Here is a 127,653-nt window from a genome sequence, read left to right as displayed (position 1 = left end):
TATTTTCTGAGTATGATTCTGTAAGGCTCGCTGACTTGGTTGATGCAGGTCATCGTGTTGCTTGGATCTTTGGTCGTGATATCAATCACTGAATTGTCTGGTCCAGACTATTTACAGACTGCCGTCATATAGTTGGAATATTGCGGAGTACAGCGTTAAACAACAAACATGCATCTGGTGTAGAGAACATAATTTGACGTGGGTATCCATTCTTGCCATTTATTCTAGTTGAGGTGCATGAAATACAAAAGAAAAGGAATAAAGCCCAATATAGCAAATACTACCCTATGTGTTTATCGTAAACTGGAAGCCATGTTGTCAACATCACTAAGAGATAGTGAGTGAGTGAGTGAGTATGGTTTTACGCCGCCTTTAGCAATATTCCAGCAATATCACAGCGGGGGACACCAGAAATGGGCTTCACACATTGTACCCATGTCGGGAATCGAACCCGGGTCCTCGGCGTGACGAGCGAAACTAAGAGATGAACGCCGTCTCAGTCAACAGCATTTTATGACCCAAATGAGCAAATTTAGAACCGGCGGCCTTATGATTTGGAGAATTGAAATAGGGAACAATGTCTGTTCCTTCAGCTCTGAACTAGCGCTTGTATTCAGAATGCCGTCGTATTAGAGCTTGAACGAGCGTTCTGTAAAACAACAACAAACACAATCATTTATTATTTCATGTCAAGTCAAGTCAAAGAAGTTTATTGTACAAAAGGCCACCGGCCCATATACAAGAAAGAGTTACGCATGTAGATACAATTACATTTGTTACACATTGGGATATACACGTTGTTTGATTAATTCATTTCTTTTGGCTAATGCATGCTTAATATAAAGAGAAAGATTTAATATATTTGATTCGTTCTTTGTCGTCAGCATAACTACAAAGGCGTTTATCGGTGACATTGCTATTAAATAATCTTTTATATATTTCTTTCGGAGATCATTGTAAAATGGACAGACAAACACAAAATGAATTTCATTTTCTATCTCTAGCTTACACAATGGACAAATTCTTTTCACTTTTTCAATGGACAGTTTTCTTCCTTCATTTACAAATAGGTCTAGCAAACCAAGTCGATATTTAATTAACTGTTTTCTTAAGTTTTCCGTAGTGAGTACTGATAAATATATTTCTGGTTGAAGTAAAGTCTTGAAAGTTTTGTAATATTCATAACGCGAACTATCCTCTAAAGTGGAGTGCCATTCTTGGTAGAACATATTTATAGACCGATTCCGAAATTCATTAAGAAACATATTTACATTTCCAACTGACTGACATAGCCATATAAAACCATGTCCATTTAATAACATGATAAGAAACATATTAATTTTGATGCATTGATGAATGTCCTCATGTGTGTGGCTGGAAGTACTTTAAGAATGAAACAAGCTATGAATTTTTTCTGCAAAGCGGCGTTCATCAGTTCATGCATTGCGTGAATATTGCTGGAATAATGCGGCGTAAAACCATACTCACTCACTCATTGCGTGAATCATGAGTGATGTTGTAAGTGAGTATTGTGTATCGTCGCATTAAACATTATTAATCAGTAATAAAAGTAGACTAACACTTAGTCAATGAAAACATGTCTTTAAAATAATAATAAAATAATTTCGAAAGAACCTTTCCTCTTCTGCTGTTTTCATAGACTAACACTTAGTCAATGAAAACATGTCTTTAAAAAAATAAAAAAATATTTTTTCCAAAAAACCTTTCCTCTTCTGCTGTTTTCATAGACTAACACTAAGTCCGTGAAAACATGTCTTTAAAATAATAAAAATATATTTTCGGAAGAACCTTTCCTTTTCTGCTGTTTCATATGTGGAATCAAACAAACTAGACTTGGTTAATTTTATCTAGATTTGACAAGGGTTTTAGTAAAAAAATGTCACCTAAAAAATATAAATTCCACAGTCATGGTGCAGGACTATAATAAAAGGAACGAATCGCAATGTGGTCAATCCATATCAGCCCTTGAAGCCCTTGCTAACCCGACATTGAGTGAGTGAATTAAATATTGCTGTCACATCGTCAATATTCCAGCTATATTGGTTCCGGTATTGAGACGTTGACTGTATATAGAAAGGAGATACCAAAGCAAACTAGACTTTGTTAATTGGATCTTGATTTGACTAGGGTTTTAGTAAAAAAATATCACCTAAAAATATATATTCCACAGTCATGGTGCTGGAACTTGTTCCACAAAGCGAACTGAGCGCTAAGTTGGTCGTAACTCCCATTCTTTATTATAGGCTTACAATCAACGTAGAACTAAGATCGCTTTGTGAACCGGGGCCCAGGACTATAATAAAAGGAACGCATCGCAATGTGGTCAGTCCATATCAGCCCTTGCAGCCCTTGAGTGAGTGAGTTAAATATTGCTGTCACATCGTCAATATTCCAGCTATATTGTCTCCGGCATTGAGACGTTGACTGTATGTAGAAAGGGGATACCAAACCTCATGTCATGCTTCTATTTAGTTTTAAATTATTCTATTTCCGTTTACAAAGCCATGAACGAAATCAGTCAGTGATTGTGGTTTTACGCCGCTTTTAGCAATATTCCAGCAATATCACGGCGGGGGACACCAGAAATGGGCTTCACACATTGTACCCATGTCGGGAATCGAACCCGGGTCTTCGGCGTGACGAGCGAACGCTTTAACCACTAGGCTACCCGACCGCCCTGAACGAAATGAACAAGTTTCAGACATTATATATTCCAACAAAATCTGTATTCAACAGCCAACGTCTTTTTTGCACAACGAATTATTGTGCCACTTTCGTTTAGTCGTCCGTTTTGGATCTGCTGTTGCCTTTGTGGCATGTAGATTTATACCCCTTCCTACCTGCAAAACATTATTAGTTAGTTCTTAAGCTTTATGCGGCAAGTTAAATTCAATGGTGTTATTAACAGTAGTATAGAACGGGTCCGCAGGAACCTTTTTTTGTTGATCCGGTTGATCCAGGCGGATGCGAAGGTGATTGGTTGATCCAAGTCACGTGATCGGATAGGATGACTCATGCATCAACAGCGCGTCGGGAAAGGGTGGGGAATGAAAGGTGTGTGTTTATAAGGCAGAAAAGAATTCATAAGAAAAAAAAAGTAAAGGGTTATGAATAGAGCTAAATGTATAGCGTGCCGCTCTGAATAGACAAGCAGCCCAGTTTGAATTGAGCGCGCTTGACAACTCACTTGGCCTAGTCGTTTAACCCGCGCTCGCTAGAGCGTGCGACCTGGTTTGATGAATACAGGGTGTGTGTTGAAAGTACATCATACCACAATAGAGACGGGTTGTGTCAACACGATATACACCAGGTAATGCAGGAATAAAAAATGTACGTCTAGCTGGATCGAATTCATCTTGTACGGTCTACACGTTGTACACCATGAACGTTAGACAACCTGTATAAAAAAAAATATTGACAAAATAGATAAGACTTCACAATCAGTAAGCTAGCAGTGTCGTTTAATTAAATTTAGCGCACAAGAACGAGGTCGTCATGTCACCCTGCATTGACTATAACGTTGAAGGCAGCCGGATTTCGAATCACCCCGCGCTGCGTATTATTGTGAACCATTTGTAAAGAATTATTCAGGTCTGTCCCGACTTGCAAAGTTGATGTTTCTACGCTAGCGTTTTCTTTTAACGCGATGACAAATACACAGTACGGTTTGAGTTTTAACCGTGTAACATGATGTGCACAGTTTTACTTCAGAACGTGCTATTTTGAAAATAGATAGTTCGAAATACGTATGTCTATGTTCAATAGAAAACTTACAAAAACATGTAGCAATGTGATAGCACGAAGCTAGGTTTGATGGGAAAGTGATGGATGCAATCTATAGCACATTTTCATGTTTACAATACTCACCCTTAATTCGAAGAGAGAACAGAGTTTATCATGGAAAATTGTTTGACGAGGAAAATGTTTTATTGGAAATATATGTCGAAGCAAGTTTATTCATAGCTAATGTATAGCAGAGAGACTAAGCGACCGACCGCCCATAACAATGTCAACATATCCCGGCCTTACAATTAATGTTAACATACCAGCCTCGCCTGAAGCTTCCCATTCATAAATTATGTGATCAGTGTCCCGTATTTATGATATGTTAGGGAAGATGTGTTGTACATTTGTTATTTTAAAAGGGAGTTATTTGAGATATATATATATATATGGGTATTCCCCTCATTAAACCTTTCTTTCGTTGGTGTCTATTAAACGTATCCGGTAGTTAATACATTTGAATGATGTAGGAAAGTATGTGCGTGTAGATGTTGTACCTATATCCGAACACGAATGTATGACACCTTTCAATAGATCAATTACGGTTCTAACCACGACACGCAACATGACTATGAGCGTGGTTAGCAGTTCATATTTATAAACACATCGTAAATGACATATTTCTGATGAATGAACTCGCCCGCACACATGTCTATAGGGTTATGTTCGCCCGAACTGTAAACAGTGACACATTTGATAACAGGAAGTATAAAAGAAAGCTTCATACCCTCTAATCGCACACCGCACTGGATCACCATGGGGGTTGCCACCTGTCCGGACTGTGAAAAAATGTTTTCAAGGAGAGATGTCATATTACGACACAGGAGAAATAAACATAGCATACCGCCGCCGTTACAAGCCCACCCGCCACCGCAAGTCCACTCGCCTTACAAGCCCACCCGCTAACGCCAACCCGCCGTTACAAGCACATCCGCCGCCGCCGCAAGTCCACCCACCGCCGCCGCTGCGTCAAGCCAACCCGCCCTTACAAGCACATCCGCCACCGCCGCCGCCATCGCAAGTCCACCCGTGGCTGCCTCATTTACCATGTATATCTGATGTTCGAGAACAATTCAAGTTCCTGATTCCCTCAAATGCGCTCGTTGTGGGACCCAGTGGTTGTGGAAAGTCTGTGTTTACCTCTCATGTACTCCGGCATGGCCTGATCCAACCCCAACCTACCCGCATCGTTTGGTGTTATACACAATGGCAGCCATTATATCAGGACCTCGGTGAGCAGCTGCCTCAGCTGACCTTTGTAAAAGGAATTCCTTACGATATCTTGGACGAGGATTACTTTGATGCTCGTCAACAGAACGTGGTCCTGGATGATTTCCTGGGCGAAGCAAAGCACGACAAGCGTATTTCGCGGCTGTTTACTCAAACCTCACATCACAAGAATGTATTGATCTTTCTCTTGATACAAAATCTGTTTCCGAGAGGTAAGGAATCGAGAGACATTGCTTTGAACGCACATTATGTCACCCTGTTTCATTCCCCCATAGATAAACAGCAAATCAAACTCTTCACTCGTTGAATTTTCCCCGAACATATTGATCACTTTATGGCTATGTATGAAAAGGTTGCTGAAACACCCTATGGACAACTCACCATCGATCTAAAACCTACCACCAAAGATAAGGATCGACTGCATGTTAATCTCATAAATGAGGAAAACAGGAGAACAACAGCACAGTCTGAACCTGATCTGCGTAGGGAGAAGTTGACTACAACAGAATCTCTGGATTGTCCTCTGACACAAGAAGAGAGATTGCCCCAACATCAGCTCACTCCAACTGAAACCGATTCAGACACGAGTAGTGAGACATCGTTGACTATGGCCACGGCTTGCGCAGATTGCGGGGTGCTGATAGATAACATGCACGATCTGCAGCGACATATCAAACACTGGTGTCCGGCCAATAGCCTTCAACCTAAGAGAAAGCGTGCCAGACTGGAGAGTGATGACGATGACAGTGACTTTGACGACCTAGCCTCTTCCCAGAAAGGCAGTGGTCTTGCCGTCAAACCTCCACGCGGGAAGTCAACATTCACTAATATGGAAGCCGAGGAGTGGCAAAATGTAGGCTTACAACGCATCTGGAAGCAGGTGTACGATACGTTTCATGACAAGATGAAACTGCAGAAAAAACAGTACAAGCGACAGGGACGAACGCAAGAATGGATTGAGAGAAGATTGAAACTGAGATGGGAGGATCTAGTGCGTAGTACTCTCAACTATGCGATGGAATATACCACGTACCAGGCACCTCTGTTTCAAAACATGGGAGACATGAATCCGTTTTCAAAAATAAAATCAAACTCCTCCTAAAACCCAAGATGAAAGCGATCCTGCCTTTGATGGATATGCCGGAAATAGAAAGTGAGACTGAATCTGATAGCGTTGCAGAGGATAACGGCGGTGATGACGAGGAAGAGGATGATGATCGTGAGCAGAACGATTAGGCATAAATACCCATCACTACTGTATCAGTCTAACAGTCAGAAGAGAATGCCGAGTCAACGACACGCGTCTAGTTTGATTCATATTTTGAAAACACCTCGTAAACTGAGGCGTTTGAACGATAAGAAACGCCGAATTTCCCTCTGCGTGAGAGGAATTGTGAAACTTGGACCTCCTGGACGGAAATCGTTACAAGCAATGGATAAAGCATAGAATATAGACAACCATTCAACCTTAAAACAGCGTAGGAAAGGAAACATTCAACAGTGCGAAATGTGTTTCAAAACATGGACTCGCTGTTTAAACAATAGGGCCTTCGAGCAGCAGCAGCAGCATGTGTATATGAGTGACTAAATAATGTTCCAGAGTGAATACTATTGTCCATTCGTATATCACGGCTTTGTATGGAACCGATTGACTCGAATCTATAAATGATACGCATGAATTGTTTGTTTTTTCTCAGTTTTTGCATATTAGTAAATAGTCTTCGTCATACTACACCCGTGAAGGTCCGGGTTATAGAATCGACCTTCAGTAACCCATGCTTATCGGCGACTGACGGGGATCCATTGGTCAGTCTCGCCGACTCGGATGACACGTGCCATCGGTTCCTAGTTGCACAGATCGCTGCTCATGCTGTTGATCACTGGATTGTCTGGTCCAAGCTCGTTTATTGACAGACCACCACCCTAGAGCTGGAATAATGCTGAGTGTGGCGTAAAACTAAATTCACTCACTCACTGATACCAATACATCTAAAAAGTAATGTCATCATTTAAATGGTGAGTTTAAACGCGTATTTTACCCTTACAAGGACGAGTGCATTCAACACACCCTTCCTGTTATCAAATGTGTCACTGTTTACAGTTCTGGCGAACATAACCCTATAGACATGTGTGCGGGCGAGTTCATTCATCAGAAATATGTCATTTACGATGTGTTTATAAATATGAACTGCTAACCACGCTCATAGTCATGTCGCGTGTCGTAGTTAGAACCGTAATTGATCTATTGAAAGGTGTCGGACATTCGTGTTCGGATATAGGTACAACATCTACACGCACATACTTTCACAAATGGTTCACAATAGTATGCAGCGCGGGTGATTCGAAATCCGGCTGCCTTCAGCGTTATAGTCAATGCAGGGTGACATGACGACCTCGTTCTTGCGCGCTAAATTTAATTAAACGACACTGCTAGCTTACTGATTGTGAAGTCTTATCTATTTTGTCTATATTTTTTTCTATACAGGTTGTCTAACGTTCGTGGTGTACAACGTGTAGACCGTACAAGATGCATTTGATCCAGCTAGACGTACATTTTTTATTCCTGCATTACCCGGTGTATATCGTGTTGACACAACCCGTCTCTATTGTGGTATGATGTACTTTCAACACACACCCTGTATTCATCAAACCAGGTCGCACGCTCTAGCGAGCGCGGGTTAAACGACTAGGCCAAATGAGTTGTCAAGCGCGCTCAATTCAAACTGGGCTGCTTGTCTATTCAGAGCGGCACGCTATACATTTAGCTCTGTTCATAACCCTTTACTTTTGTTTTCTTATGAATTCTTTTCTGCCTTATAAACACACACCTTTCATTCCCCACCCTTTCCCGACGCGCTGTTAATGCATGAGTCATCCTATCCGATCACGTGACTTGGATCAACCAATCACCTTCGCATCCGCCTGGATCAACCGGATCAACAAAAAAAGGTTCCTGCGGACCCGTTCTATACTACTATTAACGAAATATATGTGGCATTGATCCTGATGCTTTTGTTATTTCAGAAGTGATCATCATGGCCAATGACTTCCATGCCACCCACGTGCTTCTGGTTCTCATTGGTAAGATGCGCCTGACTCTCTCCGCGCTACCCGTTAAACACGAACGCTTCGTTTTTAAGGAGAAACATTCGTACTGGACACTAAATACCAAATCATAGCCAGGAAACAGTTCAAAAGTTCGGTGTCAGATTAAAATCAGAATTCCTTAGGTTTTGGAGTAGGGGGGGGGGGGGGGGGGGAATGGCTGTAAATTGTCCATGCAATAAAAGCGGAGTTAGGTGGGAAAAGACTTGAGTGGGTGTCTGTACATTGTCCTCCGGGTTGGGGGTACAAGGATCTACATAGAAACATTTTAAGAAATAAAGGTGATCATTGACTGTTTCACTTGGACCCTTAATCGGTTAATTGAACAGAAGTTTTGGGTTGGAGTGATTGTGGTTTAGATTCGTAAAAAGTGCAAGTACCTACAAGGATTTTATTGTTTTATCTTCAGGTGGATTTCATCTGTGTTCCACTGCTGTAAGTATTTATGTATAAAGTTGAAGATGAGGGAAACATATGTGTCCTATATTAGGTCTTTTTTATCTATACAGATAAAGACCGCCTCTGTGGTCTAGTGGTAGAGCGTCCGCCTGGTGAGCGGAAGGTCCGGGGTTCGATCCGCCGTCGCGTCATACCAAAAGATGGTACTTGTTGTTACCCTGTCTAGTGCGCGTCAGTAAGGGGCTTAAACAAGGAACGGTCCCCTCGCACTCAGTATACTGTGTCTGAGTCAGGTATTCATGATAAACTGCGGCATGGTGTCTCAGTGAGCGAGCACTATCAGTCGGCATCAGTCCGGAATAGTACAAGCAGCCACACACACACACACACACGTGCATGCACGTCGCTATATATGTGGTATAGGGGGAGGAGGCCACTGATGGGATTCCGCCCTAGTTTTGTCATGAGCACGTTTAGCAGATATGAAATATTCAAATTCAAACATTAATTCAGTACTCTTTCAGGCGTCAGGACTTCCTCTAGCAGCAACAAGTAAGAGCATCTCGGCTTCTATGACTGCAGAAGAATACAGGCAGCTCAATACAACCCTGATGGACGTCGTCAACAAGTACAGTAACTTTAAACAGGCTTACCAACAAACGTCCAGTAAACGTGCTGCAGTCCTTGCGATGGGGAAAACGTTAGGCTTGACGGATGAGGAATCTCTAGCAGCAATGATATACACGACAACAGCTGTGCATAGCGAATTCAACAGAATACTGAGAGAGGGTGATAGACCCAAATACGACACATCTTACCAAGTGTTTCATTTCCTCTTGATTTCCGCCATAGAGAAGATTCGCAAGAAACAAAACTTCGCTGAATATTTGTATAGAGGTGTCGGGAAGATTTTCTCGGCAACACAAGGGGCTAAGCTTCGTCTTCCAGGGTATACATCAACCTCAACCGACATTTCGGTAGCTAATAGTACTATATTTAGAGGCAACAAGGGGACATTGATTCGTTTACAGGGCGTTATGTTTGGAGCTGATATTTCGGGCTTCTCAGTCTTGCCGGGTGAATCTGAAATCCTGATTCCCCCTTATGAAAGTTTCAAAGTCACTACTGTCAGCAAAGATGGCAAAGGCCCGCTCATCTACCTGGAAAGTATCGGGGAGAATTGTGGAGTCGTCAACGATGACCTCCGTAGACGTCTCTACACAGGAGGGCCGTGCCGGTGCTGTAGACAGCCACTTAATGGAGACGTGCCACTTAATGGAGACGTGCCACTTAATGGAGACGTGCCACTTAATGGAGACGTGCCACTGCAGATGGGCTGGGCTGTCCTTGTCGTCCCTCTTGCAGTCTTTGTCATTGTTAATTGATTTTCAGGTGCATTACTTTGCATTATGGCACTGTGCTCATTTAAATTAAGTAGCAGCACATAATTGATACTAAACGCGATGGATATATCCGTGTACACGAAGCAAATGATTGTCAAGACAATGCTGATTTGTTATTATAGGTCTACAGAAATTACAATGTTAATTATGTGCATAAATGACCGACAAGGTCCGAGGTGTCGATTGTTCTGACTTTCCAATACCACTAGTTCCACATGTGCACAGATCACTGTGTTCACCATAAATAACAAAGTCCTAGCGGGGCAAAAATTCGGCATGACGGCGGATGAGGACTCTCTAGCAGCAATGATATACACAACAGCTGTGCATAGCGAATTCAACAAAATACTGGGAGAGGGCGATATCTCTAAATACGATACATCTTTCCAAGTGTTTCACTTCCTCTTGGTTTGTCCGCCATCGAGAAGATTCGCCTGAAGCAAACCCTCGCAGAATATCTGTATAGAGGTGTCGGGAAGATTTTCTCGGCAACACAAGGGGCTGCGCTGCGTCTTCCAGGATACACCTCAACCTCCACCAGACTTTCGGTAGCTGAAATTTGGGGAGGGGCAAAAGGAACATTGATTCCTCTGAAGGGAGTTAAGTTTGGAGTTGACATATCAGGCTTTTCATTGTATCCTTCGGAAGCTGAAGTCCTTATTCCCCCTTATGAAAGTTTCAAAGTCACCGCTGTCAGCAAAGATGACAAAGGTCTGCTCATCGACCTGGGCCCCGATCCTCAAAGCGATCTTAGCGCTACGCTGATCGTAAGTCTATGTTAAAGTATGGGACTTACGATCACCTAAGTATCCGGGAGAAGTGTGGAAGCGTTGATGATGGGGACCGTGTCAGTGCTGCTGGCAGGGATTTAATGGAGTGCCCTTGGTGTCTATCTTATCTAGTCTATGTCCTTGTTAAGAACTCATTTTGACATGAGTTCAGTTGTGTCAGCTAAGAACGGCACTGTGCTCATATGAATTTAGTTACAGCAAAAATTAACAGTAAATGTGATTGACAAATCAACTGTGACAACGAAGCACATGATTGTTCTGGATTTCGTGAAGGAAATGCAGGATTCTTACTCTACAGAACATACAACACAGAATAATAACGGGTATTGTGCTTCTAAAACCGTTATACAATGAGCAGAAAATACCGACAAGGTTCGAGTTATCAATTGTTATGATTTTTTAAATACTATTTTTTCTTCATGTGGATAGAATTCTTTATTCTCTATTCTCAAAGCTGTTTGGTCAATGAAAACAATGTGAGTTGACGCACTCGAGTGTTGATAACAAGCTAAAGCCATCCAGTCTTCGTTCACATTTGTTCAACTATTGACTTTAAGTAGAACCATGGGTACAATGTGTGAAGCCCATTTCTGGTGTCCCCCGCCGTCATATTGCTGGAATATTGCTAAAAGCAGCGTAAAAACATACTCACTCACTTAAGTAGAACCAATCATTGCTTTGTTGATTATTGTGATTATCGATATATATAACCATACCTATTCAGAGAAATAAAATCTGCATCATCAATATCATCTTGTTCAGCTTGTTCATCATTTTCGTGGCATAATAACACATTAGTGTGTACACGTGTGTGTGGCCACGAGAGGTGAACACAGTGATGTGTACGCGTGTGTGTGGCCATGTGAGATGATCAAAGTGATGTGTACACATGTATGTGGTCATGTGTGGTGAACACAGTGATGTGTACACGTGCATGTGTCATGTGTGGTGAACACAGTGATGTGTACGCGTGCATGTGTCATGTGTGGTGAACACAGTGATGTGTACACGTGCATGTGTCATGTGTGGTGAACACAGTGATGTGTACACGTGTATGTGGTCATGTGTGGTGAACACAGTAATGTGTACGCGTGTATGTGGTCATGTGTGGTGAACACAGTGATGTGTACACGTGTATGAGGTCATGTGTGGTGAACACAGTGATGTGTACACATGTGTGTGGTCATGTGTGGTGAACACAGTGATGTGTACACGTGTATGTGGTCATGTGAGGTGAACACAGTGATGTGTACACGTGTATGTGTCATGTGTGGTGATCACAGTGATGTGTACACGTGTATGTGGTCATGTGTGGTGAACACAGTGATGTGTACACGTGTATGAGGTCATGTGTGGTGAACACAGTGATGTGTACACGTGTATGTGGTCATGTGTGGTGAACACAGTGATGTGTACACGTGTATGAGGTCATGTGTGGTGAACACAGTGATGTGTACACGTGTGTGTGGTCATGTGTGGTGATCACAGTGATGTGTACACGTGTATGTGGTCATGTGTGGTGATCACAGTGATGTGTACACGTGTATGTGTCATGTGTGGTGAACACAGTGATGTGTACACGTGCATGTGTCATGTGTGGTGAACACAGTGATGTGTACACGTGTGTGTGGTCATGTGTGGTGAACACAGTGATGTGTACACGTGTATGTGTTCATGTATGGTGAACACAGTGATGTGTACACGTGTATGAGGTCATGTGTGGTGAACACAGTGATGTGTACACGTGTGTGTGGTCATGTGTGGTGATCACAGTGATGTGTACACGTGTATGTGGTCATGTGTGGTGAACACAGTGATGTGTACACGTGTATGTGGTCATGTGTGGTGAACACAGTGATGTGTACACGTGTGTGTGGTCATGTGTGGTGATCACAGTGATGTGTACACATGTATGTGGTCATGTGTGGTGAACACAGTGATGTGTACACGTGTGTGTGGTCATGTGTGGTGATCACAGTGATGTGTACACGTGTATGTGGTCATGTGTGGTGAACACAGTGATGTGTACACGTGTATGTGGTCATGTGTGGTGATCACAGTGATGTGTACACGTGTATGTGGTCATGTGTGGTGAACACAGTGTGACGCCAAAAACCAAGACCGGGTTCGTAATGTCAACCTACTCACAAAACAAGTACGGGACACATGAAAGAGATGTCTTGGTTTTCATCATCGTCCGACCCTAAACATTTGACCTTGAAGTGGTTTAATCATGTCTGTATGCAGAAATCCGGTTCTGTTTGAGCAAATGTAAAGCTATTCATCATTTATATTTCACCTGTCCCAACCATCAGCAAAGTTTTTTTGTGATTTTTAAGGAATTTTTAAGATGTGCTCTATAGATCTATAAAAGATCGATACCTAAATGATTTATTCCATCAGTACACACAATATCATGCATGTCTCCAGCATTTAAATATCAGACCTCGCGATTTCCCTATCAGATAGTTGTATATCTCTCGCTGAACATTGAGTCATCGTTTTCTCCGAGAATTCATTATCTGTAAATGATATAAGGCTGCAGAGATTGTCTCCAGTCATAGGGCAAGGTCAAGGCTGTACCAATTGTCTCCAGTCATAGGGCAAGGGCAAGGTCAATTGACAGTACAACATTGCAGGGTATTTTGTTGTGGTGATCTCTTCCCAAGGGTGTTAACCATACTGAATATGTGACCACACAATGCCATTTAGAAAGTGGTCAAATTGTTCTTAAATGATCCCAGCCACCAGTAATATCAGGGTTGGACATAACCATGGGAAGGTACTTAACCATGTGAATTAAATCTCTTAATTGAAACATATTCAGCATGTAAAAAATGTCATATTTGAGATAACATTTTCTGAGTAAAGTACAGATTCTCGTTCTTTTTGGGGTTGCCACTCTGTCAGCACACAAAGTCAGGATCTAATCCACTCAGCCACCGAGGCTTCCACAAAATGAAAGTCCGACAACTGGTAGTCTAGATCACGCACTTTGTGTACCCCTCTGACAAGTGTAAATTGGCACGGCTCCCATGGTCGAAAGCTATGACCACACAATGCCATTTAGAAAGTGGTCAAATGTAACAAATGTCATATTTGGGATAACACTTTCTGAGTAAAGTACAGATTCTCCTACTTTTTTTGGGTTGAGTCCCGTCCGGGATTACACTTGTCAGAGGAGTAAGAGAATCTGTACTTTACTCGGAAAGTGTTGACGAGTCCATTGCTTGGATCTTTGGTCATGATTTCAATCACTGAATTGTCTGGTCCAGACTATTTACAGACTGCTGTCACATAGTTGGAATATTGCTGAGTACAGCGTTAAAAAACAAACATAGGCCTACATCAGGTGTAGAAAACATAATTTGACGTGGGTAACCATTCTTGCCATTTATTCTCGTTGACGTGCATGAAATACAAAAGAAACTGAATAAAACCCAATATAGCAAATACTACCCTATGTCTTTATCGGGTAATTCAAGCGTCAAGTTGTTGGTACGCAGGACACCTATAAGAAAATTTGAAAAGTCACATCAGCGCCGCCCTTTGAATATCGGACCAACAGTCGGTCACTCGCACTGCCGGGGTCCCTGGTTCGGTTTTCTTGGTCTATCACCTGACTTTATATCGTGTCGGTACCATTTTGGAAGAGGTAATGCAGAGTGTTCGCCAAAGACATCCATGTTAACTGTACCGCCCTATACTGAAGACGTGAAAATCACCACGCTCAAGTCTGCTTGCATGTCAGCTTCGAACAAAGGGCAAGGTCACCACCGGAATAAGAAAAGACAACCGTGATATTCTCACAGCGTTTTATGCTGGAGATAAGGAATGTTATTGTTCACTATTGGGATGTTTTTGGCCACATAATCAGAAGTCAGGCACACCTCTACGGAGTTTTCGAATGATTTGTATCGGAACTGTTCACTTTTAGTGATCTGGTCGTGCAGTCGTGTACGTTCATTCATGAACAACACCTCCCGAAAAAGCGCCACAAAATACGCTTCGATGGGGACACTGATGGCACAACCGGATTATCCCAAGTAAGTCTCGATATCTGTCCAGATAGTTTAAACAGACTTCATTTCACCACGCTTATCCTTTTACATTAAATCAAATTGAAAGTTGCGGAAGTGATCGGGTGCGTCACGCTCATGGGGACCCTCGCTCTATTGATCGGTAATCGTACATTGTAAATGGATAAACAGCTCGAATATATAATGTCTGTAGAAGCTCTATGCATAACTTATATACACATGCAAAAAAGTTAAGCACCACCCCCCATATTTGTGAGCTGTTACTTTTGGCACTTAATGATGACTATTATAACGAGATGTAAGTAGTATAGAACGGGTCGCCAGCAACCCCCTTTTGGTTGAGCCGGTTGATCCAGGCGGATGCGAAGGTGATTGGTTGATCCAAGTCACGTGATCGGATAGGATGACTCATGCATCAACAGCGCGTCACAGGTGAGGGGGAATGAAAGGTGTGTGTTTATAAGGCAGAAAAGAATTCATAAGAAAACAAAAGTAAAGGGTTATGAATAGAGCTATGTGTATAGCGTGCTGCCCTAAATAGACAAGCAGCCCAGTTTGAATTGAGCGCGCTTGACAACTCACGTTATATATTCAAATAACCCGCGCTCGCTAGAGCGTGCGACCTGGTTTGATGAATACAGGGTGTGTGTTGAAAGTACATCATACCACAATAGAGACGGGTTATGTCAACACGATATACGCCGGGTAATGTAGGGAAAAAGATGTACGTCTAGCTGGATCAAATTCATCTTGTACGGTCTACACGTTGTACACCACGAACGTTAGACAACCTGTATGGAAAAAAATATAGACAAAATAGATAAGACTACGCAATCAGCAAGCTAGCAGTGTCGTTTAATTACATTTAGCGCAAAAGAACGAGCTAATGTATAGCAGAGAGACTAAGCGACCGACCGCCCATAACAATGTCAACATACCCCGGCCGTACAATTAATGTTAACATACCAACCTCGCCTGAAGCTTCCCATTCATAAATTGTGTGACCAGTGTCCCGTATTTATGATATGTTAGGGAACATGTGTTGTACATTTGTTATTTTAAAAGGGAGTTAGTTCAGAGAGGATATATATATGTGTATTCCCCTCATTAAACCTTTCTTTCGTTGGTGTCTATTAAACGTATCCGGTATTTAATACATTTGAATGATGTAGGAAAGTATGTGCGTGTAGATGTTGTACCTATATCCGAACACGAATGTATGACACCTTTCAATAGATCAATTACGGTTCTAACCACGACACGCAACATGACTATGAGCGTGGTTAGCAGTTCATATTTATAAACACATCGTAAATGGCAGATTTCTGATGAATGAACTCGCCCGCACACATGTCTATAGGGTTATGTTCGCCAGAACTGTAAACAGTGACACATTGATAACAGGAAGGGTGCGTGGAATGCACTCGTCCTTGTAAGGGTAAAATACGCGTTTAAACTCACCATTTAAACGATGACATTACTTTTTAGATGTATTTGTATCAGTGAGTGAGTGAATTTAGTTTTACGCCACACACGTCATTATTCCAGCTCTAGGACGGTGATCTGTCAATAAACGAGCTTGGACCAGACAATCCAGTGATCAACAGCATGAGCAGCGATCTGTGCAACTAGGAACCGATGGCACGTGTCATCCGAGTCGGCGAGACTGACCAATGGATCCCCGCCGTCAGTCGCCGATAAGCATGGGTTACTGAAGGTCGATTCTATAACCCGGGACCTGCACGGGTGTAGTATGACGAAGACTATATACTAATATGATCACTTTTTTAACATACTCACAAGTGTGCTGTGAAGAAAAGAGTGTCTTCCAAGATTCCCTGCACGTGTAAGACATTATAAACTCTACAGTAGTGTAGCCCGACAAACAGTTTTACTCTCGCCATCAAACGGATTGGACGTGAACAACATGAAGAAAGCATCAGAGATTAGACTTGACCCTAGAGATATATTTAGGAAGACTACGTTGAGAAAATCACAACAGAGAAAGAAACCACAAGCAGCCAAGAAGTCGACGCTGAAGACAAAGAAGAGACAGGTAACACCTAAAATGAAAACGATGACAACCAAACAGGGATCGAAGACAACACCCCAACCCGTGAAAATACAACATGTGTCGGAGGTGAAGGCTGTGGTGGAACGGGCACTTGCTGCCTTGAAGCGTCAACAGAGTCAAGGGTATAAAAGAAAGCTCCATACCCTCTAATCGCACACCGTATTGGATCGCCATGGGGGTTGCCACCTGTCCGGACTGTGGAAAAATGTTTTCAAGGAGAGATGTCATGTTACGACACAGGAGAAATAAACATAGCATACCGCCGCCGCCGTTACAAGCCCACCCGCCGCCGCAAGTCCACTCGCCATTACAAGCCCACCCGCTAACGCCGCCGCAAGTCCACCCACCGCCGCCGCTGCGTCAAGCCAACCCGCCGTTACAAGCACATCCGCCGCCGCCGCCGCCGCCATCGCAAGTCCACTCGTGGCTGCCTCATTTACCATGTATATCTGATCTTCGAGAACAATTCAAGTTCCTGATTCCCTCAAATGCCCTCGTTGTGGGACCCAGTGGTTGTGGAAAGTCTGTGTTTACCTCTCATGTACTCCGGCATGGCCTGATCCAACCCAAACCTACCCGCATCGTTTGGTGTTATACTCAATGGCAGCCATTATATCAGGACCTCGGTGAGCAGCTGCCTCAGCTGACCTTTGTAAATGGAATTCCCTACGATATCTTGGACGAGGATTACTTTGATGCTCGTCAACAGAACGTGTTGGTCCTGGATGATTTCCTGGCCGAAGCAAAGCACGAGAAGCGTATTTCGCGGCTGTTTACTCAAACCTCACATCACAAGAATGTATTGATCTTTCTCTTGATACAAAATCTGTTTCCGAGAGGTAAGGAATCGAGAGACATTGCTTTGAACGCACATTATGTCACCCTGTTTCATTCCCCCATAGATAAACAGCAAATCAAACTCTTCGCTCGTAGAATTTTCCCCGAACATATGGATCACTTTATGGCTATGTATGAAAAGGTTGCTGAAACACCCTATGGACAACTCACCATCGATCTAAAACCTACCACCAAAGATAAGGATCGACTGCATGTTAACCTCATAAATGAGGAAAACAGGAGAACAACAGCACAGTCTGAACCTGATCTGCGTAGGGAGAGGTTGACTACAACAGAATCTCTGGATAGTCCTCTGACACAAGAAGAGAGATTGCCCCAACATCAGCTCACTCCAATTGAAACCGATTCAGACACGAGTAGTGAGACATCATTGACTATGGCCACGGCTTGCGCAGATTGCGGGGTGCTGATAGATAACATGCACGATCTGCAGCGACATATCAAACACTGGTGTCCGGCCAATAGCCTTCAACCTAAGAGAAAGCCTGCCAGACTCGAGAGTGATGACGATGACAGTGACTTTGACGACCTAGCCTCTTCCCAGAAAGGCAGTGGTCTTGCCGTCAAACCTCCACGCGGGAAGTCAACATACACTAATATGGAAGCCGAGGAGTGGCAAAATGTAGGCTTACAACGCATCTGGAAGCAGGTGTACGATACGTTTCATGACAAGATGAAACTGCAGAAAAAACAGTACAAGCGACAGGGACGAACGCAAGAATGGATTGAGAGAAGATTGAAACTGAGGTGGGAGGATCTAGTGCGTAGTACTCTCAACTATGCTATGGAATATACCACGTACTTTAAAGAGGCACCTCTGTTTCAAAACATGCTATACAACCTGGGAGACATGAATCCTTCCACGGAACAATCCGTTCTCAAAAATAAAATCAAACTCCTCCTAAAACCCAAGATGAAAGAGATCCTGCCTTTGATGGATATGCCGGAAATAGAAAGTGAGACTGAATCTGATAGCGTTGCAGAGGATAACGACGGTGATGACGAGGAGGAGGATGACGTTCGTGAGCAGAACGATTAGGCATAAATACCCATCACTACTGTATCAGTCTAACAGTCTGAAGAGAATGCCGAGTCAACGCCACGCGTCTAGTTTGATTCATATTTTGAAAACACCTCGTAAACTGAGGCGTTTGAACGATAAGAAACGCCGAATTTCCCTCTACGTGAGAGGAATTGTGAAACTGGGACCCCCTGGACGGAAATCGTTACAAGCAATGGATAAAGCATAGACTATAGACAACCATTCAACCTTAAAACATTCAACAGTGCGAAATGTGTTTCAAAACATGGACTGGCTGTTTAAACAATAGGGCCTTCAGCAGCAGCAGCATGTGTATATGAGTGACTAAATAATGTTCCAGAGTGAATACTATTGTCCATTCGTATATCACAGCTTTGTATGGAACCAATTGACTCGAATCAATAAATGATACGAATGAATTGGTTTGGTTTTTCTCAGTTTTTTTGCATATTAGTATATAGTCTTCGTCATACTACACCCGTGAAGGTCCGGGTTATAGAATCGACCTTCAGTAACCCATGCTTACTGACGGGGATCCATTGGTCAGTCTCGCCGACTCGGATGACACGTGCCATCGGTTCCTAGTTGCACAGATCGCTGCTCATGCTGTTGATCACTGGATTGTCTGGTCCAAGCTCGTTTATTGACAGATCACCGTCCTAGAGCTGGAATAATGACGTGTGTGGCGTAAAACTAAATTCACTCACTCACTGATACAAATACATCTAAAAAGTAATGTCATCATTTAAATGGTGAGTTTAAACGCGTATTTTACCCTTACAAGGACGAGTGCATTCCACGCACCCTTCCTGTTATCAATGTGTCACTGTTTACAGTTCTGGCGAACATAACCCTATAGACATGTGTGCGGGCGAGTTCATTCATCAGAAATCTGCCATTTACGATGTGTTTATAAATATGAACTGCTAACCACGCTCATAGTCATGTTGCGTGTCGTGGTTAGAACCGTAATTGATCTATTGAGAGGTGTCCCACATTCGTGTTCGGATATAGGTACAACATCTACACGCACATACTTTCCTACATCATTCAAATGTATTAAATACCGGATACGTTTAATAGACACCAACGAAAGAAAGGTTTAATGAGGGGAATACACATATATATATCCTCTCTGAACTAACTCCCTTTTAAAATAACAAATGTACAACACATGTTCCCTAACATATCATAAATACGGGACACTGGTCACACAATTTATGAATGGGAAGCTTCAGGCGAGGTTGGTATGTTAACATTAATTGTACGGCCGGGGTATGTTGACATTGTTATGGGCGGTCGGTCGCTTAGTCTCTCTGCTATACATTAGCTCGTTCTTTTGCGCTAAATGTAATTAAACGACACTGCTAGCTTGCTGATTGCGTAGTCTTATCTATTTTGTCTATATTTTTTTCCATACAGGTTGTCTAACGTTCGTGGTGTACAACGTGTAGACCGTACAAGATGAATTTGATCCAGCTAGACGTACATCTTTTTCCCTACATTACCCGGCGTATATCGTGTTGACATGACCCGTCTCTATTGTGGTATGATGTACTTTCAACACACATCCTGTATTCATCAAACCAGGTCGCACGCTCTAGCGAGCGCGGGTTATTTGAATATATAACGTGAGTTGTCAAGCGCGCTCAATTCAAACTGGGCTGCTTGTGTATTTAGGGCAGCACGCTATACACATAGCTCTATTCATAACCCTTTACTTTTGTTTTCTTATGAATTCCTTTCTGCCTTATAAACACACACCTTTCATTCCCCCTCACCTGTGACGCGCTGTTGATGCATGAGTCATCCTATCCGATCACGTGACTTGGATCAACCAATCACCTTCGCATCCGCCTGGATCAACCGGATCAACCAAAAGGGGGTTGCTGGCGACCCGTTCTATACTACTGATGTACGATTGTTATAAGCCCTATATGTAAACCTCATGTGATTCAAAAGTTGTCCCAAAGCAAGTTTATCTTGGGTTCCAAAAGAATATGAGCAGAAAGGAATTTTACCGAATACCAGAAATTGAAGGATTAGAAAACATTGAAAAACTTTTTTTGTCATGTAACTGTCATGATATCAGCAGACCATATCAGGTGTCACATAGACACCCTAGGGAGTGCAGAGTCTATTGCAAGACAGAAACGTCAGTAACGTGTGTATGATCCACGGACATCGACCACAGCTTCTCTGAGGCAAACGGATCCATTCTTCATGAAGTGCGGCTTCAAATCCAGCGAGATTTTGAACTGGGGGATCACGATGTCTGATTTTCCGGCCAAGAATGTCCCAGAACTGCACATTCGGATTAAGATCCGGACTACAGCAATAGCTTATTGACGCAAATAAACCAAAACTGCCAGAGATCTGTGTGGTCTAGCATTGTCGTCCATGTAAACAGATGTTGTCTGAAGAGGATGGTTGTCAAAATGAGGGACTACCACAGGACGAAGAACGACATCTTGGTATTGTGAGCCATTCAGGTTTCCACGAATTGTCACCAGCGGAAGTTTGCAGTCGAAGGAAACACAACCCCATGTCATGACACACCAGAGCGAATATTCCTTTTAGTAATGAGAGAGTGAATGAGCATTGCCTAACACCCCATCAGCATTCTTCCTGTTACCATATACCTCCAGGCAAATATGGTCAAGCTCAGTACCTTGGATGGTGGACATCGTTTTAACACACTGATTGGTTTGGTTGGTTTGTTGTTTAACGCTGCACTCAGCAATATTCCCGCCTTGTGACAGCGTTTGTAAATAATCGATTCTGGACCAGACAATCCAGTGATTGATATCATGAGCATCGATCCACGCAATTGGGATCTATGACAGTGACCACCCAATCCCGTTAGTCGCCTCATACAACAGGCTATGAACAGTATCCCAATTAAATCACGTGGTACCCCGATGGACAGCGATTGTGGTCATAATATCAATCACAGGTTCGTCCAACCCAAACCTAATTATTACAGACATCTCACCTCCTTATCTGAGGTGAGGTGAAATGGGGTTTAACGTGTGTCCAAGATTATTGCACTTATATAGCGACGTTCATGTACGTGTGTGTGTTTGTATGGCTGCTTGTACTAGTCCAGACTGATGCCAATTTATAGTGATAGCTCACAGAGATACCATGCCGCAGTTTAACATGGATATTCCACTCAGAAAACAGTATACTGACTCCGAGCCAACCGGTCCTTGTTTTAGCCCCTTAATACCGAGCGTCAAACAGGGTAATAACATGTACCATCTTTTAACATCTTTTGGTATCACGGGGCCGGGGATCGAACCCCGAACCTTCCGCACTCTTGGCGGACGCTCTACCACTAGACCACGGAGGCGGTCCCACCTCCCTATGTAGCTGGAATATCGCCAGTCCTCAAACCAGTCCAGTTTGAATAATCAGAAACACTTCAAGTCTGTTTACATAAAACATTTATTACATGACATAACCGACCATACACACACAGTCCACTAGACATGCGGAGTTGGCTCATCTTCCCGAGGCAAGGGAATTAACTGACTGTCAAAGTGGACTTTTAACAATCCAGTGCAAACAATGACCATGTGGTCATCGTGACGACAATGATATAAATATAAGAACACACACTTCGACACAAGCACACAATATACACATCTGGTTACAGTCTCACAGCTATTCATTACTATAAGGTTTTAAGGACCTATAAGGTTATAAGGACCTAGGTAAAGAGCATGGGGTGCCTCAGCTAAGTGGGGTTAAATAACTTCAGAGTTATCTCCCTTCCTTTCAGTTTCAGGTGCTACTCCAGTTTCGTTTAAAGCGCACCTTGGTGTGTATACTTACATTCTTCATTGTATTGTACTATGACCTGACTGAGTTGGGTTCAACTCCACTTTGAACAGTATTCTTGTTATATCAGGCTTGTCAGCTTAATGTGGAAGGAAAGCCTGAAGTGATGCACGTCTCAGACGTTTACCACTTCATCAGCAAAGGGCCAGTCGCTTGCAAGCGATGTACAGCGATTCGTCTTACAACAGTGCCCTAACTTTCAGCCGCTTGCAAACGAAACAATCGCTGGCTGAGGTCGCTTCGTTGACAAACCAAAATGGCGGCTGACTTTGACAGCGGAAGAAGAAATTCTTGATTGGATCAACGAGGAAATGAGCAAAGGGAGCTGACACCCCATCATCCTCGGTCGGATCCACATCTTCAAAGTAGTCATTAATTTGATCAGCTCATCATCGAGCCTCTTTCCAATGTTCTTCATTAGATCTACGTCAAGGCAACCAAGCGGTAGCTGCGCTGCAATTTTGGAAGAGTGCCCAAGCGCTTCAAACTGTTGCAGACCCCGGGGTGAGTGAGTAAGTTTCTTTCTCTAAGCGATTAGTGGCTTGCAACGCGCCCCTAGTAAAATAACCTGGGTGAACCAGGATTCAAGTGAGTGAGTGAGTTGGGATTAACTTCGCTTTTAACAGTATTACAGTTATATCGCGGTGTGTCAGTTTAATGTGACAGGAAAGCCCAAAGTGATGCAGGTCTCAGGTCTCAGACATGAAGGTCTTCACTTCGGTGAAATCCAAATATGGTCCTGACAAACCTAGAAACATAATCGGGACGAACCGGTATTCGAACCCACAATCATAGGTTTCTGGCGTGCCCAAGGGACGTAACTCTGCACAGTGAATCACTGCGCCTTAGACAACTGGGCCACCCGTGCCCAAACTGGGATTTGAACCAACGATCGTAGGTTTCTGGCGTGCGCAGAAATAGAGTGTTTGGGGTAGGGGGTGATATTAACAGTATTTAGGCTAGAGAGGACTTTCTTCACACCAAGGGAGCTCAGCACAATTGGACTTTGAGAAGATTAGAGTACAAACTATCTAGATCAGTCTGTTAGCCACCAGCCCGAGTCAATTACAATTTTGTTCAGTCTAGTAAGGTCTGGTAATGACAGCCCAAATACCACTGAACTCTACTGATGCTTGGACCCTTAATAGGGCTAGCGGATACAAAGTGTTATGGCACAGACTGTACCATATGATAAAATAATGTATCCTTTCTTCAATCAAGGAAACATGCAGTGTATAATTAATGCTGCCTCGTATATTTGCTCTGTCAGCTTAATTTGGAAGGAATGCTTTAAATCATACAGGTTGACACCGCCACACATGGTGCCCAGGGATCCATTTTTTGTTTGTTTGTTTGTTTATTAACACCACACTCAGCACTATTCCAGCTATAAGACGGCAGTCTGTAAATGATCAAGTCTGGTGCAGATAATCCAGTGATTGACATCATGAGCATCGATCCATGCAATTGGGATATGATGACATGTATCAACCAAGTCAGCGAGTCTGACCACCCAATCCCGTTAGTGCCAAGGATTTGGGTCAGCCAGGGATCCATAATCAGCAGATCCTGGCAACTAAAGGGAGATAACTCAGCAAGGTGTGGCACCTTAAGCAACTGGGCCACCCAGAGTGACAGGGACAGGGATGACGTCAATGGCTGAAAAAAGTGCTCACACCAAGTTATTTAGTCTTCTTGTAAGATTACTGAAGAATCGCTACAAACTAATAAACAGGTACTATCTTTATAAGGCATCCTAAAGTTGAAAATACTTTTTGTTATCAAAAGATGCCACTTATGACATTTAGTTTAGATCTTGTATGCACAACACGTTTGATAAAAGGAAACTTGCCTAAACTGTAGATAAATATATCAATGCACTTCAACATTTTTGGCTCTTGAAATGAGTACTTTGGATGATACACAAATTGTCTCTTGCATGATTTTATGACATAAATGTATGAATTTCTGACTTTCATTCTCTCTCAAACAGAAGTTTCAACAAACCTATGATGTACACATCCAGTCAGACGCATTAACACATACAGCATCTTACCCTCCTCCCCCGACTTGCAGCCTCATCATATATATATATATATATACACAGTTGTCTGGAATACAACATCACGCACAGATAGGAATAGGATGTTGTGTGGAAACCAGTTTCCACCAAGCCTGCTGCCGACGCTAGCCAGCATGTTATGGATTATGTACAGATGCCCCATGTTGGGTTGTATAGACTATTCTATAACACTCCACTGTTACTTATCGCACCAGATAGTGCCTAGTTCATTTCATTTGTTGCGGTCAGATCAGTCCTGGTTTTACAAACAACCAGTAGCCAGCATGTTATTATGTACAGACGCCCCATGTCACCAGATAGTGCCTAGTTCATTTCATTAGTTGCAGTCACATCAGTCCAAGTTTTACAAATAACCAGTAGCCAGCATGTTATTATGTACAGACACCCCATGTGGGGTTGTATAGACTATTCTATAATACTCCACTGTTACTTCTCAAACCTAATAATGCCTTGGTGCTCAAAGTTAACTGTACACAAAATTTCATGATAGTCAAATTTCAAACAACCCTTGATAGTAACTCCTACTAATCATGTCTTTTAGGAAAGAAATTACGTGGAAATACAAAAAGGCCATGCAAATTAATATTCTAAAAATCCCTCAACCAAAACATTATTCTTAATTGTATCATAAATATTTATCAGATTCTGTTTTTTGTTCCAAGCCAGTGAAACAAGTAACAGTCAAGCAGACAGCTTGTAGTCTTGAAATGTTATAAATATTCCAAAAACAAACAGAAATATAGACTTGATACCAGTTTGACTGGACTTTGGGATACCATTAACATGAGGCAAACTGCCTTGGTCTGTAGGCTGGCGGAAAGTTCTACCCTACCATCTTGTTCATACTGGCCGACTACATCATTCAAGGGAGGTAACTACAAGGGAGATAACTGTTGTGTTGGTATAGCTCAATAGAAGGAATTCTGGAGTTGAGATGGGATTCCGAGATACATCTGCAGCGAAACCATGGAAACACAGGCTGTGAAAACGGCTTTAGATATCAGCAATGTCCATGATCCGAACCCAACAGCATGGATGAGAATTCTGAAAGAGACAAAAAAAATCTTCAGTATCATACACATTAAATAACTGGAGGTGACACCTTGTTTGTTTGTTTATTTGTTTGTTGTTTAACGCTGCACTCAGCAATATTCCAACTATATGACGGCAGTCTGTAAATAATCAAGTCTGGACCAGACAATCCAGTGATTGACATCATGAGCATCGATTCATGCAGTTGGGATACGATGACATGCATCAACTAAGTAAGCGAGCCTGACCACCCAATCCCGTTATTCGCCCCTCACTACAAGCATAGTCGCCTTTTACTGCAAGATTGGGTTGCTGAAGACCTATTCTACCCCGGATCTTCACAGGTCTTCAAGGTGACTTCTAACTGCATGTTAGAAGTGTGTGCTGCCCAAGTGTGTTGCATGCTACAGAAGTTCACTGCAGTGATGTACGTGTCTGAATTCTTAGTCAGTGCTGTGGAGCGAGTGAGTGAGTATGGTTTTACGCCGCTTTTAGCAATGTTTCAGCAATATCACGGCGGGGGACACTGGAAATAGGCTTCACACATTGTACCCATGTCGGGAATCGCACCAGGGTCTTCGGCGTGACGAACTAACGCTTTAACCACTAGGCTACCCGACCGCCCCCAATGCTGTGGAGTCCACGGTGAGCAGGCTACTCTTGGTAATCACGCACAGTGTTGTCTTACTGTTGCTGTTTTGTTTCATGTGTATTGGGGTACAGTCATTTATTCTTTGTATTTTACAAGATATGTCAGGGATTTATCTAGGATTCCAAACTATGTGCCCTTTGCAGACAATTGGTAACAAATTAATTTTCTTCAAAATTTGGGAACTTCTGAAAAGTACTTATTTCTGTACATTCAGGGATATTTTAACATTTCATGCTCAACTACCCAACTATAGCATGGTACTCACTCTACAATGAGGGGTCTGTAACAGCTAGGCTGCCCCACTATAACACCGGTACTCACTCTACAATGAGGGTCTGTAACAGCTAGGCTGCCCCACTATAACACCGGTACTCACTCTACAATGAGGGTCTGTAACAGCTAGACTACCCCACTATAACACCGGTACTCACTCTACAATGAGGGGTCTGTAACAGCCAGACCATCCCACTTTAACACTGGTACTCACTCAACAATGAGGGGTCTGTAACAGCCAGATTACCCCACTATAACACCGGTACTCACTCTACAATGAGGGCCTGTAACAGCCAGACTATCCCACTATAACACCTGTACACACTCTACAATGAGGGGCCTGTAACAGCCAGACTATCCCACTATAACACCGGTACACACTCTACAATGAGGGATCTGTCACAGCAAGACTATCCCACTATAACACTGGTACTCACTCTACAATGAGGGCCTGTAACAGCCAGACTATCCCACTATAACACCTGTACACACTCTACAATGAGGGGCCTGTAACAGCCAGACTATCCCACTATAACACCAGTACACACTCTACAATGAGGGATCTGTCACAGCAAGACTATCCCACTATAACACTGGCACTCACTCTACAATGAGGGGCCTGTAACAGCTAGATTGCCCCACTATAACACCGGCACTCACTCTACAATGAGGGGCCTGTAACAGCTAGATTGCCCTACTATAACACCGGTACTCACTCTACAATGAGGGCGTGTTACAGCCAGACTATCCAACTATAACACAGGTACTCACTCTACAATGAGGGGCCTGTAACAGCTAGACTACCCCACTACATAACCGGTACTCACTCTACAATGAGGGGTCTGTAACAGCCAGACTACGCAACTATTACACCGGTACTCACTCTACAATGAGGGGCCTGTAACAGCCAGACTACCCCACTATAACACCGGTACTCACTCTACAATGAGGGGCCTGTAACAGCTAGACTACCCCACTATATAACCGGTACTCACTCTACAATGAGGGGCCTGTAACAGCCAGACTACCCCACTATAACACCGGTACTCACTCTACAATGAGGGGTCTGTAACATCCGAGGGCCAGCAGGGACATGACGATGGGGACCAGTGACTTCTGCAGGTCACTGCGGCAGTACAGCCAGACCAACATGGCCATACTGATGTGGTGGATCTGAAACAAACAAATTCATGACAGTCAAAATGGAAACTTGCAAGCATGAGTGAGTGTTTCTCTATTTGAAGAATGTTTCAGTTCTATCAAGGCCTATCTTTGAAGGAAAACTGAAGGGTTGGTTTGGTTTGTTTGTTGTTTAACGCCGCACTCAGCTATATGACGGCGGTCTGTAAATAATCGAGTCTGGACTAGACAATCCAGTGATTGATATCGTGAGCATCGATCCACACAATTTGGATTGATGACATGCATCAACCAAGTCAGCGAGTCTGACTAACCCGTTAGTCGCCTTCTACGACAAGCATAGTCACCTTTTACGGCAAGCATGGGTTGCTGAAGACCACCTCTCTCAAGCACACAAAATTGTGAGTTACAATGATGTAGATGGAGACTGACTGTCAATAAGAAATGCCAAGAAAACATTTCAAGGATTTTGACACGAGGGGGGGGGGATAGATAAAATATGTTTCACTGCTCCTATTTAATGATTTAAACAATAATGCTTTCATATCAGTTTAAATACTGTAAATCTTGAAATTAACGCGAGCGTGAGTGAGTGAGTAAGGTTTTTTACGCCGCTTTTAGCAATATTCCAGCAATATCACGGCGGGGGACACCAGAAATGGGCTTCACACATTGTACCCATGTCGGGAATAACACGAGCGTGAATTGGTCTTTATTCGCATTAATGAAACTTCATATTAATCTCTTTCAAAATGACTATCAACAATAAGACGGACTCACTGCACACTTTGGATAGCGGAAATACCAACTTGAACATAAACACAAACACTGTTTATTGAGCAGAATATTGACAGAATAAACATATAAACTGTGTGTTGTTCTTAGGAGAACACTTTATTGTTTTTATGGAATGCTCTTCTCAACGGTGCTATTTGTGTTTGATTGGATTAATTTAAGGTTGGATTAAGTTAAGGACATGTACCATTCCACTGGGGATTGGATGAGGGGAGTCGCATTTTTGGCTAGGGGTCGGCAGTCGTATTAATTTTTAGATGCATTAATATCAAGATTTACAGTACATTAGACACTAAACACAAGAACGCTAAGGAACTCCTCTCCTTCACTGAACATTCTGAACATTCTGGAAATTTTGATCTTCAACTTTATGAGGTGAACCATTTTCCAGTGTGATGATATATGATGGTACACTCACCAGACTAACGTTGGAATCAAAGCTCATCTGCACATACTTCCAGTCGAACTCCACTCCTCTTGCTCCGACCCAGAGGGGCAGAAACCTGTACACAAACATTAAAGAATATGTCAGCAGGGCCAGTGGATGAGTTTGTACATAGTCCTCATAACTCCAAATAGCAATCAAAGATTTAAATACATACGCTAGAACAAAATACAAAGGGAGTTATTTTACACCTTTTCACAACAATTTCCATAAATAATGAGTGAGTTGGGTTTAACGCCGCTTTTAACAGTATTACAGTTATATCACGGCGTGTCAGCTTAATGTGGGAGGAAAGCCCGAAGTGATGCAGGTCTCAGTCGTTTACCACTTCGGTGAAACCCACGAGCATGGGTATGGTGCTGACAAACCTAGAAACATAATTGGGACGAACCGGGATTCAAACCCACAATCATAGGTTTCTGGCGGGCCGAAGGGACCCAACTCTTCACAGCAAATCGTGGTGCCTTAGACGACTGGGCCACCCGTGTCCCCAATAAATAATGAATAAGCAATGACAATAACTCTTACTACAAGAAAATCTGGAAATGCACTGTTAAAATTGTTTAGGATGGCCAATCCCATTGAAAACAGATCATATTCCTCACTGCCGCTAAACAAAGATCTGAGGACATACCATTACAGATCATGTCTGAACGACCTTTCGCAAACGTTGATCGACCAGTGAAATGACAAACAAGAAGTCGCCATTGAAAGCAGCTTTCTTGAGGTAGTTTCAAACTGGTGATATCCATTTCAGACTATGTTTCAACATTTGTTGACAAAATTCTCGATTAAACATTTGAAAACTGAACAAAAAGAACATTCTGGAATGCCTAAAACTGACAATGGCATAACTTCTCGCGTACTATGTAACGTCTCTTCGGTTCAAATGTTTATCCAACTGAATCGAGAGATGATTTGACGGAATAAATGATACAGACCATAACGGTTATTCAGAATACCCTGTGTTAACATTTTCAAGGTTGCATGATTAGAAAACACATTCCGACTGTCACTTTCTTAATCTGGTAATGGATGCACTGATTGGTCAGATGAAAGGTCGTTTTGACGTGACCCCTACCTTTGTTCACCGGATGCGACATCTTGAATCTGATTTTAATGATGGCCAGCTAGTAACTTGTAGTGTATGTATGTGTCATTGTCGGACACTGACCAAAATACCTACTGGATCTCTACTAGACACAATGGATCCGACCAAAAAGGTTTTAAAAGGTATTACTTCTTTGTGCAAATAGAGTGAGAAACTAACCAAGAAGATACCCCTATACTACGCAGGGATTTTTCCGTTGCAGAGTTTAGAGTCAATCTTTCTCAGATTCAAAGTCGTACAAACTGAAATTACTTTGTTTGTCCCCAAAATAACACTAGACCTTCAGACCAGCATTTATTTAATTTCACTGGTCCTTATGCAAATATACTAGACTCGGACCAGCAGACCAGTGTTAGTGCATATGGTAGTGCATGTGTTGTTTAACACCACACTTGGCAACATTGCAGCTATATAGAAACACAGTAAATAATCATGATAATAGAGTCTAATGATTGATATTGTGAGCAACAATCCACATGATCAGGGTTTTGTCTGTTTGTTGCAATATTCCAGCTACATCACAACCTTTGCATGTGTTAGTGACGGGTGCTACCTGTGGGGCAGGATGATCTGTAAATAATCGAGTCTGGACCATCAGTCAAGTGACTGACATGCAACTGTAACATGATGACATGCATCAACCAAGTCAGCGAGCCTGACCACCCGATCCTGTTGGTCGCCTTTTACGACAAGCATAGTCACCTTTTACAGCAAGCATGGGTTGCTGAAGACCTTTTCTATCCTGGATCTTCACAGGGACACAATCAGGGTAGTATGACATCCATGTCATCATACAAGTCACCTATTCAGGGATGAGAATGGATATTTTCCCTTTCAGCTTAAACATCTTTGCAACATGTTGCAATGGAGCAAGGTCCATAATCTGAGGGAAGCCATCATATTTTAACAATTTTGTGGTCACTAAAATTTGTGGATCTGTGGAAGATTCTCATCCCTGCCTATTACAACCAGCATCGGTCTCCGGGGTGTGACTGCCACCCGGAACCCCCACTGGGGACAGTACCTGGTCATGACGAGTTCTGCGGTCGCCCACCCCATGCCTGCTATCATGAACTTGAGCTGACCCTTCCCTGCAATCCGGGACATAACGAAGTGGATGCCCACCAGGTCGGCCAAGTCAACGGTGCACTTGAGGAACTCCTGAAGCAAAACATTGGAAAGCTTTTCATCTACCAGCCTCTGTTTTGTAGCAGACTGCTACCAGTACATGTGTGTATCTGTCATAAACTGACTGTTGTCTTAAATTTGAGTAGCTTGAAAAAACTGTTTTCTTTGTAATTGAGGTGAGGTGAGGTGAAATTGGGTTTAACGTCGCGTCCAAGATTATTGCACATGTGTGTGTGTGTGTGTGTGGCTGCTTGTACTAGTCCGGACTGATGCCGATTTATAGTGCTAGCTCACTGAGATACCAACTAATACCATGCCGTAGTTTAACATGAATACCCTACTCAGACACAGTATACTGACTCAGAGCCGACCAGTCCTTGTTTTAGCCCCTTAATGCTGAGCGCCAGACAGGGTAACAACAAGTACCCTCTTTTAACATCTTTTGGTATGACGCAGCCCGGGATCATACCCCGGACCTTCCGCTCTGTGGGCAGACGATCTACCACAAGACCACGGAGGCGGTCTGTGTTATTGACTTACCCCTGTGACGTCCAGCCCGCCAATCGGCACTTCTGAAGCTGGGAAGAATGTGGCAAGGATCAACATCTTTACCAGCTGAGTGAACATGTACGCTCCACCAGCCTGCACACATTTCCAGAATGCACTGTACTCTGCCCTGAAATATAGTGTTTTGTGGAGCATGTTAGCCTTTCTGCATAAAATAATACATCAACCTGCAAAGGAAACTGGACAAATTTGGACTCCAAATTTATTTATTTCAAAGAAGTCACATGTCTTCTAATAGTTATAAAACCCATCAGTAACAGTATTCAACATATTAAAAGGCTGCCAGAAATCAATATTGATAATTAACTATGAGCATGATGAGATCAGGCTCAACAAATATACTAATTAATAATCTGTCAAGTCTACAAGGTCTATAACCATCATAACACATGGCATATTGAACTGATTCCAAAATGTAGGGATTTGGTCGAATATCTCAATATTGATGTATCAATAAATTGTTAATGTGAATGCTACAATGATACAAATTTATGAAGATCAATACTAAGTTAATAATTCACTGCCAAAGAAACATTTACATTTGCTAAGTTGACTGGTTGGTTTGTTGTTTAACGCTGCATTTAGCAATATTACAGCTATATGGTGGCAGTCTGTAAATAATCGAGTCTGGACCATACAATCCAGTGATTAATATCATGAGCATCGATCCACGCAATTGGGATCGATGACATGCATCAACCAAGTCAGCAAGCCTGACCACCCGATCCCGTTAGTTGCCTTTTACAACAAGCATAGTCACCTTTTACGGCAAGCGTAGGTTGCTGAAGACCTATTCTACCTCGGAATCTTCATGGGTCTACATTTGCTAAGATTACCACGGTTAAGATGGATAGTAAGAAGCCAGAAAAATCAATTTTGAACATCTGAGGGATCAGCCTAGTTCATTTTGAGCATTAACATGATTAAGTTGGAAGTTGTTATTTTAACACATACAGAATAATGTATTTTGTTATAAATCAATATACTGATACACTGTGATACTTTTGAGTTGATACAATCAATACTAAACTTTCCCATCAATGACTACCCTGCCAAAATGTTACACGATTAAACATTTGAACCCAATATGTTGACATCAACCGTTTGACCCGTGAAGATCTGGGGTAGAACAGGTCTTCAGAATCCATGTTTGCCGAAACAGGCGACTATCCTTATCGTAAGCATGGTAAGAGGGGACTAACGGGATCAGGTGGTCAGCAATATTCCAGTGATTGACATGATGAGCATCAATCCACACAAATGGGATACAATGACATGCATCAACCAAGTCAGCGAGCTTGACCACCCGATCCCGTTAGCCGCCTCTTACGACAAGTAAGTCGCCTTTTACAGCAAGCAATTATCCAATCACTTTCTGCAAATTGGGATTGATGACATGCATCAACCAAGTCAGCGAGCCTGACCACCCGATCCCGTTAGTCACCTCTTACGACAAGTAAGTCGCCTTTTACAGCAAGCAATTATCCGATCACTTTCTAGAAATGCGTGGGGTTACATCAGAAAGTAAAAGCAGAGCAGTTCACAGCAAAATTCCACAGTTTCTAAGTAAGCTCGAGTAATTCTGCCCCAGAAATTCAGAACCATAACTGAGAAGTTAAAAAAAATGAATCCTGCACTAAACTGATTATTTTCTGCTACTGCTCAGAGATGACAAAAAGTTGACAAATAGGCTTTAGTTTCAGCAACAACTAGTCGACATTTCATAATGGTCTCCGTATAATTTTACAAATATATTAATGATTCCATCTTTCAGGCTCATATCAGTTTACAGTTGTCGTATCTTCCGATCAGAATAAATGGACCAGCCGATTTCAGGGAATGCAAGTAATGTTCAGATGTTGTCAACAATACTTATACTACAAGCCATTACCGTGTGAGCCGGTTAGAAATGGTTCGATTAACTCGTTAATATGTATCGCATTGATGACAAATTCTTCCAACTTACAGTCCAGAACACTTGTACAGGATGACATATGGAATGTAAGCAAGAGCAACACAATTTCCAAAGTGAAAAAATGTCATTTTCGGTAAATATTTCCTCAAATTATCCGATCACTTTCTGGCTTCGTCCAAACCGGAAACGCGTGGGGTTGTCAATTGTAGTTCAGCATAAAATATAATTATAATGTGATTTAGGTATTTAAAAATACTTATTATATTTCATCATAATCTATTCGTAACTTTACGTGGCCCCTTTACTTTCACATCATGAGTGTTTGAATGTGAAAAAAGCACACATATTTCAAAACGGAAGTTGGTATTCATTTACTGCGGAGTACTTGGATACAGGAAAGGTTGTTTTGACAACGTGGTAAGCAGCGGGTAAGCGGGGAGAAGTTCACTGTCACTTCCTGGAAAAAGTGAATCTGGTAATTAAGGGGACCGCTTCTTACCCAGCGACCGGACAAGATGAGCATCAATTTCAGTGCAAACCAGGTAAACAATCACATTATTTTGTGACTGGTACATAATCAGTTAAAATGACTTGAAAAGAACAATGACTGAAGTTCTGCACTTCGTAATGTCTGTATGCTTTCATATATGGGGCCCCAAATATGTTGTACATTAAACGCGTTTTTTACAATATGGGTTTGTGAAACGTCAAGAGTGAGGATATATGTTGTTGTTGCATACTATAATTAGATTAACATCTTTCTCTGGACTAACATTAACGTCTGTGAAGTATATGTTACAGATATTTTGGTTAAATCTTTGGCTACTTTGCAGATGCTCAAGCTCCTTTCTTAGAAACGGTTTCGATTTTTTTTATCTGCCAAGACATTTAGTCATCCTGCTGAAATAAAGGTGTTTGGGTTCCTGGTGAAAATACTTTTATGAGGGACCGGTCATTGATTATAGGATTATAGGGGTGGGTGAGAGAGGTGCAGGTTAAAACAGCACCTCAGCAAAACGTCATCGATTTGTATGCAAAAACGGCATGCATTTGACGAAAATGACTACTATGTGTCGGGCGAAAACGGCACCTCTATTTTTAATAACGTAGTATATATATATGGTTTATTTACAGGTAATTTGATGTATTTGATGTATTATGTTTACCCATTATGACACCAATGGATTAAGAACTTTTCCAAAAAAAATTATTTTTGCAAATTTTCTTGATAAATAATAAGAAAAATAATACTGTTTTGTTCTTGATAAAGTGTACCTGCTAAAACTAATAATTTTTAATACTTTAGACAAAATTTATTTTATGTATTGTCTCCTGCTTTGAGAAGATCATACTTTAAATTGGAGTAGGGGGCTAATTTCTAATGTAAACTTGTTTTAACATTTCACAATTATTGGTGTTTGCAAGTGACCATGTAAGTTTAATTTCATTTAATTTACAAAGGTAAAACAAAAGAATAAGGTGCTGTTTTCGCCAGGCAATATTAGCCGTTTTCGCTTGAGGCGAGGTGACGTTTTCACTATAACCCGGTGAAAGGAATAAGCGGTGGGTCACAAAACAAAATTGACAGTCTCTAGGGGAGTGTCATAATAAAATACACATGTTTGCTGATGATAATAAAAATTGACATTTTATAATAAAATATATAATACATGTATTATGTTATTTCAGGAGGGGTTATGAAAAAAATGTACAACGATATGGGGAGGGTCATTTAAAAATATGACAAGCATTAGGGGAGGGTCAATATTTTCAGCATGCTAGTGTATCAAAAATCTGTGCAAGTGAACCAAATCTTTTAACATTAATGAGCCTAGGTAATCTCTTCATTTTCAGAATATGAAGAAAAATAAACTTTCAAAAATATCGTTGACTTGCTTGGGAGTTTTCAAATAATTTTATTTCAAGTTTTGCAGGAGAGAATACTGTTTTCTGTCTGCTAATCTTAAACACACTAACTAATCCATCATTTGCCTTAAAAGAATGGTTACTCAACTGTGGATACATCCAAATTACTCTCATGCATTTTGAGACCGCCCCCGTGGTCCAGTGGTAGAGTGTCCGCCCAAAGAGCGGACGGTCCGGGGTTTGATCCCTGGCCGCATCATACCAAAAGACATTAAAAGATGGTACTTGTTGTTACCCTGTCTGGCGCTCAGCATTAAGGGGCTAAAACAAGGACTGGTCGGCTGGAATGAGAAATGGAATTCATAATCACATACAGACTCTGGTCAGGTATTTGTTAACTTTAATTTACTTTTTGCCAAAATGCTTCAATCTCCCCCAAAATTGTTTAGGAATATAAATTATTTGATTGGGGTGGGGGATCAACACATTATTGGTAAACAGGCGGTATGTAGTGGATCCAGGTTGTCCTATTTCAAGCAGGTTGTGTGATGGTAAATTTTTCTACCCGGGTGCCCGACCCTCTTTTACCCAGCCCTACCCGGGCACCCACTGTAGGTCTCAAGAGCTGATCACATAATGTCTGATTGGTGATTGTTTGACTACAGCCCAGCCCTACCCACTGTAGGTCTCAAGAGCTGGCACATAATGTCTGATTGGTAATTGTTTGACCACAGCCCTGGCTAAAACTATTTAGATATACATGTATCAAACAATCAGAACATGGGTACACAGAAGTTGACTGAAGCTTTATCTTTACTCAAACATATACAAGTCAAAAGGAATGTGTGCATCGTCAGAAAGAAATGCGAACATTAGGGACTTGTAGTGTAACCACTGAGCTATAGTGAGTTTTTGACAATAAATAATCTATCTCATAACTAACCACGGTCCGGGAAGTACTGTGGGTACCCGGGTCCTACTCAGGACCCACCCTACCTGAGTACCCGAATCCCTGAGTACCCGAATACCCTAATGGGACAACTAGATATATGTTTAGAATGGTAAGTATTTTACATCTTCATTCTTACTTGATGCACTTGCACTGTTATCATGTTGTTATCTTTTCCAATTATCTTTCTTTTCTTTACAGTATGAAAATGCATTCAAGACTTTGAAGAACTGGGAAGTGCCAAAAGGGTTTGGTCGCGTGAGTAATAAATACTCTTTCCCTCTCGGCTGGGTACGCCGACACAGAACTTTGTACATACAGACACAAACAGAGATGGGTACGCCGACACTGAACTTTGTACATACAAACACAAACAGATGGGTACGCCGACACTGAACTTTGTACATACAAACACAAACAGATGGGTATGCTGACACTGAACTTTGTACATACAAACACAAACAGATGGGTACGCCGACAATGATCTTTGTACATGCAAACACAAACAGATGTGTACGCCGACACTGAACTTAGTACTTACAAACACAAACTGATGGGTACGCCGACACGGAACTTTGTACATACAAACACAAACATATGAATCAAAGGATCAACAATGAGACATTTTGTGTACAATTTTAACGTACAATTTTAACGTACAATTTCTTGTCTTCCTTCCAATATATGTACTTCAAAGTGAGAGGTGAGGTGAGGTTAAATGGAGTTTGGCATCATGTCCGAGATTATTGCACTTATACAGCGACGTGCATGCTTTGTTTGTTTGTTGTTTTACGCTGCGCTCAGCAATATTCCAGCTATATCACAGCGGTCTGTAAAATAATCAAGTCTGGACCAGACAATCCAGTGATTGATCCATGAGCATCGATCCACGCAATTGGGATCGATGACATGCATCAACCAAGTCAGTGAGCCTGATGTGTGTGTGCTAACCCACTGAGATACCACGCCCCGCAATTTGACATGAACACCCCACTCAGCCACAGTATACTGACTCTAAATGCAGTGTGCCAGTCAGGGTAACAACAAGTACCATCTTTTAACATCTATTGTTATGCACAAACCTAGGGTTTCAAACCTCTGACAATCAACTCTCCAGGCGGACACTCTACCATTAGACCATGTAGGCGGTCTCAAAGTGAGAGAAGTGAGGGGTAGGGAGAACGAGTCTGGTCGGGATACGATGACATGCATCTACCAAGTCAGCACGCCTGATCACCCAATCCCGTTAGTCGCCTCTTACGGCAAGCATGGGTTGCTGAAGACCTATTCTACCCCGGATCTTCACGGGTCAGAATGAGCAAGATGGCTGTGTGGTCTCAGCATTGAGAGACCTGTGTACACATAAACACAATCTCATTAAAATCAGATCTTTGCACTCAAGATGTCGCAACCGGTGAACAAAGGTAGGGGTCACGTCAGAACGACCTTTCATCTGACCAATCAGTGCATCCATTACCAGATTAAGAAAGTGACAGTCCAATCTCATTAAAATCAGATCTTAGTTTTCGCTATCGCTAAACAAAGATCTGAGAACATCCCATTAGGGTTCACGTCAGACCGACCTTTCATCCAACCAATCAGAGCATCGCTTACCGACCTTTCATCCAACCAATCATGAAAGTGACAGTCGGAATGTGTTTTCTAATTATGCAACCACGAAATATTTAACACTGGGTATTCCAAACGACAGTTACGGGTTTTATGATTATATCCATACAATCTAGGCCATCTATAAGCCATTCCAGAGTGTTCTTCTTATCAGTTTAAATTTTTTTAAACGAGAATACGTCAAAATATGTTTCGAAGCGTAGTCCCCAGTTTGCAACTAGTGTTACCTTTAGCTCGAGAAAGCTGCCTTCTGATTGGCTAATGTCAATTTCTTGTCAGTCATTTCATTGGTCGGTCAAAATTTGTGAAAGGTCGTTCTGACCTGACCCGTAATGGGATGTCCTCAGATCTTTATTTAGCAAGAACTAAGATACGATTTTAATGAGATTGACAAAAACAGGGATGAGGTTGTCAGTGGATGAGAGTGGATGTGTTCAGCTTGAACGTAACTTTGCAGACGTACAGTGTTTATGAAATTCTTCTTTATCAGAATATGCCAAAAATTGTCAAAGAAAGAAAAAATAATCTGTTATCGTAGTTTGTGTGTGTTTTCAGTACCCATCGTCTCGTGACGGATTTACTCAGATCATCGCTTCAGACCGGGGGCACCTGCGACCTGGCGTGACAAGAGACCGGTCATCGCCATGGGGCTCATTCGTCGGCACTTGGGACATGCCCACCAAAGTACCAGGTAAGAACACATACTGATTTTTTAATTATCTTTTTTATTTATTTTTTTAAAATTAAAAAAAAATTAAAAAATTAAATAATTTGTTTATTTTTCTAGAGCATTAACATGGTTTGCATAACAATATATTTAAAGAAATAAGGCATGTCAGCTTGACCAAGGCTAATTAAAGCTTATTGAAGTAATCTCTATTACAATTAATGATGGATAAATTGGGCTTTTGGTGGATAGTTATTATTTCTAAAGTTGAAAATGATTTGTTTTGACAAAATAATGATAAGGTTGTGGTTGTTTTTCCATAAATAACCAAAAAGAAAATTTTCTTTGGATATTGTTACCAGGCTTTGCGTTTTGTGTGATATCCAAATTTCCACATCCTGAAAATGTCCAACTTACCGTATTCGACGTAATAAGCGCCCAGGGCGCTCTCAAAATTAGAAATATGGGGGCTCTTATTAGAATATTATTTTGGTGAAAAAAACAGAGTTGAAAAATAAATTTCGTGGTTTATGCTGACAGTAACCCATGTTACTGTTAGCTTCGACTTCCGTGACCATCGGCATGAGTCATTACTCATGCTATCAACCACTGGTTTGGTGCCATCTCAATAAAATCAGATGTTCGTTCTTGCTACTGCTAAACGAAGATCTGAGGACTTCCCATCACGGATCACGTCACGACCTTCATCTGACCAATCAGACCATCGCTTACCAGATCAGGAAAGTGACAATCAGAACGTGTTTTCAATCATGCAACCCCGAAAAGTTTAACACAGTGTAACGACAGTCACAGACTTCGCTTCAATGGGATTAACATTTGAACAAAGAGACTTTGCATTACCCGTGCAAAGTACTGCCCTGCGATCTAGGCAACCTATTAGGCTAAAAAAATAATAGTCTTGGTTCTCGGGCACCGCCCACATCATCATAAAGTTCACTGCATGTTTTGTTTTTATTTCCTTTTAAATTTTTTTTTAAAAAATCCTTAAATATCAATCAGTAGTCAAATACTGTATTCAAGTATTTTATTCATCAAGGAATACATTTATGTAGGGACGCCCTTTCCCAGGTTGATTGTACACAACTGTTTATTTGGTTGCACAACTGTTTATTTGGTTACATACTAGTTTGAACAACAAGAATAAAACATCGCCATTTTCAATAGCTATTGCCAGAGAACTAATCCTTTTATCACTTGAAGCCTTAGCTATTCCAGCATGTTATTTTGTTCACTTTTCAAATTTTGAATCAAGAACTACCGTATTCGACGTAATAAGCGCCCAGGGCGCTCTCAAAATCAGAAACAGGGGGCTCTTATTAGGATAGTATTTCGGTGAAAAAAAAACAGAGTTGAAAGATAAATTCCGTGGTTTATGCTGACAGCCTGAAATGTTTATATACACAGATATATTTTTCCAGAACTTAATTGCCCATAATTATGGGTTCATATAACACACGAGTGCGTGTTATACCTGAATAAGTAAGTCTTGTGTACATTGATCAATCGAAAAGGGTACTAATTGGGATTGTTCACTAGCCATTATATTAGCAGATATCGACGTGGGCGCTTATTAGAGCGCGGTGCTTATTACGTCGAATACGGTATGTCAAATATTTTTCAATGAGTGAGTTGCCAGTTTGAAACTAGTGCCGTATACCGGTAGCTCGAGAAGCTGCTCTCTGATTGGCTTATGTCGACTTCTTGTTGCGCATTTCATTGGACGGTCAATGTGCATGAAGGTTCGTTCTGACATGACCCTTGCGGCCTTGGCAAGAACTGATTTTAATAAGATTGGGTTTGTCAAGGCTAGGATCAGACGAGCCTGGCTTGAAAGTTATTATTTCGTCTTTGGTAATGCAGACAACTCACCCAACACTCCTACTATTGGGTCAACTGTCCAGTAACCTGTGAAACACTGGGTGGCACTTGATGAAAGTGTGTTGTTGCTATGACCTTTTCGAAGTGGCCCTACAACATGGTTTAGGTCATAGTGCTATTACGGGTGGAAAAGCACTCAGGACTAGAAATATAGGACAAGGGTACCTGCTGTTATAATGTCGGGTACATCATAAAGTACGATAAGGCATGTCATAAGATAGAGTGACCTTGTTTACAGTAGCCATCTGGTGGGTGAATACAAAATCCGGAAGGGGGTACACATAAAACATGGATCGCTTACTGAAAGCGGATTTGTGATTATTATTAGAGTGAGTGAGTGAGTGAGTTTGATTTTACACCGCTTTTAGCAATATTCCAGCAATATCACGGCGGGGGACACCAGAAATGGGCTTCACACATTGTACCCATGTCGGGAATTGAACCCGGGTCTTTGGTGTGATGAGTGAACGCTTTAACCACAAGGCTACCCGACCGCCCCGATTATTATTAGAACACCTGTCTTGCTCTGAAATGCAGGTCTGCATTTTTCATTTCATGTCAGTAACCCAGTGTTGTAAATCTGAAGATTTCTTGCTGCAATGTTATAGTTCATTCCTCAAGCTTGTGAGTAATTTCCTGGCCTGACATTTAACTTATATTTATCCCCAGATGTATAACTGACAGAGTTCCCTCCCTTGTTTCTAGGCAACAACATCACCAACAGCACTGCCCGGTCTGGACAAGCCATTACGAAGTTGGACAGGATGAAGACAGATGGGGACATTATCCTCAGTGGGCATCTCAAGAGGTCCAGGGTAAGGGAGACAACTCTCAACATAATGAAGCCGCCCATCATTGCAAGATAAGGGACCATTCAAAAGTTTGATGTCTGATAAAAAAAAATGTATCCTTAAGTTTTAGACAACCCCCAAACATTTAATTCTGAAAATGTGGAATTCTTGAGTTTTGTGGCTTCATAAGTCATGCATTTTTGTGTTTTGCTCTGCAGGTTCAGAACGATTATTGACTTAGGTTTATTTACTTGGTGTTGAAAGTCATTTGTAGGTTGTTTTTTTTTATCAAATATGCCATTCTATATTACGCACTGCACTAGAAGGGCTAACCCTTCCACTTGGCAAGGTCGGATGTATTTAATGACAACTAACAGCATATGAATATAAATAGGATCAGACTTTTTCTTATATAAGTTAACATAAAAAATCAGATAAATTGATTTTGTCGGATGGCAAAGTTGTAGAACCAAGTCCTTGTGGGTTTCATCTAAGTAAACACCTCATACCTGCATCACTTGAGGCTCTCCTCCTACATGAGGTGAGGTGATTTGAAATGGGGTTTAACGTCACGTCCAAGATTATTGCACTTATATAACCGCGTGCGTGCGTGCATGCGTGCGTGCTTGTCTGCTTGTACTAGTGCGTGCGTGCTTGTCTGCTTGTACTAGTCAAGACTGATGCCGATTTATAGTGCTAGCTCACTGAGATACCATGCTGTAGTTTAACATGAATACCCTACTCAGACACAGTATACTAACTCCGAGCCGACCAGTCCTTGTTTTAGCCCCTTAATGCCAAGCGCCAGACAGGGTAACAAGTACCATCTTTTAACGTCTTTTGGTATGACGCGGCCGGGGATCAAACCCCGGACCTTCTGCTCTCCGGGCGGACGCTCTACCACTAGACCACGGAGACGGTCTCGTCCTACATGAAGCTGACATACCGTGATATATACGTCAAAGCGTTGTTAAACCCATCTCACTCACTCACTCAGTGAATCACTAGTGTACTGAGCCTATGATTAAATATATAACTTGGGAAATGATCAGTTGGTTTGCAATTGTTTTAGAGACAGCTTAAATGTAGGTGAAAAATGTATTTGTAGAGTGTTGATAAAAATGTTCACAAAAGTGTTATTGTTACCACCTGATTTAAATAATAATGTCATCTTATTCCACTTCACCACAGATCCCTCCACCACAGCGGGTTCAGGATGATGTTGAAACCATCTTAGCAGCCACAACTCTGAAACCAGCCACGCCCAAACCAGCCACGCCCAAATCCGCCGCTGGGAGATTATCAGGTGCTGGGGAGCCCGCCGGGGAGTCCCGAATCCGATCTGGAGCAATGAACCCTATCCCGGGCTGTAACAATTCACTCAAGTCCATTGACTGGCCACGTCCGGGAGAATCGCGCATGGAGAGAGCACAGCGGCCATCATCCCATACATCCAAACCACCATCCCCCTCTGTGCCCACATGTCCTGCGGAGATTGCAGCAGCAGGTTTTGCAGCGAACATGGTCGGCACCCCAGAACCGGAACTCCAGGCTCTGCAGAGAGGTACCTCCCCTGCAGGAATGGTGACATGGCATATGCCCAAATCTACGGAACCACCCAAAGTTTAGTGGTTTAAGACTTCAGGGGAATTTAAAATTTGGGAAGTAGTTTTCAACTTTGAACTCAATCTAAATTAATGTCCTCGAATTGATAAATTATGATTTGTTATTTTCTCAGTGATAGTTATTTTGACTCTGAAAGGTTTTTTAATTGACTTACATGGAAATACACTCAGTCAGTGCTATTTGTAATTCAATCATGAAAATATTTACTTTCACATCAGATTGTTGTTAGATTAAAGACATGTATATCCCCTCTTGAAATAAGCCCTTAAACCTTTAGAAAGCAGTTTGAATGTTTAAGATCTTACAAAAGCACATGTGATATTCTGTTTCTTTTACAATCTGTTTATATTTTTGTAAGCATGTGAGTTTTAACCAGTGTGTTTTTGTTCTAACAACAAACTGTGCAAGTTAAGTGATGTCTTACTAATGTCATTCTGAAAGTTGAGAAAGGTCTTGTAAAATCAGAATTATGATTCAATGTTTAAATGTGCATGTGACAAGATCTCTGTATATAAAAGATGACATCTTGAGTCATGACGCTTTAAAGTGGAAGATATATTTATGGTTAAGGTGGGCTGGTGAGGTTGAGTTGTGGGGATGGTATGAGCAGCACATTGTGTCCGTCAAATAACTTAGAATTTGAACATCGTGCTGCACTCTTCAAGGCTTCACACTGTGATATAGCAATACTGCAATCCCTTTGTTTCTTCGTAATGAGTCACAAACGAAAGTATATAAATGTTTGAAAACAATCTGATTGTATAAGGATAATTTTTGTATGAATATTACCAAGAACAATGGTATAATTATTATTTTGAGGTAAATGAAATTTTACCATCACTGCAAAAAGAATAATTTCTCCATGTTTTTTCCTTGACTATTTGCCTTATTGGAGTAGGTACGTCTCATTAGCTAGCCAGACTGAATCATTTCAGCTGTCAACATTTTAGAATGTTCCCTACTCGGCACGTCACATGTTCTGTGTTCTCGTCTTGTCCAAACTTCTTTTACCTCAAGCTTTGTTAATAAAACTGTTAAAACAAATTTGTGTTGCATTCTGAACAACCTTTGCTGCCAGGATGACCAAAGCTATTCACAATTGTACCACAATATTTTTCTCTACATTCTATTCACAGTAAAAGTCTACTTCTGCCAGGATGACCAAAGCTATTCACAAGTGTACCACAATATTTTTCTCTACATTCTATTCACAGTAAGTCTACTTCTGCCAGGATGACCAAAGCTATTCACAAGTGTACCGCAATATTTTTCTCTACATTCTATTCACAATACAAGTCTACTACTGCCAGGATGACCAAAGCTATTCACAAGTGTACCACAATATTTTTCTCTACATTCTATTCACAGTAAAAGTCTACTTCTGCCAGGATGACCAAAGCTATTCACAAGTGTACCACAATATTAGTTTCTAAAATACCAGATACACTTCATTTCAGTAAATTATTCAATGCTTAAATTGTAAATTATAAATCTGGGATTAAAATAACATTGGTGAAAGATAAGAAAATGTTCAGGGAAAAATCTCTTGTTCCCTCATGTTGGTATCTTCTGTTGAGTGAGCGAGTGAGTTTGATTTTACGCCGCTTTTAGCAATATTCCAGCAATATCACGGCGGGGGACACCAGAAATGGGCTTCACGCATTGTACCCATGTCGGGAATCGAACCCAGGTCTTTGGCGTGACGAGCGAACGCTTTAACCACTAAGCTACTCGACCGCCCCTACCTTCTGTTGAAATGGTGCTTGCAGCTTGTGAGATGTGGCGGGATTGTTAACATTGTATAGCATTTACATGGAAACAAACCCACAAACTCTCAGATCATCATAGCCAGCTATGTTCAAAACCTGTTCCCCTGAAGCTGGGTTGTACACTCAGATCCTGTCGTCCCTATGCCTTTGGTTGAACAGCCCATGTTGTGAGAGAACTCATCGCATCCAAGATTATTGCACTTATATAGCGACGTGCATGCACGTGTGTGTGTGTTTGTGTGGCTGCTTGTACTAGTCCTGACTGATGCCGATTTATAGTGCTAGCACACTGAGATACCATGCTGCAGTTTAACATGAATACCCCACTCAGACACAGTATACAGACTCCGAGCCGACCAGTCCTTGTTTTAGCCCCTTAATGCCGAGCGCCAGACAGGGCAACAACAAGTACCATCTTTTAACATCTTTTGGTATGACGCGGCTGGGGACTGAACCCTTGACCTTCCACTCTCTGGGCGGACGCTCTACCATTAGACTGGAGGCGGTCTTGTGAGAGACGAAGACAGACTCTATGTTTGTATAGTTTATTTCAGCAGCACTATGTACACCTTGTGTATAGCAGCTATTAGCTGTACTACTGTATTTACAATATAAGGCTTTCAGCTGCCTCCACACGCCGGGCAAGGTGTGGAGTCTTGTGCTTCATAAGTTTTGTACTATTATTGATGATATCCTGTACATAGCCATGCATAGGTCAACCAATGGTTGACAACATGAACATCTGTCCATGATACTCGGTCACTCCACCACCCAGAGTGAGTGAGTGAATGTTGCTTGATGCTGCAGCCAGCAATATTTCAGCTATTTCGCAGTCTGTAAATAATTCATTCTGGACAATATGTTTACGACAGTATGAGCTTCTGTCCATGCCATTCGTTCACTCCACTATCCAGGGGTAGTGAGTGAATGGTGATGATCTTGAAGTCAGCAATATTTCAGCAATTTCGCAGTCTGCAAATGATTCATTCTGGACAATACGTTTTCGACAGTATGAGCTTCTGTCCATGCCATTCGTTCACTCCACTATCCAGGGGTAGTGAGTGAATGTTGCTTGATGCTGCAGCCAGCAATATTTCAGCTATTTCGCAGTCTGTAAATAATTCATTCTGGACAATATGTTTTCGACAGTATGAGCTTCTGTCCATGCCATTCGTTCACTCCACTATCCAGGGGTAGTGAGTGAATGCTGAAGTCAGCAATATTTCAGCTATTTCGCAGCAGTCTTATCAATGAATTCTGGACCAGGCAAACTGGTGGTCAACTATATGAGCACCTTTTCAAGATTTCTGACGACTCACAATCAGCCTGGCCACATTTAGTCAATTCCCACTTCAGTCGTCCAGTCTATGACAGACATCTTTGACGGCCGACACAAAACTCTACCAAGGAATCTCCAAAATTTCCTCAGAAGCAAACCTATCTCTAGCTTCAGCGCCTTGCACCAATAGCAGTTTCAGTATGCACAACATGAGCAGTTCCTCAGCCCTGGATCCAGCAAAGTCAGCAATAATCCCACAACATGAACTTCTATCCATCCATCGCTGGTCCAGCTGCATTTCCATTTAACATTTTGGCAAGCATGTATCTGTCCTGGCGGAATCTAAAGTCTTCCACCTCATCCAAGTGGTTGATTCAAATAGGGTTCATTTCCATAATGGCCGCGCATCTCCCAACATCTTCATCCATCATCCACACTTGTTGCCATGGTGATCATCCTGAGTATCTGGTTTTCTTGAAACACTGCCATGATTTTCTTCATACCTGAAAAATATAAGGGGACATATTCTTATCCTCATTTGTTAACTTTAATCAACTCCAAAGACTCCTGAAAATGATTCCACGGCAATTCCTGCAAGTGGACTCCAATGGTTTAGTCATAAACTATATGGGTCAGTACAACAACCAGAAGATTAGCTGTACAAATGTTTCCAATGCTTACATTTTCTTTCAAGCTGTAACTCTCGTCCCTCATCTTGTGTCGCGATTTCTCAGGTTTGGATGTTCGTGGTTTGGGCGGCCGCGTCTGTTTCCGCTGTTGAGATTTTTCTTGAGGTTTCTTCACATTCAGCAGTGGATGAATTTCTGGTGATGAAGGTTTTGAGATAGAAACACAATGAAACTACACACAACATTTTGGCTTGTCCAACATGGAACAGCATGACATCAACAGGTAGGCTCTCAATGAAGCTTATTGTGTCATGAAGCTACAGGGATAGAAATGTCGAACTGTGTCAATTTTTCATGCCATTCCCCCAGCCCACCCCCAATATAGTTGAGACAAATAATGGCGACCTCTCCACCACTTTCGCCGTCATTTTTTCATGCCATCCCCCAGCCCACCCCCAATATAGTTGAGACAAATAATGGCGACCTCTCCACCACTTTCGCTGTCATTTTTTCATGCCATCCCCCAGCCCACCCCCAATATAGTTGAGATAAATAATGGCGACCTCTCCACCACTTTCGCCGTCATTTTTTCATGCCATCCCCCAGCCCACCCCCAATATAGTTGAGATAAATAATGGCGACCTCTCCACCACTTTCGCTGTCATTTTTTCATGCCATCCCCCAGCCCACCCCCAATATAGTTGAGATAAATAATGGCGACCTCTCCACCACTTTCGCCGTCATTTTTTCATGCCATCCCCCAGCCCACCCCCAATATAGTTGAGACAAATAATGGCGACCTCTCCACCACTTTCGCTGTCATTTTTTCATGCCATCCCCCAGCCCACCCCCAATATAGTTGAGATAAATAATGGCGACCTCTCCACCACTTTCGCCGTCATTTTTTCATGCCGTCCCCCAGCCCACCCCCAATATAGTTGAGATAAATAATGGCGACCTCTCCACCACTTTCGCTGTCATTTTTTCATGCCATCCCCCAGCCCACCCCCAATATAGTTGAGACAAATAATGGCGACCTCTCCACCACTTTCGCTGTCATTTTTTCATGCCATCCCCCAGCCCACCCCCAATATAGTTGAGATAAATAATGGCGACCTCTCCACCACTTTCGCCGTCATTTTTTCATGCCATCCCCCAGCCCACCCCCAATATAGTTGAGATAAATAATGGCGACCTCTCCACCACTTTCGCTGTCATTTTTTCATGCCATCCCCCAGCCCACCCCCAATATAGTTGAGACAAATAATGGCGACCTCTCCACCACTTTCGCTGTCATTTTTTCAGGACATGAATGATAATCAGGGTGAATCTGAAAGTGAACCGGCAATCACGGGATGCCCATGGTAAGCAGCTCTCCATAGTCTTGCCACAACAAGAATCAAGGGATCTTTTTCATAACGGTCTGGTAGTCAAAAGTTCAAGATTTCAACAATGGCAGACACAAGAAAAGGCTATTCATATAATGGAAATTTCTCCAATAAGAAATCTCAGCTTGGAGTAAGGTCAAAGTGCAAAGGTCAAATCAAGGTCAAGGTCAAATCAAGGTCAGGGTCAAATATCACTAAAACTGGAATATATATGCTGACCCTCACAACTAACCATACAAGTACCAAATGTCATGGCCATAAATAACTTTTTCAATCTAGCAGATGAGGTGGCCATATTGAAAATCACATTCAAACAAATTGCAGTGTATTTTATTGGTGGGAAGAAGCATGTGAAGTTTCAGCTTCATTGGTCCAGCGTTTTTTGAGAAGAAGTCATCGATGGACAATGCATGGTGGATACCAGACAAACAGGCCATGACTTTCCAATCTCATTAACATCAGATCTTAGTTCTCGCTACCGCTAAACAAACATCTGAGGACATCCCATTACGAGTCACGTCAGACTGACCTTGCGCGAACTCTGACCGACTAATGGAATGACTAATCAGAAGGCAGCTTTCTCGTGCTTTACGGCACTAATTTCAAATTGGCGACTAAGCTTCGAAACATATTTTGACAAATTCTCGATTACAAATTATAAACCTGAACAAAAGAACATTCTGGAATGGCAAATAGATGGTCTAGATTGTATGTTTTTGAGGTTGCATATTAGAAATCACATTCCGACTGTCACTTTCATAATCTGGTAAGCGATTCTCTGATTGGTCTGATGAAAGGTCGTTCTGACGTGACCCCTAATGGGATGTCCTCAGATCTTTGTTTAGCGGTAGCGAGAACTAAGATCTGATAGTAATTTGATTGATGACTATTAAGCAGGTGAGCAAAATATCAAGGATAAAGGGGTCCTTAATTTCAAGATTCCAGGATCCCCTTCGCAAAGTGTGAAAACGAGAAGGTTACCATCAAACGGTGCATCAGGCAGGTCAATCTCCAGTGGTTTTGTCTTCTTCTTTTTAGGAGGTGGTGTGGTCTCAGCCAGCGGCAGATTCCTCTTCTTCTCCTGGACTGCGGGCGGCTCTTCCCCCTGTAAACATTGTGTCACTGTTAATATTCTGTCCCAGCAGATCTTCTATTTCACACAAATAACATTTGTTCTCACAAAATAACCCTACATGTATATACTGTAAATCTTGAAATTAATGTGTCTCCATATTAATACAACTGCTGACCCCTAGCCAAAAAAGTGACTCAATATCAATGTGACTCCCCCCCACCCCATCCCCAGTGGAATGATACATATCCTTACCTTAATCCAACCTTACCTTAATCCAACCTTACCTTAATCCACCTTACCTTAATCCACCTTACCTTAATCCACCTTACCTTAATCCACCTTACCTTAATCCAACCTTATCTTAATCCACCTTACCTTAATCCAACCTTACCTTAATCCAACCATAATCCAATCTTACCTTAATCCAACCTTACCTTAATCCAACCTTAATCCAATCTTACTTAAATCCAACCTTACCTTAATCCAATCTTACCTTAACAGCAAATAGCACTACCTATTAGCGAGCGCTGAGAAGAGCACTTCCGTAAAAACAATAAACAACGTTTTCCTAAAAACAACAATAGTTTATATTTTCATTACTGTTGTAAGACAATAAAATAGTTGAACCAACAGATCACTGATTGGTATGCGGAGAAAGTGTCAACAAACTTGAAGGCAGGTACAAGACAAAGGCTGCAGATCTGAGGATCAGTGAGATAAAGCCAATTGGTGCGCATTGGGTCATGTTAGCCTTTGAAGGAGTGTCTGTATGGACTGCTGTAGTGGTCAATGATGCCTAGTTTGACATGAGTGGGTAGAACTCTTGACCCCAGCAGTGATAACTCACCACATGCTTACGTAATTCCTATTCTTTAAATGACATGGTTATATGCTTGTTACAACTGCTGCTCAATAAACCACAATGTTTGTGTTTATATCCAAGTTGGTGTTTCCACGATCCAATGCGTGCAGTGAGGCCATCTAATTGATGATAGTCATTTTGGAGACACGTATGCAAAGTTTCATTAATGCAAACAAATATCGCTTTTTTTCGGTAGACTTACGATAGCCGTAACTTTAAAACTATAACATAGACTTACGACAGTCGTAAGTCCCAGACTTTAAGAAAGACTTTCAATATAGTCATAACTTTCATGCTTTAACACAGACTTACGAAGTCGTAACTCCCAGACGTTAAGATAGACTTTAAATATTATCATAACTTTCATGCTTTTACACAGACCTACAATAGCTGTAACTTCAAAACAATAACACAGACTTACGACAGTCGTAACTACACAGACTTTAAGAAAGAATTTCAATATAGTCATAGCTTTCATGCTTTAACACAGACTTACGACAGTCGTAACTCGCATACTTTAAGATAGACTTTAAATATTATCATAACTTTCATGCTTTTACACAGACCTACAATAGCTGTAACTTCAAAACAATAACACAAACTTACGACAGTCGAAACTCGCATACTTTAAGATAGACTTTAAATTTACTCATACTCTCATACTTTAACACAAGCCTACGAAGTCGTAACTCTCATACTTTAACACAGACCTACGAAGTTGTAACTCTCATACTTTAACACAGACCTACGAAGTCGTAACTCTCATACTTTAACACAGACCTACGAAGTCGTAACTCTCATACTTGAATATAGACTTACGAAGTCGTAACTCCCAGACTTTAAGATAGACTTTAAATATAGTCATAACTCTCAAACTTAATGCAGTCTTACAAAGTCGTAACTCTCATATTTTAACATAGACTTTAAGATAGACTTTAAATATTATCATAACTTTCATGCTTTAACACAGACCTACAATAGCCGTAACTTCAAAACTATAACACAGACTTACGACAGTCGTAAGTCCCAGACTTTAAGAAAGAATTTCAATATAGTCATAGCTTTCATGCTTTAACACAGACTTACGACAGTCGTAACTCGCATACTTTAAGATAGACTTTAAATATTATCATAACTTTCATGCTTTTACACAGACCTACAATAGCTGTAACTTCAAAACAATAACACAGACTTACGACAGTCGTAACTCGCATACTTTAAGATAGACTTTAAATTTACTCATACTCTCATACTTTAACACAAGCCTACGAAGTCGTAACTCTCATACTTTAACACAGACCTACGAAGTTGTAACTCTCATACTTTAACACAGACCTACGAAGTCGTAACTCTCATACTTTAACACAGACCTACGAAGTCGTAACTCTCATACTTGAATATAGACTTACGAAGTCATAACTCCCAGACTTTAAGATAGACTTTAAATATAGTCATAACTCTCAAACTTAATGCAGTCTTACAAAGTCGTAACTCTCATATTTTAACATAGACTTTAAGATAGACTTTAAATATAATCATAACTTTCATGCTTTTACACAGACCTACAATAGCCGTAACTTCAAAACTATAACACAGACTTCTGATAGTCGTAACTCGCATACTTTAAGATAGACTTTAAATATACTCATACTCTCATACTTTAACACAGGCCTACGAAGTTGTAACTCTCATACTTTAACACAGACCTACGAAGTCGTAACTCTGATACTTTAACACAGACCTACGAAGTCGTAACTCTCATACTTTAACACAGACCTACGAAGTCGTAACTCTCATACTTTAATACAGATCTACGAAGTCGTAACTCTCATACTTTAACACAGACCTACGAAGTCGTAACTCGCATACTTTAACACAGACCTACGAAGTCGTAACTCTGATACTTTAACACAGACCTACGAAGTCGTAACTCTCATACTTTAACACAGACCTACGAAGTCGGAACTCTCATACTTTAACACAGACCAACGAAGTTGTAACTCTCATACTTTAACACAGACCTACGAAGTCGTAACTCTCATACTTGAATATAGACTTACGAAGTCGTAACTCCCAGACTTTAAGATAGACTTTAAGTATAGTCATAACTCTCAAACTTAATGCAGTCTTACAAAGTCGTAACTCTCATATTTTAACATAGACTTTAAGATAGACTTTAAATATTATCATAACTTTCATGCTTTAACACAGACCTACAATAGCCGTAACTTCAAAACTATAACACAGACTTACGACAGTCGTAAGTCCCAGACTTTAAGAAAGAATTTCAATATAGTCATAGCTTTCATGCTTTAACACAGACTTACGACAGTCGTAACTCGCATACTTTAAGATAGACTTTAAATATTATCATAACCTTCATGCTTTTACACAGACCTACAATAGCTGTAACTTCAAAACAATAACACAGACTTACGACAGTCGTAACTCGCATACTTTAAGATAGACTTTAAATTTACTCATACTCTCATACTTTAACACAAGCCTACGAAGTCGTAACTCTCATACTTTAACACAGACCTACGAAGTTGTAACTCTCATACTTTAACACAGACCTACGAAGTCGTAACTCTCATACTTTAACACAGACCTACGAAGTCGTAACTCTCATACTTGAATATAGACTTACGAAGTCGTAACTCCCAGACTTTAAGATAGACTTTAAATATAGTCATAACTCTCAAACTTAATGCAGTCTTACAAAGTCGTAACTCTCATATTTTAACATAGACTTTAAGATAGACTTTAAATATAATCATAACTTTCATGCTTTTACACAGACCTACAATAGCCGTAACTTCAAAACTATAACACAGACTTCTGATAGTCGTAACTCGCATACTTTAAGATAGACTTTAAATATACTCATACTCTCATACTTTAACACAGGCCTACGAAGTTGTAACTCTCATACTTTAACACAGACCTACGAAGTCGTAACTCTGATACTTTAACACAGACCTACGAAGTCGTAACTCTCATACTTTAACACAGACCTACGAAGTCGTAACTCTCATACTTTAATACAGATCTACGAAGTCGTAACTCTCATACTTTAACACAGACCTACGAAGTCGTAACTCGCATACTTTAACACAGACCTACGAAGTCGTAACTCTGATACTTTAACACAGACCTACGAAGTCGTAACTCTCATACTTTAACACAGACCTACGAAGTCGGAACTCTCATACTTTAACACAGACCAACGAAGTTGTAACTCTCATACTTTAACACAGACCTACGAAGTCGTAACTCTCATACTTGAATATAGACTTACGAAGTCGTAACTCCCAGACTTTAAGATAGACTTTAAGTATAGTCATAACTCTCAAACTTAATGCAGTCTTACAAAGTCGTAACTCTCATACTTTAACATAGACTTACAACTGTCGTGGAGCTGAGATGAGGACTATGTTTAATGGAGTCCCTGGGCAATCCCAGCTTACAACCATTGTGTACAGAGTGAGGTTGTGTCATGTAAATGGTGGCGGGAAACGGGGAAATTAGGTTAAGCATGGTCAAGGCTTGTCTGCTAGCATATTGATCAGATCTATGAACAACATGTAATTGATAGTTTCTGTACTAAAAGAATATTTCAGTTGTATTTGGTTTAATACTATATTGGGATTCTACACAAAACTGATGCCATGTAATTGCCTCACTTTACAATAAGTGCACAAAATGCACAAAAGAATAAACGGAAAAATAGTGAATTTGTTTTCTGGTTGTACCTTTTGAAAAAGTTTTTATAAGCGTGAGCAAACTGTGCTAACCAGTAATAGGATTTTCAATAAATTACAAAAAGCAAAACAAAATTGCAGTTGTGGCCGGTCAACCAGAATAATGACTGTTAGCCTCAGGTTTGTGAGTGAGTGAGTTGGGTTTTACACCGCTTCTAGCAATATTTCAGCATTATCACGGCGGGGGACACCAGAAATGGGCTTCACCCATTGTAGCCATGTCGGGAATCGAACCCAGGTCTTCAGCGTGGCGAGCGAACGCTTTAACCACTAGGCTACCCAACCGCCTTGTTTTTGAGTTCAAAGATACAGATGCATACAGCAAGTCAAATATTCTGGTTGATAAGCGATCGAGTCCAATAAGTGTTTCAGCTGTGACAGAACGATCGTACGTTAATAAGCTGGTGTCAGAGGAAGGAGGAGTGAGTGAATATGGTTTTACGCCTCTTTTAGGAATATTCCAGCAATATCACGGCGGGGGACACAAGAAATGGGCTTCACACATTGTACCCATGTCGGGAATCGAACCCGGGTCTTCGGTGTGACGAGCGAAAGCTTTAACCACTAGGCTACCCGACCGCCCCAGAGGAAGGAGGAAGCTGGATGTATCAGTAAGTGTGGTGATGATAGAGATTTACCTGGCTGACTGTGTCTTGGCCCGACTTCCACTGTCATAGAAACCATTGTAAGTCAGATTTTGTTTGTTTGCTGTTTAACGCCGCGCTCAGCAATCTTTCAGCTATATGACGGCGGTGTGTAAATAATCGAGTCTGGACCAGACAATCCAGTGATTGACATCATGAGTGTCGATCCACGCAATTGGGATACGATGACATGCATCAACCAAGTCAGCGAGTCTGACCACCCGATCCCGTGAGTCGCCCCTCACTACAAGCATAGTCGCCTTTTGCAGCAAGCATGGGTTGCTGAAGACCTATTCTTCGGATCTTCATGGGTCTGTAAGTCAGACAGTACATTTACTGAGTGAGTTGATTTTAATGCCATTTTTTAGTGTTAGCCCACGGAGATGCCATGCCGCAGTTTAACATGGATACCCCTCTCAGACACAGTATACTGACTCCAGGATATCCAGTCCATGTTTTATCCCCTCTATGCCAAGCACCAGGCACAGTAACAACAAGTACCATCTTTTAATGTCTTTTGGAATGACATGGCCAGGGATTAAACTACTGACCTTCCACACTACAGCCAGACGCTCTGACCACTAGGCCACACAGGCAGTGCAGGTTTAGGGTGTCGGTGTCTGGAGGTATAGGATGTCGGTGTCTGGAGGTACATGATGTCGGTGTCTGGAGGTATAGGATGTCGGTGTAAGGAGGTGTAGGATGTCGGTGTCTGGAGGTATAGGATGTCGGTGTCTGGAGGTATAGGGTGTCGGTGTCTGGAGGCATAGGATGTCGGTGTCTGGAGGTATATGATGTCAGTGTCTGGAGGTATAGGATGTCAGTGTCTGGAGGTATAGGGTGTCGGTGTCTGGAGGTATAGGGTGTCAGTGTCTGGAGGAATAGGATGTCGGTGTCTGGAGGTATAGGATGTCGGTGTCTGGAGGTATAGGGTGTCAGTGTCCAGAGGTATAGGGTGTCGGTGTCTGGAGGTATAGGATGTCGGTGTCTGGAGGTATAGGATGTCAGTGTCTAGAGGTATAGGATGTCGGTGTCTGGAGGTATAGGATGTCGGTGTAAGGAGGTGTAGGATGTCAGTGTCTGGAGGTATAGGGTGTCGGTGTCTGGGGGTATAGTATGTCGGTTTCTGGAGGTATAGGATGTCGGTGTCTGGAGGCATAGGATGTCGGTGTCTGGAGGTATAGGATGTCGGTGTCTGGAGGTATAGGATGTCGGTGTCTGGAGGTATAGGATGTCGGTGTCTGGAGGTATATGATGTCAGTGTCTGGAGGTATAGGATGTCAGTGTCTGGAGGTATAGGGTGTCGGTGTCTGGGGGTATAGGATGTCGGTTTCTGGAGGTATAGGATGTCGGTGTCTGGAGGCATAGGATGTCGGTGTCTGGAGGTATAGGATGTCGGTGTCTGGAGGTATAGGGTGTCGGTGTCTGGAGGTATAGGGTGTCGGTATCTGGGGGTATAGGATGTCGGTGTCTGGAGGTATAGGATGTCGGTGTCTGGAGGTATAGGATGTCGGTGTCTGGAGGTATAGGATGTCGGTGTCTGGAGGTATAGGGTGTCGGTGTCTGGAGGTATAGGATGTCGGTGTCTGGAGGTATAGGATGTCGGTGTCTGGAGGTATAGGGTGTCGGTGTCTGGAGGTATAGGATGTCGGTGTCTGGAGGTATAGGATGTCGGTGTCTGGAGGTATAGGGTGTCGGTGTCTGGAGGTAAAGGATGTCTTTGTCTGGAGGTATAGGATGTCGGTGTCTGGGGGTATAGGGTGTCGGTGTCTGGAGGTATATGATGTCAGTGTCTGGGGGTATAGGATGTCAGTGTTTGGACGTTAAGGGTGTCGGTGTCTGGAGGTATAGGATGTTGGTGTCTGGAGGTATAGGATGTCGGTGTCTGGAGGTATAGGGTGTCGGTGTCTGGAGGTATAGGATGTCTTAGTCTGGAGGTATAGGATGTCGGTGTCTGGAGGTATAGGATGTCAGTGCCTGGAGGTATAGGATGTCGGTGTCTGGAGGTATAGGATGTCAGTGTCTAGAGGTATAGGATGTCGGTGTCTGGAGGTATAGGATGTCGGTGTCTGGAGGTATAGGATGTCGGTGTCTGGAGGTATAGGATGTCGGTGTCTGGAGGTATAGGATGTCGGTGTCTGGAGGTATAGGGTGTCGGTGTCTGGAGGTATAGGATGTCAGTGTCCAGAGGTATAGGGTGTCGGTGTCTGGAGGTATAGGATGTCGGTGTCTGGAGGTACATGATGTCGGTGTCTGGAGGTATATGATGTCGGTGTCTGGAGGTATAGGATGTCTGTGTCTGGAGGTATAGGGTGTCGGTGTCTGGAGGTATAGGATGTCTTTGTCTGGAGGTATAGGATGTCGGTGTCTGGGGGTATAGGGTGTCGGTGTCTGGAGGCATAGGATGTCGGTGTCTGGAGGTATAGGATGTCGGTGTCTGGAGGTTTAGGATGTCGGTGTCTGGAGGTATAAGATGTCGGTGTCTGGAGGTATAGGATGTCGGTGTCTGGAGGTATAGGATGTCGGTGTCTGGAGGTATAGGATGTCGGTGTCTGGAGGTATAGGATGTCAGTGTCTGGAGGTACAGGATGTCAGTGTCTGGAGGTATATGATGTCAGTGTCTGGAGGTATATGATGTCAGTGTCTGGAGGTATAGGATGTCAGTGTCTGGAGGTATAGGATGTCGGTGTCTGGAGGTATATGATGTTGGTGTCTGGAGGTATAGGATGTCGGTGTCTGGAGGTATAGGATTTTGGTGTCTGGAGGTATATGATGTCAGTGTCTGGAGGTATATGATGTCAGTGTCTGGAGGTATATGATGTCGGTGTCTGGAGGTATAAGATGTCGGTGTCTGGAGGTATAGGATGTCGGTGTCTGGATGTATAGAATGTCGGTGTCTGGAGGTATAGGATGTCGGTGTCTGGAGGTATAGGATGTCAGTGTCTGGAGGTATAGGATGTCAGTGTCTGGAGGTACAGGATGTCAGTGTCTGGAGGTACATGATGTCGGTGTCTGGAGGTATATGATGTCGGTGTCTGGAGGTATAGGATGTCGGTGTCTGGAGGTATAGGATGTCGGTGTCTGGAGGTATAGGATGTCGGTGTCTGGAGGTTTAGGGTGTCATTGTCTGGACGTTAAGGGTGTCAGTGTCTGGACGTTAAGGGTGTCGGTGTCTGGAGGTAAAGGGTGTCGCTGTCTGGAGGTTTAGGGAGGCAGTGTCTGGAGGTTTAGGGTGGTGTCGAAGTGTTAGTGACAGTTCTCAGGGAGGATGCTACTCACAGCTTCAGCCAAAGCCTGCCACCCCTCCTCCGGCTCATCGATCTCCGGGGACACCGGCAGATACAGCAGCGCTGTGTAGTCCTCATCATCTTCATCACTGAACAAACACAAACAGGAAATAAACACACAGATATACTGAGTCCTCTTAAACTGAGAACATTATTTCTAAACATAACAAAACTGTCATCGTAGTCGGATAGTGTGGGACGTTGCTCATAATATCAATCACTGGTTTGTCTGGTCCAGCCTTCATTATTTCTAGGTCGTCATGATTTACCTGGAATATTGCAGCATTAAATAACAAACAATCAATAATGTGCATCTTGCAACCACATTTGCTGTTAAAACTTTTTTTGAAATGTTGCTTGATGATTGCTGACTTAATACAACATTCCACATTCTTCATCAGTCATCTGCATGGTCACTCTCACAATGTAGCTGTCACATTGTGTCACTCACCTGCTGACAAATGCCTGGATGGCTTCCACGGTTGTCACATCCACCTCAGTGTCCTCCGCATCAGGCCCTGCAACATGGAGCGGTCTCGTTACCCTACCACAAACTCACTCTCCCACACTCCCGCACGCACAGCCACACAGACCCACCCACACACAGACACACACACACGCACGCACAGCCACACACACATACACACACAGCCACACAGCAACACCCACACAGCGACACAGCAACACACCCACACACACCTCCACTCCCACAAACCCACCCCCACACACACTCACACAGCAACACACTCCCGCAAACCAACACACACCCCACACACACACACCTCCACTCCCACAAACCGACACAAACCCACTCACACACTCCAGCAAACCAACACACACACACACCCCACACACACACACTCCCGCAAACAAACACCCACCACCCCCACACCACACACATCACACACACCACACACACCCCACACAGCTACCTTTAGCCTCTTCCTTCTCCTTGTCTTCATCATCGATGTCAAACTCGGACTCGTGCTCCTCATACTCCACGTTCTCATCAAGCTCCTTGAAGTCTGGAGCAAAAGCACTCCAGTTTTCCTTGAAATAAATCACATTTCGACATCAGCCCAAGTCCAGTAGAACCCTGAGTGGTTTAGTCAACTAAAAAAGTGTTTCCTGAACCTGATGCAAGAACAGGGCTGTCGGCAGTATTGTAGTAAGTGGATGCAGGGTTTAACGACAGATTTGTTGTGAGTGGATGCAGGGTTTAACAACAGAATTGTTGTGAGAAGATGCAGGAGTTTAAAAATAGAATTGTTGTGAGTGGACACAGGGTTTAACAACAGAATTGTTGTGAGTGGATGCAGGGTTTAACAACAGAATTGATGTGAGTGGATGCAGGGTTTAACAACAGAATTGATGTGAGTGGATGCAGGGTTTAACAACAGAATTGATGTAAGTGGATGCAGGGTTAAATGACAGAATTGATGTGAGTGGATGCAGGGTTTAACAACAGAATTGTTGTGAGTGGATGCAGGGTTTAACAACAGAATTGTTGTGAGTGGATGCAAGGTTTAACAACAGAATTGTTGTGAGTGGATGCAGGATTTAACAACAGAATTGTTGTGAGTGGATGCAGGGTTTAACAACAGAATTGCTGTGAGGTGGACGCAGGAGATTAACAACATAATTGTTTACTGACCACTTGGTTGTGTCAGAATACAGTCTGTACATCACCAATATGTGTACTAACCACTTGGTTCTGCGCCCAAATGGAGACCAGCCCGCTGGATATCGAGGCTATGATAGGCCTCACTGGATGCCACTGGGGAAACAAGGCATAGGCTTACTGTTACAATACAATACAGAAAATACAATTAAAAATACATATAACATGATATAATATTTAATATGTCAAATTTTAAAAGTTTAAGGTTAAAAATGAAAAAATACTGAAGAGACACACCAGTTTACGGTATACAGTGAGCCAGTACTGAAGAAACACACAGTTCAAGGTTTACAGTGAGCCAGTACTGGAGAAACACACAGTTCAAGGTTTACAGTGAGCCAGTACTGGAGAAACACACAGTTCAAGGTTTACAGTGAGCCAGTACTGGAGAAACACACCAGTTCAAGGTTTACAGTGAGCCAGTACTGAAGAAACACACAGTTCAAGGTTTACAGTGAGCCAGTACTGAAGAAACACACAGTTCAAGGTTTACAGTGAGCCAGTACTGAAGAAACACACAGTTCAAGGTTTACAGTGAGCCAGTACTGAAGAAACACACAGTTCAAGGTTTACAGTGAGCCAGTACAGAAGAAACACACAGTTCAAGGTTTACAGTGAGCCAGTACTGAAGAAACACACAGTTCAAGGTTTACAGTGAGCCAGTACAGAAGAAACACACAGTTCAAGGTTTACAGTGAGCCAGTACTGAAGAAACACACAGTTCAAGGTTTACAGTGAGCCAGTACTGAAGAAACACACAGTTCAAGGTTTACAGTGAGCCAGTACTGAAGAAACCCACAGTTCAAGGTTTACAGTGAGCCAGTACTGAAGAAACACACAGTTCAAGGTTTACAGTGAGCCAGTACTGGAGAAACACACAGTTCAAGGTTTACAGTGAGCCAGTACTGAAGAAACACACAGTTCAAGGTTTACAGTGAGCCAGTACTGAAGAAACCCACAGTTCAAGGTTAACAGTGAGCCAGTACTGGAGAAACACACAGTTCAAGGTTTACAGTGAGCCAGTACTGGAGAAACACACCAGTTCAAGGTTTACAGTGAGCCAGTACTGAAGAAACACACAGTTCAAGGTTTACAGTGAGCCAGTACTGAAGAAACACACCAGAGAGCTGAGAATGAAAATCGCGTGCTCACTGATCCATTGACCGGTGTAATAATGGTCTATAACCCAGAGTAGTTGAATGGGTGACCACGTTAAGCAGCTTGACTCCTGAGAGTTTCTAGGGCTTCGGTCCTGCCCCACACTGAAGCACATCTCCTTAGGTAAGTGACTTTGTTCGAAATGTGCCTCTGTTCACCCAGCAGTGAGTGGGTAATCCTGCGAACCGGATTTCGATTTCGGTGAGTCATTTTGATTTGATTGGACTTTAGTCCAGCCAAAATGTAACTCCATAATACCAGCCCAGTTCAGCAAGGGCGGAAACTGGACTTTTACAGTCAGTTAACTCTCTTGCCTCGGGAAGATGTGGTTGACCGGTAGGATGAGATGGTAATGTGGCTGTTAACCTTCTAGCGCCTCACAGGCAGCTTGGGTTGTATACTCCCCAGGGAGATGAGAATGAAAATGACCGGGGTAATAATAGTGTAGCGCTATGAGCATCCACTTGGTGAATGGAATCTGGCGCATTATAAATGCACTTATTATTATTATTATTATTAACTTGGGCTGTCTTGAAAGGTGGTTTGTTGCGTACTCACAAGACTAATGAATCTGTAGCCATACAGTCAATACCACCATGTCACCAATAAATGATAATGACGACAAATACTTCTTTTTTTCTGACATGGAATAAGGAACTCACAACAACGTCCAACAGCAGCTCCCCCTTGGTGCCGTGTAGAATCTTGACAAGGTTGCCGACGCCCTTCTCCCAGATGTAGAGGGAGTGTTGTCGGGCCGAGCCAGCCACGATGTACTCCCCATCCCCGGAGAAACAACACTTCTTCCACAGCGTCCTACAACACAAGATCGTTACTGTAAGACACCTAGAGAAACAACACTTCTTCCACAGCGTCCTACAACACAATATCGTTACTGTAAGACACCCGGAGAAACAACACTTCTTCCACAGCGTCCTACAACACAAAATCGTTACTGTAAGACACCTAGAGAAACAACACTTCTTCCACAGCGTCCTACAACACAAGATCGTTACTGTAAGACACCCGGAGAAACAACACTTCTTCCACAGCGTCCTACAACACAAGATCGTTACTGTAAGACACCCAGAGAAACAACACTTCTTCCACAGCGTCCTACAACACAATATCGTTACTGTAAGACATCAATGGGACAACACTTCTTCCACAGCGTCCTACAACACAAGATCGTTACTGTAAGACACCCGGAGAAACAACACTTCTTCCACAGCGTCCTACAACACAAGATCGTTACTGTAAGACACCCGGAGAAACAACACTTCTTCCACAGCGTCCTACAACACAAGATCGTTACTGTAAGACACCCAGAGAAACAACACTTCATCCACAGCGTCCTACAACACAATATCGTTACTGTAAGACACCTAGAGAAACAACACTTCTTCCACTTTATGCATGTAGACATAGATATTAGGTTGCATTCTTCAATAACAGGTTGCACTTGTGCAAGTCATATATAGCTAAATCGAGCCCTGACACCTCAAAGCCGGTCATCATCAAACAGAGGTGAGGTGAAATGGGGTTTAACGTCGCGTCCAAGATTATTGCACTTATATAGCGACATGCATGTACATGTGTGTGTTTGTGTGGCTGCTTGTACTAGTCCAGACTGATGCCGATTTATAGTGCTAGCACACTGAGATACCATGCCGCAGTTTACATGAATACCCCACTCAGACACAGTCGACCGACCAGTCCTTGTTTTAGCCTCTTAATGCCGAGCGCCAGACAGGGTAACAACAAGTACCATCTTTTAACGTCTTTTGGTATGACACGGCTGGGGATCGACGCTCTACCATTAGATCACATTAAGGGACACAACTCTGCATAGCGAACAGCAAGTATCTGGGCTATTGAGATTGTATGACAGCTGGTGAAAAGAGCACTGACTTGTTGACCAGGTCCTGAAGCTTCTGGATGGGCTCCGGTTCGCCATCCTTCCCACACGCCAACACCTCCCCACTCTCATACACACGAATAATCCTGTCAGCAGAGTTCACCAAGAAGCATCTGAAAATAGAAACAATCTTGAGTACAATGAAACTGTCAGTCTGGAAACACAGCCTTCAGGGCAATTAGTGTTTGGAGCTGTTAGTCTGGAAACAGCCTTCAGGGGATTAGTGTTTGGATCTGTTAGTCTGGAAACAGCCATCAGGGGATTAGTGTTTGGAGCTGTTAGTCTGGAAACAGGCTTCAGGGGGATTAGTGTTAGGAGCTGTTAGTCTGGAAACAGCCTTCAGGGGGATTAGTGTTTGGGGCTGTTAGTCTGGAAACAGCTTTCAGGGGGATTAGTGTTTGGAGCTGTTAGTCTGGAACCAGCCATCAGGGGGATTAGTGTTTGGAGCTGTTAGTCTGGAAACACGCTTCAGGGGGATTAGTGTTTGGAGCTGTTAGTCTGGAAACAGGCTTCAGGGGGATTAGTGTTTGGAGCTGTTAGTCTGTTAGTCAGGAAACAATATTCCTGCTGTATGACAGTGGCCTGTAAATATACAAGTCAGGACCAGACAATCCAGTGTTTGACATCACGAGCATCGATCCACACAATTGTGATACGATGACATGCATCAACCAAGTCAGCGAGTCTGACCACCCGATCCCATTAGTCGCCTCTTACGACAAGCATAGCTGTCTTTCATATGGCAACCCAGGACTACTGAAGACCTTTTCCAACCCAGATATGTATTCAAGATCAAAATTGTCTTACATGCTCAAAAGTGTATAAAAGGTGTAAGGATTGTGTATTACATGTTACCAGTATTCAAGATCACCCTGATGGGATTCCGGGTTACAATTGGTCCCCCGCAACCTATGCCGGCTGTAAGAGGCAACTAAATAGAATGCCTTTTACTATTAGTTCAGCAAGAATGGGTTGCTGAAGACCTATTCTAACCCAGATCTTCACAGGTTTTGTTTTTTGTGTCCATTCCGTACATTTGTACGCACTAGACGCACAACATCTGGATCGTGTAAAGCCCTGTAAGAATGTTCAGTTTAGTTGAGGAACTCACTCTCCTCTCCTTGCAAACTCAATTGACTTGATTGCGGTGGTGTTAAGTGTCCCCGTCGTCACTCGGAATGAAGCCAACAGTTCCAGCTTACCAGCTGTGAAAACCAGAATCTGAAACATCACACAGCATACATCACGACACAGACCATCACTGTTATACAGCTGCAACACTGATATGCTGGGAGGACGACCCTGGTATTTACTCTGTCCCTTCTAGACCACATGTCCCCTTTAGACCACATGTCCCATCTAGACCATATGTACCCTCTAGACCACATGTCCCCTCTTGACCAATGTCCCATCTAGACAACATGTTCCCTCTAGACCACATGTCCCATCTAGACAACATGTCCCCTCTAGACCACATGTCCCCTCTAGACAACATGTCCCCTCTAGACCACGTCCCCTCTAGACCAATGTCCCCTCTAGACCACATGTCCCCTCTTGACCAACGTCCCCTCTAGACAACATGTCCCCTCTAGACCACATGTCCCCTCTAGACCACATGTCCCCTCTAGACAACATGTCCCCTCTAGACCACATGTACCCTCTAGACAACATGTCCCCACTAGACCACATGTCCACGCTAGACCACATGTCCCCTCTAGACAACATGTCCCCTTTAGACCACATGTCCACTCTAGACAACATGTCCCCTCTAGACCACGTGTCCCCTCTAGACAACATGTCCCCTCTAGACCACGTGTCCCCTCTAGACCACGTCCCATCTAGACCACATGTCCCTTCTAGACTACATGTCCCATCTAGACCACATGTCCCCTCTAGACCACATGTCCCCTCTAGACCAATGTCCCCTTTACACCACATGTCCACTCTAGACCAATGTCCCCTTTACACCACATGTCCCCTTTACACCATTTGTCCATTAAACTTGACATTAAACATGTTTTATAATGTTCTGATACACACTTGGGCAGCATAAAGGGTACGTCTTCTCACAGTCCTATTGTAAGCAATTCGGAAGTATAGCAACAGTTTGTAATCATGTTCACTCTGAAGGGGAAACTGTTAGTATCAATACATAGTGTGTAGTAGAAACCTGTTGTCTCCGAGTAGCCTTGTACCTTCACAGCAAACTTGGTAGGGTACAGTACCAGAGAAAGCTGGAAACTTTTACAATGAAAGAATTCAATAAAGTACTACCAACAATGAAGCACTTGTGAAAAAACTCAATTACCTTATTCGACGTAATAAGCCCCCACGGTGATATTTGCTAATATATTGGTTAGTGAACAATCCCAATCAGCACCCCTTCTGATTGATCAATGTACAAAAGACTTATTTATTCGCGTTTAATACGCACTCGTGTGTTATTTGCACCCTTAATCATGGGCAATTAAATTCTGGAAAAATATATGTCAAATATAAACATTTCAGGCTGTCAGCATAAACCACGAAATTTATCTTTCAACTCTCTTTTTTTCACCAAAATACTATTCTAATAACAGCCCCCTATTTTTAATTTTGAGAGCGCCCTGGGTGCTTATTACATCGAATATGGTAATCAAATCTGACAAAGAATGAACAGACAATGACAAATCCAGCATGTCCTGCAGGGTTCCCCCTAGACTCCAATATCTGAGAGTCACCTTGACTCAGCCTATGAATTTTTGGGAGTCAAAAATATATTTTGAGAGTCAAATGTTTTATTGTATGATGTTTAAGATGTTTGCATATATTGTCTTCAGATAATGTTTATAAATTAAGTTCAGGTGAGTAATTGTAATATTTTAATTCCAAAGCTGGTAAACAACATAGATATTTTGAAATTGCGTCAGTCATGACGCAGTCATTTATTTCTGGACATATTTTTCCTTAATTGAGAGTTATATACGCAAGAATTCTGGGTCAGGGGAAACCCTGTCCTGTTTATTGTTGAAGATGTCACACTCACCCTGCCCTTGGCATTGCCGGTGTAGATGTACTTGCCTCTCCTGTCAAACGATGCCACGATGTTCAAGTCAGACTGAAATCCACAAATGGTGCAGTGAGTGAGTTTGGTTTAACGCCACTTAGAGCGGTGTTTAAGTTACCGTGTTCGACGTAATAAGCTCCCCGCTCTAATAAGCGCCCATGGCAATATCTGCTCAAATGTTGGCTAGTGAACAATCTCAATTAGGAATGGACACAAGACTTATTTATTTGTGTGCAATATGTAAGTTATATGCATCCTTAATTATGGGTAATTAAATTCTGGAAAAATATATCTGTCGTGTATAAATATTTCAGGCTGTCAGCCTTAACCTTGAAATTTACAATCTTTCAACTCTGTTGTTTTTCACCAAAATAATATTCTAATAAGAGCCCCCTATTTCTAATTTTGAGAGCGCCTTGGGCGCTTATTATGTTGAATATGGTGTATCTTCAGGATCACAACTTGTCAGCTTGACGTGGGAGTAAAGTCAAAGTCCATGAGCACTGTGCCAAACAAAGAAACAGAATCAGGACAAATCCTGATCATAAGATCCTGTCACGCCCAAGGGACACAACTCTACACAGAAAATTGTTGCACCTTAGACGACTGGGCTACTAGTGATAATGAATGAATGAAGTATAGGCAACACGAAAAAGCAACAATGAGCTGTCAATCACAGTGAGTGAGTTGTGTTTAACGCCGCTTTTAACAGTATTCCAGTCATTTCACGGCGTGTCAGCTTATTGTGGGAGGAAAGCCCCAAGTGATGCAGGTCTCAGACGTTTACCACTTCGGTGAAACCCACGAGCACGGGTATGGTGCTGACAAACCTAGAAACATAATCGGGGCGAACTGGGATTCGAACCCACAATCATAGGTTTCTGGCGTGCCCAAGGGACGCAACTCTGCACAGCGAATTGCGGCGCCTTAGACGACTTGGCCACCCGTGCCCCCTGTCAATCACAGACCAGGGATAAATTGTGGCTTATCCGTGAACAGCTCGATACAACTCCACACCGGGGTCAGAGGTTCATGTAATCTTCAGGCTCCAAATGTTACAATTCTTTAGAAGTCAACAACTAGAAAACAATTCAGATTTTAGACTCATTTTCCCTCACATGTGTAAATTATTACCTTCTTTGTCAAAACGCAGTATTTCATAAGTTCTGAAGACCAAAATCCCAAAGACGAGAAATTGGGATTAAATCATTAATATTTCAAATAATTGTGGTCCTTATGAGGAACTACATGACAACTCAATACCACAAACATAAAAATTAATAGAAAACAGGCGATCTTCTTAATCAGTTGGGTGACCAATATATACCAATTTTGTTTATCCGACATAGAGTAAACTTTGTTTATAACGAACACGCATTATAACAAACTGACGGATATAACAAACTGTTTTTTGTCCCGACCATTTGCTGTGAATATATGATGTATATATGCTTATTACGAACTATGGTTATAACAAACTAAAATTAGTGGTCCCTTTGAGTTCGTTATAACCGTAGTTTGCTGTAATTGTTCATCCGACAAAATCATATGCAACCAAACATGTCGGATTAATGGAACTTGATCGTACATCTGTTGGTATTACAAAAGGAAAATTTAAAACTTCATTTATTCATTTTATCAACACTATATACATGATTAAGTAGCCATATGTTTTCACGAGTGAACAGGAATGAGTGAGTGAGTGAGTTGGGTTTAACACCGCTTTTAACAGTATTCCAGTTATATCACGGCGTGTCAGCTTCATGTAGGAGGAAAGCCCGTAGTGATGCAGGTCTCAGATGTTCACCACTTCGGTGAAACCCACGAGCAAGAGTATGATGCTGACAAACCTAGAATCATAATCGCAGCGAACCGGGATTCGAATCCAATCATAAGTTTCTGGCGAGCCCAAGGGAAGTTACTCTGCATAGCGAATCGCGGCGCCTTAGACGACTGGGCCACCCGTGCCCCACGGGTGAACAGGAACATAGTGAATACAAACCACTGAGGTACTTACATCTTCATCTAGAGGAAGGAGTTCATGCGAGCCCTCGACAGTCATCAACACGGCTGCATGCTTGAGCGGACAAACCAGGAACTGGTCACTGGAACACACAAAAACACAAATTATACTCCAACACTAAAAAATTGTTCTTGTTTGTTGTTTAACGCCGCACTCAGCAAATATTCCAGCTATATGATGGCGGCCTGTAAATAATCGAATCTGGACCAGACAATCCACTGATTGACATCATGAGCATCGATCAACGCAATTGGGATACGATGACATGCATCTCCCAGGTCAGCGAGCTTGACCCCCCGATCCCTTTAGTCGCCTCTTACGACAAGCATAGCTGTCTTTTATGCCAACCTAGGGATGCTGAAGACCTATTCCAACCCAGATATACTACTAGAAAATGGCCTTACATGCTCAAAAGTGTTTAAAAGGTGCCAGGATTGTGTATTACATGTTACCAGGGTAACAAGACACAACAAGTCTTGCTTGACAACGGTATAAGGATCTATACCGGAACGTCGCTTTTTACAGTATTAAAGAAGTTGTTATCCATAAAAATTGTGTCTATCTTGTCATGTCTAGAAGGAATTAATAGTTTATCATGACATTTACAAAAGAGATCAGAAAATATTGAGAGAGTGAGTGAGTATGGTTTTACGCCGCTTTAGCAATATTCTAGCAAAATCCCAACAGGGGACACCAGAAATGGGCTTCAAAAATTGTACCCATGTCGGGAATCGAACACGGATCTTCAGCGTGACGAGCAAACGCTTTAACCACTAGGCTACTCGACCACCCTGAAAATATTATGAAAAAGGTCACAAACACTTGACAAGGAGATCATCAAGCAGCAAAACAAATACAAACTTCCCAGAACAGCTTTGGACGGTGAATATGGCAAGGATATTTTCAAAAGTACGCATGTATCAGATGTGAGTCGCTCTCTCCCTAACACAAATTTGACAATTTTTATGAAGGAAATGCTGAAGCTTAAGTGTCATCAAACTGACTCTAGATAATAAACCCATCAATAACTTGAATGGACTACCATTTTGATTTGAGGCTAGTCCCTCTTGGACTGTTACGTATACAAGTCTTGCATGTCATAAGTTTGCTGCACATTTTGGTTTTATTTCCATTTTCAAAAAAAGTATTAAAAAATGCAAATACTTAAAAACAGTTACTTCCCTTTACATGGGCACTGATTGACTGCGCATCTCGTCTTATGGTCATGGCGGCAATAGGTGAGGTGAGATGAAATAGGGTTTAATGTCGCGTCCAAGATTATTGCACTTATATAGCGGACGTGCATGTACGTCTGTGTGTTTGTGTGGCTGCTTGTACTAATCCAGACTGATGCCAGCACACTGAGATACCACGCCGCAGTTTAACACTCAGACACAGTATACTGGCTCCAAGCCGACCAGTCCTTGTTTTAGCCCCTTAATGCCGAGCGCCAGACAGGGTAACAACAAGTGCCATCTTTTAACGCCTTTTGGTATGACGCGGCCGGGGATCGAACCCTGGACCTTCCGCTCTCCGAATGGACTCTCTACCACTAGACCACGGAGGCGGTCCTGGCGGCAATAGGAATGTGTATGCTTGTTAATGTGAGGAGGCCCTTTCCCAGGTTGATGGTACAGAACTGTTTATTTGGCTACATACTAGTTTGAAGAAGCAAAAAAAAAGAAAACCACCGCCTACCTGCACTATATTTTCAAAAGTCATTGCCTGAGAACCAATTCTTTTATTTTTATAAGTTAAGTTAAACAAGCACCTGTTTCTGGGATGGAACTGAACTTTGATGACGGGGGACGGGAAGCGGAAGACCCTGTCACACTCCCCGGTCAGCACGTTCCACACACTGACAGTGTTGTCTGTGGCAGCACTCAACAACTTCCGACCATTCCTGTTGTAGCTGGAACATATATCACACACATATCACCATCAGCATGAACAACACAATACTGCCAGTTTAAATCAAATTATTAATAAATAAGAGACATACCGTATCCGACATTATAAGCGCCCGGGGCGCTCTCAAAATTAGAAATTGGGGTCTCTTATTAGAACATAATTTTGGTGAAAAAAAATAACAGAGTTGAAAGATTGAAAATTTCGTAGTTTATGCTGACAGCCTGAAATGATACAAAAGAAAAGTATGTGCACATCATACCCAACAGATGTATTTTCCAGAATTTAATTGGCCATAATTAAGGGTACATAAAACACATGAGTGCATATTATACAGGAATAAATAATACAATGTTTACATTGATCAATCTGAAGGGGTGCTAATTGGGACTGTTCACTAGCCAATATATTAACAAATATCGCCATGGGCGCTTATTAGACCCCCAGGCTTTTCCCTCGTACATTTTCAACAAAAAATCTCAGAGGCGTGTTCATCCTATACGTAATAATTATCAAGTTTATCATCTCCTTGTGTTCTCTTTGAGAAGATGTATATTAACAAGTGTCTCAAAACACATTACTCAACCATGACAACACCTTACAATGTGACAGACAGTATCCGACTTTCTGATTCACAATGTATCTGACAATTCTCAATTTAATCTGTTATGTGTCTGTTTCATAATAAAAGAAAGATTTGGCAGGACCATGTAGATAGTATGACATTGATAAGTTAGATAATACTGTGGGTACAATGTGTGAAGCCCATTTCTGGTGTCCCCCGCCGTGATATTGCTGGAACATTGCTAAAAGCAGCGTAAAACCAAACGCACTCACTCACTCACTCACTATATAACACACACTGATATGTATTCTATGGAACAAAATGTATTACATTTAACAAGGACAGACAGACACTTCACTCGTAATATATAGAACATGTAGAAGATCTTCGAACATGTTGAATTAAGATACATTAATAGGAAAGGACAGGAACATTTTGCGTAAAACTTTGCGTAAATTAACTAAATTAGTTAAAACCATCCCCAAATATCCCTACACACGATGACCAGCACATTTAAAGCTCCTGTTTGCTCACCAAAACAAATATAACTGTTAATTTCTACCATGTCGTATGGCCACACAACATAATCCATCACCATAAGAAGCTGTGGAAACACATACCTGATGGAGCAGACTGGATGGACATGAGCATTGATAACCTTGGCTATTCCTCGAGTGAGGAAATCCCAGATAACAATCCTGCCATCATTGCAGCCAACAGCTAGCAGTGTTCCTTGTCTGTTGAAGGAGCAGGTCACAGCAATGCTCACACAGTCCAGAGCACCATCAAAGTCCTAGAAAACAAGGAATTGGACAAATTCTATCAGTGTAGAATGAGGATTAAATATCTATCCTTAAGTATGTTAAGTGTACCAAATATTTTGATTGCAAAATGTATTTTGCCAAAGTTATGAACCTGTAAAAAGTGTCAAGTTAGTTACATTTATGAAACACATATCCAAAGGGAGCTTAAACATTTTGCACAATATTATATATATTTTCGAAACTTCAACTCCAAGTGCTTCAAGCAAGATCTAGAGTATTACCATGCGCCCTTATTAAAACATGTTAAATGAAGTCTGTGTTTTGGTTTAAATTTCGAATGTTTCAAAATCACACTGCTTACAAACTATGTTTTGACAACATTTTTGAATATAACTACTGTTATTGCCTTGGGTACGGATCTCTCATTAATGAAATAGCAGACGTGAAAAATGATGGTGTAGGTTATAAGATCGTGCTGAACATTTATTTTAAAAGCGTCGTTGTCCATAGTTTGAATGTAGATCTAGGCTATCCTGCACGACCGATTGACAATGACAGTAAATAACGTAAATTATACACTCACCTCTGGATAATTCTGGCCAAATGTCTCTGCAAAATAAGATGAAAGATTGTATGAGAATATCTGAATTATTAAACACTCGAAAAGGCATCGAAAATAGACATTGCACACAGAAACGTACCAAGCAGGTCGAGATTCATTGTGACCGCGCCGAAAACCGGAAGTAAACATATCTCGAACCCCAGTGCGCTTGCGTGGAAAGCGTTGTTTTTTACGTACAACCCCGTTTGCTTATTCTCGCCACTGATTGGACAATGCCAAAATTGACCAATAGCGTCAAAGTCTTTTCATTCCCGAATGGTTTGTGATGAAAATAATCAGAAACACGTGTTCTCTAAGGAATTGGTCCTGGAGAAATATAAATTCAAGAAAACAATGAAATATATGAGTTTTCTTGTAAAAAATGTTGTTTTAATCGTTGAGTTATGTATGTTTGAAGAAACAGGCCAAATTCGTCAAGTGTATTTTACGGATTTAAAAAAAACAGGTGTTTATAGTATAAGAAATGTAAACCGGTTTATCTAAGACCGGAAGTTGTCCAGCCGTGACTATCAAGTTACAAGTTGCAATTAACCGACTGATGGAAGCAGAGACGAGAACCAGATGTAAGAAGCTAAGAGCTGGTAAGGAATGACCTCATGAACCTAAGCTAGAGTCACTCGGTCCACACACAGCGGGAAGTTTATATCTTTGTCTTATCAGATCGTTTGCCAGTTGATAGTTTGCAACATGGATGAGCTTCAGTGTTACTCTGAACGTGGAATGTAGGGGAATTTGGACGTAAATCTTCACTGATTTTGGACTTTCGACGTTTGTTTTGGAACAACCACATCTGTTAACATGGAAGCGACATTTATTGTTTTAGTGATTTTAATAGCAATTGCAAACTCTCGTGAAATTGAAATGCGATTGAGGAAAAGGTAAGTCTTGAAGTTAAATTGTTTGGTTTTACCTCGAAATAGCAAGAAATTCTTTGGTTTATACATGTATTTCAAATGATATTTCAGTACGACTGGATAGATCTCACCCTGGTGTTTTGGATTATGGTCAAAACAATTATAAATAAACAAGAACAAAATAAATGAAGAACAATTTTATTGCTTGTGATGTTCTTATCCTAGCTATATATTTGTATCTCATTTAATCTCTGTTTATTTATTCATAAATGTCCCCATGTTTATCAACAATGTATTATTTGTCAACAACAGAACATCTCAACCCCCCAGGCTGTCATCTGTGAGTTGTCAACAACTGTCTTGTGAACACAGCTGCACCGAGGGCCTGCGTTTCCCAAGATGCACTTGCAGGAAAGGATTCTCACTGCAACAGGACAGGAAATCTTGCAAAGGTTTGAGTCTTATACATCCATTGAATACCTGAACTATTTCTTTATTGGAATTATTTAGTGTTCAGAATTCCTCCCACTGGCTTTTGAAACTGCCAGTCCTGGTGGACTGGCAACTCTTAAAATTACCAGTCCCCCCTAATTTTTGTCAGTCACAACTTTCAACAAATAAAAAATGGTTTTAATTCTTTCAAGATCATGTTCAGTGAAGGGGCGGTCGGGTAGCCTAGTGGTTAAAGCGTTAGCTCGTCACGCCGAAGACCCGGGTTCGATTCCCGACATGGGTACAATGTGTGAAGCCCATTTCTGGTGTCCCCCGCCGTGATATTGTTAAAAGCGGCGTAAAAACATACTCATTCACTCACTCATGTTCAGTGCAATGAGTCATCTCTGAATTAACTTAGTTAGATCTACATGTCATTCACATAAACTTCAGTCACAATTTTCTCTCTCTTTTTTTAATATTTCGAGAAAAAGTGAAATGTTATTTCATTGCACTAAAAAAAGACAAGGGTATGACCTCATGGTAACAGACGAGCTGACTTCTTTAAAAAAATATATTTCTATCAATATCACTGATGTTTTGTTCAACAACAAAGATTTATAAGGATCTTTGTTTGCCGGTCCAGAGGGACTGGCAGTCACCTGAATTACCAGTCCAAGCCTAAATTTACTGGTAAAAAAATGGTAATTACCGGTAAACCGGAACACAGATTCTTCTAAAAAAATAATAAGGTAATATGAATCATGAGAGGTAGCTAAGTTAAAGGTGGACTTGCCTCAAGCCACTTGACTGTTGACACTCCTTGCAAACTCCTGTCTATTTAAAACAATATTTGTTCTCCTTTTGATTGGGGTTGAAATATTGAATACCATATTTGACGTAATAAGCGCCCCGCTCTAATAAGCGCCCACGGCGATATTTGCAAATATATTGGCTAGTGAACAATGGACAAAGATGTAATTGGTTTTTTTTTTTTTTTTTAATTGATTCAGTATATGACATTACAGAGTTATACATGGAGTAGCACGTCCTGTAGCATACTTGTTAGGTATAGGTTACCTATACAGCAGACAGAAGGTCAGCAAGTTTAAGTTTGCTACAGGTGTCCATCAAAGTTTACAAATGGTGAAAATGGGCAAATATTTGCCATATTTATTAACTAAGTGTGAAGCTAAATCCTTACAAATTGGTTGTGTAAAAATATATATATATTTTTTTTTTTTTAAATTAAAAATAAATAAATGAAAAATATATTGAATTTTTTTTAAAAATATAAATAATAATAATAAGAAGAAGAAGAAAAAGAAATGAATTAAAAAAAAAGAAATAGAGACATATTAACTAGATAAGGAAGATGTAATTGTTGTTTCAGACCTGGACGAATGTTATCTGTTCTCGTCCATCTGCCAACACAAATGTGTCAACACTCCGGGGAGCTATGTCTGTACCTGCCACCCAGGCTTTGTCCTGGCAGTGAACGGCCGCAGTTGTACACCACACAACAGTGAGTAGCTACCAGAATACCATGTACCTCTTCGTCCCATTACGACCCGGGGTAGAATAGGTCTTCAGCAACCCATGCTTGCCGTAAAAGGTACATATGCTTGTCGTAACAGGCGACTAACAGGACTGGGTGGTCAGGCTCGCTGACTTGGTTGATGCATGTCATCGTATTTCAGTTGCGTGGATTGATGCTCATGATGTCAATCACAGGATAGTCTGGTCCAGACTCGATTATTTACAGACCGCTGTCATATAGCTCGAATATTGCTGAGTGCGACGTTAAACAACAAACCAAACCAAAACTAAACCATGTCCTCTTGGAAGTTTTTGCCCTGAGCCATCTTAGCACTATGATGATCGTAACTCCCATACTTTAACACTGGCTTACGATAGTCGTAGCGCTAAGATCGCTTTGTGGAACGGTCCGCTGGGCCCACTTGCACAAAACGATCTTAGCGCTAAGGTGATCGTAACTCCCATACTTTAACACTGGCTTACGATAGTCATAGCGCTAAGATCGCTTTGTGGAACGGTCCCCTGGGCCCACTTGCACAAAGCGATCTTAGCGCTACAACTATTGTAAGCCTATGTTAAAGTATGGGAGTTACGATCATCTTAGCGCTAAGATCGCTTTGTGCAAGTGGGCCCTGGAGCGGTATTCATATAGGCAATGTTTTGCTTGTTTAACAATCCAGATTTCATGAAATAAAAATATGTTTAAACAAATCTTTTACCCGTGTAATAATATTGAATCACCATGAGTCCTTCTAAATACGACCATATGACAGTCTTACATGACAATTGGTGTTCCCATTTCAAATTGAAGGCCAGGCAAGATTAATTACTTGCTTTCAGGATCTGCTAAATAAACCATCTGCAATAAAACAAAATGTATGTAAAACTGTCTACAGTGAGAGGGTGTTTTTGTTTGACTGCCTCTGTGGTGTAGTGACTAGAGCGTCTGTCCAGCAAGCAGATAGGTCAGTGGTTTGATTCCCTTGAAAAGAAGAAATTTGTGATGGCACCATCAAACTGATGTAAGAAGATAAAACACATCTCACTTGGGTACACAAGTTGATTGTAAAGATGCAACGCTATCTGCAGGATCTGCTGATTGTGTCTTTGTTACTAGGCAATAGTATTGCTTGGATTATCAGTGTGTTATGTGTATGATAAGGCACGTCCGAGGGTGTTCATCACATTTAAAACACGCATCTCAAGGATAACGGTTTTAGATATCCTAAAAACCCGAGGGAAGTGTTTTATCTAACTTATGAACCGAAAAAAGAAACTTAAAACAATATTTATCAACATTTTTATGTTTCGAACATACTTTCTATGAACCTTAGGAAATGGGCGTAAAATATCTGTTGCTGGCGTACAGATCTTGAAAAGGACATTCTAAAAAACAGTGTGGCTTATCAACATCTCTGTAGCCTCGTGGTACACTCAGTGGGCTACAGCTATGAAGGTTTGATCCTCGGGAATATAAAGAAAACATTTGTCATTTGATTTTACATTTACATGTTACAATCTGAACGGAAGTTGTATAAATAAAATACCAAGGACATTATATAAAATCCCTGGGATATTAAAACACATTATATAGCAAATATGGTTTGAATATCCTATAAATTCCCAGGGATATTATATAAAATCCCAGGGACATTACAACGTCCCTGTTTATGAGATTTAACCCGACCGGAGAACAATAGGATGACGTCACCCGAGGTTTATAAGTTCAGTGATCAGCTAGACAAAGGGAGGTTTTCCAGAGTAGTTGGGATTCCAAACAAGTATTCTTCAGTGTCATGGTAGGGTGGGCAGTATCTGGTAGAAGAATCAGAAACATCCATTGTTTTTCGGCGTCCACTAATGCCTACGTACTCTAATTGTTTGTGTACAGGACATTGTGTTGTGATGTTTGCAATGATCTTCATTCTTGATAAGGACGTTGAACTCAACAGGTGCATTCTGGGATTTGACTGTTGTTATGGAAATATTATGGATAACAACTTCTTTAATACTGTAAATACTCATGTTCAAAATACCTGCCTGCCCGACCGTCCGAGACGGGTTGATTTCAACTCTGGCTGCCAGATTTTCAAATCCCCCTGCCCGAGTCGGGTTACATTTCATATGTAAAAATATTCTTAATATTTCCCGATGATAAGCATTATTTACATGATGTATTCTAGGATATTAAATACAAATCTGACCTAAAAAGTGTTTGCTATTTCTTTTCTTGCATTACTTCATGTTCATGAATTCGATTTAAAGTTTTAATTAAATTATCCTGAGAAACATATGGTTATAGTGGGCAGGCAGGTTTTGGTCAGGGCTGGCAAGTATTTCAGCTAGCCAGTCCTGTGGTCTGGCTGAAAATTTTGGGAGTTTCATACCCTGTTATAAGGTAGGCACAATTTTATGGATAACAACTTCTTTAATACTGTAAATACTGATGGTCTATAACAACAGTCAATTGATTGATTAGAAGTTGACGGATGACGGATGACAAAGGTATAAGGACCTATACAAAAATGTCGCTTTTTACAGTATTAAAGAAGTTGTTATCCATAAAATCGTGTCTACTTTGTCATCTGTCAACTTCTAAGTAATGCCTAGCAAACAATTGACTGTTGTTATAGACCATCAGTGCTGAGGATGTTTGTTAATTAGCACCAGCTGTGTTTGTACACCAGATTAAAGGGTTGATTGTGCAATCAATTCATTTCTGACACTTGCCTTAAACCTTTGAGTGGTAATTAAGCACTATGACAACAGAGCAAGTACCTGGAGTGCAAATTGGCAGTGTAGAAACATCAGTAGACATCTTATTACAAAATACAAAGGCTTGTTTGGTATATCTGTAATTATAAGTTATAAGAGACACAATGTTCACTAACTGAAGGTGGATCTCTATCTAGTCTGTGGTGTTCTCAGGTATATTATCCATAACTTCTTTCAGTGGCATTTAGAAGTTTGGGTGATGAAGAAAGACATGTTCTATGGATGAACAACTTCTTTATTACAATTTTTGCGACGTTTCGGTGTAGATCCTAACACCTTTATCAAGCAAGTGCTTGTGTAGGAGACAACGTAATTTAAAGGGGCACTGATCTAACGCCATTCCCCGGACTGCTTGTTGCCTTTGTTATTGTTTTTTCCCCCGTGAGTACCCGGATGATACGCAACGCAACTGAGCATGACCAGAGACTGGGCTACCGTCTGCAAGGACAGCTAAATAAACTTGGAGGCTGGAGGCAATATTTGTTTTACGCATTTTTGCATAAACACTGATTGGTTAACTGTGATCTATAAAGATTCGACAAAGGACGCATGTCAATTAATTTCATCAGCCTAAACAAACAGACAAAAAGAACGGCGGAGCTCATCGGATGCCGTCATTTGGAAATACCCCAGATGGTTATAGTTTAATACTAAAAAAAGTATCCATGCAGTGAAAGCATTTTCTGATTTCGGATTGCGTCGATAATACGATTACTACTCCCTTGTTGTCATCCACGTTTTCTCGTATAACCTTCACTTGTGTATTTGTCGTCATTCACTTGATGCTCGGTTAATGAATTTATTACAGGTACAATTAATGGTAGCACCACTTAGATTACCTGACAAAGGTTCTCATTTGGCATTTATTGTGTCTGGGGTAATTATTCAATCTAAATCCAGGTTTGAAGTGAGGTGAAATGTGCGTTATGTAATATGCACGTGGCTGCCCAGCAAGAGATGAATGATCAGTTGATTTACTTTTTTAGGTAAATCAACGGATCGTTCCTAGTCATCAAAGGATTAACAGAAAATACGTTGATTGATTAATCACTGTTATCTTGCACAGTTGATATGTCAAAAGTGAGTGTTTACATGTCTAGGTTTACTAAAACAAAGGGAATACACTCATATCATGGCGTGAAGTGCCGATGTAAAAACAACATACTTTGTTCAAAGGGTTAACTGATAATACGTTGATTGGTTGCTCATTGTTATCAAACTCAATGGATTTTTTAGGAACCGTGGACATAATGAAAATAGTTGTCACGTGGCCTTTGTCAGCCAACCCTTGAGACTTGACACCTATGTGAAACACCTGAAACAATCCATGTGATCAGTTGAGAAACGAACACTGGTTATAATATCCCGAAACGATATATATCTTTTAGAATATTTGATAGTTACAGAGACACGTGACATCGAATAAGTTATTTTGTATAGCTGCAGACGAGTGGGATATTATTCCTTTGTGTGGATATTCAAGGATACATTCCTCGAACAAGGAAGCTGCCTATTTATACACATAAATTTGGTAAGTTGTAATTATGGTATTTGCATTTTGTTTTCCTTCATTTGAACCGATTCGTTCTTGTTTCTCTACGTCTTGGTTGGGAAATTCTTCAATGCGCGATAGACGTTGTTTTCACAGGTCATTTCCTTTGTAAGCGTGTATAGATTACCGTCAATTTGTAAAATGTGTAAATATTTCAGTCATTTTGACTAAAAAATCTGTCCAGATTGATTAAGACGATCAAAAGGGCCTACAAACATCACAACAGATTATTATGTAGGATTAGAAGCCAAACAACATAGAAATGTACTTTTCAACGTAACATTTTCAGTCTCTTGGTGATGACATTAAACATCAAAATGTTTGGAATTCGATATCATAATAATACAGATGGAAATGTGTTTCAGTCATTTTGTAAAATAACTGAATATTTAGACGTTTAATAAATATGTTACACATTTTGACAGTAAAAAAATATACACACTATAAAAAAAGCAATGCTCAGGTGAAATATTTACTTTGTGTTGCAAGTCAAAATAGTGTAAACGAAAATCGCAAAATTACCAAGCAAGTGACTTATCAAATCTTCGTCACCATTACCGATGCTACCCACAAAGATACCTACATTTCCTTATCATCTAGAAAACTGTATTTCATTTTGTTGATCAATGTGACCATACGCTCTTATTACTACCGGTATCCATAAAAGTGACTAATGCGCTTACGAATGGCGCAACAGAGGTCGCGAGCTAGTCTAGATTTCTGCTCTACATCCGGGTACTCACTGGGAAAAAACAATAACAAAGGCAACAACCAGTCCCGGGGAATTGCGTTAGATCAGTGCCCCTTTAACATAAGTAAGGGACATCGATTTCTCTTAAACTATTCAGTGGATTTATCTCAAACTTAGTACATATAATCTGTGTCATATTAATCCCTAACTCTATCCTCGCTATTTGATTTGAAACTACTGACACGCTAGGCGGGTCGGGGGTATTAATGAGCCACGCTCACTTTTTTTTCTTGTTAGGGGTTTAATTTCTTCTATAAACCAAAACAGAAGAATTTACCTCATTTAATTTTATTTGTTGTTGTTTGTTTTTCTTCAGAAAATACTCAGTGCAGTGGCAGGAGTTGTAGCCATGGGAGACAACTCAGTCATCACAGGATCCTCAGGCCACTTTCAAGTAAAAGACTGTTTCATACACGTGGAACCAGACCTATGTCAGGGTCAAGGACAGTTCCGTGCAGGGGTCAAGGTTGTGGTACATCCACTCCTCCTGCCAGACAGCGTCGTCGCCATGGATACAGCAGTGCTGAATCCTTGACACGAACAATCTCACCGCCAGTGTTCCTCCCCTGTGTGGGTATTAAGTGTAAAAGGTACAAACCAGTGTATCAAGGAAGGAGAAAGACGGAGTTGTCTCCCTGTGATAATGGAGGCTGTAGAGGAAAGAAAATAACAAAAGGTCAAGGCCACATTGTGTCATGCTTGCATCCCCCATGTGGTCAAGTTGACACCAAGGAAGATGGGATCCGAAGTGAGGGGGCAACGAGAGGGGCACTTAGGGGGGATGGTTGTCATGGGAAGGTGTGCCAGGATGGTTATGATGGGAGAAAATCCTGGGGCGTGTTCCCCCCTGAGAGGGACTATTTGATAAACACTGATGACTTGAAGGATGCTTATCACGATGCCCAGAATAAACATTCAAATGTGCTGAATTCAAAACGGCATGTAAATTCTTCTGGAAAGAAAGCTGAAATTATTCCAAAAACCAAAAAACATAAGAAAAGAGATTTAAAAAGCCAAAGAGAACATACAAGGATGAAATCCCAGTTTCCAATTACAAGCAAAAAACAATTTATAAATGTTGTCAATAGGCAAAGAAATCATGAACGAATTGTAAGTCCGTCGTATTCTAAATTCAGAAAGTCAAAAGCATTTGTGCAACTTCCTTATCAGGTGAAGCCAAAGAACAAAAAAGAGTTGAACAGTAATGAGATGGACGAAGCTGTGTTGGAAGACATGCAGCAAGATGGAGAATGGACATGTCGTGGGGATCTCTGCAACCAGAAGAACCGGCTAAGTAACCTGCAGACAACTCAACCAAGCACTCTGGTGGATGCCACGCGGGTCAAGTGTCCCACTGGCTACCAGAAGGGTCTGTTTGATGGCATCGTTGTGTGTCGACCATTGCGCGAGAGTGCTCGTAAAGAACTTGAGTCGAAGAACTGTCCCCCTGGTTATAAGGCTGTGATGGGTAAGAGTGGTGCTGAGTGTGTGTTTGATGAAGACAGTTTGGCATGTGGTCCAGGGCAGGTGCTTGTTGAGACGAAGATGGGGAGGAAGTGTGTCGCTGTAACAACACCAGCTCCACCATCCTGTCTCACAGGACAGACGCTTGTAAAGGTGCAGGGGGAATTTGTATGTGAGGATATTCCTACAACTACAACTACTACAACTACTACTACTACTCCAACACCAACTACTACTACTACTACTACTACTACCACTACTACCACTTCTACCACTACTACAACTACTACAACTACTACTACTACAACTCCTTTGACTTGTCAAGATAATGAAGACCTTGTTATGGCAGTTTCCGGTGCTATCTGTGTCCTGAGAACAACTCCGACGCCCACAACGACATTCCCACCATGTCCTGTTGGCTTACAGCGAGTTCAGACATCAATAGGAATCATGTGCCAGTATGTTGGACCAGCCTTCACCATGACAACCAGACCTCCCCTGGTCTGCAGACCCCCACAGATCATCATTGACACACCAAGAGGCCAAGCGTGTGGGTTGCCCCCAAAGAAAGACGTCACAAAAGTTAAGTGTCCTTTTGGACAAAGACTGGAGGAAGGTCCAAAGGGTCTGAGATGTAAGAAAACAAACCGAGCCACACTGACAGGCCTCCCCTGTGCCTCTGGGCTGGAGCTAGTGAGGACAAACAAAGGCCTGGAATGTAAGTACCGGCGGACAACGCGGAAGACGTCTGAAGGGACCCTTGCTGGAAAGGTCGGCGGCTCATGCCCTGAAGGTCAGATAAGGACAGCGACACCTGGTGGATTTGTTTGTCGGGATCTAAAGGTGTCAGAGGTTGACCTGCTTCCCGACTGCCCTCGTAATACGATTCCTGTCAGAATGCATCATGGGTTTGAGTGCGTGAAAAAATCGCAAGTGACCTTGAGCTGTCATAAGGGACAGAGGATGGTGAGGATCGGGAGCGGGTTCTTCTGCGAGAAGGTACAGATTAACTCGAGACTGAAGTGTCCTGTTGGGCAGATCCTCATCGCTGCCGATTCGAGACCAGTTTGTAGGACGCTGGACAAGAATACCAATCTCTGTGACGAGGACTCCCGCCCCGTAGAAACTGAAGATGGGGTTGTGTGCAGGTCCTTCTCCCTGGATCTGGACTGTCCCGTGGGGTACCATCTGTCCTCCTCACCCCCCAAGTGCCACCCCCTCGCAGCGGAGTACGACTGCGACACAGAACCATGTCCTCCTCGCAGGGGGCCGCTGTCGCCATGTGAACAGGGCTACGGACTTGTTAATACCACATTCGGGCTGGTGTGTCAGCTGGAGGAGTTTATTGAGGTCATCTGCGATGACTTCACATGTCGGACAGAAATTGTGGAGAACTGTAAGATAGATCGGGTGGACCGACACAAGAGACGGAGCTGTAAGGACCTTCTGCGTGGCTTCCTCAGGGGATGTAACCCACAGTGTGCTAACGGAGGAACGTGTCGAAACGGGACGTGTGTCTGCCCCGCGGGAGTCATAGGGAGTACCTGCCAGGAAGGTAACATGATCAGTTATTGAAAGGGTCTTGACATAGCTGTCAGGGTAGTGTTTGTTCAGACCCGTCTTCAGCAACCCATTCTTGCTTGTCGTATGAGGCGACTATGCTTGTCGTAAGAGACGACTATGCTTGTCGTAAGAGGCGACTATGCTCGTCGTAAGAGGCGACTATGCTCGTCGTAAGAGGCGACTATGCTCGTCGTAAGAGGCGACTATGCTTGTCGTAAGAGGATCGGGTCTCCAGGCTCACAGACTTGGTTGATGCATGTCATCGCATTCCAACTGACTGGATTGAGGCTCATGATGTCAATCACTGGATTGACTGGTCAGACTTGATTATTTACCGACCGCCGTCATATAGCTGAAATATTTTTGAGCGCAACCATTATTGAAGTCATTTCATAAGCGAATGACCTTAGGGGCGATAGGGTAACCTAGTGGTTAAAGCGTTCGCTCGTTAGATTCCGAACATGGGTATAATGTGTGAAGCCCATTTTGGGTGTCTCACCCAGTCTATAGTGTATGTTAACATGGTTAAAACCAATGAGTTGGTCTGTTTCAAAATAATTCTTCTTTAAATGAAGGGGGGACGCCTAATTAGTATATTTTACCATTAATGAGGCATAACACTTTTAGGCATTGTTCACTGTATTGAAAGTTCATGTGTGTGTGTGTGATGACTGCATTCAATCAGTAAATAATGTGTGACATGTGTTAGATGAGGACTGATATCTCTGATATTGACAATGTTGATGTGTCATGATGATGGTGACAGGTGTTGTTGTTTACAGATGATGATGTTGACAAATATATATGTTGATGTTGACAGATATTGATGAGTGTCAAGAGCTGCCACCTGGTTTCTGTCAATATCGCTGCAAGAACACCTTCGGCCACTTCGAGTGTGAGTGCCCCCCTGGCACAACACTGAACAGTGACAAGAGAACATGCACAGGTGAGCTTCCATCCTCATCAGTGCAGGGTAGGTTTTCACAATCGGTTTAATAGCCCTGGCACAACACTGAACAGTGACAAGAGAACATGCACAGGTGAGCTTCCATCCTCATCAGTGCAGGGTAGGTTTTCACAATCGGTTTAATAGCCCTGGCACAACAATGAACAGTGACAAGAGAACATGCACAGGTGAGCTTCCATCCTCATCAGTGCAGGGTAGGTTTTCACAATCGGTTTAATAGCCTTGGCACAACACTGAACAGTGACAAGAGAACATGCACAGGTGAGCTTCCATCCTCATCAGTGCTGGGTAGGTTTTCACAATCAGTTTAATAGCCCTGGCACAACACTGAACAGTGACAAGAGAACATGCACAAATGAGCCAGGTAAACTACCATCCTCTTCAGTGCAGGGTTGGTTTTCACAATCGGTTAAACAGCCCTGGCACAACACTGAACAGTGACAAGAGAACATGCACAGGTGAACTACCATCCTCATCAGTGCAGGGTAGGTTTTCACAATCGGTTAAACAGCCCTGGCACAACACGGAACAGTGATAAGAGAACATGCACAGGTGAGCTTCCATCCTCATCAGCGCAGGGTAGGTTTACACAATCAGTTTAATAGCCCTGGCACAACACTGAACAGTGACAAGAGAACATGCACAGGTGAGCTTCCATCCTCATCAGTGCAGGGTAGGTTTTCACAATCAGTTTAACAGCCCTGGCACAACATTGAACAGTGACAAGAGAACATGCACAGGTGAGCAAAGTGAACTACCATCCTCATCAGTGCAGGGTAGGTTTACACAATCAGTTTAATAGCCCTGGCACAACACTGAACAGTGACAAGAGAACATGCACAAATGAGCCAGGTAAACTACCATCCTCATCAGTGCAGGGAAGATTTACACAATCAGTTTAATAGCCCTGGCACAACACTGAACAGTGACAAGAGAACATGCACAGGTGAGCCAGGTAAACTACCATCCTCATCAGTGCAGAATTAAAAGATTGTTAATATTATGCAAATGGGCTTGTTTGAAAAAAAAGCTGCTTTGGTGGATCATTTTGGTAGTCCAAACCAAACGACCTTAAACCTTTTTTAACCTCATAAGTGCCACTTGGAGAGTGCACACGTTTGGCCCTCGAAATAACAGCAATGCCATCTTAACTGTTCGAAATTAGCGTACATCTTGATATACCACTTTTTTTTTATCAGTGTATAACAACAAAGATTTTGTTTGAATCTTTATTTTTTGGACAATAGATACCATCCCATCTGGTTTCAGTGTTGAGATGTGTGCCCAACTGCCTGAACGGCGGTAGATGCAGCAACAGCGGCGTGTGCGTGTGTCCCTCTGGCTTTACGGGAGATTTATGTGAGAGTGGTAAGTTTCCTACAAAGTTATCTTCTTGAGTTTCAAGAATTCAAGTTTTGTGTTTGTCTTTTATCTTTATTCTAGGAATACTATTCTTCTACTTCCAATTTCTCTTTTTTTCACACGACTGTCTTTCTACTTTCAAGAGATCAATTCTTAAAAAGATATTTCGAATTTGTATTTCAATCACCAACCAATCAGCAAACAAAGTAAGGATTAGAGATCTGTAAGGACATGTGGGTGTTTGTTGATCCGTCGATGATGATGATGAGGAGGAGGAGGAGGAGATGAGAAATGGGGTTTAATGTCACATTCAAGATTATTGCACTTATTTAGTAACGCGCATGTATCTCTGTATGTGGCTGCTTGTACTGGCCCACTGAGATACTAGGGGCCACAGGTGGCCCAGTCGTCTAAGGCGCCGTGATTCTCTGTGCAGAGTTGCCTCCCTTGGACACGCCAGCAACCTATGATTGTGGGTTTGAATCCCGGTTCCCCCTGATTATGTTTCTAGGTTTGTCAGCACCATACCCGTGCTCATGGGTTTCACCGAAGTGGTAAACACCTGAGACCTACATCACTTCGGACTTTCCTCCCACATTAAGCTGACACGCAGCGATATAACTGGAATACTGTTAAAAGCGGCGTTAAACCCAACTCACTCACTCACTGAGATACCATGCCACAGTTTAACTTGGATACCCTCCACTCAAAGTATACTAGTCAGGCCTCAAAGTTGTGACTAAAACAGTCAATTTCAATTTGTCTACTATCTAAAATTCAGAGAGAGCCAAATGACTACCTTCAAAAATATCTTGTGGCGACTAAATTCTATTGCTACACAAAAACAAACATGTCTGCTACTAATTGTACTTGCAAATAATTCCTCCTAAACTCAACAATGAACTGAAATGCATAGATATTAATGTAATTGGTATTTTTTTTGTTGAAAGTTTATTGGATAAGCAAGGGTATACCTGTATAATCTACTAACATAAATTGAATCATTGTTCGAGTCACAAATAACCAAATTCAAGTACAGCATGTAAGATTTCCACTAATATACAATTCCAAGAGTAGTGCTAGACTTGTACATATAATAGTTATTTCATAAAGATATTTTCAAATGCTTTTGGCTACCTACAGTGGTGCCCAATTTAGATGATAGCTGTCACAAACAGGTTTGCAAAATCTGCACATATATGAAATCGGTCAACACCTTCAATAGCCACACAACAGGAAAAAAATACAAATGCCTTCCGCATTTCACTTGCTAAAGCAGAAACATAATCTACCTGCTTAACTGCACCAAATGCGGCAAACAATACGTAGGTGAGACCGAACGACACTTCTGTATCAGACTCAAAGAACACTTTGCTGATATAAACCACCAAAGGGACAAACCTGTCGCCAAACACTTCAACTCCATAGGACACTCAACTAGAGACCTACACTATCAAATCATACAACAGCTCAAAACAGACCCTGAGTCAGCTCAGAGCACGGCCAGGCACCGGTCCATTGAACTCAAAAGGATATTTGATCTCAAAACCATCCACCCGCAAGGCATGAACGATAAGATCTAATCCTGGACTTCCCCAACCCATTCACCTATTCTACCTACAATATTGGCTTGACCTTGATTTTACCACTGTCTACCTGGAAAAAAATACTTGAAGCCAGATGCTATTGGTAAAATTTTAAACATTGAGGCCTGCTCGTAGGTGACCATTCCTTGTCTCATCCCTTCAATCACTGTTAATGCCGACCACCAAGTAGCAAAACAATAAATACCATCTTTTAACATCTTTTGGTATGATCTGACCGACCCTGCGGAATATGTGTATTTAATTTAACGGAAAAAAACTCTCGTAAATTGAAATCAACATTATAATAATTATTTTTTCAAGATTATGTAATAAACAATTGCAAAGCCTATATGTAGTTTAATGTGACCTTGTTTCCCCAGATATAGATGAGTGTGCTGGTGGGCGTGGCCTGTGTGAGTTCTACTGTCGCAACACGTACGGAGGCTACGCATGTATCTGTCCCCCAGGCTCTCGACTCAGAGGGGACAACAGGTCCTGCATGAGTAAGTGTAGCATCCTCTTGAGTCAAGGCTGTTGTAGTGAGTGAGTATTGTTTTACGCCGCTTTAGCAATATCCCAGCAATATCACGGCGGGGAACACCAGAAATGGGCTTCACACATTGTACCCATGTCGGGAATCCAACCCGGGTCTTCAACGTGACGAGCGAACGCCTTAACCACTAGGCTACCCGACCGCCCCTCAAGGCTATTGTAACATCCATTAACAACCTTGGGCAGTCGGGTAGCCTTGTGGCTAAAGCGTTCGCTCATCACACCAAAGACCCGGGTTCAATTCCCAACATGGGTACATTTCTTGTGTCCCCCACCGTGATATTGCTGGAATATTGCTAAAAGCGGCGTAAAACCTGACTCACTCAGTCACTCATTAACAATCTTGGGAAATTTACCTGAATTTTATTAGACACTGGCAGGGTTTGATGAACATCTGATACCATGGCGAGTAAGAAACAGCCATCCTACCCTCAATCCCCACTCCATGGGACCTGTGTCTGTCTCGGAGTTAGTGTAGGACTTCGGCAACCCAAGCTTGCTGTAAGAGGTGACTACGCTTGTCATGAGAGGCTACTCACGGGATGGGTGGTCAGACTGGCTGACTTGGTTGATGGATGTCATCAAATCCGAATCAAATCCCATGATGTCAATCACTGGATTGTCTGGTCCAGATTCTATTATTTACAGACCGCCGTCATATAGCTGAAATATTGCTGAGTGCAGCGTTAAACAACAAACAAACAAAATATTCCATGGGGATGCTGGATAGAATTTGTCCTCCACAACCTATGCTGGTTGACTTCATGGATCAGGCTTGGTGACTCAATTCGTAGTGTGTCGAATGCCTCCGTGGTCTAGTGGTAGAGCGTCCGCCCGGAGAGCGGAAGGTCCGGGGTTCGATCTCCGACCGCGTCATACCAATAGACGTTAAAAGATGGTACTTGTTGTTACCCTGTCTGGCGCTTGGCATTAGGGGACTAAAACAAGGACTGGTCGGCTCGGAGTCAGTATACTGTGTCTGAGTGGGGTATTCATGTTAAACTGCGGCATGGTATCTCAGTGAGCTAGCACTATAAATCGGCATCAGTCCGGACTAGTACAAGCAGCCACACAAACACACACACGTAAATGCATGTCGCTATATAAGTGCAATAATCTTGGACGCGACGTTAAACCCCATTTCACCTCACCTCACCTCACCTCACCTCACCTCACCTCACTTCACCTCATAGTGTGTCATCTTACCTTGACGACGTGGATCGTTGGTCACAATAACATTTTAACAATCACTGGATTGTCTGTACATGCCACCCTCATTCAGCTGGAATATTGCCAAAAAAAACCCAGACAAACAAACAAACAAACAAACAAACATATTATTGAATTAAACAGTAAATATTAGGTGACATTTTTGCTCCCGTCATGGATGAGGATGGGGAGTTTCTGTACAATCTGCTTCCTCCCTCAGATACCACGTGTCAGCCCGAGTGTCGGAACAGGGGGCACTGCGAGAACCACCGATGTGTGTGTCCCTCCCAGTTTCAGGGGGTCATCTGCCAGCTAGGTGAGACACATCATAATAAATAAACTCATCAAAGGGGGGGGGGGGGGGGGGCAAGGTAATTAATTGTCCACCGTTATAACAATGTCACGTCATCTAATATTCGTATTTTGGTATTGCGCTTGTGCTAAGATCTGACATACCGTATTCAACATTATAAGCGCCCCGCTCTAATAAGCGCCCACGGCGATATTTGCTAATATATTGGCTAGTGAACACGCTTAGCATGCTTTCGATTGATTTACAGCCATGTCTCTCTAGAGTATCACTAACACAACAGGGGCACAGGTGGCCCAGTCGTCTAAGGGGCCGCGATTCACTGTGCAGAGTTGCGTCCCTTGGGCACGCCAGAAACCTATGATTGTGGGTTCGAATCCCGGTTCGCCCAAATAATGTTTCTAGGTTTGTCAGCACCATACCCGTGCTTGTGGGTTTCACCGAAGTGGTAAACGTCTGAGACCTGCATCACTTCGGGCTCTCCTCCCACATTAAGCTGACACACCGCGATATAACTGGAAAAAATTGTTAAAAGCGGCGTTAAACCCAACTCACTCACTAACACAACAGGAAGTCCCTGTGTTAACTTACTGGGAACATTAGTCAACAAACTAATTCTGTACAATACTCTTTACAATAAGAAAATTCTAAGCTAAGAGTTACACTTAATCATAATGACACTGAGAGTATCTTTTAGCTAAGAGTAAAGTGAAAGTCGTAACCAGGGAAATCCCTGTGCTATATTTAGAATTAGCACTCTTCAGTTTTAGAGGCATGATTTTGCATCGCGTGACTGTCACATGATGTCAACACACAGACGTGCATCTGACAGCTGTCAACACTTTGCGCGATGGATTCTGCACAAATCATTGCAATAAAATGCATACCAAATTGGTCATCTGTAAATTGGCGTTAAAAGGCGACTACGCTTGTAGTAACAGGCGACTAATGGGATTGGGTGGTCAGACTCGCTGACTTGGTTGATGCATGTCATCGTATCCCACTTGCCTAGATCGATACTCATGATGTCAATCACTGGATTGTCTGGTCCAGACTCAATTATTTACAGGCCACTATCTTAAAGCTGGAATATTGCTGAGTGCGGCATTAAACAACAAACAAACTAACAATAATTAATCAGACTGCAACAATGCTCTCACTCATTTCACAATTCCTTTTAATTTCAGATGTGAACGAGTGTTCAGGTAGGCACCGATGCAGTCACATGTGCCACAACAAATATGGCGGCTATCATTGTTCGTGTCCTCCGGGGCTGACTCTAGCTCGGGACAGATATACATGTGAACCTCCCTCCAGAAGACTTAAGTCTCGCAATCAAATTGGAAAATGATTCTAAACACTATATTTGACACTTGTTAATAAATGTTCAATTTCTAGTCATGTGTTGTTTTCCAAACTAGCCAAAAGAAGTTATAACATTTGTTACATTTGACCACTTCAGCGGTACAAACTAACAGTTTCAGTCCACTAGTTCTTATAATGATAGCATATAGCAAAACCTTTAAAAATGTCAAAATTCTACTAGTCCTTAGGATACCTTTACTATTGGGCAGTTTGGCAAGGACTATGGGACTAGTGCCAATTTCTAACCCTGCACTTTCTAAATGGCATTGTGTATTCAATGTGCCAATTTACACTTGTCAGAGGGGTACACAAAGGAAGTGATCTAGAATACCAGTTGTCGGAGTTACATTTTAGTGGAAGCCTCGTGGTTGAGTGGGTTAGATCGCTGACTTTGTGTGCTGGCGATTAGGTGCCTCACTCTGGCAGTGTTGGTTCAAATCCCGGACGGGACTCAACCCCAAAAAGTATGAGAATCGGTACTTTACTAAAAAAAAGTGTTAAAGCGTAAACCTTGTTCTGTGCACACACAAGAATATTCTGACACCTCATAAAACATGACAAAGGTTTATTTTCATTTCAAAGCATGTATCAGAAATATATTTGCAGCATCGTTTCGGCTTTTTGTTTCAAGTACAGAACACGCCTTTTGTCTTTCTTTAATCCTTCAATCTTCTCCTTCAGCTCTTTAATGATTTGCCCACACTTATACACGGCATAGTCCTCCTCGGACTGAGTCCTCTGGTTGCCGCACGCACAGCCACCTCCATGTCCGCAGGCCACGTTAAACCCACACTCACTCTCACCCTCCACGAATGCAAGCTTCTTCGTGGTCGGTTTGGACAGCTTCCTGTCAAAGTTAAATCTGGATGGGACCGACCCGGGTCTCAGTCGGCGCCGTGTCCCGCCGAGGCTACGAGTGAGGCATGACGGCTCAAAGTGTTCGCTACAGAGGAGTGTACTATTGCTGAGAGGGAGATCCGCTCTGTTGATGGCCTTGATCCATCTTGTGAGAAGGTCAGGGTCACTGAATGGAAGTCGATGAAAGGAGACTCGTTTGCCTGGTTTCGGCTTCTTCCTATTTTCACAGTTGTAGCATCCATAGGCTACGCAATAGATCACCATCTTTCACATGTTAACCTCAAGCAATACTAGATCACTATATACCATGGGTTAAGCATATCTGAAATAAATAAAAATAAAACGAAATTATTCACCTGAATTATAGTTAATTCAACATGGTAATATCTAGTGGTGGAACGATGCAACGATCCATCGCAATTTTTACTTCTTGATACAAGTATCGATCACAACCGCACACATAGTGAAAAGTATCGAGCCTCACGTTAAATGTATTTAAATGTTATACCAAACACTGATTACTAGTGAAAATGAGTAGTGAAAACGTAAATATTTTCATCCATTGCACCTTACTTGTGCCCATTGAGATATTTGCTGATATAATGGCGAGTAAACATTCCCAATTAGCACCCCTTCTGACTGATCAATGTACACAAAACTTATTTATTCGTGTATAATATGCACTCATGTGTTATATGCACCCTAACTTACGGGCAATTTAATGCTGGAAAAAATATATCTGTTGTGTATAATACTCACTGGCTTTTCTTTTGTATCATTTCAGGCTGTCAACATAAACCATGAAATTTAAGATCTCTCAACTCTTTCACCAAAAATATAATCTAATAAGAGCCCCCTATTTCTAAGTTTGAGAGCACTCTGGGCACTTATTTCGTCGAATACGGTATATGGGTTTCAGCAAGGCATTCCCAGTGATAATTTGTGAGTTGTGGAATAACATACAGATAATGGCTGCCATGGCAACCAGTTATAGCAGACAGCACATCATCATGAATTAAAAGCATCATAGGGAATAAATTGTCTACACATTCAAAATAATCCATTATCGACAACTTTTATCGTTTGAATGAAATGAGTTCAGAATTTGGCTTGGTTTCATTAGATAAGAAAATATTTATTTAAATATGAAGAGTAAAATTGACTGTTAGGAAATATTAATATTTGTCAGATGAACAACTTACCTATATGTTCGGAAAAGTTTGGTTTTTTTTGTTATTGTTTAACGCTCTCAGCAAAAGGATTAACAATATTATTTTCCAGCTATATGACGGAGGTCTGTAAGTAATCGAGTCTGGACCGGACAATCCAGTGATTGACATCATAAGCATTGATCTATGCATTTGGGATACGATGACATGCATCAACCAACTCTCCTACTTTCTCTTCTATATGCTTGAATCCTGTTACTATTTATGTTTTACTGCCCCAAACTGTAATGAAAGTAAATATGCTTTACATTCATGTCTCGGAGTCAGTTCTTCTAAATGTTCACATAAATCATATGGGACATGTCAAATCTACTAAAAATACAAAAACTTGATGAAATATTCGATATATGACATTCTCCCCAAAGTTACAATTCAAAAAGTGACACTCCAGACCCCTTTTTAAAAAACAGAGCCTCGTGTTGCACTGGTGCATGAATAGGATAATTTCAGCAGTAGAAACTAACAGGTTTGATCCACTAGTCCTTATGATATGAGGACTAGTGGACAATATCATAACACATAGCAAAACCCTAAAAAAGGGCAAATTTCTACTAGTCCTTATTTGACCTTAACTACTGGGCTGTTTGGCAAGGACTACAGCACCAGTGCCAATTTCTACCGCTGTGATATCTGTAAAATCGTTGATCGGACTCTGAATGTCTCCACGTCCATGCTGATTTATGACTGATTTACGTTTTTGGAAGTCTCCATTATTCAGCTAGGTTGCGTGACCAATCTTCAAATATGCAATCACCAACATACCCCTGTTACCATTCAAGTTACATATCAGTACGAGGAAACCAAATTTTAAGAATGTAAGGTGATCGAAAACTGAACAAGACGCGAAGTTCCGCTTTTCAGCATTTCCGTCTCTTTTTCCCTGATGAAATCTGGTGTAATTATGCGCTACATGTTCATAATACTTACATCATGTGCTTATTCATGTCTTCGATGAATCAAGCTTCACAATTACTTTCAACAAATATTTCAAAGAGAAAGAATTGCCTTTTTAGCCTCGTTTTGATACCGCGCGCGCGGAGCAAAGGGGCATAAATCTTGGCGATCCTCGATGCGTTGGCAATATTCTGCTCTTGGAGGTTAGCGTTTAGGTATCGAATCCCTGAAAAGCTTAGTCTTTTTCTTTTTCTCATCAATCTGTAAACTTAAGAAACTTAAAGTTTATTCGGAATGTTTCTGAAAACAACATCAACATAATCGATAAAGCACTGCAATAGGGTGGAAAACATACCGTTAATTCTGCACCCATGCAGTTAACCATTTTCTGCTCCATTAATATATTTATCAAGGGTTTATCAACAAAAAACGTCTTTTGACGTATTCATTAAAATATTGAGTGATATTTGTCAAATAGAAAAATATATTGCAAACAAAAAGAACATAATCCAATGTCATAACAAGACGTTAAAAGATGGTACTTGTTGTTACCCTGCCTGGCGCTCGGCATTAAGGGTTAAAACGGCCTAGTCGGTATCAATGACGTATATACTGTGTCTGTGTGGGGTATTCATGTTAACAGACTGCTTCTGTGGTCTAGAGGTAGAGTGTCCGCCCGGAGAGCGGAAGGCCCGGGATTCGATCCCCGACCGCGTCATACCAAAAGACGTTAAAAGATGGTACTTGTTGTTACCCTGTCTGGCGCCCAGCATTAACAGGCTAAAACAAGGACTGGTCAGCTCGGAGTCAGTATACTGTGTCTGAGTGGGGTATTCATGTTAAACTGCGGTATGGTATCTCAGTGTGCTATCACTATAAATCGGCACCAGTCCGGACTAGTACAAGCAGCCACACACACACGCACGTGTATGCACGTCGCTATATAAGTGCAATAATGTTGGACGCGACGTTAAACCCAATTTCACCTCATCACACCTATTCATGTTAAACTGCGGCATGGTATCTCTGTGGGCTGGCACTATAAAAACGGCTTCAGTCCAGACTCGTACAATCTGACACACACACGTACGCAAGCACACACACGTGCGCGCGCGCGAACATGCAGGTCGTTTTTATAAGTGCAATAATCTCTGACGCGACGTCAAACACCATTTCACCTCACCTCATCATGGTCACGATAACCAGCGAAGCGTTCATAAAATATTTTATATAATATAATATAAGTCCAGTCCACTTCAAGTAAAGTGAGTATGTTTTTACGCCGCTTTTCGCATTATTCCAGCAATATCACGGCGGGAGACACCAGAAATTGGCTTTACACATTGTACCCATGTCGGGAATCGAACCAGAGTCTTCGGCATGACGAGCGAACTCGTGTAGCGAAGGCTACAAACCCCTCCTCCACCCCCCCACCCCCCCAGTGGTAGAGCGTCCGCCCGGAGAGCGGAAGGTCCGGGGTTCGATCGCCGGCCGCGTCATACCAAAAGACGTTAAAAGATGGTACTTGTTGTTACCCTGTCTGGCGCTCGGCATTAAGGGGCTAAAACAAGGACTGGTCGGCTCGGAGTCAGTATACTGTGTCTGAGTGGGGTATTCATGTTAAACTGCGGCATGGTATCTCAGTGAGCTAGCACTATAAATCGGCATCAGTCCGGACTAGTACAAGCAGCCACACAAACATACACACGTACATGCACGTCGCTATATAAGTGCAATAATGTTGGACGCGACGTTAAACCCCATATCACATGTCACCCTTACATCAACAAAGTCAGCAAGCCGACACCGTTAGTCGCCTTGTTACGACGTATACTGTGATAAAAAGGTAAATTGTAATAAAATTTTACGTAAATTGTAATACGCAAATTGTAATAAAAATTGACGTAAATTGTAATAATCTCAACTTGCGGTAAAATGTAATAACTTTTTACGTAAATTGTAATAACCTTACTACCGTAGCAGACGACTTGGACACTTGACAAACATTTTGAATATATTTCTGAAGTATTTATTCTGTCTTAGAACAGCCAAATACATGTTTCCAATGACAGCTCACTGATAAAAGAGGTTTGTCAAAAAAGGATTTATTGGCCTTGTCGTTATGATTTAGTTATACCATCACAAGCATCATACCGTATTCGACGTAATAAGCGCCCAGGGCGCTCTCAAAATTAGAAATAGGGGCTCTTATTAGAAAATAATTTTGGTGAAGGAGTCGAAAGGTCGTAAATTTTATGGTTTCTGCTGACAGCCTGAAATGATACAATAGAAAAGTATGCGTATTATAGACGACAGATATATTTTTCCAGAATTTAATTGCCCGTAATTAAATGTGCATATAACACACGAGTGCGTATCATACACGAATAAATGTACACGAATAGGTGTCTGTGATATTCAACAATCAATGGTTTGCATTTGAGAAAGAGGTAAAGGTCAACGCTAGAGTATAATCGGTCACGATTATCTACCCAAGACGATTGCACTGCGCGTAGCATTCCATTCGTGACCAACTCGTGTTATTCCGGGACAAGCCGAATAGCGACTCGTGCCCCTCGTGGCCATTTTTGCGACCGGGTTCCGTCTTTGCGCAAACGGGCATACCTAAAACAATTGTCAACTCGTTGCGTAATGGTTCACACATTTTCCCCATATATTATATATATTTCAGATGCAATTTAAAGCACATCGGGACGTGCCGAATTATACAGTATGATCGAACACATTTAACTGTGTCTTTGGTATATTTTTAGATGCAAGACATATATATGGTCTCTGCATTCATCGATAGGGGGACGAGAATTCTTGCAGGTTACGGAAAGGGGCGAGTGGTGACGAATGTGCGCGTAGAAGACACATTGCATGAATCACAGGAGTCCGTATCTAAAAATAGACGCCCTCATGCATATTCATGACCATCTCCACACGCGAGCCCGGGAGATGGTCATGAATATGCATGAGGGCGTCTATTTTTAGATACGGACTCCAGTGCATGAATGGATCACTGAAAATTGAGAACCGTATTCAACGTAATAAGCGCCCCGCTCTAATAAGCGCCCACGGCGAAATTTTCTAATATATTGGCTAGTGAACAATTAGCACCCCTTCCGTTTGATCAATGTACACAAGACTTATTTATTCACGTATAATACGTGTCTTATATGAATCCTTAATTATGGGAAATTAAAATTCTTGCAAAAATACATCTGTCGTATATAAACATTTCAGGCTGTCAGCATTAACCACGAAATTTACGATCTTTCAACTCTCTTTTTTCTCACCAAAATAATCATCTAATGAGCGCCCCCTATTTCTAATTTTGAGAGCGCCCCGTGCGCTTATAATGTCGAATATGGTATTTATCCGTAAATGCCTCCATCGGACATGGTGACATAATCGACATAGTGACACACTGCAAATAGCAACTGAAGCATCAAGATGACAACTAGCTTGTATTGAAATTCGAATACTTATTCCATATCCTCTTTCTATACTGACGTCCAAAAGAAACTTTACCAACTTGATGGATCGTCGTGTTCGACAACGACCACACTCTCCAGCCAACCGGCAAGAACTGATCTTGGCCCTCCAAGAAGAATGGCGTCAAATCCCACGTGACCTCATCAGACGACTGACTTTTTCTGTGCGTCGAAGAGCTTTTGCGTGTATTGAGGCATTTGGTGGTCACACACGCTACTAGTGACTTGTTATTGAACGTGAGCGATTGTTTATGTACTATGTCTATTGTCCATGATTCTGAAGGCTCGAGTTTTGTACCACACCCAACTTTGGGGGGCTCTGACGTCATTCTCGGTCCCGGTATGATTGTCATTTTCAGTGTTGATTATACTGATATATTGATCTTCTCAATACACTTTACTTCATGCATATATGTTTTGTTGTTTTTGAGCAAGAGTGATTTCAAACTCTGGTAAAGTTTCTTTTGGACGTCAGTTTATAGAGTCCCTAGGTATTGATATATCCCGTAAAAGATTAAAAGTAATAAACACCATTTTTATTGTTCAACGCTGGATTTAGCAATATTCTAGCCATATGACAGGGGTCTGTAGATCGAATCTGCACCAGCCAATCCAGTGATTGACTCATGAGCAACGATCTACGCAATGCATCATGGCATGCATCAACCAAGTCAACGAGCTTAACCTCCCGATCCCGTTAGTCGCCTCCTACGACAAGCAAAGTCGCCTTTTACGGCAAGCATGGGCTGCTGAAGACCTATTCTACCCCGGATCTTCAGTCAGAACATTAGTGAATAGAACACAACAAACAACAAAGCTGCTGATTTAAACTGTTTATTCTAGTGACGTTCCAATGGCGGAGACACTGTCTCCTCTTCCTTCCAGTTTATGTAAAGGAGGTGGTGATAAGATAGGAGTTACTTGAAGATCACTGGAAGGAAATTACACATGCTTTTCAACCAAATATAGTTTCTACAGGAGATTGAGGTAGTGTTTGGGCGAATGTTTTCAGCCTGGTTGCGTTTGAGAGACTCTTATTGATTTTAATAGAAGAACTATTCTTCAGCGAGAAGTTTATTTTACGCGTCAGTTTACTTATATCTGAGAGATGAGCTTCATACAAATATTTATTATGCCTCAAAGTGAGATTGACTAAACATGGAGCAGTACTTCTGACCGCATATATACCCATATACCATCAGTAAAAATCCAAGATGGTTGTTACAAACCTAATATGTGACGTACACCGCCAGTAACAGCCATCTTGGATTTTCAATCGCCCTCTTCAAAGATTTCACATACAAATCCGTGGACAGAAATTCGTTATTCGACATTGTTTTCTTTTTTAATTTTATTAATTGCGATGTGCAAAGATTGAAAAAGATTATAGTTAAAATTGTCTACAAGGTTTGAAGAGTAGTCTCCCTTTGACCTTTAAAGTCCTCGTATAAAGCTTAGATGAGTAGTGATATATGGATACCTCATAGTGTAAACTTTTCGGCATAATAAATTCGTTCTGGTATCTTTATCTATGGTGTCATATTAGGTTAGCAGACAAATATTGGACGAGGCGTCATAACAAATTTATTATACCGAAAGGTTTACAAGATCTGGTATCAATATTGCACGTCATGTCAAAATGAAAACCTGATACTTACAACCGATGGCGTAAAGGGTCAAAGGGAGACTACTCTTCAAACCTTAGAGGCCAAACCTTGAGAATCTTAATCATAATCTTTATCAATAAAGTCACGAACGTGATCTAAACAAATATGAATGACCTTCCACATCAAAATTAATTATATTAAAACACAAGAAAGTGTAGAATATTGAATTTCTTTACAAGAATTCTCATGTGAAATATGTGATGAGGGTGTTGGAAAAAACAATTCTGCAATTACTGCGAATACGGTCTCATATTAGGTCAGTAACAACCGTCTTGAATTTTAACTGACGGTATTCATGTGGGGTCAGTAATTCTGCTCTCTGATTGGTCAATCTCACATTGAGGCATAATAAACCATGGTATGTGGTCTCTGCTGCAAGACAGCTGATGCCCTGTTAAGCGATTATTAGTCATTCACTTACTTTGTGGTCATATCATTACTGTTCCTTCCCCAGGATGTAGACCTAAAACAAAATACTGAGGTATTACATGTTGCAAAGAATCCTACAATCACACATATCAAAATATATTATAAAATCTTACGCATGAAACTATATTGAGTGAGAATAAAGAGCTAGTCTCAATTATCAGTGGAAACAGATTCCACGGGGTTGAAAAGGCAAAACAGTGTTGAAAAGTATTTGAATGGATCACTCAAAATCAGTGAAAACAGGTGCAAGCGAAAGTGGTTAGCATGTCCTGCTCTACCCGTGACAACTGCCACTTACTGAGTTGTCATGAGAAAGAAACCGTTTGTTGACCAACACTGGACCCAACAATACTCCTGCCATACAACCACAGCCTGCAAGCAATAGAGTCTAGATAGGACAATCCAGTGATTAATATCACGAGTAACGATCCCCGTCATCGGCGTACGAGGTCAACAAAATTCCAAAACATGGTCATGTTGACAAGCAATGTGTCATGTTTAGCAAATACTTCAGAATATCTACAATATAATTTCTGGAACCACTAAAACTGACATTTCAAGGTGAAACAGATGATAATCTTTGCTGTAAGCGAAATATGTCTTACCATGAAATTCGAATAAATTGTACAGGTTCTTAAGTACCTAAGCCACTGAGACATGTAGACGCCACAAGTCATTCCAGTGATTCATATCATGAGCATCGATCTACTCAATTGGGATACGATAACATGCATCAACCAAGTCAGCGGGTCTGTTCATAAACTGACACGAGAACAGATTAATGGGAAGCATTGGTTGCTGAAGACCTATTCCAAGAAGGTGAGCGTACCCTGCCCCAGCGGTGGCACACGTCACAAACACATGCAATGGCAAGTAAATTGTTCACTTGAAAAAACACAGGAGCATATGGTACAAGTCAAAATAGGGGATTGTATCGGAATTGCACTGATACTTGGGAATGACCTTCACATGTCTGCAACAAAACATTTTGAAAGCTTTTCTGAAGCATTGAATGTTGTAACCCCGATCAAACAACTTCTGAGCAAGAGTTGTATGACGCTCTTTGAAATCTGGGTAGAAAGAGTATGCTCGATTGTACCTCAATAGTTGTGAAATGTGGACACCAAGGGCTAGAGCTGCATGTATATTTCACGACCTAAAGGGAAAGTTGACAATTGGAAAGTTGAAGTCATCCTTCTTGTCACACAGTCTGGTGGAGATTTTCTTTTCACTCGCAATATTTATGCATTTATCTAAATATGAAACATATGAGTCTGTTTCACTTGTGACATGTATTTTTACTTGAAGTGGGTTTAGTGGAAGCGAAATGACTATTGGACCATGATTGAACGATATCAGATCTTCTGTATACCTGAAGCCGAAGTTAAACTTGACCAAATTACTTTGTTTTTGACTTTGACAATCCGACCAAAAATTCCCATTCATTTGCATAAAGAAACAGATCCGCAAGAAGGGGAGCACAATTTGTACCCATGGAGATGCCTACTTCTTGCCTAAAGGTCTTACCTCCAAATTTCACAAACATGTTAGCAATGAGGAAGTCCAGCATTTTACATATTGTTTCCTCAGTAAACTTCAGATGGCATTTGCGTTCCTTTTTGACAAATTGTCCTGAATCTCTGAATATAGATACATAAATTTATCTGTGGTCACCACGTTTTGGATAAAAAAACCATGGATCATGTGTGGTTTGTCATGTGAGATAGTGGTGTACAAAGTTGAAAAATCAAATGTTTTCATATATTTGAAAGTGGTTGCTTTCTTAGATTGCAAGCAAATCCGTTGACTTTTTGAGAACCCACAAGGTATTAATTCCACTTGTCTCAAATACTTGTCTCATACTAGCATTATATATGCGGCATGCAGTACACTCGTGAATAAGTATTGTTTCACACCGCTTTTAACAATATTTCAGCTATATCAAGGCGGGGGACACCAGAAATGGGCTTCACACATTGTACCCATGTTGGGAATCGAACCCGCATCTTTGGCGTGGCGAAATAACGTTTTAACCACTAGTCTACCCAACCGCCCGACACTCTTAATAAAAGGTAGCCAGAATGACTGCTGGCAGTGACAGAATGGCTTTATTCCAATTCTGTTTCCTCTTTTTCAGTCTCTGCATTCGACCAATGACAACGTCCCGCACCGACATTCGCTGAAAGACATTCAACAGGTTCATCTTCTCTATTGGCCAATTTTCTATTAGCTGCTCGTGATATTTTGGTTTATATTTACAAAACTGACGACGGTTGTCAACGACAGAGATCACCTGAGAGTCACACGTGATTATTTGACCTACAGGTTGGTGGCAGTGTGATGAGTTTTGTCAACCACAAGTAGTGGAATTTACATCAGGAGTTGCAAAGTCCACGTTCTGCAACACGTTCCTATAATTGAACAACTTGGATGAAATGGTGTTCGTACAGGAAAATGCAACTGTTGAAGGTTCCTGAAATTTGAAATATTGTGGGACATTTTATCTGAGAATGTTACATAAGTGTGTTTGTAAATTTCAAATTCAGGAACATGCGTTTTTTCTGATTTGTGGAATCGGCTTCTGGTTGGGCCAGACGTTTAAAAGCAATACCAACTATACTCTCAAGTCGATGCTGTGGTGTTCAAAATCAAATTTGTTCGCGAAGAAACTGAAGATTGCAGTTTCAGGTTCTTGTAATGCTACATTGTTTTGACTAATATCATTTTAAATTGGGAAAACAGCGTGGTTGTAGAAGTGGGATTGCTTGACCACATGCCAGGAGGAGGCTACAGGATATTTTATGCTGCCGAGAATTTGCTTTAAAAAACAGTAAGATCTGTACAAGGCTAAAAACGTTGATACCAGGAAGACTGTTTTGATCATTTCTTTGTGATTTGTAAATCTTCACGTAGTAATATGCTAAATAAATGCAGAGTGAATGAGTGAGTTGGGTTTAATGCCGCTTTTAACAATATTCCAGTTATATTGCCGCATGTCAGCTTAATGAGGAAGGAAAGCCCGAAGTGATGCAGGTCTCAGACGTTTACCACTTCTGTGAATCCCAAGAGCATGGGTATGGTGCTGACATACCTAGAAACGTAATCGTGGTGAACCGGGATTCGAACCCACAATCATAGTTTTCTGGCGTGCCCAAGGGATGCAATTCTGCACAGCGAAACGCCTCGCCAAACCCGTCCCCTCCACCAACCCCCATTATATGCAGACCTGGACTAGGTAAACTGCAGAACCTGTGGTGAACACACAACATTAGTTTGATGCTGTTTTTCTCCAATATTTGAGTTCGAGCACTTAGTTTGATGTTACAGAAAAGCAAAAATACAAGTTGTTTATTGCACAAAGTAGAAACACTGATGATGTCTTTTGTGTTGACACCAGCATGGTGTAATCTTTAATGCAAGCCAAAATCTTTCTACATTTGACACTATAACTCACCTGTCATCAGCTCGGGCTTGTCTGAAAGATAATTAAGAGAAAGAGATCAGAGTTATTGATGCGAAAAGATGCAGTGTGACACTGAGCAGTCAGCTTTCAGATCCGTTAAATTGGATCAAAAGTTTCAAATCTGCAAACATAGGTCATTCAAGAGCCTCTGCGTGGGGCTTTAAACTCTGAGATGTCACTTTGATCGATGGGTGAATGAGTTCAATATCACTTCAATATTTGCAATGGTCCAGTCTCTTCTAATATTTTTCTGCTAACCTCATATGATACCGCATACAGCAAGTAAAGACACCATAACTAAGAACATATAGGCGATACAAATGACCAGGAAATATGTGAAACTTTTTCTTCTCTAACGGGGTTTATAAATGATTCACTTGTTGACTCGCCGCGAATAGCTGCAAGCAGATACCATATTATAAGTAATGGTATCTTTAGTTGCCGCATACAGTGTCATATTAGGTTAGCAGAAACAATATTGGACGAGGCGTCATAACAAATTTATTATACCGAAAGGTTTACAAGATCTGATATCAATATTGACACATGTCATGTCAAAATGAAAACTTGACACTTACAATCGTTGGCGTAAAGGGTCAAAGGGAGACTACTCTTCAAACCTTAGAGGCCAAACCTTGATTATAATCTTTATCAATAAAGTCACAAACGTGATCTAACAAAATATGAATGACCTCCCACATCAAAATTAATTATATTAAAACACAAAACAGTGTAGAATATCGAATTTCTTTACAAGAATTCTCATGTGAAATATGTGATGAGGGTGTTGGAAAATCCAATTTGGCAGTTACTGTGAATACGGTCTCATATTAGGTCAGTAACAACCGTCTTGAGTTTTAACTGACGGTATTCATGTGGGGTCAGTAGTTCTGCTCTCTTATTGGTCAACCTCACATTGAGGCATAATAAACCATGGTATGTGGTCTCTGCTGCAAGACAGCTGATGCCCTGTTAAGCGATAACTACTCATTCACTTACTTTGTATTGGACCGACTCCTTTGTCTTCCATAGGATCTACACCCGAAAACAAAATACTGAGGTATAACATGTTGCAAGGAATGCTACACTCACACATATCGAAATATATAATAAAATCTTACGCATGAAACTATATTGAGTGCGAATACAGAAGAGTTAGTCTCGATTTTCAATGGAAACCGATTCCACGAGGTTGAAAAGGCAAAACAGTGTTGAAAAGTATTTGAATGGATCACTCAAAATCAGTGAAAACAGGTGCAAGCGAAAGTGGTTAGCATGTCCTGCTCTACCCGTGACAACTGCCACTTACTGAATTGTCATGAGAAAGAAACCGTTTGTTGACCAACACTGGACCCAACAATACTCCTGCCATACAACCACAGCCTGCAAGCAATAGAGTCTGGATAGGACAATCCAGTGATTAATATCACGAGTAACGATCCCTGTCATCGGCGTACGAGGTCAACAAAATTCCAAAACATGACTAGTCAAACTATTTAAGTGTGTGACGGAGAGTAAGGAGGAGTGAAAACTCCCTGTGAAAGACATTGTGTGGGAAAGCAATGTCTCATGTTAACAAGCAATGTGTCATATTTAGCAAATACTTCAGAATATCAACAATATAATTTCTGGAACCACTAAAACTGACCTTTCAAGGTGAAACAGATGATAATCTTTGCTGTAAGCGAAATGTGTCTTACCATGAAATTCGAATAAAATGTACAGGTTCTTAAGTACCTAAGCCACTGAGACATGTAGACGCCAAAAGTCATTCCAGTGATTGATATCATGAGCATATGGTAAAAGTCAAAATAGGGAATTGCATCGGAATTGCACTGATACTTGGGAATGACCTTCACATGTCTGCAACAAAACATTTTGAAAGCTTTTCTGAAGCATTGAATGTTGTAACCCCGATCAAACAACTTCTGAGCAAGAGTAGTATGACGCTCTTTGAAATCTGGGTAGAAAGAGTATGCTCGATTGTACCTCAATAGTTGTGAAATGTGGACACCAAGGGCTAGAGCTGCATGTATATTTCACGACCTAAAGGGAAAGTTGACAATTGGAAAGTTGAAGTCATCCTTCTTGTCACACAGTCTGGTGGAGATTTTCTTTTCACTCGCAATATTTATGCATTTATCTAAATATGAAACATATGAGTCTGTTTCACTTGTGACATGTATTTTTACTTGAAGTGGGTAAATTTAGTGGAAGCGAAATGACTATTGGACCATGATTGAACGATATCAGATCTCCTGTATACCTGAAGCTGAAGTTAAACTTGGCCAAATTACTTTGTTTTTGACTTTGACAATCCGACCAAAAATTCCCATTTATTTGCATAAAGAAACAGATCCGCAAGAAGGGGAGCACAATTTGTGCCCATGGAGATGCCTACTTCTTGCCTAAAGGTCTTACCTCCAAATTTCACATACATGTTAGCAATGAGGAAGTCCAGCATTTCACATATTGTTTCCTCAGTAAACTTCAGATGGCATTTGCGTTCCTTTTTGACAAATTGTCCTGAATCTCTGAATATAGATACATAAATTTATCTGTGGTCACCACGTTTTGGATAAAAAACCATGGATTATGTGTGGTTTGTCATGTGAGATAGTGGTGTACAAAGTTGAAAAATCAAATGTTTTCATATATTTGAAAAAGGTTGCTTTCTTAGATTGCAAGCAAATCCGTTGACTTTTTGAGAATCCACAAGGTATTAATTCCACTTGTCTCAAATACTTGTCTCATACTAGCATTATATGCGGCATGCAGTACACTCGTGAATAAGTATTGTTTCACACCGCTTTTAGCAATATTCCAGCTATATCAAGGCGGGGGACACCAGAAATGGGCTTCACACATTGTACCCATGTTGGGAATTGAACCCGCATCTTTGGCGTGGCGAGCGAACGCTTTAACCACTAGGCTACCCAACTGTCCCACACTCTTCATAAAAGGCAGCCAGAATGACTGCTGGCAGTGACAGAATGGCTTTATTCCAATTCTGTTTCCTCTTTTTCAGTTTCTGCATTCGACCAATGACAACGTCCCGCACCGACATTCGCTGAAAGACATTCAACAGGTTCATCTTCTCTATTGGCCAATTTTCTATTAGCTGTTTGTGATATTTTGGTTTATATTTACAAAACTGACGACGGTTGTCAACGACAGAGATCACCTGAGTGTCACACGTGATTATTTGACCTACAGGTTGGTGGCAGTGTGATGAGTTTTGTCAGCCACAAGTAGTGGAATTTACATCAGGAGTTGCCAAGTCCACGTTCTGCAACACGTTCCTATAATTGAACAACCTGGATGAAATGGTGTTCGTACAGGAAAATGCAACTGTTGAAGGTTCCTGAAATTTGAAATATTGTGGGACATTTTGTCTGAGAATGTTACATAAGTGTGTTTGTAAATTTCAAATTCAGGAACATGCGTTTTTTCTGATTTGTGGAATCGGCTTCTGGTTGGGCCAGACGTTTAAAAGCAATACCAACTATACTCTCAAGTCGATGCTGTGGTGTTCAAAATCAAATTTGTTCACGAAGAAACTGAAGATTGCTGTTTCAGGTTCTTGTAATGCTACATTGTTTTGACTAATATCATTTTAAATTGGAAAAACAGCGTGGTTGTAGCGGTGGGATTGCTTGACCACATGCCAGGAGGAGGCTACAGGATATTTTATGCTGCCGAGAATTTGCTTTAAAAAACAGTAAGATCTGTACAAGGCTAAAAACATTGATACCAGGAAGACAGTTTTGATCATTTCTTTGTGATTTGTAAATCTTCACGTAGTAATATGCTAAATAAATGCAGAGTGAGTGAGTGAGTTGGGTTTATTGCCGCTTTTAACACTATTCCAGTTATATTGCCGCATGTCAGCTTAATGAGGAAGGAAAGCCCGAAGTGATGCAGGTCTCAGACGTTTACCACTTCTGTGAATCCCAAGAGCATGGGTATGGTGCTGACATACCTAGAAACGTAATCGTGGTGAACCGGGATTCGAACCCACAATCATAGTTTTCTGGCGTGCCCAAGGGATGCAATGCTGCACAGCGAAACGCCTCGCCAAACCCGTCCCCTCCACCACCCCCCAACCCCCAACCCCCAACCCCCAACCCCCACCCCACCCCACCCAACCCCCATTGTATGCAGACCTGGCCTAGGTAAACTGCAGAACCTGTGGTGAACACACGACATTAGTTTAATGCTGTTTTTCTCCAATATCTGAGTAGAAACACTGATGATGTCTTTTGTGTTGACACCAGCATGGTGTAATTTTTAATTCAAGCCAGCCAAAATCTTTCTACATTTGACACTATAACTCACCTATCATCGGCTCGGGCTTGTCTGAAAGATAATTAAGAGAAAGAGATAAGAGTTATTGATGCGAAAAGATCCGTTAAATTGCATCAAAAGTTTCAAATCTGCAAACATAGGTCATTCAAGAGCCTCTGCGTGGGGCTTTAAACTCTGAGATGTCACTTTGATCGATGGGTGAATGAGTTCAATATCACTTCAATATTTGCAATGGTCCAGTCTCTTCCAATATTTTTCTGCTAACCTCATATGATACCACATACAGCAAGTAAAGACACCATAACTAAGAACATATAGGCGATACAAATGACCAGGAAAAATGTGAAACTTTTTCTTCTCTAACGGGGTTTATAAATGATTCACTTGTTGACTCGCCGCGAATAGCTGCAAGCAGATACCATATTATAAGTAATGGTATCTTTAGTTGCCGCATACAGTGTCATATTGGGTTAGCAGAAAAATATTGGACGAGGCGTCATAACAAATTTATTATACCGAAAGGTTTACAAGATCTGATATCAATATTGACACATGTCATGTCAAAATGAAAACTTGACACTTACAATCGTTGGCGTAAAGGGTCAAAGGGAGACTACTCTTCAAACCTTAGAGGCCAAACCTTGATAATCTTGATTATAATCTTTATCAATAAAGTCACAAACGTGATCTAACAAAATATGAATGACCTCCCACATCAAAATTAATTATATTAAAACACAAAACAGTGTAGAATATCGAATTTCTTTACAAGAATTCTCATGTGAAATATGTGAGGGTGTTGGAAAAAACAATTCGGCAGTTACTGTGAATATGGTCTCATATTAGGTCAGTAACAACCGTCTTGAGTTTTAACTGACGGTATTCATAAGGGGTCAGTATTTCTGCTCTCTGATTGGTCAACCTCACATTAAAGCATAATAAACCATGGTATGTGGTCTCTGCTGCAAGACAGCTGATGCCCTGTTAAGCGATGATTAGTCATTCACTTACTTTGTGGTCGTATCATTACTGTTCTTTCCCCAGGATCTACACCCAAAACAAAATACTGAGGTATTACATGTTGCAAGGAATCCTACAATCACACATATCGAAATATATAATAAAATCTTACGCATGAAACTATATTGAGTGAGAATAAAGAGCTAGTCTCAATTATCAGTGGAAACCGATTCCACGGGGTTGAAAAGGCAAAACAGTGTTGAAAAGTATTTGAATGGATCACTCAAAATCAGTGAAAACAGGTGCAAGCGAAAGTGGTTAGCATGTCCTGCTCTATCCGTGACAACCGCCACTTACTGAATTGTCATGAGAAAGCAACCGTTTGTTGACCAACACTGGACCCAACAATACTCTTGCCATACAACCACAGCCTGCAAGCAATAGAGTCTGGATAGGACAATCCAGTGATTAATATCATGAGTAACGATCCCCGTCATCGGCGTACGAGGTCAACAAAATTCCAAAACATGACTAGTCAAACTATTTAAGTGAGTGACGGAGAGTAAGGAGGAGTGAAAACTCCCTGTGAAAGACATTGTGTGGGAAAGCAATGTCTCATGTTGACAAGCAATGTGTCATATTTAGCAAATACTTCAGAATATCAACAATATAATTTCTGGAACCACTAAAACTGACCTTTCAAGGTGAAACAGATGATAATCTTTGCCGCAAGCGAAATGTGTCTTACCATGAAATTCGAATTAAATGTACAGGTTCTTAAGTACCTAAGCCACTGAGGCATGTAGACGCCACAAGTCATTCCAGTGATTGATATCATGAGCATATGGTACAAGTCAAAATAGGGGATTGTATCGGAATTGCACTGATACTTGGGAATGACCTTCACATGTCTGCAACAAAACATTTTGAAAGCGTTTCTGAAGCATTGAATGTTGTAACCCCGATCAAACAACTTCTGAGCAAGAGTAGTATGACGCTCTTTGAAATCTGGGTAGAAAGAGTATGCTCGATTGTACCTCAATAGTTGTGAAATGTGGACACCAAGGGCTAGAGCTGCATGTATATTTCACGACCTAAAGGGAAAGTTGACAATTGGAAAGTTGAAGTCATCCTTCTTGTCACACAGTCTGGTGGAGATTTTCTTTTCACTCGCAATATTTATGCATTTATCTAAATATGAAACATATGAGTCTGTTTCACTTGTGACGTGTATTTTTACTTGAAGTGGGTAAATTTAGTGGAAGCGAAATGACTATTGGACCATGATTGAACGATATCAGATCTCCTGTATACCTGAAGCTGAAGTTAAACTTGGCCAAATTACTTTGTTTTTGACTTTGCCAATCCGACCAAAAATTCCCATTCATTTGCATAAAGAAAAAGATCCGCAAGAAGGGGAGCACAATTTGTGCCCTTGGAGATGCCTACTTCTTGCCTAAAGGTCTTACCTCCAAATTTCACATACATGTTAGCAATGAGGAAGTCCAGCATTTCACATAGTGTTTCCTCAGTAAACTTCAGATGGCATTTGCGTTCCTTTTTGACAAATTGTCCTGAATCTCTGAATATAGATACATAACTGTATCTGTGGTCACCACGTTTTGAATATAAAAAAAACATGGATCATGTGTGGTTTGTCATGTGAGATAGTGGTGTACAAAGTTGAAAAATCAAATGTTTTCATATATTTGAAAGTGGTTGCTTTCTTAGATTGCAAGCAAATCCGTTGACTTTTTGAGAATCCACAAGGTATTAATTCCACTTGTCTCAAATACTTGTCTCATACTAGCATTATATGCGGCATGCAGTACACTCGTGAATAAGTATTGTTTCACACGGCTTTTAGCAATATTCCAGCTATATCAAGGCGGGGGACACCAGAAATGGGCTTCACACATTGTACCTATGTTGGGAATCGAACCCGCATCTTTGGCGTGGCGAAATAACGTTTTAACCACTAGTCTACCCAACCGCCCCACACTCTTCATAAAAGGCAGCCAGAATGACTGCTGGCAGTGACAGAATGGCTTTATTCCAATTCTGTTTCCTCTTTTTCAGTTTCTGCATTCGACCAATGACAACGTCCCGCACCGACATTCGCTGAAAGACATTCAACAGGTTCATCTTCTCCATTGGCACATTTTCTATTAGCTGCTCGTGATATTTGGGTTTATATTTACAAAACTGACGACGTTGTCAACGACAGAGATCACCTGAGAGTCACACGTGATTATTTGACCTACAGGTTGGTGGCAGTGTGATGAGTTTTGTCAACCACAAGTAGTGGAATTTACATCAGGAGTTGCCAAGTCCACGTTCTGTAACACGTTCCTATAATTGAACAACCTGGATGAAATGGTGTTCGTACAGGAAAATGCAACTGTTGAAGGTTCCTGAAATTTGAAATATTGTGGGACATTTTGTCTGAGAATGTTACGTAAGTGTGTTTGTAAATTTCAAATTCAGGAACATGCGTTTTTTCTGATTTGTTGAATCGGCTTCTGGTTGGGCCAGACGTTTAAAAGCAATACCAACTATACTCTCAAGTCGATGCTGGTGTTCAACATCAAATTTGTTCGCGAAGAAACTGAAGATCGCTGTTTCAGGTTCTTGTAATGCTACATTGTTTTGACTAATATCATTTTAAATTGGAAAAACAGCGTGGTTGTAGCGGTGGGATTGCTTGACCACATGCCAGGAGGAGGCTACAGGATATTTTATGCTGCCGAGAATTTGCTTTAAAAAACAGTAAGATCTGTACAAGGCTAAAAACATTGATACCAGGAAGACAGTTTTGATCATTTCTTTGTGATTTGTAAATCTTCACGTAGTAATATGCTAAATAAATGCAGAGTGAGTGAGTGAGTTGGGTTTATTGCCGCTTTTAACACTATTCCAGTTATATTGCCGCATGTCAGCTTAATGAGGAAGGAAAGCCCGAAGTGATGCAGGTCTCAGACGTTTACCACTTCTGTGAATCCCAAGAGCATGGGTATGGTGCTGACATACCTAGAAACGTAATCGTGGTGAACCGGGATTCGAACCCACAATCATAGGTTTCTGGCGTGCCCAAGGGATGCAATGCTGCACAGCGAAACGCCTCGCCAAACCCGTCCCCTCCACCACCCCCCAACCCCCAACCCCCAACCCCCAACCCCCACCCCACCCAACCCCCATTGTATGCAGACCTGGCCTAGGTAAACTGCAGAACCTGTGGTGAACACACGACATTAGTTTAATGCTGTTTTTCTCCAATATCTGAGTAGAAACACTGATGATGTCTTTTGTGTTGACACCAGCATGGTGTAATTTTTAATTCAAGCCAGCCAAAATCTTTCTACATTTGACACTATAACTCACCTATCATCGGCTCGGGCTTGTCTGAAAGATAATTAAGAGAAAGAGATAAGAGTTATTGATGCGAAAAGATCCGTTAAATTGCATCAAAAGTTTCAAATCTGCAAACATAGGTCATTCAAGAGCCTCTGCGTGGGGCTTTAAACTCTGAGATGTCACTTTGATCGATGGGTGAATGAGTTCAATATCACTTCAATATTTGCAATGGTCCAGTCTCTTCCAATATTTTTCTGCTAACCTCATATGATACCGCATACAGCAAGTAAAGACACCATAACTAAGAACATATAGGCGATACAAATGACCAGGAAAAATGTGAAACTTTTTCTTCTCTAACGGGGTTTATAAATGATTCACTTGTTGACTCGCCGCGAATAGCTGCAAGCAGATACCATATTATAAGTAATGGTATCTTTAGTTGCCGCATACAGTGTCATATTGGGTTAGCAGAAAAATATTGGACGAGGCGTCATAACAAATTTATTATACCGAAAGGTTTACAAGATCTGATATCAATATTGACACATGTCATGTCAAAATGAAAACTTGACACTTACAATCGTTGGCGTAAAGGGTCAAAGGGAGACTACTCTTCAAACCTTAGAGGCCAAACCTTGATAATCTTGATTATAATCTTTATCAATAAAGTCACAAACGTGATCTAACAAAATATGAATGACCTCCCACATCAAAATTAATTATATTAAAACACAAAACAGTGTAGAATATCGAATTTCTTTACAAGAATTCTCATGTGAAATATGTGAGGGTGTTGGAAAAAACAATTCGGCAGTTACTGTGAATATGGTCTCATATTAGGTCAGTAACAACCGTCTTGAGTTTTAACTGACGGTATTCATAAGGGGTCAGTATTTCTGCTCTCTGATTGGTCAACCTCACATTAAAGCATAATAAACCATGGTATGTGGTCTCTGCTGCAAGACAGCTGATGCCCTGTTAAGCGATGATTAGTCATTCACTTACTTTGTGGTCGTATCATTACTGTTCTTTCCCCAGGATCTACACCCAAAACAAAATACTGAGGTATTACATGTTGCAAGGAATCCTACAATCACACATATCGAAATATATAATAAAATCTTACGCATGAAACTATATTGAGTGAGAATAAAGAGCTAGTCTCAATTATCAGTGGAAACCGATTCCACGGGGTTGAAAAGGCAAAACAGTGTTGAAAAGTATTTGAATGGATCACTCAAAATCAGTGAAAACAGGTGCAAGCGAAAGTGGTTAGCATGTCCTGCTCTACCCGTGACAACCGCCACTTACTGAATTGTCATGAGAAAGCAACCGTTTGTTGACCAACACTGGACCCAACAATACTCCTGCCATACAACCACAGCCTGCAAGCAATAGAGTCTGGATAGGACAATCCAGTGATTAATATCATGAGTAACGATCCCCGTCATCGGCGTACGAGGTCAACAAAATTCCAAAACATGACTAGTCAAACTATTTAAGTGAGTGACGGAGAGTAAGGAGGAGTGAAAACTCCCTGTGAAAGACATTGTGTGGGAAAGCAATGTCTCATGTTGACAAGCAATGTGTCATATTTAGCAAATACTTCAGAATATCAACAATATAATTTCTGGAACCACTAAAACTGACCTTTCAAGGTGAAACAGATGATAATCTTTGCCGCAAGCGAAATGTGTCTTACCATGAAATTCGAATAAAATGTACAGGTTCTTAAGTACCTAAGCCACTGAGGCATGTAGACGCCACAAGTCATTCCAGTGATTGATATCATGAGCATATGGTACAAGTCAAAATAGGGGATTGCATCGGAATTGCACTGATACTTGGGAATGACCTTCACATGTCTGCAACAAAACATTTTGAAAGCTTTTCTGAAGCATTGAATGTTGTAACCCCGATCAAACAACTTCTGAGCAAGAGTAGTATGACGCTCTTTGAAATCTGGGTAGAAAGAGTATGCTCGATTGTACCTCAATTGTTGTGAAATGTGGACACCAAGGGCTAGAGCTGCATGTATATTTCACGACCTAAAGGGAAAGTTGACAATTGGAAAGTTGAAGTCATCCTTCTTGTCACACAGTCTGGTGGAGATTTTCTTTTCACTCGCAATATTTATGCATTTATCTAAATATGAAACATATGAGTCTGTTTCACTTGTGACATATATTTTTACTTGAAGTGGGTAAATTTAGTGGAAGCGAAATGACTATTGGACCATGATTGAACGATATCAGATCTCCTGTATACCTGAAGCTGAAGTTAAACTTGGCCAAATTACTTTGTTTTTGACTTTGCCAATCCGACCAAAAATTCCCATTCATTTGCATAAAGAAAAAGATCCGCAAGAAGGGGAGCACAATTTGTGCCCATGGAGATGCCTACTTCTTGCCTAAAGGTCTTACCTCCAAATTTCACATACATGTTAGCAATGAGGAAGTCCAGCATTTCACATAGTGTTTCCTCAGTAAACTTCAGATGGCATTTGCGTTCCTTTTTGACAAATTGTCCTGAATCTCTGAATATAGATACATAACTGTATCTGTGGTCACCACGTTTTGGATATAAAAAAAACATGGATCATGTGTGGTTTGTCATGTGAGATAGTGGTGTACAAAGTTGAAAAATCAAATGTTTTCATATATTTGAAAGTGGTTGCTTTCTTAGATTGCAAGCAAATCCGTTGACTTTTTGAGAATCCACAAGGTATTAATTCCACTTGTCTCAAATACTTGTCTCATACTAGCATTATATGCGGCATGCAGTACACTCGTGAATAAGTATTGTTTCACACGGCTTTTAGCAATATTCCAGCTATATCAAGGCGGGGGACACCAGAAATGGGCTTCACACATTGTACCCATGTTGGGAATCGAACCCGCATCTTTGGCGTGGCGAAATAACGTTTTAACCACTAGTCTACCCAACCGCCCCACACTCTTCATAAAAGGCAGCCAGAATGACTGCTGGCAGTGACAGAATGGCTTTATTCCAATTCTGTTTCCTCTTTTTCAGTTTCTGCATTCGACCAATGACAACGTCCCGCACCGACATTCGCTAAAAGACATTCAACAGGTTCATCTTCTCTATTGGCCAATTTTCTATTAGCTGCTCGTGATATTTTGGTTTATATTTACAAAACTGACGACGTTGTCAACGACAGAGATCACCTGAGAGTCACACGTGATTATTTGACCTACAGGTTGGTGGCAGTGTGATGAGTTTTGTCAACCACAAGTAGTGGAATTTACATCAGGAGTTGCCAAGTCCACGTTCTGTAACACGTTCCTATAATTGAACAACCTGGATGAAATGGTGTTCGTACAGGAAAATGCAACTGTTGAAGGTTCCTGAAATTTGAAATATTGTGGGACATTTTGTCTGAGAATGTTACGTAAGTGTGTTTGTAAATTTCAAATTCAGGAACATGCGTTTTTTCTGATTTGTTGAATCGGCTTCTGGTTGGGCCAGACGTTTAAAAGCAATACCAACTATACTCTCAAGTCGATGCTGGTGTTCAACATCAAATTTGTTCGCGAAGAAACTGAAGATCGCTGTTTCAGGTTCTTGTAATGCTACATTGTTTTGACTAACATCATTTTAAATTGGGAAAACAGCGTGGTTGTAGCGGTGGGATTGCTTGACCACATGCCAGGAGGAGGCTACAGGATATTTTATGCTGCCGAGAATTTGCTTTAAAAAACAGTAAGATCTGTACAAGGCTAAAAACATTGATACCAGGAAGACAGTTTTGATCATTTCTTTGTGATTTGTAAATCTTCAAGTAGTAATATGCTAAATAAATGCAGAGTGAGTGAGTGAGTTGGGTTTAATGCCGCTTTTAACACTATTCCAGTTATATCGCCGCATGTCAGCTTAATGAGGAAGGAAAGCCCGAAGTGATGCAGGTCTCAGACGTTTACCACTTCTGTAAATCCCAAAAGCATGGGTATGGTGCTGACAAACCTAGAAACGTAAACGTGGTGAACCGGGATTCGAACCCACAATCATAGTTTTCTGGCGTGCCCAAGGGATGCAATTCTGCACAGCGAACCGCCTCGCCAAACCCTTCCCATCCCCCCCCCCCCCCCCCCCCCATCCCCCCCCCCCCCCCCCCCCCCCCCCCCCCACCACCACTCATTATATGCAGACCTGGCCTAGGTAATACAGAACCTGTGGTGAACACACGACATTAGTTTGATGCTGTTTTTCTCCAATATTTGAGTTCGAGCACTTAGTTTGATGTTACAGAAAGCAAAAATACAAGTCGTTTATTGCACAAAGTAGAAACACTGATGATGTCTTTTGTGTTGACACCAGCATGGTGTAATCTTTAATGCAAGCCAAAATCTTTCTACATTTGACACTATAACTCACCTATCATCAGCTCGGGCTTGTCTGAAAGATAATTAAGAGAAAGAGATCAGAGTTATTGATGCGAGAAGATGCAGTGTGACACTGGGCAGTCAGCTTTCAGATCCGTTAAATTGCATCAAAAGATTCAAATCTGCAAACATGGGTCATTCAAGAGCCTCTGCGTGGGGCTTTAAACTCTGAGATGTCACTTTGATCGATGGGTGAATGAGTTTAATATCACTTCAATATTTGCAATGGTCCAGTCTCTTCCAATATTTTTCTGCTAACCTCATATGATACCGCATACAGCAAGTAAAGACACCATAACTAAGAACATATAGGCGATACAAATGACCAGGAAAAATGTGAAACTTTTTCTTCTCTAACGGGGTTTATAAATGATTCACTTGTTGACACGCCGCGAATAGCTGCAAGCAGATACCATATTATAAGTAATGGTATCTTTAGTTGCCGCATACAGTGTCATATTAGGTTAGCAGAAAAAATATTGGACGAGGCGTCATAACAAATTTATTATACCGAAAGGTTTACAAGATCTGATATCAATATTGACACATGTCATGTCAAAATGAAAACTTGACACTTACAATCGTTGGTGTAAAGGGTCAAAGGGAGACTACTCTTCAAACCTTAGAGGCCAAACCTTGATTATAATCTTTATCAATAAAGTCACAAACGTGATCTAACAAAATATGAATGACCTCCCACATCAAAATTAATTATATTAAAACACAAAACAGTGTAGAATATCGAATTTCTTTACAAGAATTCTCATGTGAAATATGTGATGAGGGTGTTGGAAAAAACAATTCGGCAGTTACTGTGAATACGGTCTCATATTAGGTCAGTAACAACCGTCTTGAGTTTTAACTGACGGTATTCATATGGGGTCAGTAGTTCTGCTCTCTGATTGGTCAACCTCACATTGAGGCATAATAAACCATGGTATGTGGTCTCTGCTGCAAGACAGCTGATGCCCTGTTAAGCGATTATTAGTCATTCACTTACTTTGTGGTCGTATCATTACTGTTCCTTCCCCAGGATCTACACCTAAAACACAATACTGAGGTATTACATGTTGCAAGGAATCCTACAATCACACATATCAAAATATATTATAAAATCTTACGCATGAAACTATATTGAGTGAGAATAAAGAGCTAGTCTCAATTATCAGTGGAAACCGATTCCACAGGGTTGAAAAGGCAAAACAGTGTTGAAAAGTATTTGAATGGATCACTCAAAATCAGTGAAAACAGGTGCAAGCGAAAGTGGTTAGCATGTCCTGCTCTACCCGTGACAACTGCCACTTACTGAGTTGTCATGAGAAAGAAACCGTTTGTTGACCAACACTGGACCCAACAATACTCCTGCCATACAACCACAGCCTGCAAGCAATAGAGTCTAGATAGGACAATCCAGTGATTAATATCACGAGTAACGATCCCCGTCATCGGCGTACGAGGTCAACAAAATTCCAAAACATGGTCATGTTGACAAGCAATGTGTCATATTTAGCAAATACTTCAGAATATCAACAATATAATTTCTGGAACCACTAAAACTGACATTTCAAGGTGAAACAGATGATAATCTTTGCCGTAAGCGAAAGGTGTCTTACCATGAAATTCGAATAAAATGTACAGGTTCTTAAGTACCTAAGCCACTGAGACATGTAGACGCCACAAGTCATTCCAGTGATTCATATCATGAGCATCGATCTACTCAATTGGGATACGATAACATGCATCAACCAAGTCAGCGGGTCTGTTCATAAACTGACACGAGAACAGATTAATGGGAAGCATTGGTTGCTGAAGACCTATTCCAAGAAGGTGAGCGTACCCTGCCCCAGCGGTGGCACCCGTCACAAACACATGCAATGGCAAGTAAATTGTTCACTTGAAAAAACACAGGAGCATATGGTACAAGTCAAAATAGGGGATTGCATCGGAATTGCACTGATATTTGGGAATGACCTTCACATGTCTGCAACAAAACATTTTGAAAGCTTTTCTGAAGCATTGAATGTTGTAACCCCGATCAAACAACTTCTGAGCAAGAGTTGTAGGACGCTCTTTGAAATCTGGGTAGAAAGAGTATGCTCGATTGTACCTCAATTGTTGTGAAATGTGGACACCAAGGGCTAGAGCTGCATGTATATTTCACGACCTAAAGGGAAAGTTGACAATTGGAAAGTTGAAGTCATCCTTCTTGTCACACAGTCTGGTGCAAATTTTCTTTTCACTCGCAATATTTATGCATTTATCTAAATATGAAACATATGAGTCTGTTTCACTTGTGACATGTATTTTTACTTGAAGTGGGTTTAGTGGAAGCGAAATGACTATTGGACCATGATTGAACGATATCAGATCTTCTGTATACCTGAAGCCGAAGTTAAACTTGGCCAAATTACTTTGTTTTTTACTTTGCCAATCCGACCAAAAATTCCCATTCATTTGCATAAAGAAACAGATCCGCAAGAAGGGGAGCACAATTTGTGCCCATGGAGATGCCTACTTCTTGCCTAAAGGTCTTACCTCCAAATTTCACAAACATGTTAGCAATGAGGAAGTCCAGCATTTTACATATTGTTTCCTCACTAAACTTCAGATGGCATTTGCGTTCCTTTTTGACAAATTGTCCTGAATCTCTGAACATAGATACATAAATTTATCTGTGGTCACCACGTTTTGGATAAAGAAAACATGGATCATGTGTGGTTTGTCATGTGAGATAGTGGTGTACAAAGTTGAAAAATCAAATGTTTTCATATATTTGAAAGTGGTTGCTTTCTTAGATTGCAAGCAAATCCGTTGACTTTTTGAGAACCCAGAAGGTATTAATTCCACTTGTCTCAAATACTTGTCTCATACTAGCATTATATATGCGGCATGCAGTACACTCGTGAATAAGTATTGTTTCACACCGCTTTTAACAATATTTCAGCTATATCAAGGCGGGGGACACCAGAAATGGGCTTCACACATTGTACCCATGTTGGGAATCGAACCCGCATCTTTGGCGTGGCAAAATAACGTTTTAACCACTAGTCTACCCAACCGCCCGACACTCTTAATAAAAGGTAGCCAGAATGACTGTTGGCAGTGACAGAATGGCTTTATTCCAATTCTGTTTCCTCTTTTTCAGTTTCTGCATTCGACCAATGACAACGTCCCGCACCGACATTCGCTGAAAGACATTCAACAGGTTCATCTTCTCTATTGGCCACTTTTCTATTAGCTGCTCGTGATATTTGGGTTTATATTTACAAAACTGACGACGGTTGTCAACGACAGAGATCACCTGAGAGTCATACGTGATTATTTGACCTACAGGTTGGTGGCAGTGTGATGAGTTTTGTCAACCACAAGTAGTGGAATTTACATCAGGAGTTGCCAAGTCCACGTTCTGCAACACGTTCCTATAATTGAACAACCTGGATGAAATGGTGTTCGTACAGGAAAATGCAACTGTTGAAGGTTCCTGAAATTTGAAATATTGTGGGACATTTTGTCTGAGAATGTTACATAAGTGTGTTTGTAAATTTCAAATTCAGGAATGTGCGTTTTTTTCTGATTTGTGGAATCGGCTTCTGGTTTCGCCAGACGTTTAAAAGCAATACCAACTGTACTCTCAAGTCGATGCTGTGGTGTTCAACATCAAATTTGTTCGTGAAGAAACTGAAGATTGCTGTTTCAGGTTCTTGTAATGCTACATTGTTTTGACTAATATCATTTTAAATTGGGGAAAACAGCGTGGTTGTAGCGGTGGGATTGCTTGACCACATGCCAGGAGGAGGCTACAGGATATTTTATGCTGCCGAGAATTTGCTTTAAAAAACAGTAAGATCTGTACAAGGCTAAAAACATTGATACCAGGAAGACAGTTTTGATCATTTCTTTGTGATTTGTAAATCTTCACGTAGTAATATGCTAAATAAATGCAGAGTGAGTGAGTGAGTTGGGTTTAATGCCGCTTTTAACACTATTCCAGTTATATTGCCGCATGTCAGCTTAATGAGGAAGGAAAGCCCGAAGTGATGCAGGTCTCAGACGTTTACCACTTCTGTGAATCCCAAGAGCATGGGTATGGTGCTGACATACCTAGAAACGTAATCGTGGTGAACCGGGATTCGAACCCACAATCATAGTTTTCTGGCGTGCCCAAGGGATGCAATTCTGCACAGCGAAACGCCTCGCCAAACCCGTCCCCTCCACCAACCCCCAACCCCCCCCCCCCCCCCCCCCCCATTGTATGCAGACCTGGCCTAGGTAAACTGCAGAACCTGTGCTGAACACACAACATTAGTTTAATGCTGTTTTTCTCCAATATCTGAGTAGAAACACTGATGATGTCTTTTGTGTTGACACCAGCATGGTGTAATCTTTAATTCAAGCCAAAATCTTTCTACATTTGACACTATAACTCACCTATCATCGGCTCGGGCTTGTCTGAAAGTTAATTAAGAGAAAGAGATCAGAGTTATTGATGCGAAAAGATCCGTTAAATTGCATCAAAAGTTTCAAATCTGCAAACATAGGACATTCAAGAGCCCCTGCGTGGGGCTTTAAACTCTGAGATGTCACTTTGATGGATGGGTGAATGAGTTCAATATCACTTCAATATTTGCAATGGTCCAGTCTCTTCCAATATTTTTCTGCTAACCTCATATGATACCGCATACAGCAAGTAAAGACACCATAACTAAGAACATATAGGCGATACAAATGACCAGGAAAAATGTGAAACTTTTTCTTCTCTAACGGGGTTTATAAATGATTCACTTGTTGACTCGCCGCGAATAGGTGCAAGCAGATACCATATTATAAGTAATGGTATCTTTAGTTGCCGCATACAGCGTCATATTAGGTTAGCAGACAAATATTGGACGAGGTGTCATAACAAATTTATCATACCGAAAGGTTTACAAGATCCGATATCAATATTGACACATGTCATGTCAAAATGAAAACTTGACACTTACAATCGTTGGCATAAAGGGTCAAAGGGAGACTACTCTTCAAACCTTAGAGGCCAAACCTTGATTATAATCTTTATCAATAAAGTCACAAACGTGATCTAACAAAATATGAATGACCTCCCACATCAAAATTAATTATATTAAAACACAAAACAGTGTAGAATATCGAATTTCTTTACAAGAATTCTCATGTGAAATATGTGATGAGGGTGTTGGAAAATCCAATTTGGCAGTTACTGCGAATACGGTCTCACATTAGGTCAGTAACAACCGTCTTGAGTTTTAACTGACGGTATTCATGTGGGGTCAGTAGTTCTGCTCTCTGATTGGTCAACCTCACATTGAGGCATAATAAACCATGGTATGTGGTCTCTGCTGCAAGACAGCTGATGCCCTGTTAAGCGATAACTACTCATTCACTTACTTTGTATTGGACCGACTCCTTTGTCTTCCATAGGATCTACACCCGAAAACAAAATACTGAGGTATTACATGTTGCAAGGAATGCTACACTCACACATATCGAAATATATAATAAAATCTTACGCATGAAACTATATTGAGTGCGAATACAGAAGAGTTAGTCTCGATTTTCAATGGAAACCGATTCCACGGGGTTGAAAAGGCAAAACAGTGTTGAAAGTTATTTGAATGGATCACTGAAAATCAGTGAAAACAGGTGCAAGCGAAAGTGGTTAGCATGTCCTGCTCTACCCGTGACAACTGCCACTTAACTGAATTGTCATGAGAAAGCAACCGTTTGTTGACCAACACTGGACCCAACAATACTCCTGCCATACAACCACAGCCGGCAAGCAATAGAGTCTGGATAGGACAATCCAGTGATTAATATCATGAGTAACGATCCCCGTCATTGGCGTACGAGGTCAACAAAATTCCAAAACATGACTAGTCAAACTATTTAAGTGAGTGACAGAGAGTAAGGAGGAGTGAAAACTCCCTGTGAAAGACATTGTGTGGGAAAGCAATGTCTCATGTTGACAAGCAATGTGTCATATTTAGCAAATACTTCAGAATATCAACAATATAATTTCTGGAACCACTAAAACTGACATTTCAAGGTGAAACAGATGATAATCTTTGCCGTAAGCGAAATGTGTCTTACCATGAAATTCGAATAAAATGTACAGGTTCTTAAGTACCTAAGCCTCTGAGACATGTAGACGCCAAAAGTCATTCCAGTGATTGGTATCATGAGCATATGGTACAAGTCAAAATAGGGGATTCAGCGGAATTGCACTGATACTTGGGAATGACCTTCACATGTCTGCAACAAAACATTTTGAAAGCTTTTCTGAAGCATTGAATGTTGTAACCCCGATCAAACAACTTCTGAGCAAGAGTTGTAGGACGCTCTTTCAAATCTGGGTAGAAAGAGTATGCTTGATTGTACCTCAATAGTTGTGAAATGTGGACACCAAGGGCTAGAGCTGCATGTATATTTCACGACCTAAAGGGAAAGTAGACAATTGGAAAGTTGAAGTCATCCTTCTTGTCACACAGTCTGGTGGAGATTTTCTTTTCACTCGCAATATTTATGCATTTATCTAAATATGAAACATATGAGTCTGTTTCACTTGTGACGTGTATTTTTACTTGAAGTGGGTAAATTTAGTGGAAGCGAAATGACTATTGGACCATGATTGAACGATATCAGATCTCCTGTATACCTGAAGCTGAAGTTAAACTTGGCCAAATTACTTTGTTTTTGACTTTGCCAATCCGACCAAAAATTCCCATTTATTTGCATAAAGAAAAAGATCCGCAAGAAGGGGAGCACAATTTGTGCCCATGGAGATGCCTACTTCTTGCCTAAAGGTCTTACCTCCAAATTTCACATACATGGTAGCAATGAGGAAGTCCAGCATTTCACATATTGTTTCCTCAGTAAACTTCAGATGGCATTTGCGTTCCTTTTTGACAAATTGTCCTGAATCTCTGAACATAGATACATAACTGTATCTGCGGTCACCACGTTTTGGATAAAAAACCCATGGATCATGTGTGGTTTGTCATGTGAGCTAGTGGTGTACAAAGTTGAAAAATCAAATGTTTTCATATATTTGAAAGTGGTTGCTTTCTTAGATTGCAAGCAAATCCGTTGACTTTTTGAGAATCCACAAGGTATTAATTCCACTTGTCTCAAATACTTGTCTCATACTAACATTATATGCGGCATGCAGTACACTCGTGAATAAGTATTGTTTCACACGGCTTTTAGCAATATTCCAGCTATATCAAGGCGGGGGACACCAGAAATGGGCTTCACACATTGTACCCATGTTGGGAATCGAACCCGCATCTTTGGCGTGGCGAGCGGACGTTTTAACCACTAGTCTACCCAACCGCCCCACACTCTTCATAAAAGGCAGCCAGAATGACTGCTGGCAGTGACAGAATGGCTTTATTCCAATTCTGTTTCCTCTTTTTCAGTTTCTGCATTCGACCAATGACAACGTCCCGCACCGACATTCGCTGAAAGACATTCAACAGGTTCATCTTCTCCATTGGCCAGTTTTCTATTAGCTGCTCGTGATATTTGGGTTTATATTTACAAAACTGACGACGGTTGTCAACGACAGAGATCACCTGAGAGTCACACGTGATTATTTGACCTACAGGTTGGTGGCAGTGTGATGAGTTTTGTCAACCACAAGTAGTGGAATTTACATCAGGAGTTGCCAAGTCCACGTTCTGCAACACGTTCCTATAATTGAACAACCTGGATGAAATGGTGTTCATACAGGAAAATGCAACTGTTGAAGGTTCCTGAAATTTGAAATATTGTGGGACATTTTGTCTGAGAATGTTACATAAGTGTGTTTGTAAATTTCAAATTCAGGAACATGTGTTTTTTTCTGATTTGTGGAATCGGCTTCTGGTTTCGCCAGACGTTTAAAAACAATACCAACTATACTCTCAAGTCGATGCTGTGGTGTTCAACATCAAATTTGTTCGCGAAGAAACTGAAGATTGCTGTTTCAGGTTCTTGTAATGCTACATTGTTTTGACTAATATCATTTTAAATTGGGAAAACACCGTGGTTGTAGCGGTGGGATTGCTTGACCACATGCCAGGAGGAGGCTACAGGATATTTTATGCTGCCGAGAATTTGCTTTAAAAAACAGTAAGATCTGTACCAGGCTAAAAACATTGATACCAGGAAGACAGTTTTGATCATTTCTTTGTGATTTGTAAATCTTCACGTAGTAATATGCTAAATAAATGCAGAGTGAGTGAGTGAGTTGGGTTTAATGCCGCTTTTAACACTATTCCAGTTATATCGCCGCATGTCAGCTTAATGAGGAAGGAAAGCCCGAAGTGATGCAGGTCTCAGACGTTTACCACTTCTGTGAATCCCAAGAGCATGGGTATGGTGCTGACATACCTAGAAACGTAATCGTGGTGAACCGGGATTCGAACCCACAATCAAAAGTTTCTGGCGTGCCCAAGGGATGCAATTCTGCACAGCGAACCGCCTCGCCAAACCCGTTCCCTCCACCACCACCCCCACCACCCATTATATGCAGACCTGGCCTAGGTAAACTGCAGAACCTGTGGTGAACACACAACATTAGTTTGATGCTGTTTTTCTCCAATATTTGAGTTCGAGCACTTAGTTTGATGTTACAGAAAGCAAAAATACAAGTCGTTTATTGCACAAAGTAGAAACACTGATTATGTCTTTTGTGTTGACACCAGCATGGTGTAATCTTTAATGCAAGCCAAAATCTTTCTACATTTGACACTATAACTCACCTATCATCAGCTCGGGCTTGTCTGAAAGATAATTAAGAGAAAGAGATCAGAGTTATTGATGCGAAAAGATGCAGTGTGACAGTGAGCAGTCAGCTTTCAGATCCGTTAAATTGCATCAAAAGTTTCAAATCTGCAAACATAGGTCATTCAAGAGCCTCTGCATGGGGCTTTAAACTCTGAGATGTCACTTTGATCGATGGGTGAATGAGTTCAATATCACTTCAATATTTGCAATGGTCCAGTCTCTTCCAATATTTTTCTGCTAACCTCATATGATACCGCATACAGCAAGTAAAGACACCATAACTAAGAACATATAGGCGATACAAATGACCAGGAAAAATGTGAAACTTTTTCTTCTCTAACGGGGTTTATAAATGATTCACTTGTTGACACGCCGCGAATAGGTGCAAGCAGATACCATATTATAAGTAATGGTATCTTTAGTTGCCGCATACAGTGTCATATTAGGTTAGCAGAAAAAATATTGGACGAGGCGTCATAACAAATTTATTATACCGAAAGGTTTACAAGATCTGATATCAATATTGACACATGTCATGTCAAAATGAAAACTTGACACTTACAATCGTTGGCATAAAGGGTCAAAGGGAGACTACTCTTCAAACCTTAGAGGCCAAACCTTGATTATAATCTTTATCAATAAAGTCACAAACGTGATCTAACAAAATATGAATGACCTCCCACATCAAAATTAATTATATTAAAACACAAAACAGTGTAGAATATCGAATTTCTTTACAAGAATTCTCATGTGAAATATGTGATGAGGGTGTTGGAAAATCCAATTTGGCAGTTACCCCGAATACGGTCTCATATTAGGTCAGTAACAACCGTCTTGAGTTTTAACTGACGGTATTCATATGGGGTCAGTAGTTCTACTCTCTGATTGGTCAACCTCACATTGAGGCATAATAAACCATGGTATGTGGTCTCTGCTGCAAGACAGCTGATGCCCTGTTAAGCGATTATTAGTCATTCACTTACTTTGTGGTCGTATCATTACTGTTCCTTCCCCAGGATGTACACCTAAAACAAAATACTGAGGTATTACATGTTGCAAGGAATCCTACAATCACACATATCAAAATATATTATAAAATCTTATTCATGAAACTATATTGAGTGAGAATAAAGAGCTAGTCTCAATTATCAGTGGAAACCGATTCCACGGGGTTGAAAAGGCAAAACAGTGTTGAAAAGTATTTGAATGGATCACTGAAAATCAGTGAAAACAGGTGTAAGCGAAAGCGGTTAGCATGTCCTGCTCTACCTGTGACAACTGCCACTTACTGAGTTGTCATGAGAAAGAAACCGTTTGTTGACCAACACTGGACCCAACAATACTCCTGCCATACAACCACAGCCTGCAAGCAATAGAGTCTAGATAGGACAATCCAGTGATTAATATCACGAGTAACGATCCCCGTCATCGGCGTACGAGGTCAACAAAATTCCAAAACATGGTCATGTTGACAAGCAATGTGTCATATTTAGCAAATACTTCAGAATATCTACAATATAATTTCTGGAACCACTAAAACTGACCTTTCAAGGTGAAACAGATGATAATCTTTGCCGTAAGCGAAATATGTCTTACCATGAAATTCGAATAAAATGTACAGGTTCTTAAGTACCTAAGCCACTGAGACATGTAGACGCCACAAGTCATTCCAGTGATTGATGTCATGAGCATCGATCTACTCAATTGGGATACGATAACATGCATCAACCAAGTCAGCGGGTCTGTTCATAAACTGACACGAGAACAGATTAATGGGAAGCATTGGTTGCTGAAGACCTATTCCAAGAAGGTGAGCGTACCCTGCCCCAGCGGTGGCACACGTCACAAACACATGCAATGGCAAGTAAATTGTTCACTTGAAAAAACACAGGAGCATATGGTACAAGTCAAAATAGGGGATTGCATCGGAATTGCACTGATACTTGGGAATGACCTTCACATGTCTGCAACAAAACATTTTGAAAGCTTTTCTGAAGCATTGAATGTTGTAACCCCGATCAAACAACTTCTGAGCAAGAGTTGTAGGACGCTCTTTCAAATCTGGGTAGAAAGAGTATGCTCGATTGTACCTCAATAGTTGTGAAATGTTGACACCAAGGGCTAGAGCTGCATGTATATTTCACGACCTAAAGGGAAAGTTGACAATTGGAAAGTTGAAGTCATCCTTCTTGTCACACAGTCTGGTGGAAATTTTCTTTTCACTCGGAATATTTATGCATTTATCTAAATATGAAACATATGAGTCTGTTTCACTTGTGACATGTATTTTTACTTGATCTTCTGTACACCTGAAGCTGAAGTTAAACTTGGCCAAATTACTTTGTTTTTGACTTTGCCAATCCGACCAAAAATTCCCATTCATTTGCATAAAGAAACAGATCCGCAAGAAGGGGAGCACAATTTGTGCCCATGGAGATGCCTACTTCTTGCCTAAAGGTCTTACCTCCAAATTTCACATACATGTTAGCAATGAGGAAGTCCAGCATTTCACATAGTGTTTCCTCAGTAAACTTCAGATGGCATTTGCGTTCCTTTTTGACAAATTGTCCTGAATCTCTGAATATAGATACATAAATTTATCTGTGGTCACCACGTTTTGGATAAAAAAAACATGGATCATGTGTGGTTTGTCATGTGAGCTAGTGGTGTACAAAGTTGAAAAATCAAATGTTTTCATATATTTGAAAGTGGTTGCTTTCTTAGATTGCAAGCAAATCCGTTGATTTTTTGAGAATCCACAAGGTATTAATTCCACTTGTCTCAAATACTTGTCTCATACTAACATTATATGCGGCATGCAGTACACTCGTGAATAAGTATTGTTTCACACGGCTTTTAGAAATATTCAAGCTATATCAAGGCGGGGGACACCAGAAATGGGCTTCACACATTGTACCCATGTTGGGAATCGAACCCGCATCTTTGGTGTGGCGAGCGAACGCTTTAACCACTAGGCTACCCAACTGTCCCACACTCTTCATAAAAGGCAGCCAGAATGACTGCTGGCAATGACAGAATGGCTTTATTCCAATTCTGTTTCCTCTTTTTCAGTTTCTGCATTCGACCAATGACAACGTCCCGCACCGACATTCGCTGAAAGACATTCAACAGGTTCATCTTCTCTATTGGCCAATTTTCTATTAGCTGCTCGTGATATTTTGGTTTATATTTACAAAACTGACGACGGTTGTCAACGACAGAGATCACCTGAGATTCACACGTGATTATTCGACCTACAGGTTGGTGGCAGTGGGATGAGTTTTGTCAACCACAAGTAGTGGAATTTACATCAGGAGTTGCAAAGTCCACGTTCTGCAACACGTTCCTATAATTGAACAACCTGGATGAAATGGTGTTCGTACAGGAAAATGCAACTGTTGAAGGTTCCTGAAATTTGAAATATTGTGGGACATTTTGTCTGAGAATGTTACATAAGTGTGTTTGTAAATTTCAAATTCAGGAACATGTGTTTTTTTCTGATTTGTGGAATCGGCTTCTGGTTTGGCCAGACGTTTAAAAGCAATACCAACTATACTCTCAAGTCGATGCTGTGGTGTTCAACATCAAATTTGTTCGCGAAGAAACTGAAGATTGCTGTTTCAGGTTCTTGTAATGCTACATTGTTTTGACTAATATCATTTTAAATTGGGAAAACAGCGTGGTTGTAGCGGTGGGATTGCTTGACCACATGCCAGGAGGAGGCTACAGGATATTTTATGCTGAATTTGCTTTAAAAAACAGTAAGATCTGTACAAGGCTAAAAACTTTGATACCAGGAAGACAGTTTTGATCATTTCTTTGTGATTTGTAAATCTTCACGTAGTAATATGCTAAATAAATGCAGAGTGAGTGAGTGAGTTGGGTTTAATGCCGCTTTTAACACTATTCCAGTTATATCGCCGCATGTCAGCTTAATGAGGAAGGAAAGCCCGAAGTGATGCAGGTCTCAGACGTTTA

General features: G+C 41.3%; 6 protein-coding genes and 1 pseudogene across 7 annotated transcripts; 4 read left to right on the top strand and 3 right to left on the bottom strand.

The window, feature by feature from the left end:
* The first annotated feature begins 8,069 nt into the window (after window positions 1-8,069).
* On the top strand, window positions 8,070-9,923 carry LOC139457649 (GPI-linked NAD(P)(+)--arginine ADP-ribosyltransferase 1-like). The gene is made up of 3 exons (XM_071239002.1): window positions 8,070-8,115; window positions 8,549-8,574; window positions 9,063-9,923. The coding sequence occupies exons 1-3, from the start codon at window positions 8,070-8,072 to the stop codon at window positions 9,921-9,923; spliced, it is 933 nt and encodes a 310-aa protein (XP_071095103.1).
* A 78-nt stretch (window positions 9,924-10,001) lies between these two features.
* Window positions 10,002-10,723, top strand: LOC139457180 (NAD(P)(+)--arginine ADP-ribosyltransferase 2-like; annotated as a pseudogene).
* An 11,455-nt stretch (window positions 10,724-22,178) lies between these two features.
* Window positions 22,179-33,915, bottom strand: LOC139458255 (BOS complex subunit TMEM147-like). The gene is made up of 6 exons (XM_071239625.1): window positions 33,785-33,915; window positions 31,792-31,927; window positions 31,148-31,284; window positions 28,986-29,070; window positions 27,684-27,805; window positions 22,179-25,719 (listed from the first exon to the last, which is right to left on the bottom strand). The coding sequence occupies exons 1-6, from the start codon at window positions 33,859-33,861 to the stop codon at window positions 25,584-25,586; spliced, it is 693 nt and encodes a 230-aa protein (XP_071095726.1). The 5' UTR covers window positions 33,862-33,915; the 3' UTR covers window positions 22,179-25,583.
* A 216-nt stretch (window positions 33,916-34,131) lies between these two features.
* Window positions 34,132-43,226, top strand: LOC139457648 (protein Flattop homolog). The gene is made up of 5 exons (XM_071239001.1): window positions 34,132-34,275; window positions 36,750-36,806; window positions 38,733-38,868; window positions 41,449-41,558; window positions 42,726-43,226. The coding sequence occupies exons 1-5, from the start codon at window positions 34,249-34,251 to the stop codon at window positions 43,161-43,163; spliced, it is 768 nt and encodes a 255-aa protein (XP_071095102.1). The 5' UTR covers window positions 34,132-34,248; the 3' UTR covers window positions 43,164-43,226.
* A 2,252-nt stretch (window positions 43,227-45,478) lies between these two features.
* LOC139458254 (retinoblastoma-binding protein 5 homolog) lies at window positions 45,479-71,647 on the bottom strand. Of its 2 annotated transcripts, XM_071239623.1 has the most exons (17): window positions 71,622-71,647; window positions 71,504-71,529; window positions 70,777-70,949; window positions 69,455-69,595; window positions 67,678-67,765; window positions 65,640-65,711; window positions 63,726-63,835; window positions 62,608-62,727; window positions 61,359-61,512; window positions 59,563-59,634; window positions 58,790-58,907; window positions 58,309-58,375; window positions 57,850-57,946; window positions 54,565-54,594; window positions 49,207-49,330; window positions 46,890-47,032; window positions 45,479-46,711 (listed from the first exon to the last, which is right to left on the bottom strand). In XM_071239623.1, exons 1-17 carry the CDS (start codon window positions 71,638-71,640, stop codon window positions 46,706-46,708), a joined length of 1,560 nt encoding a protein of 519 aa, XP_071095724.1. In that variant the 5' UTR covers window positions 71,641-71,647; the 3' UTR covers window positions 45,479-46,705. The 2 variants fall into 2 exon arrangements, with proteins under 2 accessions (XP_071095724.1, XP_071095725.1); XM_071239624.1 differs by lacking the exon at window positions 54,565-54,594.
* A 547-nt stretch (window positions 71,648-72,194) lies between these two features.
* Window positions 72,195-89,809, top strand: LOC139457647 (fibrillin-1-like). Its single transcript, XM_071239000.1, has 9 exons — window positions 72,195-72,420; window positions 72,709-72,848; window positions 74,222-74,353; window positions 79,762-82,464; window positions 83,293-83,418; window positions 84,709-84,807; window positions 86,768-86,890; window positions 88,369-88,464; window positions 89,646-89,809. Exons 1-9 carry the CDS (start codon window positions 72,341-72,343, stop codon window positions 89,807-89,809), a joined length of 3,663 nt encoding a protein of 1,220 aa, XP_071095101.1. The 5' UTR covers window positions 72,195-72,340.
* A 602-nt stretch (window positions 89,810-90,411) lies between these two features.
* LOC139457646 (THAP domain-containing protein 3-like) lies at window positions 90,412-90,997 on the bottom strand. The gene has a single exon (XM_071238999.1). The coding sequence runs from the start codon at window positions 90,943-90,945 to the stop codon at window positions 90,412-90,414; it is 534 nt and encodes a 177-aa protein (XP_071095100.1). The 5' UTR covers window positions 90,946-90,997.
* Window positions 90,998-127,653: the final 36,656 nt, after the last annotated feature.

Source organism: Haliotis cracherodii, unplaced genomic scaffold (assembly GCF_022045235.1).
Source record: "Haliotis cracherodii isolate W230 unplaced genomic scaffold, xgHalCrac1.p SCAF_12, whole genome shotgun sequence".
NCBI lineage: Eukaryota > Metazoa > Mollusca > Gastropoda > Lepetellida > Haliotidae > Haliotis > Haliotis cracherodii.
Note: the sequence above shows the minus strand (reverse complement) of the source record. Positions and strands in the feature narration are given on the sequence as shown.

What these genes read in the sequence shown, in the direction of transcription:
- LOC139457649 (XM_071239002.1), top strand. Translation starts at nt 8,070, where the DNA reads ATGGCCAATGACTTCCATGCCACCCACGTGCTTCTGGTTCTCATTG. An exon ending in CGTGCTTCTGGTTCTCATTG is followed by an intron (nt 8,116 to 8,548) that starts GTAAGATGCGCC and finishes TTTTATCTTCAG; the next exon opens with GTGGATTTCATCTGTGTTCC. An exon ending in TTCATCTGTGTTCCACTGCT is followed by an intron (nt 8,575 to 9,062) that starts GTAAGTATTTAT and finishes GTACTCTTTCAG; the next exon opens with GCGTCAGGACTTCCTCTAGC.
- LOC139458255 (XM_071239625.1), bottom strand. Translation starts at nt 33,861, where the DNA reads ATGACATTTTTTCACTTTGGAAATTGTGTTGCTCTTGCTTACATTCCA. An exon ending in GCGGGCTGGACGTCACAGGG is followed by an intron (nt 31,285 to 31,791) that starts GTAAGTCAATAA and finishes GTTTTGCTTCAG; the next exon opens with GAGTTCCTCAAGTGCACCGT. An exon ending in GCAGAACTCGTCATGACCAG is followed by an intron (nt 29,071 to 31,147) that starts GTACTGTCCCCA and finishes GTTTGTGTACAG; the next exon opens with GTTTCTGCCCCTCTGGGTCG.
- LOC139457648 (XM_071239001.1), top strand. Translation starts at nt 34,249, where the DNA reads ATGAGCATCAATTTCAGTGCAAACCAG. An exon ending in TCAATTTCAGTGCAAACCAG is followed by an intron (nt 34,276 to 36,749) that starts GTAAACAATCAC and finishes TTTTCTTTACAG; the next exon opens with TATGAAAATGCATTCAAGAC. An exon ending in CATGCCCACCAAAGTACCAG is followed by an intron (nt 38,869 to 41,448) that starts GTAAGAACACAT and finishes CCTTGTTTCTAG; the next exon opens with GCAACAACATCACCAACAGC.
- LOC139458254 (XM_071239623.1), bottom strand. An exon ending in CATCCAGTCTGCTCCATCAG is followed by an intron (nt 69,596 to 70,776) that starts GTATGTGTTTCC and finishes TATATGTTCCAG; the next exon opens with CTACAACAGGAATGGTCGGA. An exon ending in GAGTTTGCAAGGAGAGGAGA is followed by an intron (nt 62,728 to 63,725) that starts GTGAGTTCCTCA and finishes TTCTATTTTCAG; the next exon opens with ATGCTTCTTGGTGAACTCTG.
- LOC139457647 (XM_071239000.1), top strand. Translation starts at nt 72,341, where the DNA reads ATGGAAGCGACATTTATTGTTTTAGTGATTTTAATAGCAATTGCAAAC. An exon ending in CAGTTGTACACCACACAACA is followed by an intron (nt 74,354 to 79,761) that starts GTGAGTAGCTAC and finishes GTTTTTCTTCAG; the next exon opens with AAAATACTCAGTGCAGTGGC. An exon ending in AGGGAGTACCTGCCAGGAAG is followed by an intron (nt 82,465 to 83,292) that starts GTAACATGATCA and finishes TGATGTTGACAG; the next exon opens with ATATTGATGAGTGTCAAGAG.
- LOC139457646 (XM_071238999.1), bottom strand. Translation starts at nt 90,945, where the DNA reads ATGGTGATCTATTGCGTAGCCTATGGATGCTACAACTGTGAAAATAGG.